The 144179-nt window shown below is 38.9% G+C and overlaps 1 protein-coding gene across 1 annotated transcript; it reads left to right on the top strand.

Moving 5' to 3' along the window:
- The first annotated feature begins 69061 nt into the window (after nt 1–69061).
- On the top strand, nt 69062–137751 carry LOC148085773 (cadherin-2-like). The gene is made up of 16 exons (XM_087783861.1): nt 69062–69193; nt 76752–76890; nt 103536–103762; nt 106393–106566; nt 109146–109301; nt 111382–111526; nt 111632–111804; nt 112971–113108; nt 113457–113642; nt 113958–114211; nt 117087–117229; nt 121473–121700; nt 122868–123101; nt 126492–126631; nt 130307–130468; nt 136173–137751. Exons 1-16 carry the CDS (start codon nt 69152–69154, stop codon nt 136377–136379), a joined length of 2748 nt encoding a protein of 915 aa, XP_087639987.1. The 5' UTR covers nt 69062–69151; the 3' UTR covers nt 136380–137751.
- Nucleotides 137752–144179: the final 6428 nt, after the last annotated feature.

Raw genomic sequence — 144179 nt, 5'->3', positions numbered from 1 at the left:
AGATGTCCCGCAAACATCGAACTCACTGAACGACACAAACTCTGACATTAGAAAGGAGTCCATAGATCATGTGCATTCAAAGAGGATCAATATCCAATGAATTGAATTAACTCGTGTTCGGCCCTTTAAAGGGCAGGTCCTTCATCAGATGCTGAAGATGGTGACTGAGTGAGATATTGAAAGTGGAGGCCTTTTATAAGGCACACCGCCTCATGGGATGGATCCCAATAGCAAAGCGTGTTGGCCGGGCAGACACACAGATAAAGTAGTACCTGTTTTTGGTGCTGTCTTAAGGTTTGAATATCTTAATTGGATAGCGCCGCAAGCTAACTTTTTAACTGTACTGTCTATTAAATACGTGCCAACTCAACTGTTACTCAACAAGCTTCTTGATCCTGATATTCCTCAAACAACTTCCAACCTGATAAAAAGCTGCAAGAACATCGCGCACTCTCACCGACATCATCGGAAATGGGAAAGGCAGCCTGTCGCAATATAGATGTTTACGATGTGCAACCTCTCCTTCCCCTTCAAAGTTTGAAAAAAAAAAACTATTTCTAAATGAGTCCATATTGATCACAGGTGAAGAGTTAGGATTTTCCATCAGCTCATTAGGTTGTATATCTAAACACTCCTCAGCAGACATAATCCATCATGCACATAAGCACAAAAAATCAATTCAGCAAATTAGGATGTTGATGGATCAGCCACCTTAAACAGCACCGGACCCTCAGCGAGAAATATTACCTCGGCATTTCTGTTTTAAAGAACGGTGTGAAAGTATTGTGGATTATTGATGAGAGGGAAAAAAAAATTGCAAGAGCCCCATATTCTTCAACTTGAAGACTGTAGTTACAATATCCTGGCTAATTAAATACTTCACTTACAATAGAAAATATATCGCAACTGCTAAAAAAAATGCTTTTAATAAACTTTTAATGAAGCCCAGATAAGTCCAGTGGTAAGAAGAGGAAGTGGAATACTAATGTTTCAAAACTTTATGGAAAAGACTTGCACCGAGGATGCTATTGTTTGTATTTGTAACTCCTTCATTCATGTCTTTATAATCAAGATTCTTAAACGTTTCTTTTTTGTTTGAATGTCTGGCACAACAGAAGGTACATTTGTTTGGAGAAATGCGTATAATGATAAGGAGAAAAATCGTTTATTCCAGTCGCATATAAGAACTGATATCTCAACATTTCCAATATTCTCTCAATGATAACTACCACCCACTAATGTGAAAAACCAAATGTGGAACTCTTCCTCTCCAAGATGTAGTTAGTCCGTCAGGATGATGATTATTACTTTATAAAGTTCTCCCCGGTCCGAAATCTCGGCAAATGAGAGGTTACTAGAGCAGAGTCCATTATAATGTAATAAAAGGACTTCACGTCCAGCCAGCTGTTATCAGGGCCCCATTGTTTATAAAATGAGTCCCTTGCAGGTGGAGACTCCTGATATTTGATGACGCACATGGTAAACTTTGATGCCTGACCAATCACAGCAGGGTGGGCGTGGTTATTGTAAACTAGATTTAATCTCCAAAAAACAGTTTCTACTTTTCTAGAACATTTTCAAATATAAATATTCCAACAAAAAGAGTTTTGTACAAACAGACACATACTAATGAGTACAACAGAGGTACAAGATTAATTTAAGACACACTTAAATCAACACATTAGTTAGCCTTAAAGTTGTTACATCAACAGTAGTAACTACGTTTTATTTGTACAGTGACCAAAAAAATGTATTTTAGGCTTTCCGCACAGTAGATACTACATGATTAATTACCATTGTTTGAAGACAGCAGGGCTGCTCTAATATTTCTCTCAGGATTTGTTTTCGGTAAATACTAAAGCAAACAGATAAAGTCGTCTTTACTCTCATGGTTTGTGGTTTCCTAGGTGTGAACGTGACTCCTGAAATTTGAGTCCTGTAATTAGAGCTAATGATGTGCAAGAAACCACAAAAAAATAGAGTCTGAGAACCATCCGACAGTCTAATCTTTTAAAACAGGTGAAAACGTTTTGGCTTCGTCTTGAACCAAGAACAAGAATTCCCAAAAGCGGCAATAGCTCAAACTCTTGTTGATTCAGGACGTATTTGACAGCTGTTGTGTGACAGCGAGCTAATCTCAGATTAGTGTCATGCGTCCGACTCGGGTTTTAAAGCAACAATGAGGCAGAAAGATGGAGTTGGTACAATGGCATCATAGGCCACAGATTATCTCCATCGTACAAAGATTGACGTCGCACTTTTGTGAGAGTATATTTTTGTGTGGCGCGTTGATGTATGTGGGTCACATCCTTCAGAGGATGTCGGGGAGTGAAGGGAGTAGCTGTGTTTGGTGAACAGTACTCCTGTCAGCTCTCTGGGTTCTCCTCTTAGAAGCTTCTCTGTGGGTCTGGCATCTCAATTATATCCCGGCTATAATGCAATCAGCACAGCATTAATGGGCAATATTGCACCGCATAACTCACTCATAACTCATTTGCAAAATTAATTGCTGTATTAGACGCTGGGTGTCCCCAGCGGCATGTGAGCTTGGCTGATAAGAGATTTCATTAAGTCCACTTGTTTACAACGCCTTCTATCAGCGGCTTCCGTTGATCCTAAGGCAGAAAGACCAGTTGGTCCGTGTCATGATCCAGTGGTGGTGCCTGCCATTAAAAACAAGTGTGACCTGAACCGATGTTCAAATGATTTCTTCCTCTATTATAGTTCAGGTGACATGTCAACCTCACAACTGGTAACACCTTTTAAAGGGATAGTTCACCCAAACTTCACTCATTTTCTACTCACTCTCATGTCGACTAAGGCTTGGAATTATCTCAGAGTAAACCGTTCGGAGTTCTAAGCAGAAATGTGAATCCATATGACATTCCCAGTGTATCGATAGACACTGATGCTGTATCTCAAATCACATACTTCTCTTAGTATACTCGAAGTTAGTATGCATCAGGATAGTGTAGGTACTAACTAGTACGCAAATTCTCAACAGATAGTATGTCTCAAATCAAACACTGCTGCTAAGCACTAACAGGAAATGATGCGACAGCTTCTTCTTCTACTTCTATTTAACGATGGTTGCAACCAGCTGCTGAAACACTATCGCAGACACCTGCTGGCTGCTGGCAGAAAGTTTGGCAAGTTTTGAAGAAGAAATATAGAAAAAATATGAGAAACAAAATATTCGCGAGATATTTACGCTGGTATCAGCACCGAAGACGTGTCATCCTCCTACTGTTGGCTGAAAATGCACCTGTAAGTATATGAATATATATGACTTAACTTTCGTTTACAACCTCACTAAGATGGCAGCCCTTTAGGGTAGATAGTGTCCATCAAACCATACTCAGTTTTGTGGGCATTTTAGTACACCAATTTAGTGTGCATTGCGCACTAAATTTCACATACTAAGAATTGAGACGCACTTACACACTAAAAATACTAACTTTGAGTACGCAAGTATGCGATTTGAGACACAGCATGAATTATTGCACGGTATTTACTCAGAGTGTGTTTTCTATCAGTATGGAAGTATATTGAATTTTTTTTCAAGTGTGTCTTTTTGGACGGAAAAAAAGGGAGCATGGATCGTGGCCAATAATGGAGACGGATTACTCTGAAAATAATCCCAACCCTTAGTTGACATGAGAGTGAGTAGAAAATGGGTGGAATTGGAATTTTGAATAAACTAACCCTTTAACATGAATAATGTCATCAAACTGCTATACATAATGTGCTTAAGTACAGTACGTGGATTCTCCCTGTTGGTGATTTGCTCGCATTTTTTTAATGAGCTCTACTGAGAGATGCTAGACTTTTTTTTTTTCAATGGAAAAGGCTAAATTAGGAAGATATTGCAGGCCCCTGTCAGGTGTGTCATATTTAAATGCTGCTCAGATGGCGTTGGTTACGATTCTCATTTTTGACCACTTTCTGATCATGTATCTTCAGAGTGTAGTGGAATGTCCTTAGTTGAATCAGAACTCTGCAGCGAGAATTCTGACTCGCTCCACTAGAAGAACTCACATTTCTCCGATCCTTAAAACTCTTCACTGGCTTCCAGTTTCTTTCAGGATCAACTTTAAAATCCTCCTTACATCACTGATCTGATCCAGCCTTACTAACTCCTGTTGTGTTATCAGTTTTATCTTGACCTTTTAAGTATATATTTTATTGAGTATTGTTTTGATTGTTTAAGCGCTTTGTGACCCTGGTCTGGAAAAGCGCTATACAAATAAAAATTACTTACCTACTTACTTAAGGGAAACAATAGAAATTTCGGTTTGCATTTTAACGCAATACAGACCATGTGTTTAAGAAAGTTCAGAGTAGACTGTACTTTCTGAGGAGGCTTTGATCATTTAACATCTGCAAGAAGCTCCTCTGCATGTTCTACCAGTCTGTGGTGACCAGTGTCCTGTTCTATGCTGTGGTGTGTTGGGGTGGAAATGTGTCCAAGAGGAGTGTCAACAGGTTGGACAGATTGATCAGAAAGGCTGGTTCTGTGGTTGGCATGAAGCTGGACTCACTGGTGACAGTTGCTGAGAGGAGATCATTGAACAAACTACTGTCCATCATGGATGATGACAGTCATCCTCTGAACACTGTCATCAGTGAGCAGAGAAGCAGAATGAGTGCACGAATGCTCCTTCCCAGATGCAACACTAATAGACTCAGGGACTCATTCACTCCTTGTGCTATTAGGCTGTTTAATTCTGAGTTTGGGGGCAGGAGTGAAGTAAAAGTATCTGGATGTTCTGTTCTCTGTTAGTCTTTGTATCCTTTGTCTTTTTTATTTTTCTTTGATATATGTTCTTTATCTTTATCTCTAGACTTAGATTGAATCATCTTGTTCTTTCTCTTTAATTCTCTTTGTTCTTGTTCTTATTTTATTTTTATTTGTTTTTTACGAAAAATTACTGTATTTGCTGTGGCTATTGGAAAAAAACTATTTACTACTACTATCAATAAAGTTATACCTTACCTTACCTTACCTTAATGTGTCCTATCCCATGTCATCATCTCTATGGGTGAAAAGACATAACTTCAGTCAATATGTGATGTCGTGGACGAGACGATTGTTGTCGCCAAAGTTGAAAAATGTGGAGTGAGATATAGAGACGGATAGTCAAATAGACATTTTCCATTTTATTATCCAATTTTCTGAAGGAGATCTCCAGAGGGAATAATCAAGTTTATCTATCCAACTTCTGATGGCAGGAGAGAGCCATCGCAGGAGCTGCTTTCAAAGGCGTCTCAGAGACAAGTTGACGGTACATCATCACACCAGTGCAGCAACTAAAGCGTCCAGTATCAAACTGTTAGAATCTCAGGGAAGCTCATCTTCTTGCTGGTCGTCCTTATCAATACAATGGTTGTTAAAGAATGCAACTACCAACTGCTGTAAAGTAACTCCATCTGCATTCAAACAAAAGGTAATTGTTATGTTTTGACTTTATTTTAATCTACTTGTTTTCATTTTATTTTGTTGTTCTCTAGCTTCCTGTTGTCTCAGTTCTTATTTCTCTGAGTTCCACTAATGACACAAGGCTGAACCCCATCAGTGATCAAATCACCTACTTCAAGTCCAGACACATGTGCCAGGTAAAAGTGTTTCCTTTGCTGTTTTTTTTAGTCGTTTCTTTCTTGTTTCCTTTCATTATTACTAAGATTATTCAGGTTAACAGGTTCCCTGTTATTAAGACTTTTTGTGGGTGTGGTGGACACTTTGGTTTTTAGACATTTAGAGGAATTGGACTCTTGTGTTTAGTCTTTTTTTTTTAATGTGTTGAATCTTGTATTTTAGACATAAAATCTGGTGAAATGACAACAAAAAAGACACAGAAAATTTGGTGCCATAATTGAACCCATCCCTACCTCAACTTTTTTTTATCATTTCAGCCAATGAACACAGATAATTCTAATATAAGTCGATCTCAGTTTGTGAAAAGTGTGTTGTTGCCTTCTTTAAATAACCTCAAACACACTCTCACTCTCTGCCAATAATATTGTTTCCTGTCAATACAAAAAAATATGATTAAATCAAAATCATGTTTCATATTTCTTCTCTGTCAAAGTTTCTATCTGGAGCACATTAACTATGACAGCAGCCACGGGAATACAAAGCCACCAGTGGAACAGTTTTATAATTCACAACCTTATCTGCAGGTCACTGTAGCAACTTCTTTTTCCTCTTCATCTCTGGCTCATTCTTCCCACTCACTCTTGCATGTTTTCTTCTTCTTCTCGCTGTTTTGTCTGATTTGAGGATGGGATGTCGCAGCTGGGAAAGGTTCCCTTGTTTTTCCAGCAGAGATCAGAAGCTGACAGTGATGCTGCTCTCGTGAAGGGAAGCACACTGTCCCTGGATGTTTTAATTAAAGAGCAAATCTGAAGCGTAAAAAGAGAATGAACGATCAATTATTCATCAAAGCCGCGTCCTCAAACCAGGCTCTGCCACATGCTACACTGTCATCTCCATCCTCTCGGCTCTCGCTGAGACTCTTAAATATGCAAGAATTTTCTATTGTTAGCGATATTGTACTGTGCAATGAACACTTTTTCCAGTTTACTTGCTGTTAGTGTTGTGTTAATTATCCTTTCACTGCAACAATTGCCGTTTAAACATGATGCTGGTTAGAATTATTTGACGGTCCATGAGGAAGAAAATGATGTTAATGATAAAGTGTGACAAATAAAGTGATCTTGCTCAGAAGGCCTTTGACTGACCTGGTTCATCATCTCCTTCTGCTCAGCAAAAGAGCAAACATGTCAATTTAAACGGGCTACTCTGGGTGACTTGTGTTTCCTCTGTTGATGCTTCAATCATGAAACTGTAGTAAACATAGTCGGCAAAAAGACAATTGACTTAAACTAGAATTTATTGTGCAAAATTCTACTAAGTTAATACAAACATTGATTTGACATGCATGTGGTTTTGTTTTCTATAAAGTGATGGTTCTCCTAAAATTCAAACTTCCCTCACTTTCTACTCACACTCATGTTGTCTAAGGGTTGAGATCATTTTTAAATTAATATGTTTTAATTGAGTTAAAGGCAAAAATGTACGTATATTTTATTTATTTATTATTATTTTTATTTCTGAGTGCCCAGTGGCTGAACTTCTTCCAAAAAGACACTTTGAAACTTTCATATCCCTCCACACTGCTCGTCTGTAATGTCTATCTTGTGTTGAAGTCTCGAAGAGAAGAAAAAAAAGTCAATTTTTCCCTAACAAGCAATATAAACTGGAAGTACTCCGGGGAAATATCACAAGTGCTTTCTGAGCGTATACAGTTTATTGTGTAAACTCTCTATCGCTTGTTATTCTTTAAACATCTGCCACAAAAGCGTTAAAAATAGACTTATTTAACAATATAGATGAGCAGTATGGAGGCATATGGATGTTTTCAAGCATCTTTTTGGAGGAAGTTTGTCCATGGGCCTGAGAAACCTGGGTGTTGACATGTCTCTGGTTCAACACTGCAGAAAACTGACCAGAAACTGATTCCTTCAACTGAGAAAAATCTCTTAATTTAGGAAAATATTGTCACGACATGATCTGGAGCTTGTAATCCATGCGTTTGTGTCTTCTCGTTTAGACTATTTTAACAGTTTATTTTCATGTCTTAACAAGAATGATCTGTGTCGCCTGCAGTTGATTCAATACTCTGCAATTCTATCCCGCTCTAGTAGAAGAACTCACATTTCTCCGATCCTTAAAACTCTTCACTGGCTGCCAGTTTCCTTCAGGATCAATTTTAAAATTCTGGTTCTTACTTTCAGGTCTATTCATGGTCAGGCTCTTCCTTACATCAGTGATCTGATCCAGCCTTACACCCCAGCTCGGGCTCTGAGGTCTGTGGATCAGAATCTACTGATGGTTCCTGAACACGGTTCAGGACCAGAGGAGAGAAATCTTTCCAGACTGTTGCTCCTAAGCTTTGGAATGATCTTCCTCTCTCTGTGTTTGATGATCTACTGACTCCTTCAAGAAGCATCTGAAGGCACTTTTATTCGTGTAGCCTTTCCCTTGATTCTCTGAGACTCCTGTGTTTGTCTCTGTGGTGTCTTGACCTTTTAAAGCATCTATTTTATTGGGTATTGTATTGATTGTTTAAGCGCTTTGTGACTCTGGTTTAGAAAAGCGCTCTATAAATATTTCTTACTTACTTAACTATTTTTGAATGTCACTCTAAAAAGGAACAGATTACACAGAAAACATCCCAACTCTTAGTAGACATAACGTTGATTAGAAAATGAATGAAGTTTAGATTTTGGTTGCACTAACCCTTTAAGTCAAGGCCTCCCACCACTAGAGGGCAGTGTTCCAGCTTCTGCAAGAAGTGTTTTTTTTCTAACAAATAAAAACGTCAATAATAAAGTGATTAAATTATGTATTTTTGCATTATCAGGAAAGGGAATTTGAGGTTAATTGAATTTTTACCCACCAACATAAACAACGATTCACCCAATAAATTAAAGTAAGACTCTTGTACTGACTGGATTAAAAAAAAAAAGTAATTCAAAATTTTTCATGTTTCAAATAAGGACTTTGCTCTGTGTGGAGTCAATGTTTTTTGCACATATATACATCATGACTTGGTCAGGCAAAGGTTGATTATCCTATCCTTTATTTATATGTAAGTAAGTAAGTAAGTAATATTTATCTATATAGCGCTTTTCGAGAACAGGGTCACAAAGCGCTTAAACAATCAAAACAATACTCAAAAAAGTACATACTTTAAAGATCAACATAATACTGAGAACAACACAGGAGTTCCAGAAAATCAAGGAAAAGCCTGAACAAACAGAAACATGTTCATGTGTGGGCCAAAAATAGTGACAAAAAAAAAAGGAATTTCACATAATTTCATATAATATTAAATTCCTTAATTGAAAAGTGCAACCCCAAAACTAAAAACACATTCACGAAAATAAGTTTTGGAGACATGCTTTAGTTCTTCTAAGTGTCTCTTCTTTGATTGTCCTTCTGGGCCACCATATGTTCCTCCAAACTTCTCACTAACTACCTTTCATTTCTACTACTTATGCAGCTGCTTTTTTTTTTCTTTTTTTGAAGTATTGTGCACAGTTTTACACTGTATTTCTTCCCCCATATGTTTATAAATCTTTCAGAATTTAGACACATTTTGAACTGGCAGGCGTGCTGGTCTTGGTCACAGTGTAGCTGTGCTGCGGTGCAGTCGATGCATGCAAAATGTATGATGTTGTCTTGTGCAGTCAGTGGCTCTATCAGGTAACAGAGACCGAGTCCTGCAGGCAGCGGAATACTGATGAGATGTCTGATGGGAGGAGAGCCCCCGATAAGTCTGTGCAGTCAATGCATCGTCAGTTTCCACACATCCACACGTATGGAACGAGTAAGAGGCGGAACACACGCCGGCATTCCTGCACACAGAGTTGAAAGTGATTCACAGCCAAGTTCATTCCAGGCTCTGAATTGAAATATCAACCCGTGGGACGCCCGTGTGAATCATCCAATCCTGAACAGTAGTTGTTGACTCGTGATTTATCGACATGAGTCAAGCCTGAACTTTATTGGATCAAAGCTGCTGCACCTTAAATATTCCTGAGGCGCCTCCGTCGTGTTGAGAAGGGATTGATGGAGAACAACAGACTCATATTTGATGTTCGCTACAGATTCATTTTTTTCGGAGCCTATCCCAGCAAGATAGGTGAGAGGCAGGGGAGCCCCCCCCCCCTAAACAGGACACAAGTCTATCTCAGGGCACTGTTACAGCTTCAGAGGTGAAAGTTATATTATGCAAGCTGGAGCTAATTCTGAAGGCTGATCGTCACAAAAGAATCTGTTGCTTCACGGCTGGAGCTTCGGTGTAGTTGCTTTGGTATGCTCCGCACATGCCTGTGTGGTCTCCTCTGACTCGCTCCCAGGAATGTAATTAAAAACTCTGAGCTGTAATAATATCTTCTGTGCATTATAATCAGCCCAAATGAACAGGTTCTATTCCCAATTCAATTCCAGGTGATGGCAGCCAATAGCTGGCGAAACAATTAGATCGAGCATATCAGGTGACATGATCTGACACCGTTCTTATCATCCAGATCGCTTCCTGTGTTTGACTTGCTTTTATCAATGTCTTTGTGTGTCTGTAGTTAACAATGACTTTTTTTTTTACCATAGTTCATTATAAAAATGGTAGAAAGCAGTTTAATAAAAAAAAAAGGTTCACAATAATAAACCTAATAAAATCTATTTAATAAGGAAATTTGATTTCAATCTTTCCTCTTGTGATGCTAACAGGCTGTAACTGTTGCAGTGTAAGTAAGTAAGTCATTTTTATTTATACAGCGCTTTTCCAGACCAGGGTCACAAAGCGCTTAAACAATCAAAACAATATTCAATAAAGTATAAACTTTAAAGCACACGGAACCTATTTTGCGTGATCCTTCGGGAATTATTTTATATATCGTCGCGTGTCATCTATTGATTTGTATCCATTTTCTCTCTTCCTCAAACTGTGGGATACAAATCAATCTCAGTCCGTTCGCCATCAGGCTTCATGTCGCTCGCTTCACTACGTACAGAGCCTCGTTACTCATGAAACCCGAGGGACTTTATTGCAGTCATACCTATTTCCTTGACAATCTTTGTGCTTGGCAAGTTTCCCGCGGCGTGGCGGATTGAGTTGTGACTCACGTAAGGAGCTCGAGAGCCTCTATTCTTCAAACCTGATAAAAGATACAAAAAACCAAATGGTTTTCTGCCAAAATCAAAAAAAAAAACAAGCAATCACACATAAATGCTAAAATCGCCTCCTTTCTCTTTTCCGAGCAAAACAAGGCATGTGTTGACATCAGCAGCTCTCAATTAGACCAGTGGAGCGAACATTAACAGACTAGTTAATGACTTGTGTGAGTCACAGTCATGGTTAGAAAAAGAAGATCCAAACGACACAGCCTGGCTCCGACGAAACGACACTGATCGATTTCATAAGCACCTGCTTATCGTCCTGGATCTGACTGGTGGCAGATTGCTAACTTTAATCCCAGAGGATATTGTGTCAGAGGCAGTTTGAAATCTCTTCTGTCCGTCTCGCATCAGGATTGAAAGCATTGAAAATTACAAAATAATACAAATTTGATTTCAGTCTTAGGATCAGATAATGATTAAACATATTTAAGTTTCATTTTAGAAGCTTAATTAATAATTAATAGTTGAAATAGTTATCGATCTTTTTGTAAAGGACGGGTAGTTCGTGATCAGTGATCTGAGGTGTTGGAGAGGTTTTTTTGGGGGAAATCTGAAAATAATGGTTTGGAATTTGGATTTTAAATGAGCTTGCTTACACCTTTCTGTAGATAAACCCCACATTTAATGGTCTCTGGGATGTGATCTGACCCATGGAATGGATGTAGCTACATTAGAATGTTCATTGATGCAGACTACATGTGTTTGAAACGTATTCAAAACCAGTCTAAAGAGGAAACTAATGTGTTGATTTAAGTAAGTAAGTAATTTTTATTTTAATCAATATTCAATAAAGTATATATTCTGAAGATCAAGATAAAACTGATAACACAACAGGAGTTCCAGAAAATCAAGGAAAAGCCTGAACAAATAAAAACATCTTAAGATGTTTCTTAAAGGAGTCAGTAGATCCATCAAGCGCAAAGAGAGAGGAAGATCGTTCCAAAGCTTAGGAGCAACAGCCTGAAAAGATTTCTCTCCTCTGGTCCTAAACCGTGTTCAGGAACCATCAGTAGATTCTGATCCACAGACCTCAGAGCCCGAGCTGGGGTGTAAGGCTGGATCAGATCAGATATGTAAGGAGGAGCCTGACCATGAATAGATCTGAAAGTAAGAACCAGAATTTTAAAGTTGATCCTGAAAGAAACTGGAAGCCAGTGAAGAGTTTTAAGGATCGGAGAAATGTGAGTTCTTCTACTTGAGCGGGTTATAATTCTCGCTGCAGTGTGTCTTAAATAGATGTGGTACCTCTATTGTATTGTACTATATGTGTCTGTTTGTACAAAACTCTTCTCAGTGAAATATTTACATTTGAAAATGTGTTTAAGCCCCGCCCACTGAAAACACTTTTCTGGAGATTAAATCTTGTTTTCCATAACCACAGGAGTCATAAATCCTGGAAGTCTCCACCTCCAAGGGACTCGTTTTGTAAACAAAGCGGGGCGTGATTACAGCTGCCTGGAGGAGTAAAAAGAAATATTGATGTGATTTATGTTCTATCGAATATCACTGTCTGATGTGTTTTGATAAAAGATGGTATTTTCTGACTCTTGACTCGTCAATACTCTCGTTTCAGTCAATTATACTCGAAAAATAAACCTATAAGTTAATGAAAATGAATGAAGACAAACTTTCATTTGTACAATTTTTATCAGAAGGTTGGTCCCTGAATATAATTCAACGTTCAACTGGTCTGCGGTGCAAATATGGTTGCTTTAAAGCCCCTGCTTTAAAGTTCACTCAAGGCTTGTTCAAGGATCAAATATAAGTGTTTCTTTTTGTGGAAGACAGTTTATTATTAAGTGTTTTCTTGATTGGAGCCTCATTTAATACATTTTATTAACTGGAGACTGAATTAGCCTGTAATGACAAAAAAGAAGAAATAAAGACTAACTTCTGTTCATCATTTTGGCCAACTTAATGCACACCTGTGCAATGATCCTTTTGTCTAACATTATCTTGATATGACACACCTGTGAGGTGGGTTGGATTCTCCTGGCAAAGAGATTTAGACATATTTGTTAACTATATATGAGCCAAAATTAATATATATATATAGACATTATTGTTTGAAATAAATCCCTTCCCTTATACTAACACACCTGTAAACTAACGGATCGTAATGTGACAGATTGATTTAACTTAAGAACCCGTCGTCTCCCTCCTTTTTAAAAAAATGATCTACTTTCTTGCCGTCTGCTGTTCATGCCCTGAAGATGTTTTGTCTATTTGCATGGCTGTTTCCCAACGTAATCCTGGAAACTACGATCTGGTCGCATGTGGAAGTGTGGGAGGAAGAACTCTCTAATGTAGCGACTCAAAGAAGGAGGCTCCTCTGGTGATCAAACAGTTACAGAGAGAGAAAAAGAGCTCTTCAGCTGTGAATATGTCGAATAAACCTTCATTTAAAACCTCAATGTTAGAATACAAGTAGAGGAATTTTCATTTATTATTGATTCTGACAATAATGATGAATAGATATTTTGAAGTGAGCTGGACATGGATGATGAAAATCGAGTCAAAGTCGAACTCGATGTACGAAGTTCTCATCCTGGAGATGAAGGAGTCCAATTTGATCGACATCCGTAAGGTTCCGTTACAAGAAGATGCAGTTCAGTATTTGAAGCAATTAACCTGATGAGCCGTGGCCCCCCCGCTGTGACTGCAGGAGAAGACGTGTGAGGTCTAATAGCGGAATTATAATATTTTAACATGCATAACTCTGGGCAGGATTTCTCAAGTGCTCTAGGAGGTGTGGTCTGTGTGGATGAGCACGTGTATGATTTCTTAGATTACAGACAAGCATGTGACCTAAAGTTTGCCTCCTGTTGGTGCAGATTTCCAGACCTCGCTGATAAGAATTTGATCTTATTGATTTCCATTTTTCGTCATTCCCACCCATATATATAAATAAAACTATTTGTTGGTTGCATATAGAAAATATTTTGTCACCTATTTCGGTTTTTCACTGAAGGAACACTTGAATAAGGTAATTTAAAGGTATATATTTGCAAAGATGAAATAACCAAACATTGGAGAAAATTCAAACAAAGGCTCCACTTGCACGGATCAGTTCAGTGAGTGATCCTCAACTTATTCTTTCTTCATTTTATACCCTCTGAATAAGTGGTCCTTCAGCACAGCAAAGAGACAAAAGCCTATTTTATTTTCTGTACCATTGATTACTGTCCGAGTTGTGTTAAAATTTTGGGATTTCTAAAGTAACATCGTTCTATCAAGACACTAGTTTCCATCAAGTTCTCGAAAGACAATCTGAAGACAAACATTAAGTTGTTAAGAATCCAGTCCAGGGTTTCTGCTGATTCAACAATATGTTCAGATGTATTCAACATTTACTTTTATTTATTTATTTTTTTGCTGGAAATTCTATTTTTTATTTAATGTTTTTATCTGAAGGCCAGTCGGTAAAAATGAAGCAGACATTGAACTGGCCAGTGCTTAGCGGTTAAATATCTTTTTCATGTGTCTATTGTTGATAAATTCCGTTTTTACAGTATAAAAAAAACATGCTCTACAAATGTAGTTTTAATGAATTGAAACAAATGTCACAGCAAGGATCTCTAACAGCGGATGAGTGTAACTGGAGCTGATCTTCCTCCCCTGCTGTGTGTCAGTTCTTCCCTACATTTTCTACAAGCTCATGAAAGGTAGCAGGAAACATCACACAGGACACAGTCAGACTTAATGAGAAAGAACAATGGTGACAATGTTACAGTGAATTCTTAAACCAAAAGTTTGGAAGGAAGTTTCCTTTAATTGAACATGACCACCTATCCATCCAACCATCTAGTTGCTTAATGTTTTTTTTTATTTTAGTATTGGTTTCAAGGTAAATTTGAGCCATTTTTGAATCTGTTTCAACTTAACTATATAGTCAAATAATACATTTGATGTGATGTTCTTTATTTCTTAAGCATCAGACATTTTAAAAGGACGGAGTCTCTTGCTCATACTTCACTTCAAACCTTTGATGTCAAATGAAGGGCCGCAGAGCATTATCTAATGGCCTGATGGCTTAAGTTTGAGACCCCTGATGCAATTCCAATATTATTTTCCAAACTTTTCCACAATAATACTCAATTCTATTTGTTTGCCCTTTACATTTGGTCAGCAAATCTTAAAGTGCTACAGATAAAGAAGACAAGAGCTACAACACTGTAGAAAACTGACCATAAAGTTTCCTTCAACTGAGAAAAATCTCCAAATTTAGGAAAATGACGTCACAACACGAACCTGAGCGTGTAATTCATGCGTTTGTGTCTTCTCGTTTAGACTATTTTAACAGTTTATTTTCGTATCCAAACAAGAAGGAGCTGTCTCGCCTGCAGGTTGTACAAAACAGCAAGAATTTTGACCTGCTCTAGTAGAAGAACTCACAATTCCCGGATACTTAAACTCTTCACTGGCTGCCATTATTTTTCAGGATCCATTTTAAAATTCTAAATTCTCAGTTTTAAAGCAATGCATGGTCAGGCTCCTCCTTACATCAGTGATCTGATCCAGCCTTACACCCCAGCTCGGGCTCTGAGGTCTGTGGATCAGATTCTACTGATGGTTTCTCGCACTCGGTTCAGGACCAGAGGAGAGAAATCCTTCCAGACTGTTGCTCCTAAGCTTTGGAACGATCTTCCTCTCCCTCTGTGTTTGATGGATCTACTGACTCCTTCAAGAAACATTTTTATTTGTGCAGGCTTTTCCCTGATTTTCTGGGACTCCTATGTTTGTCTTATGTGTCTTTAGCTGTATATTGTTTTTGATTGTTAAAGTGCTTTGTGACCCTGGTCTAGAAAGGCTCTTTATAAATAACCATTACCTACTTACTTACTTGCATTAAAAACAAGTCAGTGAAAAAGACAAAAAAAAGTTTATGTTATAATATAAAAAAGTTAGCTACATGCTATGTGTGAAATTACCAGATTCATTAGGACAAAATGACCAATTTCGAACTTCTTTTTATTTTTAGCGGCATTTGTGCGAAAGCAAAAGGAGCGACTGATCTAAAATAATCACACAGCGGATGAGTGTAACTGGAGCTGATCTTCCTCCCCTGCTGTGTGTCAGTTCTTCCCTACATTTTCTACAAGCTCATGAAAGGTAGCAGGAAACATCACACAGGACTTGGCACAGTCAGACTTAATGAGAAAGAACAATGGTGACAGTGTTACAGTGAATTTCTAAATCAAAAGTTTGGAAGAAAGTTTCCTTTAATTGGACATGGCCACCTTGATGTGTCAAAGCTGACGTTCCGCTTTTGACACGTGTGTGTGTGTGTGTGTGCCGGGGTTTCATGGCAGCGCCTCCCTGGTGAGGCGTTGAAGGCATGACCAGCTGAGAGGACATGCTGGAAGGATCATGTCTATTTATTCCCCCCCCCCCCACGAGAATCCATCGCCATCTCTCCTGGAAATGCTTTCTTTGATGACCAAAGGCATTTTTTAAAAAAAAAAAAAGAACTTATTTTCTTGCATTCAAATTTCATGCGGCCTTGGCAGCTATTATGATGGTGCTTTTACTTTTTCTTAAGGTGCGTATTCATCTGTTCATCACCATGGGAACATTCTTTATCCTTGATAATTGCTGGTTAATTAAAGCCTGCACTCCTGTTTTGCCCTTTATGGTAATGGAAGCTTCATGGAATATTGAAGAGAAGAAAGGCTTCTCGCACCTTGAAACAGAGTGCTCTGCTTCCCCTCCACTGCCGGCGTATGAAAGAAAGCAGGCTTCTCTTCTATTCTGGTGTGTAAGCACTGTCTGCCAGTTCACTGCTGTGTGCCCTGTTGTTTCTCTTCCCCGTTCAGCCAGACATCAGCTTTTTAAGACGCCACTCTAAGGAGGATAAAAAGTAAGTGATTGACAGCCACTATCAAATCCCTCCGTCATTAAAACAAACACTGTCCTCCAAAGTAAACCTTTTTATTTTTCCCCCTCTCGGTGCCAATATTTGGGTTTGCGCTAAAGGAAAACAAATTAATTGGATATTGTCACGGCACCTGCGAATGTGTTTTGTTTCTATGGAATCTTTTTATATTTTGTTTACCATTTATTTAGCTTTCTTTGGATCGTCGCAATTATTCGCATGTTTTAATTCCTGGCGGAGGCAATTTAGTCAGTAGTCAAGAGAGAGCGTGAGTGACAACAGAGGCTGCCAAACTATTGTATAGCCGAGATTGTTTGATCAACTATCTGAGGGAAACGCAAATAGACGAGAGATGAGTGTGAACGACGGCAGCAAAATTGGCCAATTTCCCCCGGGCATGAAAATGTTGGACCAGATTCATGCATATGAATGATCGTGAGGGTCAGTTGGCTTTCTCAGTTTTAGACAACAGCAAATTGAAACTTGTTGGAAATTTGTGTTTAGAATACACAAAGGAAAATGTTTTAAATTGGTTATAGACAACAATACATGAACCAGCTTGAACATGAGGAAAACAAGTGATTTCGGATCCTGAACAAAGGATGTGGCAAGTTTCAAAATAAGAAGCGTTTTTGGTGAATGAAAGTAACTTGTTCAAGAACAAACATTTGTAAATCAGAAAGCAGGACTTTGAAGGGAAAATGAGGAAGGACAAAGACATGAATAGGACAGCTGTGACAATGATGACTTTCTGTGGAAAAACGTTACAATTGAAAGTAGCAGATGTTTCTTGAAAGAAAATAACAAAGTTGTACGATATGTAGGATGTGTGACACGAGCTTTGCAGTCCTTCATCGTTTTCCCAAAACTCATTTTAAATCAAACGCGAGGCATATCTTCCGGTAAAAACTTTTTTTGTAACATGTTAAATAAAAATAAAGATAATTTCATTTTATTTTGAAAAATTATGTTGTCGGATTTTAAGTTTATATATATATATATACAGTATATAAAGTTTTGTTTATAAATAGCTGTAAAAGCCCTATGTAAACATGGCATTAGAGATGCTGTTCGCAATATTTAAAAAAAAATCCAAATACCTCAGTGAAAAAGAAACGTTTGCACCTGTGAAAAAAAAATAAAATGTAAACTTGGTTGAAATATTTGAACCAATCACAGGCCTGATCATCACATCCTTCTCACTAGTACTGTTTTTAAGACATTTAGGTTGTACCTTTCACCTTTCACCTGAGACACAATCACATGACCAGCAAATGATTGACAGCCCCGTGGTTTAATTTAGGACAGAGCAGACACCTGCATTTTTGGTCAAATGCAAATTTGAACCAATTTTACCAAGTGCAGAAACACATTTGTGTAATCATATGACCTGTCGACAAGTTACGAAAGCTACATCTCGAGGCTTCAAAATAAAAGTTGAACGATGGTGAAAGTTATGAACATTTGATCATTTAACTTGAAATTCAACTTTGATCTGATATAAATACATCACTGAGCTGATAGTTGTCAGTATAGAGCTGAAGTCGCTTTTATAACGTTTCAATATCCCGAATAAAAAGTTTCTTAGAGACGCAGCAACAGAGAAAATCTGCTTTTGTATGAATACAACTATGAATACCTCCTCATGTTGCCAAAGAATGAATGAAACGACAATGATCGATTTTCAAAATCCTAACTAGAATCTATCAGTTAGATTGGTGACGCTGGCGGGAAAACGCTGAATGTAAATCCACTTCTTCTTTCTGTTCCTCGTCAGACAATGGCCCGGTGCCTTCAGTGGAAATCAAGTGACAAATAAAAAAGAAAAGTCAGTCTGTGCGAGGACGACACACATCACTGACACGTTCCTCGACAGCAACTCGGTTCAGCCTTTGATCATCTTGTGCTTGTATGTGACCTGTGTGTACGAGTGGGTGTTTGTAGAGAAATAACCAAAATACAGTAAATTAATTGCGAAAGACTGGGAATTCATCCTGAGGCTGTTTGCACCCCCCCCTTTCTTTACCCACCCACCACAAAGGCAAGGATGCATATTCACCCACACAGATGGATCCACAGTGGAGTGGATCAAAAGCATGAAGTCATGCCAAAAACTTTAGTGTCTGTATTTTCCTGGCATCATTTGGAAGATGTTTTTCAAAGCGAGCGAGTCTCAATGGGGCTCATTTAACTCCGTGCACATGTTCATCAGTGATGTTAAACACACTGAGTGCACTTTAAGGCGCCGTGGCTCCCTGCCAGTCAGCCAATTAAACCATTTTTGTAGTTTTTATGTGAGGCATTTCTCTCGCTGCCATTCGTACACAACATCTTCATGGAAGTGAACAGATCTACAGAGCAGCAAGGAGTCTTTAGGAAGCTCCCAAATGTGGGATGTTGTATGTATGTTATTTTATGGACGGAGAAATAGCATCTCTTCCCCCAATTAGTAGAGTTGCTGCGACAACTTTGCAATTTAACACACTATTTAGCGTGCTCTGGAGGGAGAAAATGTACTCACCACAGTCTGGTTATCAAACTTAAATAACATTAGTTAACATAGGAAATTACAGTGTGGGTCGAATGTGTGTGTGATTTAATCCCAGTGAGCAGGTAACATTGAATTAATGCAGAAGCAGGCAATTCAATTTCAACACAAGGCCACATTACATGGATGCATGGATGCATGGATGGATGGATGGATGGGTGGATGGGTGGATAAACTTTATTGATCCCTCTGGAGATCTCCTTCGATGTTTTCCCTGCACACAGCAAGACAGATGATAGATTCATAAAACAAGAACAAAGTGCCATTAACAGAAAGTGCAAGATGACACAATCTAAAGATAAAGATAAAGAACTTAGATCAAAGAAAAATAACAAAGATAAGGATACAAAGATTAACACAGAATGTCATATTTTCGCTCCACTCCTGCCCCTAAACTCAGAATCAAACAGCCTAATAGCACAAGGAAGGAATGAGTCTATTAGTGTTGCATCATGGGAGGAGCATTCTATGGGCATTTTAATGCCACCTGCTCCACTGAATGGTAGCCATTTTCACATATTTATACCAAAGTCACCTTTTCTGCTGACTTTGGTATAAATATGTGAAACAGATACAACGATGTAAAGTATTTCACTTGCACACAAATATAATAAAGTAAGGGAATGTAACAATGTAGGGGGTGTCATAGCTCAGATGGTAGAATGGTTGCCTGCAGTCCAAACGGTTGCAGGTTCAATCCCAGCTCCAGACAAGCTTGTGTCGTTGTGTCCCTGAGCAAGACACTTTACCCTGATTGCTCCTGATTGCTCCTGATGGCAGACTTGGCGCAGGTGTGCAGCCTACTCCCATCAGTATGTGTGAATGGCTGTCAAAAGCGCTACCGAATTTCCCCTCGCGGGACAAATAAGGGATTCTAAAAAAAAACTAAAAAAACAAGAGCGCCGGCTATGTTAAGGCCCTATGTAAGAAGCTGGTGGACGCATGTGGCGTTTCAAAGGTAGGGTTGACAAATATGGCTTATACACATAAAACACAAAGTGACATAATTGTTATTTATTATTATTGTATTCAATAGGTGCGCTGCGGAATAACTACTTTCCTGTCCTGAAAGTTTATTTCCTTGTGTAGGTAAAGTTTGATTTTTGTGTTCATTATCTATTTCATTTATGTATTTGTGAATGTATGTATTTTCTGTTTAAACTACTGAGTAATGCGAGATTACAGGTGGCATGTGTAGAGATGCGCTGCGGAGGAACTATTTTCCTGTCCTAGACGGTTATTTCCTTGTGCATGAATGTAAACAACGTTCCATAAAACCTTCAGTGTCATCAATACAGAAAACACAATGCAGAGTTCAACCAGTATCTAGACCAGCCCAAGTCTGCACAGCAGCGTGTGGTAACATATGGAAGTCAACCACCACGAAAAGATACTGCGTAAAGTTGGAATTACCGTAGTGTAAACAGACTTTTGATTCTGGGTACTACATCACTGGGTGTATTTTGCCCAAGTGGTGCAAGAAGGACTCATGCAGAGTAACTGTTTTTTTATCTTTACGAAATCAAACAAAGCACACTTTAACTTTGAAGTTTCTCCACTTGTATATACGCTTGAAGATCAGTAATTGTATTTCAACAACAGATATGTGACACTTTGAATTGAACGCTGTATCGTCTGCTTTGATCTTCTGACGCTGTGGGAAAGGTGTGGGTTAAGAAAATCTTGTTTCAGTTAAACGTCTACTGTTAACCAAGATACTCTGGGCCACGTTATACGGGTGGAACAATGCAATTTATAATTAAATGATATGTGCAAAATGGTGACCAATTATAGAGTTTCTGTCACTGTGAACATTTCCAATAGATGAATTTATATTAGTTTTAAATTTCCCTTCACTAGGGTTTGCTGCATAAGAGGGACTTGTCAACAGAACGCACTTTGTACTGTTGAGATGCCGGCAGATGCTTGTTTGTCTTGCAAAAATGTCAGTAAAATAAAATATTGATATCCAGATTGATGGCCTCAATGTGTAAACACTATGTGTGTGATAGTATGTGCGACACCATGCAGTCCCTCAGGTATCCTGTTTACTTCTCACATGACTGTGACATCTCCAGTGCCGTGTTTCCTGTCAGGCACCAATCCCACGCAAACGAAATCAGGGACAGCTAAATGTGCCAAACTGTGAAAACTGTTAAAAAATGTGGGTTTAATAGAAGGTACTTCCGAGGATTGAACCACTGCTGGTCACCGTATTAAATCAGCTATTTTGTGTGTCATTTCTTCATGTTCTCTTTATTATCTGAAAACTGCTTGATGGATATTCGTGTTCAGACGAGAAGAGAAAACAGTATTTTTACAGTGTGAAGGCTTTTGATGAGACATTCATTTACTCTTCCCTTGCCTAAAGTTTCCTCTGCTGGACTCAATTTGTGAAAAGAAAAACCCTTATATCCAAGGAAATATTGACGAGGAGATAATATCATGACTGATCGATGGAGATGTGCGCGTGACTGATACCAACAGTGACTGCAGTCCATGACGTTGACGAAACATCTCTTCCATCAGCGCCTGCAGGCGCGCCAATGAACAGATGTAGACGATTAGAAGCAAAGCTTCAAACAACTATCAGCTATGAATACATTTGTTAAGCGGCAGCGTTGATGACAGATGGATTGTTGCTGTAATGTATCCATATGAACAGTGTGTGTATGTGTGTGTGTGTGCGTGAGCTCAAGCACTTTATTCATGCACGCACAAATCAAATGTGTTGCTTCACTTGCTCCTGCATTAGAAATGGTAATAGCTACGCTGATGGCTAATCTGCATTCTAAGCATCATTGCACTATTGACGGAGTTGGTCTGATCAACGCTGGGTTTTGTACACAAGACTTCTCTTATTAAGATCATTAATTCAGTAGATGTGCTATTTTGAACGTTTAACTTGGATTGATTATGAATAAAGATATTAATTTCGAATCAGATTCAGATATTTGTTGTGTTACTATTTTAAGTCTCACCGCAATGTCGTATAAGACTGTAAATACAAATCGTATAAAATACGGGTATCTTGTTGATGGGTAGTTTCCCACATTTGTATGGTTTGAACAGAATTTAAAGAAGAAAATGGTCATTTTTAGATACTGTATTTGAGAAATAGAAGCAGAGGATCTAGAGGAGTGGTGTCAAACTCACACATAATATTTTAACAGTTCAAGTCATGGGTTGAACAAAATGAATATTTACCAAACTATTATCGGAGTCTGATTTCGATACCATGATTGTCTACTTGTTTTTACTGCTTCATCAACTTCCTTTCCTTTAACATCAATCAGACTATCCTTAGAAGGCTCTCTCTAATTCTTGAAATAAATATCTGCTGCTTATCTTATCTTAAACACTGGCATCTTTATAGGTCACCATATCAACATAAGAACATTTATCTACTTTTATTTTGGGCCACATAAAATGAACTAGCAGGCCAGATTTAGCCTGTGGGCCTGTAGTTCGATTATCCTTTGTTTATCTTAAACTCTCCAGTTTATTCCCTTGATTGCATGGTGGAGATTCCAACTACTACCAATCTTATAATTTAATTATTATGATTTACCTTCTGTATGGTTTATAATTGTGGGAGGAAAGTGGAGTGCACAGTGGAAACATATGGAGAGAAAGAAAAGCAAAGCGCAACCAGGTTTGTGAATAGAAAATTGGACGTATTGGCTGTTTTGTCTATTTTTATTAGCATAAAAGTTCATTAAAGTCATCTCTTTTAATTATGTACTAAATAAATGTACATAGAACTATGTAAGACTGACTGATGAGCACATAAGTGAATGCAGGCAAGTGAAGATTTAGTTATAAAAATGCTTCTATTCAGACAACAAAGTGCCTAATTTGGTATCTCATGGCAGAAACTGCAGGAAAGCACAATGAAGCAACTTAGGTTGGAGCCATTGTCAAAGTTATCAAAGATAATAACGATCGCCTTTTATACAAAAGGTTCCTCAAGAAATGTAACAGTCTCATGATATTTATCTTCACACAACAAACTAAATCTGCTTTTCTAATAAAGGCATCAAATCATTGTTTGACTCAACTTCAACAATACAGCGCAAGAGTTGCAGATTTTTTGTCCTGAATAACAACTTTAAGAAAAGTGATGCTTCCTGTTGAGATGGAGGGATGGAGACAATCTTCTCTTTGTTGTGTTGTTTAAATTCCTGTCTTTAGCATACAATCCTTTGGTATTATGATGAAACTGGGTGAAAAAAGATTTCTTCAAAGAAACTTTCGTGTTGATTCCCTCTTGAAGCTGCGTTAGCTCCACTGATCCAACCCACCATAATTATTGGACCATGAAGACCGAGCTAGTTGCTTTGAAGGCAACAATTTGAGTCTTGTATCTGTCTGTCTGTCTGTCTAAATACAGGTCATTTTTTACATTCGATGTGATTGTGAATTGCGTCTGTCATTGGCATCGTTTTATAAACATACTTTGGCAAAACCCTCCCTTCCATTTGCCTGATTATGGTATTTTACTTGTCATTTTACTACAAATGCAATATATACTATGCTGTATATGTGATGAAATATAGTGTAATATAAATAATATAGCGTAACATATAATTATTAATTCATGAACATATATAGGTCCATCCGATATGATCATTGTTAGCATTTTCATTAACATTCAGTAAGCATGTTGCGCTTCCTGCTTGTTTCATGGACTTACAGAATTAATCAAACATAAAAGCCAGAGGACGCTTTTCCAGGATTTTCCTCGAGTGTGTCCCCGGTAAATGACAGTACAAAGCTAAATGAACGAACTCTATTTGTATGCATGAACCATGTCTTCTGATAACACGCCGGCAAAAGTCAACAAATCCTTCAACTGTTGTTTGAAGTGGAAGATAACGAGCGCCATGTGACACCCCCGGACCTATGAGCATGATGGATGCTGCCGTCGATTAAGTGTCGTGTTGTGTGTGTGTGTGCGTTTGGCTTTGTCTTGTTTTTTTTTTGCGAGTGTGTCTTCTTTCACTTTGATCAGCCGCGGCAGCGTCGTGCTGACACGCTAAAAGAGGCTTACATCATTCATAAGGCAGCAGCAGGAGACGCACACGTTCACCCACAGCGCACGCTTTTTGTGCGATAAGGTGACGTTCACGGCACACACACCTAACAACGGGGATTTACACAGGTGCGAGCCGAGGCCACATTTAAACGACTCGTCTACAGACACGCACCAGGTGAAGATGTACGAGTTGCGTCGGAGTGTAAAGATTTTAATGGTGTTCTTTGACTAGTACACAGAAGGAGCTGTGTCGCCTGACATGCTCTAGTAGAAGAACTCACATTTCTCCGATCCTTAAAACTCTTCACTGGCTGCAAGTTTTTTTCAGGATCAACTTTAAAATTCTGGTTCTTTCTTTCAGATCTATTCATGGTCAGACTCCTCCTTACATCAGTGATCTGATCCAGCCTTACATCCCAGTTTGGGCTCTGAGGTCTGTGGATCAGAATCTACTGATGGTTCCTGAACACGGTTCAGGACCAGAGGAGAGAAATCCTTCCAGGCTGTTGCTCCTAAGCTTTGGAACGATCTTTCTCTCCTTCTGTGTTTGATGATCTACTGACTCCTTCCAGAAACATCTTAAGACATTTTTATTTGTTCAGGTTTGTCCTTTTTTTTCGTTTGACCTGATTTTCTGGAACTTCTGTGTTGTTTTCTGTGTTATCTTGACTTTTTAAGTATATATTTTATTAAGTATTGTTTTGATTATTTAAGCGCTTTGTGTGCCTGGTCTGGAAAAGCTCTGTATAAATATAAATTACGTACATACTGACGTACTTAGTATAGATATAAGGATGTCTGTCTTTTCTTATCTGTTCTTATGTGGTCGTATGTCAGATTTCATTCATTCATTTTCTTTACCACTTAATCCCCCCAGAGGGCCTGGAGCCTATCCCAGTTTCTCAGACGTTAGGCGGGGAACACCCTGGACAGGATGTCAGTCAGATGCAAAGACAGACAACCATTCACACACACACACACACACACACACACACACACACACACACACACACACACACACACACACACACACACACACACACACACACACACACACACACACACACACACACACACACACACACACACTCATACCTACGGTACTATGGCAGGAGTGAGCAATCGCATACGAACTCCACACACTCCTTCACAAGTTGGCTCCCTCCCAGAAGCGAACCGGCAACTTCAAATGTACCATCTGAAATGTAATATTAACCACACCTACTCATTGAGCCACAATGACGTCACGAAAAAAAAAATCCTCCCAGTTTTTCTGTTATTAAATAGCAGTGACGGGAAACAAGATGTGGTAAATAAACCTGAGACAGATACTATACTAGCAACATGAGTCACTATCCTGGGACAGCCCACCATGTGTCATTGTTTAAAAGTATTGTGAGATGATTGTTCTGAGATGTTCTTGGATCATTTGCTGTGAAAGGCCAACAGTAGTTGATGCAACCTGGGAATCTGTTAACATCCACTGAAGATATGAACCTGTTTCTTGTTCATCTAGATTTATTCTAGAAGCTCGGCTCCAGATGCACCAGAAATTCTTCCAGCTCTTATCATCATTCATTAAAAAAAAAAAGGTTTTGTTCAGGAGTTTATACGATTTTCAAAATAAGTTCAAGTGGAAGAATATATTTCAAATTTCTGAGGGAGTGTTAAGGTTAAAAATAATAGTATGAAGCAGCGGATGATAAATTGATTTTGGTGTTGCTCTCGATTACTATCTGAATGTGAATCACAAAAGGAATTGAAACTCCCACATTACGGGGTTAAAATGGATCGAGGAAAATAATATTGGGTGCATAAAAATCAAATAAAAATAAATATACTGATGAAAATTAGCAGTGCTTTGAATTTTGCTTCATCTTATAGTGCAACTTCTGGATGGATAACCAGGCCTGGTTTACACCTTGTATGTTTGGAAGGATTAATCAGAATAAAATATCTAATGTAATATTTTCGGTAGACATCCCATAATGTAGACTCTCAGGTCTTTATCTAAAGCTTTAAATACCTGACAAGTCAGGCAGCATTATACCGTCTTTGATGTATATTTGGATAAAAAGTGCTTTAAAATGATGACCCAAGTGAATTTGTCATCTTTTTTAAATGCTTCAAAAATGTTCTACTCCAAAACAAACCTTCACTTAGAAACATACCATTATTGAGAGAATCTTGAGAGAACCAACAAGAAGGCTGTGAACAGATGTGAGGAAGAAGAGAGGAAGTCGGCAGCGTAATAGTGTTAGTTTTACACATTTATTCGCAAGTCGAGGAGGGAAATAGATTAACAGAGAAGGAATCTTCAGCAGCACCACCTGGAACGTATGAGGTCTTCAGGTTCTTAGTCCTTATAAGCAACATTCTCTTGAAAAATAAATAGGGAATAAAATCCATTGCAGTCAGAAATATTATAGTTTGGATTATAAATATACAGTAGATGTGTATGAAATATGGACCTAGTATGTTTGGTGTCATCGTCTGTTACTCAACCATTGTTTGGAGCCAGTTGGAGGCCATCTTGGAAATAGAGTTATCTGGTTTACCCAGAATCTGGTCAAGACAGACGGACTAACGGACTAACGGGGACGAAGGAATGACCGAAGGAAGAAATTAAGAAAAACGGATGTACATTTTTCCATCATCCATTTTCATCTTGATTTTTAATTGCAACATGTTACGAATTCAAAGTCCAACGTTGGTTGAGGTCGTCCGACATCTTCGTGGAGCTCACGAAAATAATCTTTCCTTTTGACTGTCATCGATGAAGTTTTAATGAATTTCTTTGAGAAAAGCACTTTTCTCTATAATATATAAAAGACACGACCTCCTCATCAAACGTGCACTTGAACTGCAAGTATAAATGAAAGACGCCTACATAGTTCATCTTCCTCTATAGAGATGTTTAATATGAATCTTTTTTCATTAGAGTTATATAGTGAGTAAGTAAGTAAGTAATTTATATTTGTATAGCGCTTTTCCAGACCAGGGTCACAAAGCGCTTAAGCAATCAAAACAATATTCAATTAAATATATACTTTAAAGGTCAAGATTAGACTGAGAACAACACAGGAGTTCCAGAAAATCAAGGAAAAGTTAGAGAGCATGTTGTCGTCCCTGACACCCTGTCGCGTCATTTATCATTACAGTTAATATATTTATTTAAATACATTGGATATTTTTTACAGGTGAAGATGAAGGAATGCATCACTGTTTCCTCTCGTATATGACTCTTTGCACGTCAAACCATCAACGGTGAGGATGAAGTTTATCGGAGTTTATATCTTTAAAACATCTGCAAGTGAAAATACACTTGTTTTGTGAGCACTGAGCAGGTCTTGAAAGTCGTGGAAAAGATCCGTCCAGGTGTTTAAAAGAAAAAAAAGAAAAAGCATCCCCATTTTTTGGACTTTGTATCTCGTCCTGACATGATTGATTATTCAAAGGCTTATTGGTTTTGAGATGAAATTTTATTATCCATTCTGAGTCGTTCATCATGATAATGAGCATGAATTTAAGTAGCGTGAATGCACAGCGCTTGTCATATTCCTCAAACTTGGCCAGGGAACATTAGCGGACATTCAGTGAGCCGATCGCTCATTTGTCTTACGATATTATGAAGCTGGTTATTACTTTAACTATTTCCTGAGGGGGAAAAAAAAGGAAAGTTTACACTCACGAACAAAACCCTCAGTGAAGCTTTTTACAATTTAGATTGAGATTATTTCTCCAGATGTGATGGAAGAAAAATATGACACTATTTTTATGTTTATGTGCAGTCACATCATTCATGTTCACAATGTAGTTGTTTGTGCTCATAGAACATATTTATTTATAAATCGAATTGTCCTTAAAGTGGTGATTTTGTTGCACTTACATTCTGATGTGGCGTATGGACGACCCATTTGTGGAATATACTCTGATTTAGATCTCATGGCTTGACAGTAGGAGTGAGGACATAATTAGTGCATTTGTATTTGTATCCCAAGTGTCTTTGAGCTCCTTGTTCCCATTAGTCGGTACAATATTGCTTGAGCACGTCTTGAAAGTCTTGGAAAAAAATCTTCAGGACCTTGAAATTGATTTGTGTGGAAGTCAAGAATTGAACACACAATGATATCCAGTTAAAGTGTTTTTTATTCGTGAATTATTTTCTTGGTTGGTAAAATGAATAAATAAAGTTTTATAATGATAATAACAAATCTGATTTTTAATTTAATTTTAATATAAATCTGATTCTATTGCTCGCATGATACACTCAAGAGCTTCACTTCTGATATTTGCTGTAGAAGTTTGATGAAGGATACCGGACCTTTCCATTATTAATAACCTGTTTCGGAACGGTTCCTCCTTAATAATTGATATGTTTGTCCGATAGATAATACCTTATCCTCCGGTTGAAATAGAGCTGTGGTTTTACTCTGTCACTGTAAGAGCTGCCAGAGATTATAAGATGCAAAAAGGCTGGTCTTGAAAAATTGGATCAGAATTGGAACTGTATTTCTGTGAGCAGGATCGAAGCCAGGTCCAGATTTTACTATTCAGAGAGCGTTGAATGGCTGCGGTGTGATGCGCAGTGTATTGATCAGGCTGCACAGTTTGTCACTGTTGCAGTGACAGAGCGGCTCACTGTGGGGGAAGCTGCAGCACGACTCTCCTCCTCCATATTGATGCAAAGTGTGTGTGATTTGCTTTACACTGCGGTTTGTCTGTGGAGAGGAAACTGTTTGCTGCAATAATTTTCTGACGAGGATTTATTTTTTGTTTTCTTCCACAAGTCTTCTGCGAATATATTCCACATTTTATGAAGAGTTTCCAGCGGAAAACATTGAAGGCTGCAGGAGGAAACTAACACAGCGTCTCCACAGAGAGAAGTTATGTGAAGATCCTGAATTATGTGATCTGTTCAAAATGTTGCAGCAAACGCAGCTCCTACATTCACAGCCAATGATCTACACTTCTGATGCTGTAAAGAAGATGCATTTACTCAACTACGTCCACCCAGCAGCACCTACTGTGAACCAATGCTCTTTTGAAGAGAAACGAATGTGTTGATTTGTGTCTGTTGAACCTCTATTGTATCATCAGTATGTGTCTGTTTGTACAAAAACTCTTTCTGGAGATTAAATCTACTTTAACATAACCACATCTACTCCAAAGTGATTATTCGACACCAAGGTTTGTCATCGTGTGTCATCAATCCTGGGAATACTCCACCTCCAAGGGACTCGTTGTATAAACAAAGTGGGCGTGATTACACCTGGTGTAAGAGCATTATTATGTCATAATGGACTCCGCTCTCGTAACCTCTCATTCGCCGAGATTTCAGACGGGGGAGAACTTGTATAAGTATATAAGTATAAAGTAATAACTTCAGAACATGGTCATGATGAGGGACTTACATGAGGGTGAGTCAGGAGTTGGATTTTCACATGAGTTGCCCTTTAAATATGTGAAGATCCACTTTTAAATATCATCTCATTTGGACGGTTAAACATTGGTGAACAACAACAAACAAAAAATATATCTTGTTCCATCGTTTTCTAAATTCCTACAGAGGAATTCACTGGACACACCATCAATAACATTCATTTCTTTGTTTGTTAGTGCCTTTTTAAAATATAAATGAATTTTCCATCTCTATTTCCTTTTAAGGGTCAGGCAGGACGATGTAGAAAACTCAATCAACTTATGTGTTTAGATTGCGGGAGGAAACCAGAGAGGCATTGTGGGGCACATATAAACTACACAGATACAGTTAAAAAGTGATATTACTGATCATTTTTAGTCTTCAAAAGTGTTTGCCAGGACTCAGATCTATGCACCTCCACTGTTTTCTTGAGTAGCCCTTGTTAGTTAGAGATGTTTCTTTTCAGTATTGCTGAATAATAATGATGCTCTCACACAGCCTGGAAAGTAGAACAGCCATTCGCTGGGTTTGCATTATCCTCGGTGACGCACAGAAGTTTACCTCGGCTATTGAAACCCAACCACTAATAATAAGCCTGCGTAATGAAAAGGAAAATCTCTAAATTCCTTTTCTTTTTAAACGTTTTTATGAGAGGTTTTTTCAAGGTTCTTAAACAATTATACAAAATGGGGAAAAAGGTCTGATAAAAAGTCATACATTTTTGGGTGTAACACACAAAATTAAAGAAGAAAACATTGTCTTGCTTCAGTCATGTACAAAAATATTAAAGAAGCCTTTTTTTTATCCTTCAGACAAAGTTTATCAATCAAGTGGTAACTTCAGTGTGTATTATGTGATTGTTTCTGTCATAACTATTGATCTAAGAATTGAAATGGTTATGATTAAGAAAACGTGGAGAATGTCTAGATATCAAGCTCTTAAATTAACTAAAGAACTAAAAAAAAGGGTGAATTAATCGTTGTTCTTTTTGTTTCTTTTTTTTGTATTTATATATTTCTTTATCAACAAGATATCAGGAGAGAAAGGAGGCTCCTGCCCTAAACATACTTCTAAGCACTCTGACACGTGTTGCTTTAATTCTGTGAAAAACCTGTCATGGAAAATACAAGATTGATTATTTCGGGCAAAAAAGTGAATCAATGACTTTTCCTTTGAGCTTCAAACTTGTCCTTCCAGTCTTTCGTTACTCTTCCTAAAGTGGTACTGTCATTGTACTGTTGACCTGCTCTGCTTTCACAAAAGATTTTCTACCAAAATATGAGACCAGACTTTCATTTCCTGGTTCACCTGTGCTGGTATTGATTGTCTTGATGGAAGGTAAGATTGATTGATCGCTCTTGTTTAATCTCCTGTGTGTTCCAAAAGTGAGGGACGTTAAAACAAATCTATCATTGGAATAAGCCTCTGAGTATTTTCAATTATAATTGTCCAAATTGTGGATTTCATTCTGTTGTTAAATCCCAGAACGCTTCAACCTCCCGGTCTCATTAAACACTGTTGCTTAGTAACACACTGAGCCTTTTCGGGGGAACGCACAATCGCAGACCTTTATAAACACTAGAGTTAAACGGATCAATCACAGTCTGAGGTGCTAGCGAGTACATTTGTTGTCTCTTCAGTGCTTTAAATATGAGCTTCCTCTGCTTCAGTCTCTGGACCTCAACTGTTTTTTATGTGTGATGTGTGTGTGAGTCACAAAGGTGTGTGTCACCTCCCAGATTGTGTAGCTGTACACGCCTCTGTAATCGGATTCAAGTGTGGCTATCTCAATCAAGTGCCGAGGTAGTATATGATCCTGATGCTCACGTTTTCCACCGGTGGTTCACAAGCCGACAGATATTTGCGAGTTCATCTGGGATCACGGCGCCAAAATAACGATGCAAACAATCAACAAATGAACCCACCGGTGTTTGATCACCGGAGAACACGGTGGTTGTGTAGAGGGCAACGTGTGTTAATGTGTTTATGAACAAGCAAACAGTGATGAGACAACTTTAATGGAAGCTGGAAATGTCTTGTTATTCCCTCAGGTTGTGTTTCTACATGACGGCACTCGCCTCCTCCTCCTCCAATTACATGTTTAATCTACATGTTTAAATCTCCCTATAGATGCAAAAAAAAAAAGAGGGTTCATTTAAGCTTATGTAGGAGCGTTCTTAATTCCCCTCGTGGAAAGAGCAGACGGGGAGGAAGAGGGATTGTGACAGGAGGGGTGAGCGGAGATGAGGGAGTCATTTACGTTTGTCCCTGGATGCACACTTTTACAACTACATGGAGTTTCTTTTACGACATTACAGCTCACACATTTTCATTTGTCGTCTACACGCATTTACTACGACAATAGTCTGTTTTTTACAGCAGTACATTTACATTATGCTGGTTATCTCGGAATGTGTGATGAAAGTCAAATGAGTCGACCGGAATAAAAATTGTGTTGCATGTGATTCCGTCATTCATTAATTCCGAACAGGATTTTTCCTCTCGCTCTACGTCATTCTTATTTAGCATCTGCTGGTTACATGTTGGAGTGAGTTAACGATGCTTCGCACAAGCTGCTGGGGTTTGGAATACTTTCTGTAACTATGACGAATTCCGTGATAGTATAATATGGCTGCCATTCAGATGTTAATAATAGTCGTATTTAACTGACTTTTTTGACTTCTCACGTCCGTCAGCTCTTGATCAACGCTCCATGTTCTGGTTTCCTTTTGACGCATTCTAAATGTTGTTGACATGGCAACCCTGGAAGTCAAAGCTTCTCTCAAGTTTCCTCGGATCGTGTTAAGATTCCAGATCAAACGTCATCACTGCATTGATTCATGTATAAGCAAGAGTGGATGAACTGATTTTTTTACTTTACTTTGCATGATAATCACTGTCTTTTCAGCAATTTATCAAGCTCAGATTTGCAGTTTAAATGTTTAAAAAAAAACTTTTGCACGTATTTCAGAGCAAAAGGTAGTATCAGGTCAGTAAATAAAGCCTGGCCCTCATTGAGAATGCTGCACCGCCAGCCCGACATTAATTTATTGAAGCCCACACATGGACACACACAGAAACGTGGAGTCCTCCTGCCTCGAGATGATTTACAGCCGCATCTAATCTGCCAGTCTTTGGAACACTTCATTGTTTGTTCACAACAGAATTTCCTAACTGGAACACATCCAGGTGGTGCTGCAGCACCAAATATGATTTTCATTCAATTCAAATAGAGAAATGAATCTGTCAACATTTCAATTTCTACTGTACGTTATAAGCGTCTGTTTAAACTGCTCTAAACCATAAAAGAAGTCAACAACATGTAGTCTCCAGTATTCCAGACATAAATGATGCTTCAGAAAACATGATTAGGATGTGAGTCGGACAACTCCGGTTGTTCGTATTGATCTACGTTCCCAATTAAAACAGCCAAGAAAAAGGAGAAGATGGATGGATAGATAATAAATACAGTCATGTATACAATGATCAGCGTTGTTTCAAACAAGTACTGACCAATTCAAGTCATGACTCCCGGGTCGATCAAATGACTTACAGACAAAAACATGTAATGCCTTAAAGCACTTTTTGTCAGTACAATGTCATATACTGTATATACACTCAAGTTTTGTAGCTCTGTGTTTCACTTTGATGAAATGTTTTGAAAGGCCTGTGAATCACTGTGCTCTTTATCTGTGTGTGATATATTCTGGCTGCCAGAGTGGGAATCTCTACAAACAGTCCAGGCTCATTAAAAATTTCCGCTACCGATGCTGGCAGACGCTTGTATTTTCCATCCAGTTCCCAGCCAGCCATGGAGAGCTGTGTCTGCGAGGGGACTACAGTAACTCTCAAACTGATAAGGACGATGATGACTGTGCCCCACTGGAGTTTCCCCAACACCCACAGCTCCTCTGCTTTCTTCTACATTCCCATTGAATCATGGAACTTTATTCACCTGGGATTCCCGTTGAAGCCTCCTAACTAAGCTACACTGTGCTACCGATTAACTCTCAGGTCTACAGAGAGACTGTCCTCCTCTCCATGCATATGCTTAATGAAGCAGAATAAAATAATTGAAGAAGTTGGATTGTGAATATAACTCAATTAAGAAGTCATTTATTGATTTATGTGACCTTACCATATGTTTGTATTGTCGTATTGTAATAAAACTTTTACTTCATCTCCATCCATAAATTCACACTCATAAAAAATTCTTATTACAGAGCCAAGAACGAATAATCACAATGTGTCACGAAATATAAAACTGCAGGAAAACTCTTGATTGAAACACCTGCATATTGGAAAGCCTCTCTTATATTGAAAAAAAAGTATTTACTATGTGCGGTGAAATGAAAAACGTGATTGAGGAAAATAGAACTTTCATATTCATCGAGCGTCGTCCTGTTGACTTTGACGGGGTTAGATTTTCACCAGAGTTACAAGGTTCGCACTTCGGTGGGAAAACTTTCCATAGGAAAAACATGATGTACTTTAATATCAAGAAAATCAGAAATACAGGAAGCAAATTAGGGCCTCCAGTTCAAGCTAGAGCAACAATCATAGCTTAAACTGTCAAGGATGCTATTAAGAAAGACTGAGAAAAATCTCTGAACTTTGTAAAATTATGTCACAACACGATCTGGAGCATGTAATCGATGCGTTTGTGTCTTTTCGTTTAGACTATTGTAACAGTTTATGTCTAAACAAGAAGGAGCTGTCACGCCTGCAGTTAAACCAGAACTCTGCAGAAAGAATTCTGACCCGCTCTAGTAGAAGAACTCACATTTTCGCAGGCTTTTCCCTGATTTTCTAGGACTCCTGTGTTTGTCTTGTGTCTTGGCCTTTTAAAGTATATATTTTAACTGTGTTTTTGATTGTTAAAGTGCTTTGTGACCTTGGTCTAGAAAGGCACTTTACAAATAACCTTTACTTACTTACTTACTTGTCTCATCTCAGGGTCAAGGGGACTCGGAGGCCCGAAAACAAATGTGTTTGAGGTATCAGAGGTAACGACCTCCCTGGCTCGCATAAATACATATGCAGCGGTGGAGGTTGTTCACCTTGACCCAGAGACAACACGAGGGATACCACAAACACATTTGTTTTTCCTGGTCAACAGGTGACCTTGACCCTGAGACAACACAAGGGTTGAATGAATATTAAAATGACTCACAACCAGTTTCTAAACGTCTGTATCGGAGGATTCTGGAAAGATGCTAGAGTGGCAATAAAGATATCATTACCTACACTAATAAAAAGAATCCTTCACTCATAAACTAAAACAATCAAAACAATGAACTCATGATATTTTAAAATCAATACTGTTGGCAGAGCTACTGATTCTGAAGTAGAGGACGTACCATTTATTTTACTGGATTAGATTATACGTTAACAGATTTTCTGCCAAAACTTGAAAAATGCTCCTCCCCAGATGCAACACTAATAGACTCAGGGACTCATTTCTGGTGGTATTTTTTGAGCAGATATTTATATTTTCACCTTGTTATCCCTGTACTTTGTTCTTTATATTTGCTCTTTGTTCTTGTTCTTGCTTTTATGATACTTGCTGTACCTTCTATTGTCTGCAGTGAACTGGAAATCTAATTTCCCCAAGAAGAACTCCAGAGGGTTTAATATAGTCTAATATAATTACAATTACATTATAAATACAATTATCTCTAAAGTAGAGGTCTCAAAGAGAATTGAGCACACATTTCTGACATCAGTGTTATTTTGAAGTTCCATAGTTTAGAAACTCCATACATGTATTTACAAATAGTCAACACATATACAGTGAGTTATATATGCACCTTCCATCACATAAGAGTGAAAAGAAGTAGGCAGGGAACTATTCCCATTAAATGTCTGTCTCTAAATCTCAATCATTTCAGAATCTATCACATTTGTGCAGGAACTAATAAACATGCCAAATTAAAAAGAATTCTGGGTCAGTGTTTTCACGTGCCAATTAAACCATCCAATTAGAGTTAGAATCATTTAGTGCACCAAAACCTTGTTTTTCTACTTCCACGTGTTGTCAGCGTGTGTCAAAGAAGTAATGAAGGCGACAAACCAGCATGTACTGGACACGTTATGAGTGAAAGTCTTTTCATCTTCACTTGCCAATCACGGAGAAAATCCAGTGGGATTGGAGACAATGCTTGTAACTGTTTACATGCTCGCCTCCTGCTTTCATCGTTAAAAACTGTCGGCTCGTCAACACGCTGCCACACAGACAAAAAACAAGTTCTGTTTGGAGATGCTGTTCATTTAGTGGAAGGAAATGCAGGCGAGCATCTTTGTATAGGAGCATGTCATTACTCTCCTGTCTACGTGAAGAGATGGTTGTGACAATAAACCGATGTCTGACAACATCGCCCACGGAAACCAGAGCAAAGGAAACAGTAATTGTAATAAGATTCTATCCTTTAGGATCTGATTAAAGAACGTCTGTTTCTATCTTTTGATTTTGCATTTGATGTTCTCCCATAATGCCTTTGACTAGGGTTGATTAATTGTGATGAATTAATCACAATAATCATTTTTTAATTTATTTTGTATCTCTTACTTTACTGAGTCCACAAGTTGACTGTTTGTATAATATTTATTATTAGTTATTTTTTGAGTTTGTCTTCTTATCATGGGGAAAACAATGGTCAAAAAATACTCCTTTTTTTGAATTGGTTAACAGGACAATGTTTTTTTTTAGAATTTGTTAAAATAATGTAGACAAAAGAACGCATCGATATCTGAAATGAAAGGTTGGGAACAACTCATGGGACTAGTCTCAAATACAGCAGAATGTAAATGATGGAAACTGCATCTGTTCAAGTTTATAAAAAACAAAACATTGCTTCATAAAGATTTGGTTTTATATATCAATGCACTGATCTTTCACAATAATGAATATAAATGGGGGAAAAACAACACAAACAAACAGCTAACATTACCTCTAGGTGACATTAAAAGATGAATTATACTGGATAAATACACTATGGATATGTGAATTCTGAATTGTTGGGTTTAAAACATACATGAATGAAGTATTATAATGTTAGATTAAGCTCTAGCGCACCTATTACATTCCTAGTAAAGCAAAGGTTTGTTTGGACATAAATAAGAAGAAGAAGAAGAAGAAAAATAGATTTTTAAAGTTTAATTTAAGACATTTTACATGTTTAAAAAAAAAAAAACCCACTTAAGTTGTCACATCACATTGTTTTCTTTTTTGTCTGTTATTCACATGATTCACACTACTTTCAGTATTAAAGAAAAGTACTCTGATATTTACTGTATAGTTAATAATTAATTGACTGTATTTTATAGGCCAGAATAGCAAAGATAAACACCTGTAAAGCAAGTATTTCCTTGCAATGTTTTCTGCAAAATAATCAAATAAGTCACCATGAAACGGTCAGAAGGTTCATTTAAGTCATGCACCATGTTCACTTGATTTAGTTGGAAGCGATGCATAATTATTCAGAGAAAGGATTTTTAAATGGTGCATCTTTGTCAATGAAGCAGAATCGTAGAAGTCCCAGATGTGCGACACCGCTCGTTCCTTGACCTCGGACAAAGAACGATTGCTAAGTGGGAGAAGAAAGAAAGCAAAAAAGAGCAAGTGTGAAACTGGAAAATGGCGACGAGGTGAGTATAGGACGCTACACGAGATCTGAGTCGCCCTCCCACTGGGGCTGTTAACCAGACGATAACACAGGCAGCCAATTACAGAAAAATCACACACTTAGCACCACCGAAGGAGTGTGTGTGGGTGTTGTCTTACTCCGTCTCACTCTCATGAATCATTCATGGATGCTCTCCGCTCATTTCCCTTTCTCCGTCACCTTTAGCTCCTCTCCAGGCCAAAACAGTTTAATATAATTCCACTTAATTCAGCAGGGTCATGCCAAGTCACAGCAGTACGGTCTTCAATGTTTGGCCAGGATTGAATCAATCTTCTCTTCGAGCCGCCGTCATCGTACGCCAGCCACGATCGCTCAGATGAAAGTCAGTGAGAGGCCATTAACTATGTGCTCACTAATGCGATTAGTAACATGACGTTGTATCCATCTCACCATTTAATTGTGTTAGTCTGGACTGGAACATCTGTAAGCTCCACCACCGACCTGTTATTGAGCAACGGCCCCGGTTCTATCAAAAGATGCTTAAATGGAAATGACATTGTAAAGCCAACGACGACTATGTCCAGGCACGTATGATGCGAGAAATCAACGTTGATGAGTCATTCTAACGGAGGAATTTTGACCTTTTCTGATTATTCAATTAACTTCTGATTCAATTTTAAACTTTTACATGAAATATTTCCATTTATTAATAAACCTTGTGAATTCACTGGCCTGTCGTATGTGTCATGGCTACTTCTCAGTTCCTTTTTTTTTGTTTCTATTACATTTTTTGTGTAACTTTTTGATTATTAAATCAATCTCTAAATGATATGTGCACAGTATATACAGTATATAAGCAAGTAAATATCTGGATGGAAATACCGTAATAACTTTCTGACAGTCTAATCCTAGACAAATTTGTTTATTTTATAAATGAACTATTCATCATGATGCTGATTCAGAGTTTGTTTTATTTCATTGAGAAGTGTCTCCGTCTAGAGAAGGGTATTCAAATGTATTTTCTAACCTTCAGGAATAATTCATGTGAAACCTGTTTTGTATTTTATATTATTGCAATCTAAAGTTAGCTTAAGCTGTGTATTATAGTAAGTAAGTAAGTAATATTTATTTATATAGCGCTTTTCGAGACCAGGGTCACAAAGCGCTTAAACAATCAAAACAATACTCAAAAAAGTACATACTTTAAAGATCAAGATAATACTGAGAACAACAGAGGAGTTCCAGAAAATCAAGGAAAAGCCTGAACAAATAGAAACATCTTAAGATGTTTCTTAAAGGAGTCAGTAGACTCCATCAAGCGCAAAGAGAGAGGAAGATCGTTCCAAAGCTTAGGAACAACAGCCTGGAAGGATTTCTCTCCTCTGGTCCTGAGCCGTGTGCGTGGAACCATCAGTAGATTCTGATCCACAGACCTCAGAGCCCGAGCTGGGGTGTAAGGCTGGATCAGATCAATGATGTAAGGAGGAGCCTGACCATAGATAAATCACTGTCATTTAAACACTTTCGTTAAAGTTCAACTAATGTGTTGATTTAAGTTTCTCTTAAACAGATCTTTGACCTTTATTGTATCATCAGTGTCTGTTTGTACAAAACTCTCTTATGTTGATAGAAAATGATCTTAAGCTCCGCCCACTGAAAACACGTTGTTTGTCTGTAGATAAAATCTAATTTACCATAACCACACCCACCCTTCTGTGATTGGCCCAACATCGAGGTTTGTCACCGCATGTCATCAACTCAGAAAGTCTCCATCTTTGAGGGACTTGTTCAATAAACAAAGCAGGGGTGTGATTACAGCTGGCTGGAGAAGAAGTGAAGACATTATTACGTCATAATGGACTCCGCTCTCGTAACCTCTCATTCGCACCACTGTGCCCTTTCTCTTTTATCCTTATATTAGGATAATTATTTTTTGAAATCAAAAGTTGAAAAAAAAGTCAAGAATGTAGTAATGGGTACTGTGACTGTGCAGTAATGAAAACCAGTGAACAAATTAGGGTCCATCCATTCATCCATAATGAGGCTGCGTTTGGTTTCAGTATAAATCATACAAGAAGTCTATTTAAATTCAATTTAAAATAAAAGATAAAATAAAAATCAATAACCTCCTATTACAAAATAAGGGATGCAGGTAACTCTGATTGAATATTCGACTTTAGTTTTCTTAGTTATTCTACTATTCCACACATTCAGACATGAATTTCTAAACAGCAAATAGTAGCACGAAAAACAATCTCCACTAGAACCCCTCTCCTCGTTGACCTTTTCCTCGGTCGCTCCACACTTCATAACTTGGTGAAAAACAAGACCTTCATGAATATGCATGGGTTTAGGAAGAAGATTAGGATATGATGAAGAGAAAGCTTTTCAATAAAACATGCTTGTTTCTCGAATTGAAGGTTGCACTACCTTGCCGCTGGAAGCCACATCCCTATGAGCAGAAGAGCGGGGACATGGTCTTCTTTAAAAATTGAAGTTTCCATCTTTCACCTTTAAAATGCTCTTTAAACTCACAGCGCTCTGAGGGAATCGATGGTGAGTGATTAAAAAAAAAAAAAAAAGCCTTATTCTCTTCAACTCGGTCTCTTGACTTTACCTCAACTCACCGTCTTCGCGGCTGTGTGTTTTCAAAGTGGACCTGAAGCCCAGAATAAATCTTTGATGAGTGAGTTAAAAGCTGTTGTTATTGAGTCCTGCCGCCTCCACTGACTGACACTGAACTTTTATTGAAGCCGGACACTGTGGGACTCCTCAACTCCCACATGGCCAGAGAGCGCGAACATATGGCAGGACTCGTGTGACACTAGTGGTCGCCAGACCGTGGCAGCGTGTCACAGTTATTCTCATGTGGGAAAACTGGGTTTGATCCGCTGAAAAGTGTCCAGTTGAGTGTGCTGCTTTACTTCTCTGCTGCAAGTGAAACTGGGAAATAACTAGGGCAGCTACATTTCTTGATGTTTGTTTCTATTTGATAAGTACTTAAAAATACCCAGTAAAGCTTATTGGACTTCTTTTTTTTTTTAAACCTGACTTGTGATGTTTGTGACTAATCCGCTCTAGTTACAAACAAATCCAGCATTATCAAACTGGAAATGATTTTCAAACATCAAAACTAGACATTCATTGATCATATCAAAGATGGAAAACCCTATGAAAAGCTTCTTATTCTTTTTCATTCAATTGGGATTATTTTACTTTCAGTCAAGGGAAAGTTCGACAGCGTTAGTTTAACAATGTATTAGTTAAAGTCTAGTCAGCTTTCTCACCTTTAACAGCACAACAACAATTTAATAGATCTATGAACTGTTCCCTCAATGGTTTGTTCGATGGATCAAAGCCAATAAACAAATAATAAAAAATACATAACTAATTATGTTCAGGCAAAGCACTCAAATGTATTCAATTCAATTCAATTAACCCTCAGTACCGTCAGCCAGACTGATGTGACGCACAATCTTTCAGTCATTTTAACGACTAAATATTGAACATAAATGACTGAAAATCAATCTTACAAATGAGACAAATCAAATCATGTCTTACCGGCTGAAAATAAATATGAAACTTTTATTAGCAGCAAGTAGCAGCTGCTTTGAAATATATTACCACCAAGAGTTGTTGCTCGAAGTGCAACATCTTTTCATTCTTTCTTGTTAGTCGTAGTGATGGTGGGATGAAGCTTCATGAAGCAGTGTCGTGTTGTTTAGAGGTCAGTAGGTGGCGCCATCACTTTAAAAATGGCGTGATGTTTCAGAAAAGTTGTTCAAAACAATGGAAAATAAATGCAGACACCTCCATCTAATATAAATGACAGTGCTTTATGAAGGTTCATCAGATCACTAGTAAGGGGGAAAATACTACTGGTTACTTCAACATTAACTACTGTCAATTAACCAATGATTTAATGATTTAACATTTGACAAATATTTGATTTGTGAGTCTTTATTGGCGCAACAAAAGGCCCACTGTTCGCCTTCCTCCTTGCTTTGTTTAACTTCTGCGCGCCCGAGGACGCGATGGTCCATATAGGTTGCCTCGGACAATCTGCATAATCGATATAACCATTGTATATGAGTCGATGCATCTTGAATTCACCTTCAAATGAAGTCTGATGCACCTTGAATCTACAGATGTAGACACATCTTACATATTTGTATCGATGCACCGATGTAAATCAGTCTAATCTCTAGTGGATAGACACAGTGTAAGGCTGATACTATTTTCTGGCTGTGGCTGGAATTCCTCCTAAAATAGGCGTCGAGGACCAATCCTGAAAAGTGGCTTTAGTCCCCTCAACCGGACTCTCTCATCGTGAAGGGGCAGTGGTACTACTTTGATCAGGTTGACTGATCTCTAAGGGAAAGTCCACCCTGCAGAGAAAACTCATTCCAACAACTTGAGTCTGAGATCTTTTAGCACTTCTTTACGGTTTGAATCACAAATGTAGTTCTGTGTCACAAACATTTAACCCTTTTTTACTGTGAAGATGGTGTAATTTATTTAGAAGAGTCCTGTCTTGTTCAGTAGAGGTGCTCTTCACTACACAACTTTGCCAAGGGAACCTAACCAATGTGTTGGAGACGACAGTTTAATTCATTTCTATCATGGCTTTAGTACTTAGAGTACTTTTTGAAGATTCCAGACAAAACCTCCCTCAAAAAAGATTGCACGACCTGAGGACATTTTGAGCCGAACAACTGTGGAAGATTGACAGGACTGAGTACAGCTTTGGAAGATTGACAGGACTGAGTACAGCTGTAGAAGGCTGACACGACTAAGCTTTCAAGGCCAACATTCCTGTATACTAAGAAAAAAAACAGCTGAGGGTGAGGGAAGCCGTGTTGGTGGCTCCAGGTGAGGTCATCGCTGTGGTAAACACCCTGATATTTATGGCTGGAGGTGACCTTCTCAGCGGCTCCTCAGAGGTGCAGGAGAAGCAAACAGCATTTCCTTTGCTAAATTCCTCTATCGGCTTCTTCACATTTGTGCAGAGGTCATTCTTACTGCGCCAAAGATCCAGGTGTGCATCCTCCTCTCTGTATTCAGACTCATTGCTGTAAATGTTGGGTTGATGGAAGATCATTGGATTTCTGGCAGCTTAATCATGGCTGGGTGAACAGGAGGGGGCTCAGGACAAAGCCAAAGTCTACATCTACCTACATCACATTATCTTGTAGAATAATACAGTTGATAACGGACATCATGGCCGTGTGAAATCTGTTTAAGGGCCACAAATGGCCCTGGGGCAGACATTAGTCTAGGATGATTCATAACTGGAAACAATCTGAGGAAATGATTCTCTTCACTTCTTTACAAAAGCACATATTCTTTTCTATCTGTTCTGTTATTCTCTCAAGTTCCTCGTCCATGTTTGGACACGAAGGCTGTTGGATTTTTGAACCGTGTAAATGTAGAACACGAGGCCTAAACTAGCTGTTGCTGCTTTTAGCAGCTATTCTCAGATTGAATCACTCTCAATTTGAGAAGTGCTGTAAACTAGAGCTTTTTTTATTTATTCATACCTCTGCTCTCTCTCTCTCTCTCTCTCTCTCTCTCGTTCTTGCTCTCGCTCACTCTCTCTCGCACATTTGGGGGAGAGAACAATGAATCACTGCATAGAAGTTGTCCATTTGTCTTTCTCATTTTATTAGATCATACCCCATTTTGTGGTGGGAGCAACTAATGATGGGTTTAATTTCCATCATGACTTTGTAATCCAGTCTCATTTAGGAGTTAATGCTGGCTGCATATTGTAATGAAGCAGTGAGATCTCCATGTAGCCTCATTTATTTCATACTAGAATTACAGTGAACACGCATCCTGTGGTGAGAGAAACAAGACGGTAGAAGCACCAGTGGATTCACCACATTCGATACATGTTGAGATCATTGAATTATCCATTGTTTATGTGTTCAACAAGTAAAAGTTCCCCCCTCATGTCGACTAAGGGTTGGGATTATGTAATCCGTAATCCGTTTGTAATGTAATCCATGTCTTTTTGGATCCATAGAAAGAAATGTATTTTGTATTCATTTGACTGTCGGGAATGACACTAAATTTTCTTTGTCAAAAAAGAAACACTAAAAACATCCCTCCATCCCTGATCATCTGTAATGTACCTCTTATAATAAAGCCTCGACAGTGGAATTGTCCCGAAAAGTGTATTTTAGTGCACCGGTTGCCGTATCTCTGAATGTCGGCAATATAATGCTCTCAGATACGGTTATTTGCCTTGGTTTTTCACAGTCTGGCTGATGTCTTCAACCATTAAAGCTTAATGTTTGTAAGGGTCTAATTTGGGAGTGTGATCTTGAAGCAGTTGCTCACAGCAGTAGTCGGCGACTGAGGAAGAAAGTTGGAGTATATACAGTAAGTCAAGGTTAACTTGTATAGATGAGATAGTGACAGAATGTTCTAACTTTGGAAAGTGAAACTTGGACTGCTATACAAAAAAAACCAACAATATTACTTTTACTGACTCACACAGTTTCACTTCAATTTAGATGGATTTTTGAAGAATCTTTAAAGTCAGTGGGAATGTGTGAACTCTGAATGTGTGATAAAAGTTGAGCAACTTTATTAGCACCACATGGACAAAGTCAGAGCTGCCATTATCTTCACCTTGTCTCTGAGATGAGTGAAGTCTCATGCAGGGAGTTCAAAGTGTGAGGTGTTAATGAAACAAGAGTAAATGGGATGGATTAATGTTATGCTTTCACAGCAGTCTTGTTGATGGATTTTATTACCGTATATTCCATGTGGCAGATGCTTGTTTTAAAATTATTTCTTACTGTTTACATTTTTTGAAGCAATGTTGACTGATAAAGACAGTCGATTATAGAGTATCAGTTCTCCATCAATAGTCATGTAAAGATTAACGTTTAATAGAGGAATATTTTTCTAATTTAGATTAAGCATTAAAAAAATGTAGTATTTTTAATTATTAAAGATAAAATACTTTTTTAATTTATTATTTACTACAATTTTAAACCAAAATTTAAAACTAAAGATAGTCTTTTTTATATAATTATGATGAATATTTATGCATCACCAAAACATCCTTCAATTTCTTTTGTTTGGGAATGTGTATGATCAACACCAGCTAATGAGTTATTATCTGCAGTTGTTTATGATTGTGTCAATGAACACAAGTTTTCAAACAATTAGGAATTTCGAGGGGTGGCGATGGAAAACTAATAAATCAGGAGATAGTTGTCAACCAAAAAGGTTGGTTATAGACTGGGTTGAAAAGCTAAACACAGTAAACACCTTGAACTTTAGACAACCATTGTCTACAATGCTGCTATTACTTGGAACTCAGTGTTAACTAAGCCAATGTTGTTCATGTTTGTCTATTCCTGAGCCTCTTAGCACCTCCATCATCTCACACCCTTGAATGCCAGCATATGAACCGGAAACACAGCCTTGAAAAACAGGATATTTTTGTGGTGAAGTGGGAAAAGCAAGACAATCACAGCGGAAGCCATGTCGACTAAGGGTTGGGATTATGTTGGAGTAACTATTGATTATTTTCAGAGTGATGTTTTTTTTATAATTATAGACAAACATGTACATCCATTTTAATGTAAGTGACTGATGCTCAGTTTTCTTCGTCTTCATCCTTGTCCAAAAAGATCCACTTATAAACATCAAAATACCTACATACTGATTGTTTCTGTATTCCATCTTGAATTGAAGCATCAACATTAGATATTTTTCTATATTTAAAGCTTGTTTGTAGTGGAATATCCCAGTATCCCATCTCCATCTCCGAGTTTTTCCTGGTTGAAACACATTCAAGTGATGCAAAAAAACTTAAAATACATACTTGTTTAATTGGTTTCCGAAAAATTTCAAATGTTGAGGCTTCAATACAAGTTGGACGTTACAGACGAGCACCAAAAAGGCATTTGGATGTTTTAAAGTGAGTCTTTTTGGACGAAGATCAAGACAAAGAAGAGTGAATGCTGGTCGCCATATTAAAATGGACATACATTTTTGCCTATAACTCTAAAAAGGAACGGATTATTCTGAAAATAATTCCAATCCTTGGTCGACATGAGGGTGAGTAGAAGATTAATGAAATTTGAATTTTGGGGGAATTTATAGTATTCTATTCAACAGGCCTAGGGTTCGTCTCTTCAGGAGAGGATTTACTTGTCCTGCTTCCTAACATACAGCGCCTTAAATAAGTATTGAATGCATCACCATTTTTCTCACTAAATATATTATTTAAGGTGCTACAGACGTGAGATTTTCACCAGATGTCAGTAACAACCCATGCCACCAATTAAAACAAAGAAAAAAAGAAAACAAAGACCATTAAATAAGTTTTGTGTAATAATCTGAAACCATCCAGGGAAAAAGCATTGAACACGTGAAAAAAAGAGTTGCTAAAAGGTAAGGAAAGCCAAGAAACAAGCTGAAATCTGTTAGCAACTATACCAACAGTGAAGTTTGGAGGCGTGAACATCATGGTGTGGGACTGCTTCAGCAAATGGCACTGGAAAAATTCATGTCATTGAAGGAAGAATTAATTGAAAAATGTATCAAAATCTACTGCCATCTAGCAGGATTTCGAAGACAATACGAGAGACAGGACAATTATCCTATAAGACAAATCAAAGGACACTCTCAATTGGTTTCAGAGAAAGCAAAAAAAGCTCCTAGAATGGCAAAGCCATTGGACTGACGTGAATCCTATAGGAAATCTGTGGAAAGAACTGAAGATCAGAATCCATAGAAGAGGCCCCCACGGATTCTTCAAGATTCTGAAGGCTGTTTGTGTTGAGAAATCCATGCGATTTGTTAGTCCATATAGGAAGTGTCTTGAAACTGTCATTGCGAACAAAGGCTTCTGTACAAAGTATTGCATAATGTGTTTTTTAGAACTTTGGTCATTTCAGATTATTACATGAAACAAATTAATGTGCATTTTCATATTTATTTCTTTGCATGGCTGGAAAATTCCATTTCTTTAGCACGTTTAGAAATATATTTAGTGAGGAAAATGGAAGCACATTCAATACTTATTTTAAGCGCTGTAAGTTTGAAACACGGAGTGGAGTGTTCGGCAGTTTGCAAGATAATAGAGGCGAGGGGCTGATGAGGGTAAGTTTGTCCGAGGAGATAATGAGGGGTTACAACTTGAGCAGGTGACACAGAGAGAGGATAACATAGGAGAAGAAGATGTGATTTTCAAGTTGTCACCAGGTCATAGCAGTCATCAGTTGAGATCATGCCCTCGAACAGAATCAATTTGACAGATCACATTAACATGAACTGGGATGGTTTGCTGTGCTGCCATAAATGCACTTATGTGCTGCCAAAGAGGAGCTATTTATATTTCAGGCTCGGCAAGCTCTTATTCACTTCTGAACCTCTGCTAGCAGTCTAGAGGGAGGACATGCAGGAGGAAAATCTACCCAGGTCAATTATTCATTACAAGATTTAGGACTAATAGTAGAACGCTGGAAAAACTGGAGCTTTTTGTCCACCTTAATAGTAGTGTAGGATGTTTGTCCGTATCAAAGTGGAACTGGTGGAAATTCCACCAGATGAAACAAGCTGGTGACATTGTCAGTCTGATGATCAAAGCAGACTAACAGTCTGCTTCAACTCAACTGCTCTCCCACAGCTGAGATGGATCAAATGTTTTCTATTCAAGTTATGGGTTTGTTAAACCTCCCATTAGAGGGAAAGTTAATGTCAAGGGAACAGAGTTTTCTTCTAGACTAGACCGAGCTGCTTTTTACACTTTCAAAATGGGTAACTCATACCCAGATGCAGGGACATTTAATAACCAGTCTTAGTAAACAAAGCCACAACAAAGACACAGATTAAAGATAAGAAACCTTTTTTTAATAGTCTATGGCAAAGAGAACAGCGGAAGTCTTTATCATAACCATTTTTTTTCCCTCAGACCAGCTCATTGGAACTGAACTAGTATCTGGATAACCGTGACCAGGGAAGAAATGTACTACTACACGGATATATCCCTGAGGCATTTGTTGTCAACTACAGGAACAGAAACTGCTGAAAACTAAACGAAGGTTGCAGTCCCTCTTCTTTATTTATTCAGAACATTATTCCATCGTTTTAACAAGTGTCCACTTGTAGGAGGATGAAACTAATTAGCAGAATGGCAGTGCTTTACTGCTGTCAATGTTAGAAGGATTTTTCGCCAATTTTTTAAGTGGTTCTTAAGCTGAAGCGCATGCAACTGGTTCAACACAAGCAAAAACACATTTCAAGAAACCTTCTCTTTATCAACTACGCTCTCTCTGAGAGACTCTCATCTCTGCCTGACCCTGAGACTAGGCATCAGTCAAAACTAAACTTTTTACTGCATCGATTTATGGAGCTGTAACCTAAGACATGTGTTTTTGACTAAATCTTTATGAAATCCTATCAGGTGACTTTTCAGTTATACAAGAGAGACATATTTTGAAGTGAGCACTTCATAGAGTTGCAACAACTTTCAGTTCAAAAGCTTTTTATAAGGTTTGAAGTGACTGACGCTTTCTCTGGTTCTCCGCTCTTATTCAGACGTAATCTCGTAGACCGTGTGAAATAGGGTTGTGGAGCTTTTGGATTTGAAATAAAGATTATTTATGAAAAGCATGCACCGTGCTTTTGATCGATCCTGTGCCTCCTACCTACACAAGCAACCATGTAAACACTACACTATTGTTTAGTTTCCTCTTCTCTTTTTATCTGTAGCTAAAGGGCAACTAATGTGAAAACCCAACTCTCCTGACTCACTCACATGTTTCAAATGTTGAAGTCTTCCTCTCCAAGATACAGTAAGTCTCTCATCATGATGATGTTTTGAACTTATTCTTTTATAAAGTTCTCCCCCGTCTGAAACCTTAGCGGATGAGAGGTTACGAGAGCAGATTCCATTATGACGTAATAATGGGCTTAACTCCTCAAGCCAATTGTAATCACTTCCCACCTTGTTTGTTCAATGAGTCCCTTGGAGGTGGAGACTTCAGGGATTGAGGATGCAGTGTCGTGAACCCCAACGAGTGGTGGGTGTGGTTATGGTAAACAAAATGTAATCTCCAGAAAAACAAGTGTTTTCAATAGGCATGGCTCACATTTTCTAATGTAAATGTTTTAATTAAAAGAGAGATTTGTACAAATAGGAACATACTCTTGAGTACAGTAGAGGTCCAAGATCTATTTAAGAAATCAACACATTAGTTGCCCATCCACAATGATTTCCTGAACTAAATAATGTATCTTCATTCTGATCTGGGACTTGCTGTCAATGCTGAAGATGTTTGGTAGAGCGAGTCCGCGAAATAACCTGAAACAAAAATAATAAGCGGTGGAGAGAAAAACAAAAATATTTTTTTTGGAAATGTGTCAGTTTAGTTTAACATTTGGCTCCACATCAGTCAATTCCTCCATGGCATCAATTACTACAAAAAAAACCTAGCTGACTGATCTTGACGGCATATCTCTCAGAGGAAGTTACATTTCAAGAAGATGGAGTCTGAAGATGACATTTAAACCTTATTTATGGCCGAACCATGATTTGCTTGTTTAAAGCAAAAAACTCTCTGGAGGTCTCAGGCTCTGCAGAGTATAGCATTAAAATACTTCCATGAACACACCCACTCATATCTGAGCCGAGCACGCCGGTGGAGGCAGGGGATTGTAGGAGGCGGGAAAAAAAAAAACTGTAATAATCACGTTCACACTGTGTCAAAGATGATGAGTTTGGGTGTGAGTGGGTGTCTGCAGAGAAATGTGTGCTTCTCTGCAATTTAGCAGATGGACTTTGAGAAGTCTTTCTGGATTTGAGCAACGTGTGTTGAAGGACTCATTTGCGACGGCCATGATGATAGGTTTGAGGAGAAGGTAGTCCAGGTTTTATTGGACAGAATTGGAACTATTTCCCTTCATTAAGGGTAACACACTTTGTTTTAGAAAATAAGGATGACATAGTTGAAGTTGTAACCTGAATGATGACTATGTTTTTCATACATTTGCATCAGTACCAGCAGTGTTTTTTTTAGTCATCAGTTCTCAGATCAAGAGTCTTATCTTTTGGAATAGGACCACGGAACCATTGGACTAAATCAGCTGACTCTTAATGTTCTGACATACAGTAGAAGTCTAAGGTTAAAGTTTTCCTGCCTTTGTTGAATCTATAGGGGAAAAATGTTTCATCAGCCTCTACATCGAGTAACTATCTATTCGAGGACGCTGATGGACAGGTTGAGAATGTCCAACATCTCTTACTCCAGCACCCTTCCAGGCTGTTGCTCCAAAGCTTTGGAACGATCTTCCTCTCTCTCAATGTTTGATGGATCTACTGACTCCTTCAAGAAACATCTCAAGACATTTTTATTCATGCAGGCTTTTGACTTGATTTTCTGAGACTCCTGTGTTTGTCTCGCTGTTGTTTTGACATTTTAGTATTTATTTTATTGAGTATTGTTTTGATCGTTTATGCGCTTTGTGACCCTGGTCTGGAAAAGCGCTCTACAAATATAAATTACTTACTTACTTACTTACCCCTCCGTCCAGTATAGGATATAAGTGGCATAACATGTACAAATGAATAATTGATTTGACTTTCATTCGTTTTCATCCCTGTACATTTAATACATTCACTAACAGGGCGTCCGTCAATATTCAATGGCCGTCACATTTTTCTAGCATTCAGAATTTTTCTTTTGCGTCCAATGGGCTTCCCACAAACACGTTGACAAATCTTTATGAGCAGGAAACCGCAGGAACTCGTCACTGGCAACAATCATAAAAGCTGAACAGTTTGAGTGCTGTTTGTGAGCCGACTGCTTCATGCGGCACCTGTCGGGCTAAGAGTCTATTGTGACACCGGTGGCATCAAAACATGAACTCAATTATGCTTGCCAGATCCCGCTTTTCAAAGACCACCTTGAGGAATCTTCTGAAAGGTTCGAAAAAGAGGTTGACTGATTTTAGATATTATTGTTTCCACACAAGGACATCTGATGGTACTACTCCTTTTGTACGTCAACGGTTTCAGATTAGAGAGTACTTTCAAGTAAAAAAGTGTCCTTGAAGAGTTTATTTTTTTAGCTGTATTGAGCAATGTTTAGAACCTTTTTTCTTGATAATATTTAACAGATATCTTAAAAACTATAACAGAATTTTTTTGCTTCACCCATACAGGTAAGATCCATACATTCCTTAAACCACACTTTCTACAAACAAACATCAACTGTGAACAAAACCAATCATGTAAGATTTCCATCCAGGTCTGCATAGAAGGCATGGGCTACAAACTGCTGTCTCAGGGCCATTTGGTGCCATGAGATGATTTCTCATTTTTTATAGGGCGAGGGCAAAACAAGGCACTCTTTCTTTATAAAATATTAATACATATAATCACATAAAATCAACCGATCATCATTAAGGGGTGCACGGTGGCGCAGTGGTTAGCTCGGTTAGTCACTTCCCAGGACAGAAACCTTTGGTCAACGAGCCTCAGAGGTAAAATGTATGTTTAAAAAGAGATAAAGAAGTGTAAATGACCCAGTCAGACAGTTGGGGCTTATAAGTTTGGAGGTTTCAGTCCGCTAGAAAATCGGATTCAAACTTTTAGTTAGATCTTAACGTTTTTTCGGGAATCCTATTCATATACAACGGAAATTCTGCAACAGTCAAAGTGGTGAAGGTCATACTATTCTGAACAGCACACTACAATCTCTTTTGAACAGGAAGTAAGAGCCTGAGCAGAATGAGGTATCAGTCTCACTTTTCATTATTGCAGGCTAATTTTAGTACAAAGAATTTCTGTACATCGTCACTGACTCCACTTCATAAAACAGAGGGAGGCTCTGGTTTTCTTCTTGAGGCACATCCATCCCCTCACCATCTTTCATCAAATCCCATTTTAGTCATTTCTTTTGTTTCTGGAAGTTTCCCGGGTAGTTGTAATTTATCATCTCTGCTCAAACTCTCTGTAATCATTGCGATTGTCATAATATAAGCAAACATTCCATGTCATCTAGTTCCTGCTGCACCTTCAATTAATGTTAATTTCCCCCTGCTGTGGGACCATGACTTTCCCTTAAAGGGGGGGTTTATACAAATATCGGTTCTATTGGAACAGATGGAACTAACCAAGATCTCTAATTGAGGTAAGCCAGAGAGACCGCAGCTGTTCCGGATGAGTTTTGACAGTCATTTATTAATTTCCAGGTCAATTAGCTTTAATGTTAGAGGAAGTTCGTTATGTACAGTAATTACTGTGGTAAACTTGCAAACATATATGGAGGAATCTCTGCCAAAAAAGGCGATTTTAAGTGAAATTTTAAAGTTCAACTAATGTGTTGATTGAAGTGCCCCTTAACTGATATTGGACCTATATTATACTCATCAGTATGTGTCTGTTTGTACAACACTTTCTTTTCATTTAAATATTTACATTAAAAAATGTTAATAAGCCATGCAGACTGAAAACACTTCAAGTTAACGCCCTCCACAACTAGCGCGATATGTAGCATGTTCACAACACCACCAAGAACTTTTAAAGTAAAAATCAAAATCAAACAAAACACCTCAAATCACGGTATATGAGTCATTCTACTACTTTTAAGTTGATGTTTCATCACAAGTTTAATGAAAATATTTTAGTACCACAATATTAAGGTACGTAACCCACCCAGAGCTGCTTTACAACAAATTGATACTAATTGAATCTACAATAATGCAAATAACGATTAAAGAACTTTGTTTTCTTCCTTTTTCTGTTGATGATATTGTCTGGTACAACTAAAGGTGCATTTGTTTGGACAAAAATAATTATAAGAATACAAATATAGAGTTACATTTAAGAGCTGATATCTAGACAATTTACATTATAATGATCAAGTTCATCAATAGCAATAACATTTTACTGACAAAAACAGCTGTTTTCGGAGTCAACACACAATAGTTAATAATATATTGCATTATGATTGTTGGATAAAAACAGGGTTGGCCTAACATTTCTTCAACAAACCTTATGTAATGACAAGATTTGGAGCCAATCGTCATTTCATCATTGCCAGGACAGACCAGACCAGCTGAATAATGTTTTTGTTCATATAAAGTCTCAGCCACTCATATACACATAGAGCTGAAGGGTAGACCTAATGGGAAGGATCCACACAAACTATCAACAAAAAAAAACAGAAACCGTTTGAATTTGCAACTTTTGACTTCTTTATCTTCAACTAACAGAAATTACAAAATGTCTGCTTCCAGGCAGTGCAGTTTTTTTTGCGGCGCAGAGTGCACGGGGATAATAAGATATTCCAAAGCCTGTTTATATTTGGTTGAACGCCAGTGGAGAAAACTCTCTGATGTTCAACTGTTTGTCACACGTGTGAGGTTTCCACTTTAAATGACACAAGATTTCTGGCCATACCATTACGAAGTCGGGGGAGGAGAGGGGACTAAAAATGTGTGAGCACAGGAGACGCTTTTGATTTGTGTCGTCTCAAGCAGTTCACTTTTATCTGGAGCTGCTTTTCCTAATGTCACCGTAACATTGACCATGATTTCCATACGTGTCAGCGGAGAAACTATCGTGTTAGTTGGACATTTATTAAAGCATTGTTAGAGAGAACTACTTTTTAAAAGATAAAAGGTTTTTTATTAAATGTTAAATTGTGTTAATATTTAAAGAGAATAGTTCAATAAAAGTCATCTTGTTTTGTTGTCTGTAACTCTTCAAGGAGCTTCTACGTGAAGCAAAACATCAATTTATGTTTGAGATCTTTAAGATGCTTAAGTGCTTCACCTCTCAAAAAGTATACAATAATTAAGTTCATCTTAAAGTGCTTGAAGAATTTTTTTTTCAAAGCAATTACGACTCAGATCTCTCCTTGCACTTCGGTAATCAATTTTCATTACGAGCAAAACAGAATCAACAGATTCTTAGTACTGAAATACAAGAGTGCAACCTGACGAACAGTAATTGCGGGAGTTGTGGTCACAGACGCTATTTAAAAAAACAGTGGATTTCCGTTGTCTGTCTTTCAAGATGGAACGCTCCCAGTGAAATAAAAGCTTGCTGTTTAAGTTCAGTTTGGGGGTTATTCCAAGAAGAGGGGGCTGAGAAACTGAAAGCTTTTCATCCAATTTCATTGGGATGAATGCAAAATGTCATTGTAAGTCATGAAGGCTTCTGGTTCGCTGAAGAAAAGTTCTTCAATAGGTACAAACACTGCCAAGAAGAGCCTTATTGAGCGGAGTCATCTGGTGTGTCACAGCCAGTGATGAACCTCAGAGCACGATGATGGACTTTTGAGAGTCAAAGATTGTAGGCGAATGCTGATCTTTTAACGATCTAAATATAATTCAACACTTGAAGCATATTTGCTGCTCGAGATAAACCCCAATGTTTAGGTGTCTCAATGTTGTCGTTGGTCCTCCTGTTGCATTCTTCGGGTGCGATGAATGTGATGTATCAATTTGTCAGAGTCAACTAGAAACATACCATTTTAATGTGGAATACTTTGAGGATGATTGTGGATATCTGGATTAAACATGTCCCAGTTTTATTGTTTGTCAGATTTAGATCGGAATGTTAGTGATGGGTTGATGAGGCCTCATGACACAGCTGTGTATCATGATACAGTGTCTTGATTTTGAAGGGCCAGTAGATGGCGCTCTAAGTTTGGAAAACATTTTATTCAATAAGTAGCTCAAAGCCAACAATTACAAAGCAGACGCTGCCATCTAGTGGCCTTTCAAATTTAAGAGCTGTGCAGTGAAGAGACTGTATCATGATACAGTCTCTTCACTGCACAGCTGTATTTCAAGGCCTTGTCAACACATTACTACACAACGTATTCAAAACATTTGCCAATTTAAAGTATCTGTTTGTTTCTTTTTTTGCTTAGATTAAATATACTTTATTTATCCCTCGGGAGATCGTTACAAATTATACTTTCAAAAACATGAAAAGATTTCAATAAACTGTTTATCTAAGTTGTTTTCGAAATGTTAAAAAAGAAAATGAATTGATCAAACATCATGCAGAATTTACTGGAAGAGCGCAGCAGCACCTGTCTGTCTGACAGCAGTAGCATCTGTGTGTGTTTTAAACTGCAGAAACATGTCTGGAGTTGGTGTTAATTGATGAATCTGGTGTGAGTGGATTCTCCGATCGAAAAACGTCGGCACATGAAACAACGGTAATTATCATAGCCAGAAGATTGTCTTCCATCACGTTGCTGTTGTTATTCTGGATCATTGATCCGTGTAAATTGAGCACAAGTCCTGCTGTTGCATCACAGATCAAAACTTGTTGTAAAGTCCTGAGTAAAAGAAAAAAACCTTTGGTGTGTGGAGTCTTTATTGTCTCACCATGCTTCACTGATATTTTGTTGGGCCAATTATGTTGCCTGCTGTCTCTAAATCTTCTAGTCAGGAACAGGTTTGAGAGGCTGTCTTAGTTTGTGATGCACTCACAACTCCTCAAACCCATTGATGGTTTCCCAGGATCGGGCTGCAGACTGTTGTGAACCAGATTGTGGAGAGTTTTTGTTCCCGCCGTGATGAGAATGATCTCGGCCAGAACAAGCACAGGCGTAGTGAAGCTCCCATGAGGTCAGAGGGAAGTAGAAATGTTTCCTCAGAGCAAACTTACTTGTTTTGTATACCGTATTTTCCGCACTATAAGGCGCACTTAAAAGCCTTTAAATTTCTCAACAAACGACAGTGCGCCTTATAATCCGGAGCGCCTTATATATGAACATTACTTGGTGGGTGACTTGTTTACAAACACTTTCATGACTCTGCGCAGACTGAGCTGACACGCCGTGGGCGGGATTACGTCATTGCGTCATCACGAGGTGGGATTAACGACGCATGTCACATCATGGCGAACGTCTATGGAGTAAGATTACTGCCACCGTTTTCAGTGAGTGTTTCTGTGTGTCAGTGTTACACTCAAATTTTTAATTTTTTTTGCCCAAAATCACTCTGCTGCTCGCTCTATGCGCCTTATAATGCGGTGCGCCTTATTTATGAAAACAGTTCTAAAATAGCCATTCATTGAATGTCCGCCTTAAAATCCTGTGCGCCTTATATAGCGAAAAATACGATAATATTATTCATTACTTGTTCAAATCTAAATAGATAAAGTTACCTTTAATGTATTTCTTTTTTCTTTTTTCCTTTTTGAAGGACTTATCCTCCTATATTTTGGCCATTAGGTCTGATCATATTTACATTATTTTTTTTTTTTATAACGTCACGTCATGAGTACACAACTTTATGATACCATAGTATAATCCTAACTGATAACATTTTCTTGACTTTTTCATTTTTCTTTTGTCTCGCCAGTCACAATTTATCATTGAGACTAAGGACTAAGAGAATGTTCGAACCAAATCCAAAGCAACATGTTGACAAGTGTCTTGTCTGAGTGTCTGTATCATAAAGTGATAAAAAGCCCTCTAACTCTTCAGCTGGTCCTCCGAGGACTTGACACCTTCCGCCTCAAAGATGCCGTTCTCAAGGCTCTTTAGTGGAGGTAGAAGTGCTGCGTCCGCAGTTTTCTTAATGGCAGCAACAATCTAAGCTATCATAAAAGGGTGAAGGCTGCGGTTGCTAACGATACCGTTGAGCCCTCCGAGCCTCGTGCTATTAAGTGCTGGTGCTTCTTACAGAGGTCAATCATTAAATCGCTCATCCAGCTATGCTTAGCACAACAGAGCCTTAAGTGAGATTTAAAAAAAAACATATCTCCCATCAAGGAAAAACACATAACCCAACGCTTGGTAATAATTAAAATTCATAACATTTTATAATGCTTTGCTCCGGTGGCTCTGCTACAAGCTCAGTCATTCACACGGTGTGGTCGGGATGGAAAACCCAGGCTTCACTGACAGATAAATGCACCTTGCCTGGAGGCAGAATTAGTTCCACTCTTGACATCTCTTAAGGCTGGTTAACCATTTATCGTCGATGCCCTGCAAGGCTCGGAGATAAACTAGGCCAACTTGTACAGAGATGTCAGTGTCGTCACAGTTATCATCTGAATCACCATCATGTAGGTGCACGAGGGGGAAAATGGCTTTTCAACAATTTCAATGTCACTCTCAAATAAAATATTTTCCAATTATCACCTGGGCAAACATATAGAGCTACCTTTAACTCTACTGTTATGTGTCAATGTATGTAAACTGCTACCATATAACTGTTTATTATGGTCTGAAAGATGTTTTCTGTTGAAAATTGTGTCTCTTTTTTTCCTAGAGGAAATGTTTTGTTGCAGATATTCAAGCCAAGGCTTCTCATTGATGTTCATTTTTATGCTTGTATAATTCTTCATTATTTTGCTGTTGTTTATCTGCAAGTATAATTTAAAAAAGAATACTGCAAGTGTGTTGCAAAAAAAGGTTGTGGTCTATTTTTGTTATTGTTTCTCTCTAGAAAAGTTCTGAATGTATTTAAGTAGTATCTTAGGACGATAGCGCTACAATCCACTTTTATTTTTGGTTTTATTTTGTTCCTTCCCTTTCTGGCTCTCTCCTTTTCCATTCCCCCTGAGCTTGACTAATGGAACATGTCTGGAACTCATCTGCAATGAAGACCTGACACCTACTTTAACCTGCACCGTGTGCCAGATAAAAAATATTTCCTGACGCAATAAAGTTGTTTCTTTAGTTTTGTCTCACGGATATTCCAGTTTGGACTTTTTTTGTGTGTGTCTGAATGCTATAGTTTGTTTCTTGTTGGTTTGTAAGTGTTTTGACATCCATGTTTTCCATTCTGTTTCCAGGTCCCCTATTTTTTAATTTTGGTTAACTGTTCATTCCTCGGTTTGATGGGCGTTTTAGACTTAAGAGATATTGGACTCCTAATATTAGAGATATTGGATTCCAGCTTATTCAAACCTTGACACAAGGCGTTGTCTTTTTTTGTGATGCTAATGGGGTTCAATTTGGATTCAAGAAGGTTTCGAAATAGTCGTCATACACTTGTAAGTCATCTAGTACATTCATCTTTTAAATAGATATTTACGTTCAGATCTTCATGTTTTGGGGTTGCTAGATAAAATTGTCACAGTTTTGATTTTGCCGATGACATTAGTACATTTAGCCGGTCCCCAAACACCAGGTCTGGACATTTGTTACAGACAGAAGGAAAAATAAATAGACAATTTCTGATGCGTCTCTATTCATTATTACTTATTATTTTTCTGTGATATTATTGTGCAACTCTTGACACGTCAAGATGCTTGTTTCAGACAAGATTATTAAAAACAGAATCCTCTAAATTACTGTATTTTAGCCTATGTCAGCCTATGTGTTTTTAAATTAGATTAGATTAGATAGACTTTATTAATCCCTCTGGAGATCTCTTTCGGCAAATTGGGTTTCCAGTTCACAGCATACAATGAAGGGTACAGAAGATTCATAAAAAAAGAGAACAAAGATCGAACAAAAGAATAAAGTGCAAAAGGATAACAAAGAGCAAATATAAAGAGCATTGATCAAAGAAAATAACGCAAATAAATGTTTACAAAGATTAACTTAGAATAACGTCATCATTTTATTCACTATATTTTATTTTTTACTGTTTTTCTTTGAAGGTCGACCCAGAAAAAACACAACGCAAAACTGTTACGAGTGAAAGAAAAGGTTGGGCACCCCGACCTTATTCACACCACAAATCATTTTTTTTGTTATAAGCAAAGAGAACATTCAACTGTGGACATTCATTTGTTGAATTGATTGCAGGTATAGTAAGTCAAATAGATTTCGGCTGTGCTTTTCTAGTCAGAATATGAAGGGATAGCCTATTGTGTTGACAAGTAAATAATTGTAACAGAATTTAAAAGAGAACATTGACAGGAAAGAGGGGAAACCGGAGGTAAAGGCTTTTAATTTGTGGTATCTTGGCAGGGGTTTTTGAGGAGTCATGTTAAGCAAAGAGCACACTGCTGGTAAAATCATCAAAGCGTACATCGCAACGAGCTATTGAAGTTGAAAGTCAGCTCCTTCCTTCCAGTTTTCACTTCATCAATTGGATTTGCTGTGAAGATGATATACATGTTCTCATTTGAATTAATACGTCCTTCTTCAAATCCCTCTTTTATTTGATCCTTCTCTGTTATCGACTCTTTCTCCATTAACCACACTGACCAACGACCCGCCTTCTCGCGATCAAAGACCATATGTGTGGAAATTTAGTTAAAACAAGGCAAGTATATTGGTGCATCACTGTACATGGATCAAAGCTGTTTCAAAGCAGGCCTTTAGAGACGCACAACATACTTTATCTCAAGGCATTTCAAGTACACAGAATACCAATATTTAAAATTCCATTACAGAATTTCAAAGTGAATAGAAAGATAATGATAAAAAACAATCATTTATATTTAATTCAGGGATAAAGTGTGTGCTCCCATCTGAAGACACTGCTGGTTTTTAGAGTTTGCTTTAAAAAAGAACCCTGGTAAATATCATTGTAACTATTTATTATCTAGATGTCCGTCTTTCCTCGTTTGAGTCAAAACACTAGCCTTGGCGTTCTGGACTAAATCAGTATTTTAATTTATTCATTAAATATGCTCTAGTAGGAGAACTCACATTTCCCCCGATCCTCTTTAAATTCTTTACTGGCTGCCAGTTTCTTTCAGGATAAATTGTGTATTGTTTTTGATTGTTCGAGTGCTTTGTGACCCTGGTCTAGAAAGGTGCTTTACAAATAAGATTTACTTACTTACTTACTTTCTTACTTAATTACTTACTTACTTACTTACATATTCCAGTTGCTTGTTTTTACTTAATCGAATTAAACATTTATTTAGCTTTTCAGTTCACATCCTGCAGTTTTGGTAGTTCACCCCTTTTGCATGCAGGGGGGCAGGTGAGGCAGATAACATAAATAAATGAATATTTATCTACTGATCTTTAAGTATCCAGAATTTAAAAAATATTTATACATGAAGTTGTCGCAAGCCAGTTGCCATATTTCTGCATGTCGGCAAAAAAATATCTGCAGATATGTCTCTAAACCCATATTTTCCACAGTCTGGCTCATGTCTATAAGTGTTTATGTTACATCGATGATAGTCACAGATTTTATTTTGCTGATACCACAGTAAAAAGATACTACTATGCTGCACAGTAGGGGGCGCATGTGAGCCAACGGGGGCTTGTTGTCAAGGGCATCACATGACGTCTCCGCTGCGAGTCAAGAGCACTGCTGTGAGCCTTTTTATCTTTGTGTTTTGCTCCATCCGACTGCCAAAATGGAAGAGGATTATATATATCTAGGCTTAAAAATGTTCAAAAACTGGACTTTCATTTCAAAAGGAAAGTGATTAACAATAGAAGACCAAGGCCGGAGCTGAAATGTTTGCTGCAAACTACGAGACAAAAGAAAATTTGGTCTTTTCTAACCGAGTTTGTACAACCAAATTGATTATTAAGTATCAGTATCAACTGAATATTTGAATAAAGCTCAGTAATAGTATCTGTGTTTTTCTACATTAATCTATACTGAAGCTACCGTCGACGGTGGTGCTGATCATGTCCCTTGTATGTTGTTGTCGACGGAAGTAAAGAGGGTTCTGTATTATGTTTCTGAAGCTGTCTACTTGATCCCGCTGATCATTAGAAGCAAGATCTAAACTTTTCTATCCTTTTGGGTTTATATATTTGAAACTCTGATGACCAAAAATCAGTGTCTCACCAACCATGAACCTCAGCCTTTGTCACTGATCCACTGTGATGTTGAATTTCTTTCTTAAAAGAAAATACAAAGCTATCTATTATATATAACATCATAAAAAAAAACTGATTTCCGCGGCGGTAGAGAGATGTTTGAATGTTAATGTTGGAAGATATGCCATGCATGGGGTGTACAAAAGCAGCCCGTTGGCTGAGGTTGGCGTCTAATTCAAGTTGGCAGATAGGATTGGGGATGATAGCGACGAGTAATCAAGGAGACAGCGAGGGAACAGACAAGAGTGAGAGAGCGCAAACTATAAAACATGAAAGTGGAGGAAGCCGGAAAAGTAACTCAGGGTCAGCTTTGAAAGGTGGAAGAGGAAGATTGAAACGGAATTAGAAGCACTTTAGCTGCCAGAAACCAAAGATGAGCCGTTCCGCAGTCCTGCTGATTTTGAGGTTTGGTGGAGAGTGTTGATGAAATAATGTGGAGACAAGAAACAACAAAGCCAAAATCAGACCTGTCCCCAGTATAGTGACGGTAACGTCGTATATATCAGAACACAGCTTGTGCTTTAATAATATGAGTCTCTAAGAAATTCAGAGACGAGAGAAATCCAGAGAACGTCATGTTGAGTTGCCTTCACTGGAGGTCAAACTTTGCAGTGAGCAGGAATTAAATCAGCACATTAATCAAACGCATGGACATTTCTTCATTCAAGTATGATTACAGATTTAAAACAGGACATTACAATGATTTTCAATCGCTAGAAATTAAATAAGTTTCCATTAGTAACTGATTAATAATTAAAGCAGCAATACAGAAGATTGAACATATTGTTTCTGGCTCCTCCCAGTGTCAGAACAGTGTAACTGCAATGTCTCGGAACCTCCGTTGTCAAATTGTTTTATGTGAATCTTTGTAAAAAAAAAATGACAAAAGTCACTTGGATCAGCTATAAGAAGGCATGCAGTCTTTGACGCACTGCTGTAAAGCAGATTGGTAGGTTAACTACCAAAATAGGTATAAAAAATAAGTCAATTAATGATTTATTTGGTTATATCTTATAAAATGAGTGTGCAGAAATAAAGACAATCGAATTTATATGTAATAAATAATAAAATAGCTAATATATGACATATACATAACATTAATAGCTGGATAAAAACATTTAAAATCAATCTTTTCTCCATATTTCTAAATTTTCTGTCACTTAATTTAGACTACTTTTACATTAATTTACTACCAATTACTTTGTATTGTTTTTTTTAATATACATTATATTTTTAGTTAATCTAGTATGGATGGTTAGGCTTTGGTTTTTTTTCCAAACAACCTCTCGAGCTGCTCACATTGTTTACTTGTGGTCAAATTGAATGCGGCTGATTGGAGTAAAAGCTGAAAAAGAACAGTTTGGAACAGCTCGTCGTTTCATTGAGGGTGAAAAGGAGGTGACACAAAGTGAGGAGAAAACCAGAGATGTGGTGCATTGGAGAGAAAAATAGACCCAAGTAGAAAAGAGAGGCCCGAGGGGAAATGGAAGGATGAGGAGGAGAAAGACTTAAAACAAAGTGATGGTTAAAGAAATGGAAAAGACAGCGGAGATGAAGGGAGAGGATGTTGGAGGTGGAGAGAAAACAAAGCAAGACGAGAGGGAGAGAGAGAGAGAGAGAGAGAGAGAGAGAGAGAGAGAGAACAGCAGGGAAAGCGAGGAGACAAGGAGCGAGTAAGGAAAAAGGATGGAGGAGCGCAGTGATCAGTGGTGGGCTGCGACCCCACTTAGTGACTAGACTGAGAGCTTTCCTCTGCAGTCGGCTGCACACGCCTGACTTCCAGCTCCATCCATACATGTTGTCCTGCTTCACACACAGCGGTGGATAAAATCTCTCCATTCTTATCAAGCTGGATCTCAACATCTGTCCACGGTACCGGTTGCTTTCCTGCGGCTGCCAGATTAAACCCGGCTACTGCAGGGAGCCCAGTCCACTATGTAAGCAGTTTACTACAGGAATTATAGATAAGCCCAAATCAGGTGATAACTCCGCGCTGCTATTTTGAGCTTTGTTCGTACAATTTCATTTTTAGGCTGCTCAGTATGTTACAGTGCAATATTTTTTTTGTCAAAAAAATTTTTAAATACTAAAGATAAAGATGAGTCCATTTATTTCTAAATTAAGTCAGCTTTTGACAATAGTCCTACTCATATCCGTGAGTATAAATTGTTTTTTCTCCTTATTCCTGCTTTACCCCCTAATATGGACTATTTGGGTGGTGAAGAGGCTACACAGTTTTTGAACTGCAGTTCAATGAATGTCCACTTGAGGCTGGCTGCAGAAAGACAAAAAGAAAACATTTACATGTTCATTAGACACAACATTACAACATTATTTTGGGATCATGCTCCTGAATAAGGTGTGGTGGAATTGACCGACAAATGAGCGGATCTTATTTAATATATTAACTACTCTCTCTAACTTTTCACAACTTCTGCTCAGTCACGATTAAGCCTGTCTAAACTTTCTTCTAGGATTCTGACAGATCTGAAGTTTGCATCTTTAATGTGACCACGGATTGGCTTCAAACCCGTGGTTCAGAACCAGAATCTCTTCATACGTCCCGGATGTACAGTATAGGTTTGTGTTTGTTATTGAAACGTCACGATTGTTGAAACATCTAGACTTTCAGATCTACTTTCTAAAGCCACGATTTTCTGCAAACGTTTCAGATTGCGACACAGACGCAGTTACCGCCAAACATCTATCTTGGAATTTGGGTCCATTTACTAGACAAAACCAAACATGTTGCTTATTGTTTAAAAACGTTTTGGCTTCGCGGTATCTCAAGGTTCTTGTGTTTATCATTCTCTGGGAGACTCTGGGAAGAAGTTTCGGCATGTTTAGAGTTCAATTCGACTATCTTTTTGAAGCTCGAGGGTTATCAGAAGTCAGTGACCGTCAGGCAGCTACGATAGACCAGGAAGAATTAAACTGCAACAAGGCCACGCTGACAATTATTCAGGCGATTAGATATTTACATTACGTGAGACACTACTTTCATTTTTAATGAAGCAGATGCATTCATTATTACATTCCCATAACATACATGATGCAGCTCGGTGCAGGCATGAATTTTTAAAAACTTTTTTTTTTTTTATGTTAGAAAATGTCCTCAAATATTTAATAAAAAGTTCCTATACATACACATATCGTCATATTGAAATGGTAGTTAAAGTATTAATTAAAGTAATCGATGAAACACAGATCATTCGTTTTAAACTCTCAAGCAATGCACATTTTATTATTTTTATTTATTATTTGTAATGTTTGTGGCCATGCTAACATTATTAAATGAGTCATAACATCATACATCTATTTCACCCATACTTATGTCCTTATAAGAAGGAAACAGAATCAGTCATTATATTGTTTATTTTCAAATATAAACTGTAAGAGGACGTTGTATATATAACATGTCATCTGATTTTTGTCAGCACTGTAGTTGACCTCGTGGCTCATATAAAACTAAAGAATTCAAGGGATTATTTGGGAAGATGATACACGTGAATGTCCGGGCAATAAAAAACTTCGTCACAAGCATCACAAGTTTTTATTGGAGCATGGATTGCAATGGGCGACTGACTTTAATGAAGCACCTCCAATCCTCAGAGCGTGGACCGTCGAGCCCAAAAAATGTTGGGTTTTTTTCTGCTATGGACTAAATAAAATGTACATTTAATGGGTGAATAATTGAGCTAATACATGACTTTACATTTAAATTAGCCGAGGCTTTGATCTAAAAGAAATTCAGACTCAATCCTAACATCTTCGGTTCCAGCTTTGAATCCATCCCTGAACTTTGTATGACGAGGACGGTTGCCAACGAGATGAAAGAGTAACCTTTGAAATCATAAGACGGAATAACAGTACGAGAGAGATTAAGTTCACCAAACTGTCACTGCAGCTCTGGAAACGATGACACAGCATCCCATTCTGCTCAGCTTGTACATACCCAGCTGTGATTTCACCCATTTTGTCACTTCACCTTCCTGAGTAAAACCTTTTTTTCTTTTTTGTCTCGCTCAACCTATAGACTCGGTTTTATTCTGCTGTGCTGAGCGAATCACCTCAATGACCATCACATGACAAGTGTTGACATGTGGCTCTTAGAGCATCAGACTGCAACCCACGTCTTCTTCTAATTCCTGCACTTTCCTACAATCTGATCACATCTAATTAAGATCTTTCATATTAAGGCTCATCAAGATCTTATTGCAGAAATCATCAGGTGTTATCTTTCCCCCGGCCCTCCGCTTATTACTTCTTGATTGTATTAAGAGGTTTTTCTTGGCTGGAATTAAAATAGGAGAGTTGGCTTTTTTTTCAGATCAAGTGGGTTAACAAGAGAAGCACTCAGAGAGTGGAAACCTCCACCGATGGTCCTGAATTTAAATCTCATTCCTGCTCAGCAACGTGACTTTTATCATCGTATTATGCCATTTCGAGTTAGCGAGAAAGTTCTGGAGCGACCCAACGACAGACATCCAGTTGTAAGATATATTGATTTGTTTTAGTAAAGTCTTTTTTTTTTGTATGCGACAAATCCTTCTAAGGATCCCTGGATCCAGATGGTAATCTCAAACGCCTGCAAAATCTGTTCTTCCTTCGTTCGTTTTAACACAAACTGTAAATCTAATGGGTTTAAATTTTTTTATTTTCTAGCTATTTTCTTGTGCTAAAAGTTTCAATCAAAATGATTGACATTTTTATTATATTACTAGCCGATTCAACTGAATCCATCTTAATCACATTCTTGCTCACAGAAATATTTGAATATTTTTTACCCACAGTCCCTAAATCATCGCTTTATTACATAAATAACTCACCACAAGGCAATACTAAAAGCAGAGAAAAGAAAACATGGAATGCCAAAAATAGCTGTTTTGTCAGTACAAAGATTGATTTAAAAAACTTGTTGTTATCCAATAAAACATGGATAATATCTCAAGATCAGCTCTTAAATGAAACTCATAGGAGCTGTTTTATTCTATTTGTCCAAACAAATGTACCCCGGGCTGACATTAAGGCGTTATGCTGGAGAAACTGAAAACCAGTAGTGTAATCTGCATATGCTTTTAGCCTTGAAGTGTCTGAGCTGAATGGAAGCAAGAGTTATTGCAGATAAAGAAGTGGTTTGATGCAGAATGTTCTTCGGCGTGTCCCTCCTGAAATCTCACAATCATTACTGGGCTGATTTTAAGGCTCATTTCCCATTTCACTTTAGCATCATTTTTAATCATCTGGAAGATAAAAACGACTATATCAGCACAGCTAGATGATTAAGCAGGACATTATTTCCATTTCTTTTTATAACCGTTAAAAAAAGCACTAGTTTATCACCATACCATGTTCTCTCTTTTATTCCCTTTTTACAAAAGAGAGCAGGATTTGTGGATAAAAAGGGATTTCTATTCATAATTAAACAGTCCCAGCCCATTAAAATAAACGTTATTTAATCAAATATCTTGCTTTAAATCTCAACGAACGACTCCTTTTTTTACTCAGGTGGGAGCCGTTGAATTGAATAAATCGAGTTCTACATCCTGAGCGACACAGCAATCTTCATGTCCAGCTGGTGGGGATTTGTTTTTCACAGCATGCATATGAAGATATCCCTTAAAGAAAATCAATTCTTTCTGGCTGAGACTCATCTGAAATTCAAAAACAAAAGATGTAGGCTGACAATCTAAATAAAATGATTGGTAAATCATTTGTTCACACCAGTAAAAATGAGAAAATAATGGACATTTCAACAGTAAAACAGGACATTGAAGCTTCAATAACATTCATTTCATGTTTGTTTGTATAGCTTCTGACCTTGAACTTGTTTATTCTACATGAATTCAATGTTTATTAAACAGTTCAGAGTTAGTTATAATCTAATCAGGATTTTAAATGTGGTCCAAGACAAAGGTCAAACTACATTAGTATTTATTGAAAAGACATTCTTGAACAGGAACCTGCATTTAAATAAAATATCAACCTCACTGTTAAAACTTTTTTACTTGCAGTTTCCAAATGTATTGTTGGCTTTTCTAATCAACCCCGGGTGTTAAAAGGTTTGAACACTGTTACCCTGACAGGTCGTGATATTGACTCGAACTGAAGATGACATGAAGGGATGACGCAGGGGTCGGAGTTGAACACCCAGGCCGGCAGTTTGGATCACGGCAAACCCACAAACCATCTAACGCGTTCACTTAAATGTGGACTTGTGTGTGGCCGACACAAGGCGCTGAGCTCTGATGTTGAGACTCCCTCATGTACGTGATCTGATAAAACCACATTAAGACTTGCCATTGACCTCTCATTTCGTTTTTTGTGCCCTTTTTCTGTTTCATTACACTCAACACCACAGCATTTCTTCTACTGGCCTGAACAACTTTGCATCTACTGTCCTTCATCTCACTGTCCAACAACATATAGTGTTGGTGAACAATTACATTTTCTCAGGGGCAACATTTAATGTAGTGTCAGTTGATAGGAGCCATCTAGGAACCATAAAAGAGTGAAAAGTATAAAATTAGGTAATAAAAAAAGGCTAAATTAGGATTTTATTGAAGAACCTCGGGTGGACTCCAGCCCCCCGCGACCCCCATAAGGGATTAACCAGCACCGAAAATGAATTAATGTATTTTTTTATACATTTTTTTTGGACACACGTCTTTGAGAGGCAATAAATACTTGCAGAAATGACAAAATTGGACAATAAAAGTCATTAACACCTCTGATATTTCAGGCTCAAGGTGACCCCAAGCCCAAAAATAGATTTTTTTTGTTGTTGTTGTATACCTTGTGTTGTCTCTGGGTCAAGGTGAACGACCTCCATGGCTTCAATGGCTGAGGTCGTTCACCTTGACCCAGAGACAACACAAGGGTTCATCAAAAACCCTATCGTCATATATAGAGAATAGTAGTGATGGGTCGATCAGGCCTCATGACACAGCTGTGAAGATGCAAAACGATACAGTGTCTTTTGCACAATGACAAAAAGAACACTTTTTATTATTCTATTGTTTTGCCATCAATTTATATTCCTATTTTATTATTTATTCATCGTTTGTTAATTCGTTTTTAATTTACATTCATTTTGTGTAATTTGATTTATACTCTTTTGTTTTTATTGTACTTGGAATTCTACATTTCATTTTAAAATCAATTAAATCAATACAATTCAACGAGTTCTGTTTGTTCTATTGTGTGTGTTTTTTTTCTGCCAACAGTGTAAAATATGCAAATATCGAATTTCATTGCACAGAACTGTACAAACAATGCTGTTCTATGACAATAATAAAAAAAAAACTCTAATCCGGTTTTAATAAATACAACTTAAAATGGTTATTTTCCACATGATTTCCACAGCCCAAGAGCTGACGTCTGTCAATATGGACTAGCAACCTGTCCAGGGTGTCCCTCCTGCAACTTCAAGAAACATTTTAAGACATTTTATTCCTTGATTTTCTGAAACTCCTGTGTTGTTCTCAGTGTTATCTTGACCTTTAAATTATATATTTTATTGAGTATTGTTATGATTGTTTAAGCGCTTTGTGACCCTGGTCTGGAAAAGTGCTCTATAAATATAAATTACTTACTTACTTGGAGCTCTTCGACTATTAATAATATCAAAGCCGTTTTACTAAAGTCTTCAATATTAGGCTGATCCAAATTATCATCTTATCAAACTGTAGGTCTATGGCAGACCTGGGCTAAGTGCGGCCCGTGGGCCACATGCCGCCCTTTGACTTATATTTATGCGGCCCCTCGTAATGTCAAAGATTGATCATGTATAAATGGTTCTAATGCATTAACAAATGTATTTAATATTTATTATTCATTTACATTTTCACACTTATTTACTTTAACCCTCCTTTCTTGTGTGTAATTTTTCGAGTATATATTAAGTAAGTAAGTAAGTAATTTATATTAATAGAGCGCTTTTCCAGACCAGGGTCACAAAGCGCTTAAACAATCAAAATAATATTCAATAAAGTATATACTTCAAAGGTCAAGCTAAAACTGATAACACAACAGGAGTTCCAGAAAATCAAGGAAAAGCCTGAACAAATACAAACGTCTTAAGATGTTTCTTAAAGGAGTCAGTAGACTGCCATCAAGCGCAAAGAGAGAGGAAGATCATACCAAAGCATATTAATCTCTCAAAACATTTTTTTTTTAAGTTAGTTGAAGAAATGTTTTGAAAAAATATATATATATATACATGTATACAATAATTAAATTGCAACTTATTTATCTTAATAAATGTAACGGCCCTAATGACAAATGTCCTTTTTTTTGAGGGATTTTCTCGTTTTTTTTACTTTTTTGCTTGACGGCCCCTAACAACATTCACAGAATTGAATGTGGCCCTTGAAGAATTATAATTGCCCACCCCTGCTCTATGGGCTTAGAATAGTTCAAGATTAGTATTGAATTGTATACTGTATTGTATAGTATTGAACAAATAGACTCAGGGACTCATTCATTCCTTGGGCTATTAAATTGTACAATTCTGAGTTCGGGGGCAGGAGTGGAGTGAAAGTATCTGGATGTTCTGTTCTATGTTTGTCTTTGTATCCTTTGTCTTTGTTGTTTTTCTTTGATCTATGTTCTTTGTTTTTATCTTTAGACTTAGATTGTGTCATCTTGTTCTTTTTCTCTTTATGTTCTTCTTCTTATTTTATTTTTATTTATTATTTTTTATTGTTTATGAAAAATGCTGGTTGGAAAAAAACAATTTTAATAAAGTTTAAAAAATAAAGTTTTACCTTACCTTACCTTACCTTACCTTACCTTACCTTAATAAAAATAATAATAATAAAAAAAAAGGTTTGGTTGAAGAACATATTTATTGGCAATTAAATTAAAAACAATATTGGAATATAAGCAGCCAAAAAAAAACAGATCTAATGGTTCGTTTAACGTGACAGGTCCTCCCGGCGCCGCTAGAGGGGGTCACGGAGGCGTAAGGGGGGAAGGGGGGCTCTGAGCCGGGCAGAGCTGCCAGACTCGAGCCAGTGCTGCTGGAGGACGCAAGGATACCACATGCCGCTCGGGCTCTCCGGGAACTAAAACACGCGTTCGGTCACCGCTGCGGCAAAAAGGGACTCGCTGTGCTGAGGACGAGAGGAAGCTGCTCGACATGCATGGTCTCGGGATGTGGACGCTAATGGCGGCTCTGCAGGTACAAGTGCGACTTCTCTCTGCGGGTGAACCTCGGCGAGACGTTTGTGTTTTTCTATCCGCGGTTTAAAGTCTTCTTCTCCTGGACACCCCGTTTTTTTTTAAAACCCCCCCTCAGTGGTGCTGGAGTTTAGGGTCGTGGATGAGGAGAAGAGACGCAGCATCTGACGGCGTGTGTTCCTCAGGATGTCAACCGTGCTTTTATTTAAACATTTGTATGGTCGCTCGATCAGAGAAGGTTTTTTGGGTTTTTTTTTGGGGGGTGTTTTTTGTCCTTGACCCGAAAATGGAAGAATGGAGAATTAAAAAGTAGACAATAAAAATATCTCTACAATTCATGTTAATTCAACTGTTAATCCACGTTTATTTCTAACACGAATAGCTTGTTGTTTTTTTTTTAAACTGATAGATGTTAACATCACTTCAAATTTTTATTTTAATATTATATTTAGTTTTTATATATTTTTTTACTCCTAAGATCACCTTAAATGTGTGGTCAGACTGAGACATTGTCATGCTGGTCACAAGTGAGCCCCTGTCAAAGACCACCTACATTATTATTAAACTTGCAGTGGCTGGATAAGAAGAAGTCTTTCTACTTTTCTTTTTTTTTAGACTTGATATAAATCACAGTTTATTGAGCTTTTATTTTCCAAGTTGAAATGTCTGATGGATCAATGAGATCAACTTATACAAAAGATCTGAATCATCCGAATGAAAAATAACCAGGTTTTGGTCACATTTGAATTATTAAAACTAGTAATTTCAACTTACAGTTGGTATAACTTGACATATTTTCATGAAAACGCCCAAAACCTTAGTTGTAAACGAGCCGTCATAAGTACTACTATGATCAAAGTATTCCTCTTCAACCATAGCCATTAATGTTACAACGTTTTGACCTTTTCTATCGTCTGACATCGTGGCTTAATTCATACTTTTGAGGCAGTTATTTTTCTGCCTCATTTAGCTAGTGGGTGGGTACATTACAAATTGTCAACCCGAGCCCCGGGGGCTACGTCCGGCCCCGCTAGATCATTTTATGTGGCCCCCGCAGGACGGTGTGCTCAGCTTTAAAGTGGATAAAATGATACTATCTCAATCTGACTCATATTTTTTGGTTACGAACAGTCTTGGTTAATACATATTTAATCGTGGGTGCGATTCCTCGAAGATTTAGGGCCCTTGTGTGGTTGTGTTTTAAAAAAACGCGGGTCTTTACGACAGGTGTTGGATGATCTCATAAAATTAGAAAGTTGATGTCAGGACATACCCCGGGGTAGCTGCCAACGCCCTGTCACAACAACGTTTAAATGACCTCACTGAGAACTTGAAGGCATAAAGAAAAAGTGTCTCCTCAGAATGCTTACCAAGCTGTTTTTTTTTTGGCGTTCTGGCCGAAGAGGAGCGTTTGCGATGCTGAGGCACTGCATGTGTTATCAAGAGAGGGGTGTTTGGAACTACAGCTGGTCGTCGTGACGACTAATGTGATGCCCTCCCTAGTTTTTTTCCTAGCGTCCCATTACCTCTGCCGAGGAGGTGATACCAATGAAGGATAAATGGATGAAGGAAATGTTTATGCGAGGACGGGGAGCGAATGATTCAATTGTGGCGGCGATCTGGTAGTTCCATCTGGAATCAGGAAGCTTTAATAGCTTTCCAGTTCAACTCACGTATGGCCGCTAATTGCTGCTGCTGCTCATGCGCTCAGCTCTGTTGGAAAAAAAACAAACAAACAGACTTTAGAAAATGAACCATTGTTTTATTTAAATGAACTTTTTTTAATGCAACTTTATGTTACTGTTCCTTCAATAGTGATTTAGAAAATATAATTTTGGAATATAACCTTTGACCCCTTAACACTTTAACTCTAAGTCTTAAGGTTGTGTTTATTAGTTTCTCACTTGATGGAAACTTTTTGTTTTTTTTAAAGAAACTTGTAAAAATCAACTTGAATATCTGTGAAAAATGTAAGTAAGTAAGACATTTGTATTTATAAAGCGCTTTTCCAGACCAGGGTCACAAAGCGCTTAAACAATCAAAACAATATTCAATGAAATATATACTTTAAAGGTCAAGATAAGACTGAGAAAAACACAGGATTTCCATAAAATCAACAAACCGGTGATCGACTGGCGTGTGCCAAAAACACGTTGAAACCAAATCAATAGCGAGGTCAGTGCTGTGTGAAGAGGTCAAAGGTCATGCTCTAAACTAATCCTCCACTGGAGAACCAAAGTGGGGGAAAAAAAAAAAAAAAGGCAAGCGTGGCACTCCGGAGCGACGTTCTTTGATCAGTGGGATCCCGCTGAGGGTGTCGAACAGCACCGACGGATGAAAGTTCATCCATCGGGGGTGGCAGGGGTCGCCCTGATTGAGTCATCGCGGGGCGGATCAATCACGGCGCCAGGTTATCTACCTGGTTCAGGAAGTTTGAATGAGATTCATGAGTTGATCAGGAAGGAGTTGCTCAGCGGTTCGGAGGGTGTTGCCGTGACGACTTCATCTCTAGAAGAAAACGGCACTACTTAATTCTCTGCTGTTTTTTTCTCTGAAGGATGTTGGAACCGTTTCATTCTTACAGATGTACAGACTTATGTGACACCGTGGAGGTCTGAGTGCTGTGTGACACACTTGTGTTCATGATTCAATTTCACATTTCATTTTCTACCCTCATGTCGACTAAGGGTTGGGATTGTTTTCAGAGTAATCTGTTCCTTTTTTAAAGTTATGGGCAAAAATGTTTGTTCATTTTAATGTAACGACTGAAGCTCAGTTGTCTTCATTTTCTTTTTTTTTCCATGCAATTCCTCATGTTGAGGCTTCAATACAAGATGGAACGTTACAGACGAGCACCAGGGAAGTATTTGGATGTTTTTAAGTGTCTTTTTTGACAAAGATGGCGACAACTGAGCTCCAGTCGCTACATTAAAAATAAACTTACTTAAACTCATTTTAAGTCTATAATGCTAAAAATGAACAGATTACTCTGAAAATAATCCCAACCCTTGGTCGACATGAGGGTGAGTAGAAAATGAAACTTTAACCCATTAAAACACCCAAAAGATCTAAAAGTACATTACGGTTAATAAAACCATCTCCTCTTTCAAACACATTGCATGTGTCAGCAAACATGTGTGAGATTTAAACTATTGGCCTACTAGCTTTTGCTAAAAACGATATTAAAACATAGACTTTTTTTCGGAACAATTCCTAGTTCCGATGCTTTAACACAAGATGGACGTTACAGACGAGTACCATGGAGGTATTAGGATGTTTGTAAGTGAAGAAAATTAAAATGAAGACAACTGAGCTTCAGTCGTTACATTAAAATGAACAACAATTTTAGCCTATAACTCCAAAAAAGTAACAGATTACTCTGAAAATAATCCCAACCCTTGGTCGACATGAGGGTGAGTAGAAACACCCAAAAGATCTAAAAGTACATGTCTGTTAATAAAACCAAATGACAACATGTAAGTGACCTTGACAGCTGTTGTTTTAAGTTGTTTCCTCAACTCATGCTTTGAGCTAACATCAACATGGAAGTGCTGATTGTAGACCTCGGGTGTCTCAGGTGTCTCAGGCCCTATCATCTCCAGCACCAGAGGCCCTCAACATTAGTCTTTACTTCTATGATGATTCATGCCTTGTGTAACCTCATGGTGACGCGTGTGTGTCACTATTACTCAAGTCTGTCATTGAATGAGTGTGTCATGTTTGCTAAGTGCACTTAAGGTGCTTAGTGTAGTGATTGTGGGTCCAGTACTGCCAACATGGAAGTTGTTTTTTTTAGGTAAAGTTGTTTTTCTTTTTTGTTTTAGTGTTGTGTAGAATCTACTGGTGTGTGGTGTGTGTGGCAGCAGTCCTTTTGTATTCACGTGTCATCTTGACGGATCTACTGCGAGGGTGAAAACTCCATTCATGCCAGATCAATATTAAAATCTCCTTCATTAAACGCTATTGGGGCAGGAAGTGAGTCGAAGGCTGCAGCTGCCATTTCAATATTGGGAATAAATCTTCTGCCGCTCTGCCGCAATCCAGGGAAACTATTACTGATCTGATCTGAGGTCTGCCTTCTGTCAGGAAATGCAGTGATTGGTCGTGTGATTGTTAGTCAGATAGGAGATGTAACTACAGAGTTCTCTTTGAGAGTGAGATTTATGGAGAATGATGGGATGTCTTTTTTTTCTTTTCTTCCAGAGGGAGAATTTAATTTTTTATAGTTTTTAGTTAAAATTAAGATGACAATTTCGGAAATATAATTGACAAATACTATTATAGATGTCAAACAAATCTTTATAACAGAAAAGGGAACCTGATAGGAATTGATTTGATGCAAAGACATTATAATTATGTTGTTTAGAAAATAAAAGATGTATAGAAAGTGCTTTTTTTTTTTATTAATAAATGTACAAAGGAGGGAAAGAGTTGCATTGCATTTAGTCAAGCATTTGCCTAATGTTATAAAAAGGTAAATGGTAATAAAAGAGGTTTTGACTGATGAAAATGTGAAAATATGTCACTTTGGGGAGATATAATAGTCTTGTGTTATGCTATGACGGGAGAAACTGAAGCTTGAATTAAATAAGTGAATATATTTTGTGCTACTGTGTATTATTTTGGTTATTAGTTGGTTATTTGGACGATTTTAAAGCATTCATTAACCCCTCAAACGCACAACTATAGACCAAAAAAAACATGATGCATTTATATTAACTTTCAATGACTTCAAGAAATAATAAAAGGAATTTGGTTTGACAAAAATAAAAATGAAATGGAAAAAAAGGATAAATTAAAAAATGCTGAAATCACACAAGATAACATGACATAATACACTTATTCTGTTCCTCTATATCCAAATCTCCTGAACACACTTCTAGTATGAAACTCACACTCACATGCACACACTTGTTCACACACACAGACGCACACACACTTGTTCACACACACACACACACTCTAAATTGAAGCCTGTTGAAAAATGACACGAGTCAAGTTCTACACTGTGTTCTGTGTGCGCCCATTATGCTAATAAAGGATGAGATGAAAGCTCAAACTTGTGCTCGGATCATGTCGGCGCCGCTCGCGATGACTTGTAGAACTCGAGATTTTTTTAATTTTATTTTTGGGTCAAGTGGAAGCAAATCATTGAGCTCGTTGCTCTAATCACTTACCGACGCCCACTCAAGCTAACGCAGCACAACAGATGCTACTACGGGTGTGTGAGGGAGGGAGCTGGGGGGGGGGTCTTTGGAGGTGGGTGGGTTCCATGTCCCCGAAATCTAGTGACACAAATGTCTAGACACTAATTATCATTCCAATTATTTGCAGCTCTCGTCTGCGGCTCCTCTCGCTGGTTAATGATGCTCCTTCGGCTATGAACTGGTGCTGAACTGGAAACGATATACAATTGGACAAACAATATTGGCGAAGTGAGACAATAAGCCCAATTAAAATGGCGTTTGGCAAATAATTGTCTGGTCGTCTTCTGTGTTTTTTTTTGTTTTTTTTTAATTCTATTTTCAACAGTGGCAGCGTTCCAAATCACTTCGTCAGTTTTCCCTTTCTTCTTCTGAGAGAACTTGTGCCAAATAGTGTGCTCTGTGACCCGTGACTGCTGCCGATCCATCACCCCGTCGCCACTTACGTCCACGGATGCTGTCGGCTGTGGCTTCCATTGAGACGTTACGAGCGGAATGATGGTCTCGTTGTCCGTTTATGGGTTTTGGACTTTTCCGTTTGTGTTCTTTGCGACCAAAATGTTCCTTGGCTATGAGCTTTGATCACCCACAGATAATTATTATTTGGACAACCATCAGCACCGACCACTGCTAGAAAGACCACACAAAAACTGCCTTTTAATGGCATTAAAAACACATTTACTGCCTGCACATCGTTTTTTTCTGAGCTTGTATAATAGGTGCATGGTTGACTTGACATCTTTGCCATTTTCAAGATGGGCCGTGACGGCAGATTGGCTTCAAAACCGTGGTCTAGTAACAGATGGTTGTTGAAACTGATGCTGCGTCTTTTTAAGTGTACGCTTGTTTGTCTTGAGAGGCGTTTTTGAACTGAGATGCTGAAATAACGAAATACTTAATTGCGACAGTATGTACTTTGAAAGTCACAGCACGCCAACGGAAGGAGAAGTATATTTTTGTACCCATCACTAGTTCCTCCTCAGAACACCTGTCTAGCACTGGAGTGAATATAGTAACTTGTATTTGTTTGTGCTTTTAAGCAGCAAAAACACTTTTGGGTTATGAACCATACAGTAGGGTTAGGTAGGGTTACTAGGATTGAGGTTTACAGAGCCACACTCACTTTACACTGTGTATAACTTACTGTACTATTATTTGTTTTTTCATTTTTGCCTCTACAAATACACATGTTCCATATATCATATCACATTGGTGTAGCCAAAACTTTTATTTTCTGTGCCTGGAGATCCACAGGTTTACATATTCTATATGCTATTTTATTTAGATTCTTAAAATTGGGGCTATATATGTATTTTATAAATATTAATTATAAATCGCATACTGAATTGCAGTTAGTATCGGTAAAAGATGGTGTTTTTTTTTTTTTAACCACCAAATCAGCTCTAGTTAAGTATAAGTAGCCCGGTTTCCAAATGACAACCTTTCCAGAGTGTCCTCATCCTACACACATTGTAGCTGGGAACTTAACGGGAGCTAGAAATACTGGAAATAAGTAGCAAATTAATGTTTTAGTAAGATATTTAAAAAAAAAAAAGGCAAAATAGTGAAATGAAGCAATAAAACCATAGATTATATATATATAAAGAACGGCCATCCTTGACAAACAAAGTGACAATGTCAAAATCGAGAGCATTTTGAAGATGATAAACGTTTTGTCCCACACTAAACAGGGGATGTGGCGCAGCTGGAAAGACAAAATCTTACTTTAGTCCAGGCACTGACCACGACAGAAACCACAAGTTAATCCACAAACCAATGAGTGATGAGATCAAGAACAAGACAGTTGTGAGTTTCGGAACTTTGTCCGCAACTTTGTCAGATTGCCTGCAGTCATACACTCAAGCCGAACAAAAAAAAACAGAAGGAACTCCATAAAATAGAACAAAACAATTACTTTTTACAAGCTTTCAATAAAATTCTATTCAGCTTTAATACTTAATTGCTAAACTATAATCATAATTTTGAAAAAAAGTTACTTAATTACAGACAATTATGTATATTAATCCGATCAGGACTATTTTTATTTCATCATTCCATCGCAGTTGGTACTGTTTATTTAACACATTTATTTTAAGTGGTACATCTTTAGGCTTCTTGACAAACGGGTGAATAAATATGAAATGTCTGATGAGATTAACTTTTAGTTTTTGACTTAAAAAAAAATCCTCAATTGTCCGGCAAGATGTAAATGTAGTTTTCCTTTCTCGTTTGAGCACGAGGGGGGAAAAAAAAAAAGGGATTACAAACATTTCACTTTGGCTTCACGATTTTGTGATATCCAGCTTAACATAAACTGCGTTGAAACCTTAACAAAACGTTTGTGTTCTTCTTCAGGTCGCGGTCGCTGGCGAGCCGGAGACGTGGTCGTCAAGCAAGCCGAGTGGGTCGGCGCCGTGCGTGAGGGGATTCACTCGCGAGGAATATGTCATCCAAGTGGACCAAGAGCTGGCCAAGGGACAGGCTGTCTTCAACGGTCAGTGCTTGTGCTCCCAGACACACACACACACACACACAACACAACACAACACACACACACAGACTCCACACACAGATGGGACAGTTCCAGTAATAATCCCCTCCCTGCTGGTGGGTGGGGATTTTAAGAGTCCTGCTGGTATTTGAACTATAAAGAAGGGGGGATTTTTAGGAGGGGGTTGACCTTTTATGGGGGGGCTGAGAGTGTAGTGGGACGACTCACTGAGCCCACACACTGTTCACTCGGTCATTATCATCATGTTCCTGTTGCAGTTAAAGGCTCTTCTTCTGTAACTTGACTCTGAATCCCATTATAATGCACTTAAAGTAATGTTGGACTAACACCTGATCCTTCCACCACACTCGACTTCATTCTCACATGTAATGTTCCTCGGTTGAGATGAAAATGTGCAATTGGCTGTGGATGGTCCGGGATATCTTTTTTTTTTTCTGATTTCCTGTGGTCTTTTTGAGGTCTTTTTCAAAGGGTGTGATGCTTGAATACTCCCAGTTACCTGTCGTTTCAGTTGCTTTTATCGTTCACTTTGCTCGTCTCATGGCGATCTGTCAGATTCCTACAGACATACCAACTTTAACTTTGCACATATTTCACTTATGAACTGTAATACAAATAACCCTAATCTGATCCATGCCATGAAAATAAACGTTCTGTTACCTGATTCCATACAGTTCCATTTATTGAGTTCTTGATTTGATTACCAACAAATTACTGATGATAACTGATACTTGAATGTTGGTTTTTCCATTAGAAACCATTATAGCATCATTAATGATAGTTGTTTGTTTAAGTACTTCTCTTTTATTCAATATAAAGCACTTTCTGAGGAGAATAGATGACATCTTGGAATTATAATCCTTTTTTAATTTACTTGTGCAATGGAACAAATAATGTTCACGAAAGATCCTACTTTTTGCATTTGAGTTTTCTTTCCTGTGTGATGCGCTTAGATGCTGATATAAAGTAGTGGCATCACCACGGTAACTAAAGAAAGTGTGATGTTGCAACTGCGATTAAACTGTCGGTATCGGTTCAGACATGATCTCCGGAGAAAAATGCTGCTGCTTTTTTCACACGCTCCAAATGTAATCGAAGATGCTATTCATCTATAGATTTTTACAAGTTGAATGACCCTGGAAAGGCCCTTTGTAGAAAGCACTGAGTAGAATACACCAAAAAGCATTTTACAAGAAGAAGAAAAATACTCTTTATTTTGGTTTGAACGGTCAATTTCCTAGTCACACACTTGAAAGTATATGACGCCCCTTTAAGTTAAACACCATTGTTGAAGATGGAATATTCTGCACGTAGCTTGGCATCGATTTATTGATGGTATGATGATGTTAGAGATGGCAGCGTAAAGAACTGAGACGATGCAAAAAGACTAGATAAAGCATATGGCACGATCTTGATGGAGGCTGTCTAACACATACATTCCAGTCACATACAGCTCATTTTCCGGTGGGCTCTTTAGTCAGAGAATTACTGTACACAAAACAATCGTCGGTCGGCTTCTTAAGGAAAAAATTAGATTTTAATTTTAAACTCGGATTTCACGGACTTCTTAAGAACGTGTGGACATGATGTTCTCTGGGAAATCTTGGCCACGGAGCATCATTTAGAGTTACCGTTAATCTGTTCCATCACTTGTTTTCAACACATATTTGCAATACAAAATGGCTTCCAAGATACAATAACAATAAACAGTGCTCATTAGACACATTCCCTGTTCCATACTTCCCATAATTTCACAATTTGGCTTCGGACCAACATGTTCTGTTTATTCTGTTGCTGGAGAACGGCATGAAAACGTGTCGTCCGGTAAATGTTCACACTCGGTTTGACCTCATTAGAGAGGATTTCATCTTAAGATGATGTTTACATAGCAGTGGGGTTGACACTCTGGAATCTTCCTCCAAAGATTTAACCTTTTCCCTGAAATCTTACAGAGTACTTTTTTTCGTTGATCATGACAGGATCTTGATAAAAAACCAAACTGAAGTCTGCAGGGAAATGTTGATCACTGTCTCTCTCAGTTACTCAATATATCTTCATCAATCCTGTGGATATTTGTTTAAACCGGGACGGGTGGGGGGGAGTAGGATCATGGTCATTGACCCAGACTCCGGCTTCAGTAGCAAACCTCTCCATGAAGTGTTTGAATCAGGCGTTATTGGCACAGAGAGGCGGTACTGCTAGGAGTGACTCCTTGTTATCAGCCACTTTGACATCACCTAATTAAATGCACAATGTGCAAACGTCTACACAAATGTGTTAGGAAGACTCGCTGCTTGTGAGGATTGGATCAGGAAAGCGATGCGATATTTCCCTTTGATTATGTCCGTGCTTCAGTGCCAACACGATCGGAGAAAAATATCACTTATAACACTCAGTTTCGCGGGACTTGCATCGGTTTCCCGCGAAATTGAGCGACATCAGAGAGGAGCCGCCAGCACATCGCGATATCCCCAAATCAATAATAAATCCCAACCCCTTGTACACGCACACACATATACCAGATGACCTGACTAAACTTAGCTCATTAGCATACGGCAAAGATGGGTTTACACTTGTTTTTACACAAATTATAAGAAACACAAATTTATAAGAAAACAACAAGAGACGAGACAAAAAGTACTTACAATATGTTGCTTTAGCAAAGATGTTGAAAGAGACGAGTGACTGAATCATTCACGTTTGAGTCTCATAAGTTAGTCTCACTTCCGTGTATATACTGAGCTTAGTCAGCACGCCAGCAAGACGGGTCGCCATAGCAACCAGGCCTAGCAAGCTGCGCTGCACAGCTCACAGACGAGACGTAAACAACAACGAGACATAGAAGTACAAATTGACAACTTTACATCACGTGACACTGATTGGTCAACGTGTGCATTTAAGAAATATATATAAAAAATGATAAAATATCGCACATGTTTTTGATATGCATATCGTACGTGCCAATATCAATATTTTTTCGATATATCGTGCAGCCCTACTGCTCTGTGAAATATAATGTAGAGTTCCAGATAGAGGACTGTTTTACTGCATTTGTCTTGAGATGCTGGAATTTGAGGCTTACAGGTTTCTTGATAATGGATTCATGTCGTGAGCTGTCGCTGGAATCTGATTTTATCATTTAAAACAGAAATGCATGCAAACAATATTCGTTAAAAGTCCATATATTGCTCTACAACAAGTCATTTTTTTATTGATGTTGAGTTAGTGATCCTTATTCACAAAGGGTGTGAGACATTTTTTTGTGTGCAAGGATATGTGTTTGTGCATCTAGTCTCTAAAACTCTTACTTTATTTTGAATAACCATATATTGTATTGATTTTTAAAAAGGAGTTCTCTTTAACCAGAGAGTGTTTAATAATTTACCCAACTGCTAAAAAGAAGTTCATTGACAATTGTTGTGCTTCTTTAATTATAATATTATTTTTTCACAGTTGATAATCTATAAATGGGAAAGGAGGAGATTATCCTTTTTCTTTACAATGACTTTCAATGTCACTTTATCTGTTTCTTATGTTTTGCTTGTCACATCATAAAGTGGTCCTCACAGCAAGTTCAGTCTTTGGCTTGTTTTAAAAAAAGGACAAGTGGGACCAAATCGCCCCAAAAATTATCATTTTCTCCACTTCACTGGATTGCAGTCGTAGATTTGATTCCAGTATCTTTGCCCTTCACTTTTTGGATGTTTATAAATCCATTGCAGAGTTTGTATCTAATCTATTCACGATTAGCATCATGAACCAGCGCTAACCCTTCAGGGATTTATTGACCAGCAGTAATATCTCTGTAGGATGTGGGCAATTATAAATCCATATTTTCTGAGTCGCGTCAGAGCAGCATAAAGGTCAACATTGTGTGGGGAATTGATCCCTTTGAGATTCCACATATTTATAAATAATCTGATGCATGTATATTGATTTTGGTCATTGGTTCAAGTTAAATTCTTTTGACATGAAAATGATCAAAATCACATCTGAATTATATTCTATTCTGTTATTTTTCTCATGTAAACATGATGTAATACATTGGTTTGACTTCTAGGCAGCAGTAACTCCGCTTCGGTGTCGGACCGATGATGATCATTGAATCTGAGCGGAGGAAGAGCGAGTGAATAATTAATGAGCGGATGGAAGCCAGATATAATTATTTGGTGACAGAGCGGCTGTCTGGGGGATCGTTTAAGAAGGAAATGAGGTCAGAGTCCAGGTTGACCTCTCGGACAGACGGCAGGAGGAACCGGGAATGTTATTTGATAATGTTGTTTTTCACGTCAAGCTTTATCGGGCTTCCTTTTACGCCTAAATCAGTCTCTTTTTTTTTTTACATTCAGCAACTTTACAGTCCAGCGGAGGTGTAACGTGGACAAATTAAATCAGAAGGATAAATAAACATATATTATTATTATTATTATTGTTATTACTAGTAAATATATTATATACTACTATAAAACGGATTGGTGATCCAAACCTCCTGGTAATTGATTGGTGATAGATTTCAATCCTGCCATCTTTGAAACTCCATTGTTGCTGTTTGAATTAATATGAATCCTTTAGCTCTCTCATTCTTTAGGTAGACCTTATGAAAACAACAAGCCCATTGGTCTAGTTTTTCCAACTAGTAAAGGGCTGGCCCTTCACAAATATTGTTTCTGTGGCCGTGTAGTGTCAATGATTGTGTCAATATTTATTTTACTAGATTAAAATGCCAAAAGTCAAAGAGCAGCATGACTACTTTTAACTATACATGTAATTTAAAAATGGATCTTCAGCTCAGAATGGGCATTAGTTAGCAAAATAAAAGTGAGGGTTTCATACAATCTCTTTTTTTTTAAGCTATGTTGTACATTTTTAATCTTGTTGGACACTTCAAAACCAACTCTAGTCAAAACCTACTCAATAGGCTGTTGGTCTAGTGCCACTGCCAGAGTCGGAATAAGACTTTCATAGAAAATATAAACAAAACATTTCTTTCAAATCTCATCCAGTGCTTTAACAGTGATTAAATGATGACTTGTGTTGTTGAAAAGTGAATTCTATCATTACAGCTCAGTGTGATCAACCGTCATTCGCCAGGAAACCAAAATACACTGGGAAGTTGATTCAGCTGCGTGTGTGTGTTAGTCACAGACAGTCCTGCTCAGTGTGTGTGTGTGTGTGTGTTTAATCATTGTCAGAGAATTGATGTGCTGGCCTCTTCCAAACTGCAGTGACTGGCTCATTTTGTTTGTTATCATCGCTCTGTTTTTCCTCAGTACGTGTGAGTCGATGTGAACGTTTTCACAAAGGTTCCTGCTCTGCCGCGTGTACAATGTGTGTTTGTGGAAGGAGTGTGCGTGAGTCAAGCCGAGGTCAGTCGCTATCCTGCATTTCCTGTTGAGCTCTGCAAGCTTCACTGCTACGACCGCCCTTTTTTCCCCATCCATCCATCCGTCCCTGGGAAAATGAGGTGAAGCTGTTGTTTAGCAACACAATATCATTAACAAGCACAGACTCTGCAGATACATTATTTCATATAAATGATTATTTATGATACAAGCCTTTTATTATACATGCAAAATATAGTGTTTCTCCTCAAAATGAAGGTAGGTGAGTGGACACTTCATCATTCTTACCTCCACTATGTAGGTAGTTTACATGATTAACTCATAAGACTCAACATATTTCAATTTAATTTTGGATTTCTTATGGTTTTAAGAAGATTCAAGTCCACTTGTTTGGCTCCTACCAACTTCTGCTTAACTTCTTATTCTTCTTCAAAACTTGAATTTGTTAAAAATAGCAAACAATGCTTTCATTTATTCAAAATGTGATGTTTTTGGTCATTCAACATTATGAAGAGTTGATGGATGAGATTTCTAGAAACTCAGGAAGTAACATAAATCTAACCGCTTAAGTTGCCCAACAGGCTGGACTGTGCACCTTTTTACACAAGGAAGTTAGATTTGCCTCCTTGGCGGAGGTATGCACTCGGTACCTTCTGGTTTATTTAGTTAGTTGGTTTTTCTGGCACTCCATAGAGCAGTGGTCCCCAACCTTTTCCAACTAAGGGCCCGCTTTTAAGTCTCAAAAGACCTTTGCGGCCCACCTCTGACCCCATAAATACGAAGGAATTATAATGCGTTCTCATTTCCTTGTCACATGTACAATATGAAGGAATAAAACGTATAATGAAAACAATATTTTAAAATGTTTAATTTCCTTTTAAACTTAACAATTTTGAACATTCAAAACATAATTATGTGTATTTTTATTTGTATGTAATTACATCCACCCTCCCACAAAAAAAATATACCATTTTGGAAACAAGTTTGCCGCCCACTTGCAACACCTTCACGGCCCACAGGTTGGGAATCACTGCCATAGAGGATGAGAAGACTAGTCATCCTCTATTAAGACTTGGATGGATGGAAAGTAAAATCATTTCAGAAGTTGATAGGAGACCTTTAGGAAAACTGTAGAATAGATGGTGGATATATACAGTATTAACTTCGCTCTCAAGATCAGTTCGAGACATTTGTTGTTCCAGCACCTCTAACACATGTCGATATGTTAAATTATATCATATATACTATATTACAATATATATATGTTTGGATGATAATACATTATAAAATAAAAAAGCATCAGTAACTTAATGCATTTCAATACTCGTGGAGTGCTTTGATATAAATGGACACTTTGACTGGTACCTTCTCTGTAGCTACAGATATCTTGCTGTTCCTTTAAATCTGCTCTCACGCACATGTATGGATCATTTATGTTATGGTGTTTCCTGCTTCTGTTATAGTGCCTTCTGACCATTGTTGGCTGGGGGGTTGTCCTACTTTCCTACGGCCTCGTATATCATCGCCTCCATCTTTTTTGGCAACGTCCACGGAGTGACTCCGGATCTTCTCTCGACACGTCTTTTTGCTTCTGTTTCTATCTCCCGGGGTCTCGTTAGGAGGTTGGCTCCGGGATCATGGGGCCACAGTTTCCTTTTTTCTGTGTGTGGTGAGTCAAAGGTATCAGCTGAACTGGCTCATGACACGCTCATGTGGCTTGGTTTCAACATCAAGATGACACCATTAGTGCCCTGAAGGGTTTATCTGAGTTCGTAACATATTCTGCACCAGAGAAAGAAGAAGTTCAGAGTATATACAGTTATATCAACTGAGAATAGCTACAGCCAAAAGGCATGTGTTGCATCAAAAATCTCATTTAGATAGACCTAAGTCCATTACAATCTCATACAGATGCAAAAAACAAGTGGAAAACACGGTTTCTATATTGTAATGTGAACTTGAGCTGCTGGTCCACGGTATTAAATTAAATTACCAGATGTTTTGAGCAGTACACTTTACCGCTAATGTACATTATTATGATGGCTTCTCATTTCTAACTGCTTATAGCTCAATTTAACTAGTATACATTCATAAATTAGCATAAATTGCTCCAATAAAACAGGCTCCAATTACAGCAAAAACCCGCTAGAGATATTTTTAGAAATGTAAGAATCTCGAAATAAATCCACAGCATAATGTAACATCCTGTTAACTAGGGACAGAGAGCTGGGAATAGAAAATGGCTTAGTCGTGAAAAGACCTACAACTCAATAGTAGGTTTCACATGAGACGAACAAAGCATTACATCGATCATCTGGAAATACAGCTTTAATGGAGTCATATAAACAAGGTGTTTCTTGAGAGGACTGTGTCATTCATGATGTACACGCCCAAGTCAGCCCTTATGTAGCTCCAGTGCAACACAAAGAATCATGTTATAGCTGAAGCCGGTGCAAGCCAGGCTCGTGCTATCAGCCTCACTGTCTGAGTAATCCCTCTGTGAATTGAATTGCACTTCGTCTTGAGTGAATATGCATGTGAGGTGGAAATACTGGCCAGGAGAAAGGGAATTCACCATGACGCCATCAACGGCCTCTCGAAGTGATGAATCCAAAGTGTGTAGAAAGATTTTCCCGGGACTGTGAGAGGAGAGATGATCAATAAAACAGTATTTGTAGAATTCATGTGTGTTTTGTAACAGTCTTGGCACACAGTGTAGTATTTTATTGTTGGGAATGTTTCTCCGCCATGAATGCAAAACAGAGCTTTTTCAATTCACCTCCTATTTCTGATGAAGAATGTGCTCACGAAACATGTTCCCTTTCGGTCGTTGTTAGAATAGAACTTGAACATGCTTTAATGAGGAGAAAATTCAGACCCGAGAAGTGTTTACTTTCCTCCAAATTCCTATGATATGATGGATAAACAAGTTACTGAAAGTCAACCAGTATTTATAATTAATTAATTAAAAGATTAAAGATTATTTCATTACATCATCATCTTTTTACAATCCTTGAAAAGTAATGATTTAAATCAGAAGTGTATTTAAATTCAGAAAGTGGTCAGAATTGTACAGTGTCATGTACCGTGACTGTGGTTCCGTAGTTACCATGACTCTTAACCACATGTCATCATGTTGAAGTAAATGTGGAAGTGCTCTTCCCTCAAAGATGATTCATAACGCGTCGCCTTGAAATTCTTCTTTTCTTCACCCTACTCTTCTCAAGAAAACGGCTGAACGGTCAACATGAGACATTCAATGACCACGGAATGACCACATCATGAAGCCGGAGCTTGTGTTGGTGTGTGTGAGTGTGTGTGTGTGAGTGTGTGTCTGAAGGAGGTCTTGTTCTCATTATAATATCTCTGCCGAACTGACAAAACCCTGGCGGTGCCACTCCGAGGTCCACGGATACAGCTGGAATGTGTACTGTATAATTGCATGTGCGTGTGTGTGTGTGCGTGTGTGTATGTGTGTACACGCTCAAGTACTTTCCCGGTTGTGGTTGTTCGTGTTCTGCCGGATCATTTGTCTGCCTCCCATCTCTGTCTCTGCCTCTCAGCTGTGTTCTGTTAGAATGTCTGAGTGGCTGAGCTCACATCCAACTAATGAACTGTTGTCTATGTGAGCGTCTCCATTCGGCTCCAAACCAGCGTGAATCGAAAAAGAAAATGCTTCTGCAACTCTTATGTTGTGTTTATCTTTCAAGGTTGGAGTGTAACGACAGAATTTATATAGACGTACAATTGAGAGCCAAACATAAGGAGGTGTGGATGTTCGTCGTGCAGCACCACAAACAGTTGCGTCATTATTTTTTGTATAGCCTAAATAATTTGTTTTGAGAAAAACACACCGTTATCTGTTCTTTTTTTTATTAAGTTCATTTATTTTTCCGTGAATTTCATTTTACCCCATATTATCGAAAGCGCCACACTATGTTGTGGTGAAATCGATCCAGAAAAACTCAATTCATTGTGGTTTTAAATTCTGTAAAACCATTATTATAGCATACTTCGACCTCCTGAGGGATCAATAAAGTTCTATCTATCTAACTTCTATTTAGGAAGCGCTGTTTATTTATACTTTTTTATTTGTTACCATTTTTGAAGTTCTGTCTGCTTTCCATCCGCATGATAATGGCTTGTTAAGGAAAATATTTTGTTGTAATTTCGGTTGACAACCAAGGTGAGGGCGAGACTAGTCATGGTCTTATCTATATATGGACAACATCTTGCTTCAGAGTGGAATTTATTGCATTTAAAAAAAAAAGCAGTACTGTGTCTTTAGAATTAAAATGTGACATCAGGAGTCCCGTGAAAGTCATTTAAATTAACATATACTGCACATGCATCATCTTGCACTTGTACAGGTTAATGTTTTCAGGATTCAATGATGCGCTGAACAGAGCGTCTGCTCCGGGATTTCCTCTCAGAAAGAGACGTGGACTTCAAGAAAGCCGAGGTTTAATAGTGATGGTTCAGGCACATTAATCAAAGAAACTATTAAATTGACCTACAAGTGACCATCTGTGCAGCAACAGCTCGGTCCCTGTAAAGAAAAAAAAGAAAAAAGAGGAGATGTGTGACGGTGATGGTTTCTGTTCCCTCTTCAATGTTCACTAATACTGAGGACACACACTTCCTTGCCTTACTGGCTCTGACAGCTCGCTTCAACACATCCCTTCTTATTGTTGTACATTTCTGCTGCTTCACATCACGCTCAACCGTCTACTCGCATTTACAATCTCCGACTGTTGCCACTTCAGACCACGCCAGTGATGTTTTAACGCAATAAGATCTGGAGTTGAATAAGAAAATCATTTTTTTAAAGGAGGTTAATCATTTCTTAAATCTATAATTGCTGCACCGGCACAGTTGTTAGCCTCACGGATGAAGATTTGCGTGGGTGTGTTGTGGGCGCTGCTGGATGTGGCGTGGGCGTGATGGAGTGTCATGGCTTGAGGGACATGTGAGTGTGTGTGTATGTGTGTGTGTGTGTGTGTGTGAACACTTGCAGTGGTGTGGGATGAGTACCGCAGTGAATAAGATTCAGGAGGAGTGGAGGAGGATCATACTGGAAAGCTCAAAGCGAAAACTGGATTGACTAAAAAAAAAAAAAAAAAAATAGAAGACTTGCTTCCAGGTTCTTGACAGGGAAATTATAATAGACAAAAATATTCTTATGTTAAGAAAATATGTCTTTGTTTTTCATACAAGACACGGGGGTTCATATTGAGCATCATTTGCTGCTGAAGAACTACATTGTACTGAAGTTACATCTGCATTTCTAGAACTCCAGTTTAACACAATTAGTTTAACTCAATTGGAAATGTTTATATTTATGTTTTTAAATGTCAAATCACAGGAATTTAACCAAATTATTTATATGTATATACAGTATGTGCATGCACAAGCTGCAAAAGTATCGTAAACTGTAAAGGAGCTTCTATTATAAAACTTAATGAAAGTGCTTAGTCTGTTTTCCCATCTTTAATTGGTGTCTGTAATCTTTGGTGAATGTCTACCTGATATTTATACTTAATAACACAAAAAAACAACGTTAGCGTTACTTACGATACTTCTCACTACTTTTTTTTAAATGAAAAGGGTCATTACTGACTTTATCTTAATAGAAATTCTCTGAACTGTAACCTATTAATCAGAAAATGAATAAAGTACCATAAAGACAAGCTTTTTCAATGCATACATTAAAAATACTACACTAATAATAAGAAAATAAGAAAAAGTAACTTATCTTTAAAGCTATTAAATAGCTTAATGTGTATGTCAAATACATGTGTTACTTTATAAAGATCATGCACATATGTATTTTACTGCTCCGGAAAAAATAAAGGGATCACTTCAGATTTAATGTATATCACCATGTCTGGCAGAAAGTTTAAAACCCCCAGTGAAAATACAAGTATAATAATAATATATGTACGAACTCGCTCTATTTTTATTCTTTCAGAGCTTGTTTTGCAGCATCCAAACACAATATAGTACCATTTCAAGTGCCTCAGTACCCTGGTACCAATTTGGTACCGGTATACTCAACATACACAGGATGTATATCCATCTTAGGTTAAAATTAAACTTATTGAAGTTCCTTTTTTTTTGTTTTGCATCCTTCAACGCTCAGTTCCAGCGACATTATGGCTTTAAAGTGGAAGAGAAAATGTTGGAGCAACAAACTAATGAGCCGAATGTTGTGACTGGAAAGCAGAGATTCCTCCTGACGATTGTCTTCATGGAGGGTCAGCAGGGGGAACATAAGGAGAGTCTCTCCTCGGTCGCTCTTGATGACTTGATTCATCAGACAGGTCCTCTCTCGGTCCTCTCCGACCGACAACATCTGTATGAGTGTGTGTGTCTGTGCACGTGGGAGTATGTTGTGTACGTGGGCAAGCTCTCAGCCTTCCGGCCTTGTAATAGCGTTTATTGGTGTGTGTGTGTGTGTGTGTGTGTGTGTGTGTGCAGGATTGTGTTCTGCCTTGTAAGCCCAAGAGAAGGGCGTGCTGTCTGCCTGCCGGTGTGTGTTAGTGAACGTGTAGGTGGTTTTTGTCTAATAGCGGGGTAATAAAACCTGTAGGGGCTGTCGTGGTCGATTAAGGTTCCTGCTCATCACCGTCTTCCTTCAGACACACCGACTCACAAAGACTCACATTAGCTCGTAGCATCAATGCAACGTAGAGTTACAACAAGTTGTGATGTTTAATCCTGTTTAAATAATAAGGAGGTAGACAGCTACACACACACTATCCCTTATTATTATTGTCAAATGAACATCAATCATCATCTCTCACATGTGTCGATACTGAATGTGCCTTTAGTTGTATTTTCGTGAGATTTGAAAATATCATAAACATTATTCTAGACTCTTAAGTATTGACCTCTGGTTGTTTAACCAGACAAAGATGATTTATGTTTCGTTGTTAATGTTTTATACATTTATTGTATTTTAGAAATCAGTTTCATCTTAATAAAATAATCTAAGTTATATACATAATAACATTTGATGTGATGGTCTTTATATCTTAAACCATCTGACACTGTACAAAGATGGAGTAGATGCTCTGTCCACACTAACCACATGAAGACGACCACAGAATATCACGTCAAAGGCTTCCTTTTTCAACCAGAAAAAAAACAAAAACTTTTTAAAATAGTGAAAAGAAACATAATTTATCAAATTAAAAAATGCCACGAAGTAAATCTGTTAATCCTGGCTAAATATTTTTATTTCTGTCTGTCAAGAAGTTGTCAACTTTTTGTTGAACTGGTTGAAGATACATTTTTAATTTTGTATCTTTTAAATGGGGATAACTATCGGTATGATGTCACATTTTTAGAAACTTGGGCCATTGGAAAGGTTTGGACCCTGTTCTAATACAACATTAATACAACAGTGTTTTATATATGAATCATACTATCCAAGCTTTCAACTGTGTTCCTATATTAGGCCTGAATCATCGGTCAATTTCTTCAAATCACTTTGAATCGTGGCCTGCCTCGAACAATGGCACAAAAAGAACAATGACATTGGCCACAACCCTGAAACATTCCACAGTGCCCTCCAGCGTGCAACACTCCAGCAATCATAGGAATTCTCACAGTTACATGACCGTTAATAATTTCCCTCTCAGGACATGGTCTGCTGGTGTGAGCTGGTGGGTGGGCCCAGGGTTCTGGGGGGTTCACGGGTCATAATATTAACAGAAACGCCGCCAGGCCTTTTCTATAATCTGGGGTGACAGGTTCCCTCCGGCTCTGCACAAAAACACATCCAACTTCAGATGAAGGACTTCTTTTCTTTTTTTTTTGTCCTCTCGCTGCACTAACTGCCATCCTTAATGTCAAGCTGGTTTGCAATTACTAATCTGTCATTCGGAAATCCGGACCGTGTCTTCCAGGAAGAAGTGTCCTCGGTCTCACAGATCTTCCTCTGATTAAGTATCGCAACACAACAAGTTCCCAACAACACACACAAGAAAACTCTTTACAGATGTTATGGCTTGTATGTATCGTGCCAAGCATGTTTAATCAAGACATTTGTAATACCTAATTAATAATGCAGAGGTTTTGGATCGATGGATGATGTTATTGTTGCTGTTATAACTGATATTTTCACGAATCAATGTCTTTGAAAAAAATCTTAAAGAGGGTTGAAAGAAGTTGATGAACATATGCACTCTTATGTTCCTTCCATCCATCAATCTGTATTAGGTCCAGACCTTCCTCTACCCAGAAACGTAATGTCAAAGTATGATCATGTATAAATGGTTCTAATGCATTAACACATATATTTTGTATTTATTATTAATTTACATTTCAACATAACACTTGTTTACTTTTTGTGTGTAATTTTTCGAGTATACATTAATCCCTCAAAACATTACGTTTTTCAAGTTAGTTGAAGAAATGTTTTGAAAAAAACTTTTATATACAAGAATAAAATTGCAGCTTATTTAGCTTAATAAAAGTCATGGCCTAATTTTAGGGATTTTTTTCGCCTTTCTTTTTGCTCGACTGCCCTTAACAACAGTCACATAATTTAATGTGGCCCTTGAAGAATTATTATTGCCCACCCCGTATAGAACACCAGAGGAAAGACATCCTAAAAAGGTGCCTGAGACGCCTCAACTGCCTATTCCAAATGTGGAGTAGCAATCTTTGAGTCTCTACTAAATTATTGACCTCCTCAACCTGCTCTATAGGAGAGTCCATGATGCACCATGGATGCTTCATCAGGATATTTGGACTTATCCACCTGAGGAATGATATAAACTCCAAAGTGTCCAAAAATACAAAAAAATACATAAAGTAAAACACAAACTAAATGATAGAGTTCTTGCTTAGATTTTTCTTCATACCCTTTTTGGTCAAATTCATGAAGTCGTTGAACCAATAATTATAAAGGCACAGTTTGTCTTTTAAAACGTCCCATCGCCCTTCATTTTCCGCATACACCCCGGTTGCTTTGCATCGGGCTCAAGACGGATCATGCAGAGTTGTACCTGTACTCTCCGCCACTGCATATGTATTTCTGGCAGCCAGGAGGGTCGTTCACCTTGACCCACGGGCAACACGAGGGTTTATTGCATACTTATGCAGAAAGAACGGAAAAAGAAGAAGGCGGCAGTACAGGGAAAAAATCAATTACTAAACCAATTCCATAACCCAAATGTGTAAAGTTATCTTTGTTGAAAGTAAAATTGAAAATAAAAACGCGGACTGTGGGGGAAAACTGTGGAAAAAAAAAAAAAGCTTAATCAATAAAATGCAAAAATTAATGGAATAAATGGTAAATCGATCTGTGATTGCAGGTGCTTGTGTTGGTACAATAGTTGGAAAAGTATCTTGAGAAAAGTTGCATTATTTGACGAACAATGACCTGAAATTCTATAATACTGTAGAGTCTGTAGAAGTTAATCTCCAGTCTTGTACTGCAAGAATACGATCAATGCTGTTTTAATGAAATGCAGTGTATCAAGCCAATTTATGACCAAACATTGTTATTATCAACGCGCCGTATATCGCGTCCACTAAATCAACCCTAATGAGCGAGCGAGACGTCCGCACATCAATCTTTCCAGGAGTGGTACATCCTGTCGTCGTCGTAATTTACTCATCCACCCGTCAAGAGGCAAAAAATCAATAACTTCTATTCTCCTTCACCATCCCGTCGTATTGCTGGAGAACAAGTGTGCTGCAATATCCAGCGAGAGGGAGCGGGCGTGGACTCATGTTAAGAGTAATATGGGTAATATTGTGTTTACGGGTGTTGGCTTTCTTTTGGGATGGTGTATTTTTTTTTAAGAGTCAGTGTACCAGTGTGTGCAGCTGTATGGCTGGGACAGTTTGTGTGTGTGTGTGTGTGTGTGTGTGTGTGTGTGCGGGCGTGATCAATCGGCACGAGCAGACGGCTGTGCTGCTTGGATTAGCTGTGTGTGTGTTTGTGTGTGTGTGTGTGTGTTGTCTGCTCAGACGAACTGCATCTATGGAATCTCAGCCTTGAGATTTCAGTAGGAAGGCACGAGCGTCAGACATGTCATTACTGTAAAGCCTCTCTTCTATATATACGGAGAGAAACTCCAATAAAAGCGTGATCAGAGGATTTAAAAAAAAAGAAGTGTGAGAGCACAGTTTTAAATGACCACTTAATTAGCGTCGGCCACGATCTATATTTGAAGTGCAGATGGAGGGAATATATGAACGCAAACAGAAAAGTGGATAATTACAGGCATCTATTACGGTTCCAAAGAGTAGTGCTGCCATAATTCAGAGAGGATACTATTGATTGGGAAATGTAAATGATGTTTATTTCGCCTTACATTTTTATAAACGTATTTTTAATTCTAAATTAAATTTGTTATTTGCAGTTTTCATCTGTCATTTTTGTCACTGCTGCTATTGGAATGCTGGTTTGGTATTTTCTTGATGGGTAAAATCCATGTCAATATATTTAGAGAAGCAGTCAATCTACTCTGAGAAGGGGTGTTTGAAAAAGTTTTTTTTATTTTTTTATTTTTTTGACATGACTGTATCAATATTTTAGATTTTATATTTTTGCAAAGTGTATTTATTTTATTTAAATATTTTGCTCTTTTAAATCAAATTCATTTTATCGTAGTTCTTTTTAAATGTTTTTTTTCCATAAAAACTTTATTATTTACCTATTATTTATTTTTATTTCAACATCTTGAAAGTAAAATAATTCGATTTTTTTATTTTTTTATTTAAAATGAAAATAGTCACAGCTGTTAGAAGGCAAATGTCATTATATCCTCCGTAGCTTAAAGAACAATGAAGTCCTGCGAGATCCCGACGATGACTGTGGACGAGAGGATACAGTCGACGCCAGCAGCTTTTAAAGCTGATGTTCAGACGTATTTTGGCTTTCAGTTTTATTAATTCAACCGAAAGATAACAATCATATCACTAAAATGCAGTGTCCCCTAAAATCGCTCAAACGTCGTAACAAATCATATCGGAGAAAAGTGTATCGCTGTAAGTCACCGCTGGGGTGACTGAGTTCACCCTTTTTTTAAATTTTTAGATGTAACATTTTTCTGCCAGACAAACTTTACAGCGTGCGTCACAATTAACTGTCTGGAAAATACTTGTTTGTGCCTTCGACTCAAAATGTTCTGCCTTCAGTTAATTGAGTTCTGCTTCTCTACTACAGACCCAGTCTGCTCTGACTGTCCTTTATCCCAGCATTCCTCTCTGTTGAATCCCTGCATATCTGATTCTCCTCAGATCCAGACAGTGGATAAAAAAATTATTAAAATGTAGTTTTGTGTGTCTGTGGTTGTTATCTACTTTGTTCCATCTGCTCTGTGCAGTTGTACTGCACTTATAAGTAAGGAGAGTGTGTCACACTAACCTACATTTAGAAAATAAATCGGCCTGAGCTCAGGACTTAAGCCGTGCTTACATCCACAACATACCATAAACCAGATCAAGGCATTATTTCACAGGGATGAGTCGGGAAACACTTTCTATAATAATGACTCAGGATTCAGTTACTTTTTTCTTAAGATTAAAGATTGGCGCATGTGACGCACAAATGAAAGAAATGAAAGTGATTTTTTTCTTTTTTAGGATGGATTATCATGGATTAAGGATTATGACATGGAACAATAAAAACAAAAAAAAAAGATTTACAAAACATAAAATGCCATTAAATGTTTGGAACTATCTGTTTTTTTTTTAGGTTACACAATAGTTAGATATTCCAGATTGAAATCACAACATTAAATTCAAACTCGTATACGTACTCGAATAACATAGGATTGGTTTCTACTTCATCTGTGACACATCGAGTCGTCAATGTTGATCAAAAAGTTCAGGCAGGAAAAACGAGTCCAAAGAATTTTCAAAATAAAGACGTTAAATTGCCTTCAGTTCAAAACATACTTCACCTGTGCACCAACAAATCTTTGCCTCATTACCTGACAACATAGTATGAGTATAATCCAGCCATCATTTTCAACTGACGGGAGGATCCAATGAATTTGACCAATTGACTCAATAGGTTTGACCTTTTCAGAAAAAAGTGACGCATTTGTTATTTTTTCTAACTTGTCTGGGGCTTGACCTTCACAAACATCCCATCTGTAGCTGTGTAGTGTCAATAAAGTTTTAAAAATGCACTTGTATTAGTGCAATAAATAAATGTTTTGTCATAATACTAGCATTTTTAATTTGAAAAATAACCTCAGTTACAACATATAACAATTACCAGAACCTCGACAAATCTTAATAATAAAAACACTTGAATGAAACTGCAACTATGATAACAAGGCAGTATATTCTGGTGTAATTTAATGCAAAACATATATTTGTAACAATTAGAGTGCTGCTTTGAGATTGTAGGTTGTGCACATCTAAATAAATAAAAACTAAACTAACTTTACCTAACTTGAAATTAGCTTTACCTTTCTTGGCTATGCTTTTGTTGTTGGTATCAACACTTTTTTTTAATATTAGTATTATATTTGGATTCATTATATTTAGTATCAATACTTATTTGAAAGTCAATAATATCGACAACAGACCAAAAACTGCTATATTTTTGCCAAAAATATTATTAAAAGAGAACCACTTTTGGTGTAAGTGAGGTTTAAGGTTTAGAAACGACATGAAACCCCTACATGCTGAAGGAATTTTCGCTCTCAATCTCTCTTTTAAGTTGACATACTGCTGCTCTTCATCTCTGGCTTTGTAAGATTCGGGAGGAGGGTTGTAGGATTCAGGCCGGAGCGAGTGTGAATGGCTTCATTAACACCGACGGGAGGCTTCATTAACATCCAGGCTCTGTGCTGGAGACGCCAGGCCGACTGCTTTGCTCAATAGTAAAGCGTGCTAGGTGTGTGTTTGCGTGCACGGACGGCTGCATGAGGTGATAATTGCTAGTATTCTCATGTTTGCAGGAGTAAAGATCTAAAAGTGGAGATCTTCTCTGTCACGTCGGATCCTCTTGTGGCCGTCTCTGTGTGTTTCTGCCTTTTTTCACTCGGCTTTCATTTCCGGCCTTTTTACTGCCGGCTGCTCTCCCGTGTCCTGCCTTTTTTCTCCCTCCAACAACACCCCACTCACTTGTTTGCTCGGTTTTAATAGATTGTGGATTTTGAGAGGTGGAAGAAAAGATCGTCTGATGTTGAATCGGAGTCCTTTTTCAAAAAAAGGCTTTAATGCTACATTCCTCTGACGGGCAAGGCTTTGTTCAAGTTCTCCTGAGCAGGAAAACATTCCGTGTTCTTGTCGAAAACTTTTATTTTGTATAAATGTATTTTTTGTGTGTCAGTCAACTGTTTATCTTTAAGAAACAAAACAATGTTAATACCCACTATGAGCTCAAGTTGGTGATGAGAGATACTTTTGTACCTTGTCTTTCTCCTCTGTATCCCTGCAACTAGAATTTGGTATACTTTATGCTTTTGGTTATTGTTGGAAAAGGTACTGTACTGTACGTTTTCAAAAATACAAGCAATTTACTAAATTGAAACTTTTTTCTTAAGGGTTCTTCCAGTATTCATTTGGGGCTTAATTCTTGTGCGTGATACACATACATAAGAGATAGAGTAGGTGTTTGAATCACAAATATATTACGACTACTTCAAAATAAATGTTAAATGTCTCTTTTTTTTTCTTTTATTTTCAATAAATATTTTCGTTAGAGAAACCAGCACCAACCTTTTTCTTCGTGATTATTATTTATTAACAGAACTGGTGCCACTATGATACATCGCCTCTCTGCGTCTCGCCCAAAGTAGCTGGGATATGCACCCGCCTCCCGTGACCCCATTAACGGATAAGTGGGAAAATGAAAGAAAATCAATTCAACTTATAGATGATTTGTGACAGCATCAATATCTACTCTAGGTCACTATTTCAAATGTTTTTTTTTTTTAATCTGATTAATGAGGATTTAGTTTCCACAAAATAAAATATCCGTAAGTTGCTACATAACTTGAAAATAAGGGTAAAAGCTCACTGGAGATGGCTTGATATGTGACTTGACGTTGTGTTTCAGCGCTGGCACTTTTATCAGAAGCATCTCACGATAAGACAGAGTCACAAAATGCAAGAAGCCCTGCCGGAGGCTCCACCACTGGTTGCTCTGTCGAATTTAGGATGCCACAGCCGTCGCACTCGCCAAGTCATGAAAGCAGACGCTAACATCCCAACCTTCCTAAAGCTCTCACCAGCCCCCTACAGTTCCTTACGTGGCCACGGGGGGAGCATACTTTCGCTCCAGCTCTTCTGTACATATTTGCACCGTCAACCAACGCTCGATCGCCACAAATTGACGCGTAGTCCAAGAACTCTATTACAACCAAAATCTTAACTCTCGTCTGCGACCACAGGGGCTTCCGGCCACTTAGATTTCTCCGAGGACTGCTTTGTGGCTCCAGCCGTCCTGGCAGAGTTACAATTAAATGATGCAGTACTGTATAATGAAGTAAATCTCATTTAGCCACGAGGCTCCAGCGAGCCTATCAGCAGCTGGAGCAGATCGTGCTGCTGATATTGATCGTCTGCCCCGGACTGTAGGAATAACAGATGGGTGCTCAGTTTAAGAAGGATCCTTCCCCGACCCACGCATTCTCCTCCCGCCGACCTGCAAACCCCCCCCCACCCCTCACCCCCCAGGGCTGGGAATATGCGTAAAGCAGATTTATATCACATTCATAGAGCAGATTTATTTCCCGGAGCAAGTCAGCGGTTCTGTGTGAGATGGTTAAATGATGCTGATGCACCACAATATGACGCAGTGAGGCTCTCTCCGTAAAACATCATGCAAAACAAGTGGAAGTGGTGGGATGCAATAAAAGCGTGGAGGAGAAGGGGGTGACACTGCATCTGATATGAATGAGGCTAAAAGCTTTTACATGTACTGCATGTTGTCACAGAAACCATCCCTTTCTGCGTTCAAATTGATGGGAGACTGCTGTTAATATACGCTGATGAAAGGAATTAATAAACAGTACAAGTGACATTCATTTGGATCAATTGCCAGTTCATTTTATCTTAAGGAGAAATCACCAATTAATGTATATAAAGACAACATTTAGTCTATAGTTCAAATCTATAGCTACTTATAGCGCTACAAGTAATCAATAATACAAGAAATAAAACGTGTATTATAGTTCATTCCATATCAGCCCAACATACCCTATAGAGAACTTTGATTTGGGATTAGGAATTACCGTATTTTCCGCACTATGAGGTGCACTTAAAAGCCTTTAATTTTCTAAAAAAAACGACAGTGCGCCTTATAATCCGGAGAGCTTTATATATGAACCTGGTGGTTGACTTGTTTACAAACACTTTCATGACTCTGCGCTGACTCAGCCGACAAGCCTTGGGTGGGATTGCTTCATCACGGGGTTGGTTGACCCCAAAATCGTACTGACATTGATACTCAGACAAAGCGTAGTCTTTAATTTTGTTAAAATGTGAGAAAATATACATTTTTATTATATTTTTGGACATGTATTGGATATAGTGTGTGCGTCTGGTAAATGGACTGACTTGCCTTAATGTAAATAATATACAAAATACACAACAAAAGCAAACTTTAAATCATGTTTTCATGGTCTGACCTGGACAAAGGTTTGAGCTAATAGATCAATGTATTTGGTGTTTTGTAAAAGTTTTAGACTTTTCAAAGTGAAGCAAAATCTCTCACCTCAGAGTTTGTACTTTACATTAGTGGTTCTATTCTCTGCATACATTACAAACCACATGTATGAAATACAAATATATATTTTGCTTTCAGGTGTTTCCAGGAAGAGGCCAACAGCCATGTTCATTTAACAATCACAAATGACTGTAGCGAGCGTATCTCGACGATTAAAAATGTATGAAAACATGCAGCCCGATAGCTGAGCTGCATCCATCTGTGTTTGGATGTAGACGGTGCTCTTCAGCTCACATTAAAGCGAATAAAGATGACCAGCTGTTGAGTCTGAAAACACAGAGGGTCGGTAAATGGATCGACCAGCGAACAGCAGGTGATGTCGGTGCTGAGCTTCTCCGCCTCTGGCTGAAAGCAGGATTCTATTGCCCGTTTGTCATCCATCATCCCTGTGTCTCTTTACATGATAATAACCTGACGGGGTGTGTAATGCGGCCGTGCGACTGACCACCAGCTCCATGCAAAAACGCCTCTGTCAGTGTTTATCACCAACATATTGCTCTTTCAGCTCCGGAGCTGATCGATTCTGCACGCTACACACTGTGGTGTGTGGACGGAGAAACCCACACTGGCTAGCCACACTGAGCGGGGGTGGTTACTAGGAAAACTGGGGTGGTTGCTAAGGGAAAACTGGGGCAGTTGCCAGGGAAATAGCAGGGTGGTGTTAAAAGACTGCAAATTCCACTCGAGAGGAAAGGATTGTTTGCGAGGCTTTAATGTGAAAATGAGGGAAATAGATGGTGTTTTTAGATCTTGTCCCTTTTTGTTTGTGGAAAGAAGATAAGACGCCAGCGAAATATAGTCCAGCGAGATTGTGCGGCCAATTCCTCAATCTGTGGTTTTATCTACAACAAAGACAGTTGGGAATTACTGCTTCCTTAACCATTTATTTTTAGCTTTTGTTTGACATTATTCAAGTGTTTGAAAATGATAATATTTGAAAACGTTCTCGGCCATAAAACACAATGTTTACCAAGGCCTGTTATGACTTATATTTAACATCCAAATTCAAATGTAATTCAAGTTGATATTCAATTGCGTATAAAAATGATCAATCAACCACATGCAACACAATTAGATCCAGTAAATCTATTAAATAAACAATCTGATCCGTTTGATTTATAGTTTCTATGTTTGATGACTTCTTCAATGTCAACAGCTCCTTGACTTACTTTAAATTCAGGGACTATGATTCGGTGTGGAGTCTGTGTTCAGGGCTGGACTGACAGAGCGACGACAGAATCGTGCCTCTGGCGTCACTTCAAGACTCTGTTTATCTTCTCACACCCAGCTGTTCCCCAGGGACACAAACACACACGCGCCAGTCGGTGAAAATGCCACAAGTTCAGAAGTGTTTGAGTATTTAACGGGAAGGAAAAAAATCCAGTACAGCTTTAATCCTGTTAAGTTCCCATTGTTGACCTCCGTTAGCATATGGTTGCTTGTGTGTGTGTGTGTGTTGAGCGTATTACTTTTTTATTTATTTATGCAAACGTGTGCCTTTTAATTAAGCCTGAGCGAGTGCATGTGCAAGTACTGTCACAGTCGGGATGTTTAAATGGTCCTTTTTTTTATTCATTTATTCCATTAATCTGCATGATGGATGATATTTCTTGTCGAGCAAAGCAGTGCTTTCAAATGTGAAAAATGGAAACTGCAGTTGTGATATAAACGTTCAAGATAGTCTCATTACCCAAGCTAGTGCATAGAGAATGTAAGCAAACAGAAGGATGGGGGTAATTTTATTACAAATTATTAGTCTCATCACCTTATTGACTCAAGAATATTTGTTCCCATTCAAGCCAAATATGTTCTTAATTAGTTCATTCAGTCGATTTTTACTACATTTTTTTCTGTCTTATCTTATTTTCCCCCTTGGGTGTCGGTCGGATGCAGAGAAAGCGTTTTAGTGTTGTTATTAACCAATATTTATCAACTTCTATTGGTAAATTTAAATTAATTTAGCATAGTTTGTTTATTTATTATTGTAATTGAGTCATTTGGGGCTGAATTTGAGTATTTGCACTTGTGAATATTTATTACAAAAGCTGCATAATAGTTTCACAAATTGCCACAGCCCACCTACCTCCCATCACCCAGCGAGTGTTACAGATGCTGCCGTCAGGGTTGAATCTCGACTAGAAAATGCAGCCCCTCCTACAAAGAAATTAAGTTCAAGTCATTGGCCGTTTTTATGGGTCGGCGTCCACTTTCTCATCTTCGCTCCAGAATAATGGTCGAGGGCTGCAAGAGGCTGCGATCAAATCTCCAGCCTCGGTGAGTTATAGAACAAGGGAGAGACGAGCTGCAAGAATTGCTGCGAGATAAATGAGTGTAATTAAGTGTATGAACCCAGTCGGGGGGGAAGTGCTCAGCAGTGACAGAAGGACATTTCTCAAGAAAGCGTCTCTGAATGGTCCCTCCCCGAAAAGGGCAATAATGATCAATACCACACAGGGATGTGATCAATAAACGTGTTGGGGAGGGAGCTCATAATAACCAGAAAGGCTTCATAAACAGGCATGCTTGACACTTTATGTATTTATTCATTTTCAAATATATCGATCCCAGTAAATGTCAGTCAGCGATTATAGATATAATTTGACCAAATGAAGAGAATATAAAAAAAAGAAGCTTTTTGAATAGAGCAGAGAGTTGGTGAATTATTATTCTACAGAAGGTTATCGACTCATTTTCATTGTTCCTGGGCTTAGTATCAGAATTATACTGCTGTCTCACTTTTTACAACATTTGACTGCTGTGGTAAGTGAACACACTGTCTTTAAAAACACTAATGTAGAAGTAAACAGAAAAAAAGTAATCAAAAGCATGTCCTTGGATACAGAACCAAACTTCTCTAACAGTATAATTCTGAATTCATTCAACATTAATGTGTTGTGTGTTTTTATTCTTGGTTAGGTAACTTCTGAAACAGTGACTTTGTTTTAATAAGGAAATTACTTTAATAAAAATGTCAAACAATTATTATTAAAAACAAAAGAGCCTAAAACGGATAACTGTGATGAGAGGATGGAGAGAACAGAGTGATTGTAAGAGGATTATGGCCCTAACAATTCATAAAAGGAGCTGAAATTCAAGAAATCTCCCTTATTAAGGAATGGTTTAAGTTCAAAATTTGACTGGTTTTAATTTTCATTTGCTGCTTTTTTTCACCCCCTTTTCCGCCCCCTTACAATTTTACGAAAGCAGCTGGAATTCTGGGTATATTATTGAAATACTTGTGAGATCTCAGATCAGCTCACACACATCATGATCGTGTTTGCTGTTGTTGGTATTGAAGTGCGGTGCTGTTTTTGATTTTGCTCTTTGAACTGATGGATCGGGATCCACCTCCAGCTGCCCGGCAACTGAATCTAAAAGCCTCACACTCTGCAATGTTCTGCCCCAGTTCCCCCCTAGTGCTGAGGGAAAGGGGGGGGGCGGGCGGGGTGTTAAAGCAGACAGCTCTCACATCACACAGCAGTTATTCCGAACATGAACATTGATAATATATGAACATTTACACCATGCCGGCAGGAGCTGGAAGGGGGCCAGGAGGGGATTGTGCGTGGGTGCTACTCCTGCTAAGACCAGGGTTTGCTTAAGATATTAATGGCACTGGAAGAGACGGTACGACATGATGGTGCCAGCCCAAAGAAACAGGCTTTTAATAGCAATCCATCTAAACCTTGTTCTTCCATAGATGACCACGGTGACCTGGTTATTTACCTATATAGACATGCTTGGCTATCATATGAGGAGTCCATTAGGATCAGTACGACGCCCACATAACAGTCGACATATGTCTGTTGCTTGCATACGAGTCTGAATAAAACATGTCGCAAATCAGGAAGAAATGTTTTCCAGTTGGACCGAATAGTGGTGCTTGTGCTGAATGCACAGGTGGTGTCTGTGTGACAATATCAAGCTTGAAACTTTTATCTTTTTCAGAAGAGGGAAAAGTCCCATGACATGTTGGATTCCAGTTTATTTTTTTTCTGTGAAGAAGCTGTGCTGCCTCCGTGAAATGGTCGTAAAAAGTAATGTTCCGCACTTAAGCTTTCACTGCCTGGTCATGGAGCGAACGTAACTGTACGCCTTCATAAGTTGAATTCTGATATTTTACAAGTGTCAGCAGTGATGGTCCCTGACGCTTACATCTTCATTTAAATCACATCTCACTTAGATGCAGTATTATATTCTCCTCCGTTTACAACTCCCGTCTAAAAGAATTTTGGATCCACACCAAGACATAAATGGAAACCACAAGACACACTTATTTCAGCCAACACTGCCATGTCCTGTAACAAATGGATTCCAAAACAAACGTGGAAATTCGACTCGTATTTTGGCAGAGAATCTGCTCTTTGTCTCTCTCGCGTCAAGATGGATATGTCGTTTGCATTACACACAAATGTAAGTCAAAGTATGTAAATTGTGTTTTTCACTAAACACGCGTGCATCCGCCCACTCGCCGACACACACCCAGGAATCGCAGCTGCTCTTCAAACCTCACGATGTTGCCGTTTCACTCTCAGATATCACTCTCTTCCTGTCAGTCTTCATCTCACACCTTCTATTTCCATCCCTTCATCAACTCTGTTTTTCAATCCAGGCTTCAGTCGCCACCCAAAATAAACTGAATTGCAAAGGTGTGTTTCTATCAGCTCGGAAGAATATATTTGCATCATCAATGTGCGAGCACGAGCGCGAGAGGTTCATCGCCGCGTCTCATTTGGTTATCGATCAGCTCAAAACATTTCAACAAAACTACATATAAACCATTACATTTCTAAATTACACTAGATGATGACTAATGCTAAACTAAAATCTTCAAAAATGTAATTTCCAATGATCTATTGAAACCATACCGCTACTTGTTGTTTGTTATTTTCGGCAATTATATGAAGTATAAACCATGTGGTCGCCCCCTAGTGGCTGACTATTAGATTGAATCGCAGCCGCTTAACTCTAACTGACTCTACTCAAAGCACTTCACACTAAGATACCCGTTTACTTATTCAAACAATTGTGCAACCGTTGCTAGGGCTGAGTATCAAACTTTTTTTTGGTGTAGTAAACAGTATCAAAACATGCTCTGTCTTTATGCTCTGTTGTTATGACTAAACAGTTCTCCTAAAAATCCACACATTGTAATTGACAAAGACGGTGAACATCAGTTTGATTCACAAGTTGTTAGCAAATATTCTTTTTCACTGGAAATAATTTTCGATTCTTCATCTCTGTGAGAAAGCGGCTGGTAGTTGACATTTACCAAAATGAAAATGAAACGGAAGATTTGAACCATTTGTAATGTCGTTGTCCTTTGGTTAGAATTGATCTATAAAACTTTTATTGTTCAGGAAGAGAAGGTATCAGTATCAGTACTGGTATCTGTAATTCTCAATGGATAACCAGCCCTAACCATAGCTTTCATCGATTTGTGATCCAGAGGTTGGAACATCTAGAACATTCTCATATTCTCAGATCAATACATTATATATCCGATCTTCTAACGAATCATTTCGCTGTGAGTTGACATTTTGTACAATAACCCTGTGTGTCTCTCTCTGCAGTGAGTTTCCTGGAATGTGGCTCAGGGAAGGTATGGCTGAAGACGGCAGACGTCAACGACTTCAACCTGAAACAGGACGGCGTGCTCTTCGCCCTCCGTCGCCTCAAACTGTCAGGAAAAGACCGAGTGGTGGTGGTCTACGCCAAAGACCAGCAGACAAAATACTTGTGGAAAACCAAAGTCCATATGCTGGTCCATCGACCAGACGACAGAGCTGCACCAGATGAGGTATGTTTTCTGCTGGAGTGTAAAAAAACCCACTGATTGATAAGAGAAAAACTGAACTGACAGAGGTCACATTAAGAAGCCGTTGAGTTGCTGACAAACGGGACGATGATGGCAATCATGCTTTTGTTGATCTGGAATCCGTGAAGCCTTTTTCTGCCATTCAAGTGAAAAGCCCTTAACTGAAGCGACATTTCCAAGACATTTAAGTGCATTGTTACAATTTAATCGTTGCACAAATCACAACCCTCAGTCCCTCCAGCTTTCCTGGCTCTGAAAGTGAAACGAGCCGAGACTTGGCTCCGCCGCGACTCGGGTTATTGAAGAGTACGTGTGCCGTGTGTTTCCATGGAGCCGCCCGATGAACTATCTGAATCCTGAGACCATTAACATTTCCAGTTGTAATTACATACCTGCATCGGCCAGGAGTGGAGACTCATCAAACAGTCTGAGCATGATGGGCCGCTATTTCCCCCCGAGGCGCTCGCTAATGCTGGATGAACTATGTGCAGACATAAAATCTGGGCTCTTGCCGCCCAGCGTGCTCTGCTAAGCACTGATTGCAGAGACAAAGCAAGTCAAAAAGCCATCTGTGAGTTAGTTTGTGAGCAATAATAAGGCCCTCTGCTCTTATTTAGACAAGACGCCGGCTTTGATTGGCTCTCCTTCCAAACACTGCTGAGATATTGCCAGCTGGCATATGTCGGCGCCGGAGGAAGGAATCAGCCAGAGTGAAAGACACCGTCAACCATCCTTCATAGGGCAATGGCAGCTCAGGCAGAAGGTGATGGTTCTTTTGGCAGAAGTGTCCTTCAACTGTGAATGGACCAGGATTGCTGTCACAGTGAGAAGTCAGATGTTCAGGAGGCGCATTTACACCTCAGAGAAACCATTGTGACATTGACTGTGAAAACGGTTGAGGGCAAGGTCTGTGAAGTTGTATAATAGTTGAATTTTCCTTTTTATATGTTTTCATGTTGAAGTGATAGTTCAACCAGAATTCAAATGTCACTCATTTTCTACTCAATCATTTCGACTAAGAAGTGGAAGAAGTGTTTCATAGTAAAGAAAAGGCGTGCCAAAAACCATCCAAATACCTCCATCGATATCTCTTATGCATACTTCAACAGCAAAGAGTATTTACCCGTAAGGCAAAGATCTTCTGCTACAACCAAGCTAAAAATATCAATTTATTAAAGTTTTTCTGAACAATTATTCATGTCAGGGCTTCAATACAAGACCAGCAGTTTGTATGTATTCTGATTTTTTTTTGTCTTTGTGGACAAAAAGAAAAGTAAGTTCCATTCACTACCATCATATGGACAATACTTTTGGCCTGTAACTCCAAAATTCTTAGTGAGTAGAAAATGAGTGAAATTTGAATTTTGGGTGAACTATCTTTGTTAGAGGGTCTGTTAAGCTAGAGTGGCAAAGTTAAAGAAAATAAACGGAAACAAAATAAACCAAAAATACAAGCAAAAACGTAAGGTTATATAAAAAAAAGGATATTATTTCATTTGTATTACATATTATTTAAATATTTTTTTTTATAAATGATGACTGTAGAGCAAACCTATTGATGACATAACAAAACTAATTAAAACAAATAAAAACATTTACAATGGAGTCCTAAAACAAATAACACATTTTTTCACTTGAATAATTAATGAATATTAGAGTAAAAAAGTACAGCATTGGGGTTTTATTTTACCTCATGAGGGTCGAATAAATTAAGTTAAATCAATGAATCGCATTTTGCCCTCGTCTAATATACTGAGATTTATATAAATATGTATGGAGACTATGCTACACTGCCCACATGAATAAAGCAAAACCTCCTGATAGAATCAGTATTCAGTATTTTTTAGTGTTTCTTTTTTTATTATGGTTACCTTAAAACTCAAGAAAAACAGTGAGGTCCCCATGACAATACTACAAGTTTTACTCACCTTGACATCATATTTGAATTGTGAAAGTACACAACATTATCCAACTCGGTCCAATCAAGGGTCACGATGTTTCGAAACAAAAAGTGGTGGTTTCTACAGAAAGCTGAGTCAGGCCACTGCGCACTGGTTTGGGGGGAGTGTGTTTAAAATGTGAGGCGTGAACTCTGAGAAGTTCTTTGACCTCATTAGCCAAACATGCTTGAGCCACCAGTAATTAAGCTGTAATTCCCATCTGTAAAGTGAGTCGTTGTGAGTCCTTCATCCTTCATCGAGTGAGTCCCCCACATTCCAGCTCGCTGCCTCCCCTGCATCCCAGGCCGATGGAGGGAATCATAATGATGTTTGGAAGAATCTGCGATGCAAACATGCTGTGTTTATTTAAGGCTGCGCTGATAAAGACTTTCACTTGTTGACTCAAGGAAACCTGGCACGGCTCAGCGAGTGCTGCTGACCTGACATGCAGATCAGTGGCCAGGCAGAGTACACAGGCAGTCGAGCAGAAACAAGGGCAGGTGGTGGCCATTTATCAGAAGCTCTATAATGAGCGCATTAATCCGTAGAAGGAGGTCAGAGATATCCTGACTCACTACTTCTTGTCAGCGTGTTGTCTGTGCAAGCGAGCCACTACTGTGAGAGTGTGTGTGTGTGTGTTTACGGCTCACTTCTTGTTTACTGTCTCTGCAGGTGAAGCCCAGTGATGCTACAGTGACTCAGCAGGTACCAGAGATCCTGTTTCCTTGGCGCAGCGTGGTTGTCAAGGGTGATGGTTCTCTGAGGCGTGTAAAGAGGGACTGGGTCATTCCGCCTATCAACGTCCCGGAGAACTCACGCGGACAGTTCCCCGAGGACTTAGTGCGAGTAAGTAACACACACACACACACACTAACACACACACACACACACCGTCTCTGAGGTTTATAGAGTGAGTGAAGCACGGTGTAAACACATTTGTGTGATGAAACATTCTGCCTCATAAAAGCTGGAACATCTTCTCACATTCGGGATCCACTAGTGCAGGTCGAGGGTCTAAATCGTGGCGGACTAACTTGTGTTTGACCCAGTTAAGGATTTGTATCAGGTGCTCCCGCCCTTACCTCGCTCAAAACCATTATCACACGGCCACATGGGACCCTTGGGATGTCGCCCGGTACGGCACGCCGAGGATGGTTCACAGTCACAAATGATTACACAGTTGCAGAAGAACCACATGCTGTTCTTATCTTTGCATGGATTTTTTTGAGTCCCATAATAGTTTAATTTGTTGACTTCATTTCTCCCTCTTGAACCGAGTATTCATTATTCATATTTGCTCTAATGTTCATCTGTACTGATGCTACTGCAGGTCATGGTTTCTTTAACAAACGGTTTATTCTAATAGGACAGTAGCGAAGCGGAAAAATGATTAGTTTAGCTTATTGTACTGCGCGATGAAAATATTGGCTTTGATCGATCTTTGCTCATGATTTGATAGCAACGGCCAATTAAACCCAGCGATGAGCCGCAGGTACGACTTGACAAACGTAGTGGGTCAGCAGCCATGTATCGATTGGAAGAGTGTCGTCCATCCATTAGTTGTGGAAGAAATCAAATTTGTTGAAAACTCAAGTGGATGAAGAGAAATTCTCTGAAAGATGACGAGCTATTCTGAGGCAGAATCTTAACAATGAATAAACAGAATTATTCTTAAATGTACTGGAAGTGTAAAATTCAAACATGTTCAAATTTGACAAACTCCTAATACTAATATCTGTTCCTAATTATAAGGGTGTGAAAAAAGGGCAGAAGAATGAGTCCAATTTTCATGAAAAAAAAAGTTCTTGGAAATTTGGTAATCTACTAAACTCTTAATGAGGGTTTTAGGGGTCAGGTCGAGGGAATGAGATAACTTTAGTAAAATCTAAACCATTTTATGAAAGTAAAGGTGATTTTCTGAAATTTAATTTCCTTCTGCAAATTTTAATTGGATTTAAACCATATTTAATAAATGTTGATTTGGGGATTATTCTGTAATTTCATGCCCATAATCTGCCTGAATTCACTCTCTTTTCTCCTTCTTTTCTCTCTTGAGAGTCTATAAATGTACACCAATCTTAACCACTCATTATGTCTGTCAATAATATTTAAGAACTTTCCTTTATTTTATTTTTTTTTTTTTTAAATACCCCAGGTTGTTCCAACAACGGCATTGTTGTTTATTTCCTGGTTTAACTTCTGACTATTTTACTTCCAAAAAGATTATTTTTATACACATTTCTTGATAAAAATCACTGCTACTGATGGAATCAATGTTGCTGCCATTCATTCAAAGTTAAACGTCTGTTGTTCGGTCGACCTTCTTTATGATTCTGAAATGAAGATCTTTATGCATCTTACCTCGCACTGTAAGGCCGCACCTACTTGCACTTTGAAAATGGAACGTGTCTTTAAAAGGGATCTTAAAGAATTTAATTAAAATTACAGTGTACTTCTCAGTCTGTACGTCTCATATGGATTGATACCAGATACCTGGTGTGACGTGTGCTCTCAGCGTCTAATAGCTACATGAAAGCTACCTTTGGTCCGTCTTATGATGCGAGTCCGGCTGCAGTCTTTGTACCTCCCTTTTCAGAAAATAAAAATCCCTTTGATCAGATTGTTTTGCTTGTAAAAATTGGTCAAATATTGAGGTCAGATAGACAAATGTGGTCTGAAGGGACGGATTGGATTTTCTGCTCATCTCTTCTTTGATCCGATTTATATCAGTTGTGAAAACATGTTTGTTTATGTGTGTCTAGACCTGTCGACATGACGCTGCCTTTCTCTCCCTAGTTCTAATCATATCGACACCGCAAAGGCTTCATGTGTGTGTGTGTGTGTGTGTGCGCGTGTCAGGCATCAAATCAGATTTGGCCTGCTCGCTCGCAGCCAGAGGTGTCGACCACGCAACCCTGCCGTCAGATGATACATGAGACAATGATTGTGCTTTTAAAGCTTTTGATATTTGAGAGACTTCAGTGGCGCTAACGCCATTTATGTTCAGATAACTGCATCGCTTTAATGGTGCTTTCATCCACCACTGGTGTAACTTTTTGCAATGAAAAAAAAAATGATATGTGAAACTGACAAGTTATACAATAAAGTTCTAGGAATTATTTGTACATTCAGTATAAATACAAGTTTAAAACGGACATACAGGTATTGTATTATTATAGAAAAATGGGTCATTGTGTATACTTTATATTCATTTACGTGATAATTATACATCTGTGAACGCATATGCCTTCGACATTTAACGTTTAAACAGCTCCTCATGTGACGTGTGATAAACTTTAGTTCATTAATTCAGTGTGAATAAAAAGATTAAAATAGAGAATTGAATCTGATAAGTCGAAATGACTTCCTTTAATGTGTTAACAACAGTAATTGTTTCTCATAGTTCCCTTTTCTTTTCCCTTCAGATCCGCTCAGACAGGGACAAGAACCGGATGCTCCGCTACAGCGTGACCGGACCCGGCGCGGACCAGCCTCCCACCGGCATCTTCATCATCAACCCCATCTCTGGACAGCTGTCCGTCACCAAACCCCTGGACAGAGAGCACATCTCCAACTTCCATGTAAGTGTGGAGTACAAATGGTTAAAACCATTGTTTAAGAACACGTTCACAGATCAGTGACTTTGAATGTTAAAAACACAAAACTTTTTCTAGAAAAAGTTATTTCCTGCCAGCTGGGACAAAACTGTTGTTTAGATGTAAAGGACAATTGTCTACAATACATATTACTGTATTTTCCACACTATAAAAGCCTTTAATTTTCTCCAAAAATTACAGTGCGCCTTATAATCCTGAGCGCCTTATATATGCACATTACCTGGTGGGTGACTTGTTTACAAACACTTTCATGACTCTGCGCCGACTGAGCCATGGGCGGGATAACGTCATTGCGTAATCACGGGTTGGGATTTACGATGCTCGTCACATCGTGGCGGAAGTCTATGGAGTGATATTACTGCCACCGGTATGAGCGAGTGTCGTTATGAAAACAGTTATATAATACGCCATTCATTGTACGTGCGCTTTATAATCTGGTGTGCCTAATAGGGTGGAAAATAAACTAGGTTTTTAAGTCAAAAATGAATAAATAAAATAAGATTAAACCATTTCTATTTTATGTATTTGTTTCCCAGCCTAAAAAGTGAGTAAACTGGTCTTCATAATTAATGTGCTGCACCTGGATAGAGCAGTTTTCTTCATTTCATCCTTTAAAACGCAGGTTGTTAATTCTCTTTCAATTAGAAATTCACTAATAAGGTTTAAAAAAAAAAAAAAGTCCCAGAGATGATTTCACTCTGACGACAGATGAGTCCTCCCCCGCCAGCACATGTCAGCCTCAGTGTTTGGGTTAAGTTTCATCTCTGCTGTCATCGTCTCGTGGATCTCCCTCTCATCTCTGTTCGCACATGAAGCCCAATGCTGCTTTCAAACCCGCGGTGGGTGTTTGCTCACTCCATCTAATACAGCCCAGAGTGGAAGTCTAACCTTTTTTGATCACAAGCACACACACACACACACACACACACACACACACACACACACACACACACACACACACACACACACGACTGGAACCATGACAGAGATAACTGGTGTTGCAGTAGAGCGTTTGTATTTAAGCTCTGATAAATATTCATGTGATTGGATGTAGTTGTCAAAACAAGGAAGTCTACTCGGTCTGCATGTTTATTCATCAGGAGGATTAAGAAAAACTGCTTTATCCTCAGTCCAACTCCAATCTATGGTCTCATCCTCGACTTTTGACCCCGCTGTTTAACCTGACGCCAATAGTGATTATGAGGATCAATTCTTGGGTGGAAAAAAAATTGAAGTTTAGGCAGCCAAATATTAATAAAACATCCAGCTTCACAGCTCAAGTCCTACCAGCAAGTGGACTTTAAGGAAGCTTCACGATAAGGATTGGATCTAAAGGAAATAAAAAGCACTTGAAGGTGGATTTTTGAATGTCAAGCCATTTAGATGCAGCCACGGCAGCTCTCAGCCAGACTAGGGTTTGTATGAAATAGTCTGATAATATCAACCACTCGTGTGCTCATCTGGTTCATAGGAAACAAATCAATTCAAGTGACCATTGAGACGTCCTTGTGGTTGTAGAAATCACAGTGAGTTGGCATAGTTTTGGGCAAATTTGGACCCTTTAACTCGTATTCAAGTATTAAGTCACTGTGTTGTCCAACCTTTTCTTGTGTTGTTTTTTTTTTTTAATCCCCCTAAGTGTGAGGTTTGAGATGTTTTCCTGGATCATAAATAAAAAAAGCTTTCTAAAAGTTTAAATTAACCTAATGTAATGGTTGGATAATTATTTGTCCCGCCCTCTTCTCTATCCAGCAAATCAGTTTTTCTTTCCGAGGCACACAATATTTTCTTACTGTTCTTTAAGTTTGGCCTCGGGAAAGTCTGAAGAAAGGGGCTTGTATTTTTCAACATCACTAAAGTATCTTGCTCATGAAGTTTTCCAAGTTCAACAACCCCACTATAGAATTCATTGTGATTCTCTATTCTTGCCTTTAGGTCACTGAGGGATGAATAAAAACATTTTGATTAGAGAATAACAAATGCTGTTTATTCCGGTTCTCAACACTAAAGATTGTGTTTTGTGTGTGCGTGTGTGTGTGTGCAGCTGCGAGCTCATGCCGTGGATCTTAACGGAAATCAAGTGGAGAACCCCATCGACATCGTTATCAATGTCATTGACCAGAATGACAACCGACCCGAGTTCACTCACACCATGTTTAATGGTTCAGTGCCAGAGGGATCCAAGCCTGGTACTAACACACACACACACACAAACACTCGCACCCCACTCTGAGTAAATGACACACATTGAATGTGACACTCATTGACGCATATTTGCTGTGTTTCCCCCGCAGGCTCGTTTGTGATGACGGTGACAGCAGTGGACAAGGATGATCCAAAAACTGCCAATGGGATGTTGAGATACAAGATCCTCTCCCAGAACCCCCAGAGCCCTTCCTCCAACATGTTCACCATTAACAACAGGACTGGTGACATCATCACTGTGGCAGCGGGACTGGATCGGGAGGTGGGTGTGCTCGGCTCTCAGCGGATGATGAAGTGTCTGTCTCGTCCGCAGCTGGACGCTTTTTATCCCGAAACAAAATAGATTTATCTTCCCGACAAGCGTGCGACGTCCCCACGTGAAAATAATTGTTGTACATTTGAATATAAAGTGTACAAGATTGACGCTTTATGTCCGTCAAGCAACACTGAATAAATAAAGGGGGGGTTTTTTTCTTCGTTTTCCACACAATACTGACACAACTTTCCATTCAGCTTCACTCTTCAGCAGTACTAGTGTTACACAGTGTGTCCCAAGAAGATCTTGATCATTTAAGATGGAATGAAAGTCGGCAGCATTGATGCGTGATAGGATTTGATTTGGGCATTAAATGTTACTATACTATACATTATATTTTTTGGGAATTAGATGTTTCATATTCACTGAGTTTGGGAGTAAAACTACACAAAACATATTTTCTGTTGCAGCAAACAGCTTTTTTTTTTTGCTTGAAAGCATAAACATTTCACTTTTTAGGCAAAAAAAAAAAGTCAAGAGTGTAAGTCATGAACTTTTTAAAAAAACACCATTTAGTTTTAAGAAGAATTAGCATGATATGGACCACAATTTATATTGTGATATATTTAGCCTGACTGTTGATCTACGATATAGATCCCGATATTTTTAATGCAAAGTTTAGTCAAAATCAAACAAAGCATGTCACGTTTATGTTTATTCAACAGTAGCTAATAATTAGGTAGATAATAATATACAAATAATCTTTCTGCACCTGACAAGAAATTTAAAAAAATTAAAAATATTAACCTAAATACTGAAATACAGCAGTACGTTTAAAAAAATAAATACAAATAAAGTCCTGTAAGATGCACATTTAAATAAAAATATATCTTTAGCAAAAATCCCATATAAAATGAAAATGATAAATATAATTAATATATTAATGGGAAAATACAAAAAAATTGTCCTGTTAAAATTTTAGTTTTCAAAGCTATAAATGGCTTAATTAAACACAAATATTTACTTGTATAATAATTATCATTTTTATTTCTATATGTCGCCCTATGTTAAATAGTTATATCAAAAGTAAATGTAAGATATGCAGTATTAAGTAAAAAAAAAACAGAATGTTGTTGTGGTTTTATCTAATGATGTGTGTGTTTGATTTTCAGAAAGTAAACCAGTACACACTGATCATCCAAGCGACAGACATGGAGGGGAACCCGACCTATGGTCTGTCCAACACTGCCACCACTGTCATCAAAATAACTGATGTCAACGACAATCCTCCAGAGTTTACCACAGACACAGTGAGTACTTGCACACAAACACACACACACACACACACACACACACATATACAATCCCTCAGGGCCCCTTAATGGCAAAGCCACCTCCATCTCTTCCACACTCCAGTATCTGATTTTATACACACTGACAGACGATGTGAGAGTTTAAAATTCACTGCATCCAACATAAACAAGAGGCTTGTGGGTAGTTTAGCTTGGCCATAACATCCACTCCTCTATTCCAGTCTTGTGGTGCAGTGTCTTACGAAGAATCCACTATAAGGCTGCAGTTAGCGATTACATGCTGATGATTGTCCTCCGTGTTGTGCAGCATCAATAACCATTTCTGCCTCTTTGTCTGCCTGACAGTACTTTGGCGAGGTCCAAGAGAACCGGGTGAATGTGATCGTGTCCAACCTGACGGTGACGGATAAGGACCAGCCTCACACTCCGGCCTGGATCTCTGTGTACCGCATCATAGCTGGAGATCCCACCGGACGCTTCTCCATCCCGACCGACCCGACCACCAACGAGGGGCTGCTCACCGTGGTCAAGGTAGAGAATGAGTCGAGGATTTTCTGGCTTTTGGCAAAAATACAATCAGATTTTGTTGAAAGGAATATACAGTATATTCTGTCTTTTTCTCTTTCAAGGCCAGATAACTAAAAAATGATCTTTTACTTCATTCAGTTTTGAAGTGTGACTGGTCTACAAGAGGGATAATAATATTACACTTATGGATCAAAAGATCATTTAATTATGAATTTATTTGGTTCTGTCCTTGGTTTTATGTTTAAAAAAATCGTTTTTTTAAACATTCTTATTAAAGTCTTTGATAATTGTAACCAACACAATCCTCTCTCCGTCCAGCCCATAGATTTTGAGCTCACCCGGTCGTTCATGCTGACCGTGGAGGCGGAGAACGAGGCCCCCCTGGCTCGAGGGATCCACCTGCCGCGACAGTCGACCGCTACAGTGTCCGTCAGAATCCTGGACGTCAACGAGAGTCCGGAGTTTAGCCCCAACCCGAAGACTATCAAGCTGGAAGAAGGTCTCCCTGCCGGGTCTCTGCTGACCACCTTCACTGCCCAAGACCCCGACCGCTTCATGAGGCAAACTATCCGGTAAGAATTGCAGTCAAGACTGTCTCACATTTTTACCTTAATCCTTACATTTTCAATCTTTTTGTTTAAGATATAGATTAGATTAAATTATTTTATGGTTACATGTTTTTGTTGTAGTCTGGTGTGTGTCTCATTTATGCGTCAGTTTATTAGTTAAGGGCACGTTCACTCTCATCTAGTCCAGCTTCAGTCAACTAAAAGTATTCGTCCTGTTATGTCATAATATTTAAAAAAATCATGTAGTCTATTCATCTAGTTTTAGTCAATTCATGCAATTATATTTAAACATTTAGGCAAACATTTTTATTGACACATTTTCATGCCAACATTTTTACATAACCGTGTTTTGTTGTGTAACCATTTCACAGTTTCCAAAAAAAAACTACTGATAACTACTACAAACTGATTCATAGCAGTTCACGTTCATGTCCCGACCTTATCATCATCACTGAATGTTGTGAGATGTCTCTTATTTTTTTCAAGTCAAACACCAAACTGCTCTTCAGGATATCATTTGCCCTTAGAAAGCACCGCAGTGATTCTTACGTTATTGACCACTGCAACATTGCAGGTTTTTTAAAAGTCGATACTAACCAAAATGCACAATGGAAACAATCTTTTTCAGAGTGACACTACAGGAATTGTTTGATGCATCATAATCAGATAAAAAATGTTTTTTTTTGTCATTTGAGCAGGGAAGATTAAATCACTAAAATGACAGACTTCTTATTTAGATGAACCTTTTTCTATTTTGTGCACCAGTTTTAGTATTTTATTTTAAAGATGATACCGATTACAATAATTTAAAACAACAAAGGCAACTCTAGTGTTTTTCCTATAATTGATAATTAGACATTCAAAAGCTTGAAATGCCAATAAAAGTCAACCTAATTCAAACATTTCTCTTTTCCAATAGATTTTTTTTATTTCTTTGTCTCATGAAATTGGAGATAAACACAGTTGTCTCTCAACTTCAAGATACGCTTCCATCAGTAAAAGTACATATTCAACTGTGTTCATAAAATTCCCTTTTATTTGTTGTTCCCTGATTGAAGTTTACAACCTGGGATATGACACCAGCGTGTTTCTTGACTCCTGTTATTGTAGCTGTGTCTTGAACATTCACCCGTGCTACCTGTTCTTGGCAGCCACACGCCTCAGATCAGAACAGCAGGAACCTTTTCCTTCTCCAATTACGAAGGTTTCCCACTGATCTGTGTGTACTTGGAGATAAGAGAAGCTTGTTTATGGAGAAATGATGGCATTTCCTGAGAGTGTCTGCTCATGGAAGCCTGCAGCAGCGGCAACAAAAGGAGTGTACGGCAGACTGCCTGCAGGACGGCTGCTTTCTGTCCCCTTATTCTTCCCTTTTACATCCCACCATTTGTTTCTAAATGTGGTGCCGGTGTCTTTGTAGCTTAGCAACAGCCAATGATAAAAGCTTTAGCACATTTTGTGAGTGTATTGTGCTCTGTAGATTATTTTGGGCTGTTTCTTTTGTGTGGGTAATTTGCTGATGCGTTTGTCCTAAGCTTCCCCTGGACCAATTAGAAACGTGTGAAAGAAGAGCACTCTTAGAGTGCAGACCTCTGCCAAGGAGCTCATTCAAACTTAAAATTTGTTGTTCGTGTTGTCCACGATATAAAGCTGTCATTTAATAGGATGTTGGTCCGCGATGAGATCATGGGTTAATACTCCCTTCAAGTGGTGTTCAAGTTAAGCCTGTAGAAAATTGTGGCAACACATATTGACACAAAAAAATTGATTCATGGATTAGATGAATTTTTTTATATTTACATTATAAACAAACTTATGGAACCTCTTTCAAATGTTCAATTCTATATTATGCACCACTATCTTACACTATACACTGTGTTATATGAACTTATTGATAGTATATACTTGGGTAATGTGCAACACTTAAAGTACAACTTTAGTCGGTAATGATAAACATTTAAAAGATACGGCTAATTCTGATCAATCTTTAGTTGTCCATCTTGATCAATAAGTACACTAATCACATTAGGAAGTGACTATGATGATCTGATATTTTTTTAATTCGTCTTGAGATATTCTTGAAAAAATACTTTAAGAAATATAAATTAATCCTTTGCTCGTCATCTTTGAAGTAGAAGTTTCTCCTGTAAAACTCCGCAATGTGTTTAATCCTAAACCAGTTGAAATATTTTTTCTTGCTTCTGTAAACTTGCACTCATATATGGACCAGTCGAGTTTGACTAAAATACATTCAAACCTATTCTTAACTGCGTCTCTCTCCGTCCGTCATGCTCCCTCATCACAGACGTGCTGCCATGAAATGCTACATCTGCTTTACAAATTGAGCATATTATCCGCTCCTTCGATGAAATGAAACGCCCCCTAAACTTTGGAAGTGTTCCCTCAATGTGTCCTCTTCCCTTGCTTCCCGACTCGCACATTTGTTTCCCGTCAGAAAGACACAAGCGCTCACGTCAATGACCGTTATTGACAAAATAATTTGTTGGCAAGAAATTGCGTCGTCGATTTCCGTTGCTCCTCTATGTCATTTTAATGTCAGTAAAATCAAGTAAAGTAAAATCCTATTGAGGTGACTCGCTCCTCCGCCTGTCCTCCTCCTGTTGTATTTTTTATTAAAGTGACATTTGAGCGTTTCAGTCGTGTACTGGAGGACATCTCGGGTCGATCATCAAACAAGTGAAATGCAGTCGGCGTTCTCAAAGATGTAGATGATTGAAGATTGAAACGGAATGTAAATGAATTAGCCTTGACCGTGTGCCGAGGAGCTCTTCCATTAAACCAGACGGCAGGATAAAGAACTTTCTTTGTCTGATCCTCTTCTGTCTCTTACCCTCCTTCTGTCTCGCTGTCCCTGCAGGTACTCGAAGGTGTCTGACCCCGCCAAATGGCTGGAGATCGACCCCGTGAACGGTCGCATCTCCACCATCGCCATCCTTGACCGGGAGTCCCCGTACGTCAAGAACAACATCTATAACGTGACCTTCCAGGCGACGGATAGCGGTGAGGGATGAGAATCAAACGCACAAGGACACCACTTCATAACACAGCAACACACAAACACATTCATTGTACTGTATTTATTTACACAGACACTCTTCGGTGTAAAAAGAAAACACAAATGTATATACTTTTTTGAGTATTGTTTTGATTGTTAAAGCGCTTTGTGACCCTGGTCTGGAAAAGCGCTATATAAATAAATATTACTTACTTACTTACTTACTTACAAATGCAGACATAAATAATCCAACATCAATCCAAGATGCACAAAAGGAAGAACACAACACACAACAAAGACTAAAGACACATTTGCGCATATAAACTCAAGATGATGGATCTACTGACTCCTTTAAGAAACATCTTAAGACGTTTCTATTTGTTCAGGCTTTTCCTTGAATTTCTCGAACTCCTGTGTTGTTCTCAGTATTATCTTGATCTTTAAAGTATGTACTTTTTTGAGTATTGTTTTGATTGTTTAAGCGTTTTGTGACCCTGGTCTCGAAAAGCGCTATATAAATAAATATTAATTACTTACTTACTTACATATTCATTAGCAAATATATGTACACAAACACACCGTTCGCACACCCTTCAATCACACACCAAAGTAGTTTACAAACTCAAACAATTTAAGTGCACAATGACCACACATTTGCATCCATCAACACACAGGAAAGCACACACACATAGACTCACACATTGACTTGTGTATTTCCCTGCACATAAACACTAAACGTGTGTTCATGCATGAGCACAAACAAATCCCTCCCAGTCATGCGTGAAGCACGCAAACTCGCACACGCCTGCATGTGCATTTTCTACACAAACCTAGACACGCCTGGACAAACATGCGGATCAATTGGCCCGAGCACACTCCCAAAAGATACACATATGCACATTGATTGAGTGCATAAACATGTTTAGAAGTGCAAACACACAAACGCACACAATGAGGCAGCAACACACTGAGCAGTCTACCTCAGAGAGCAGCCGAGCAGGGCCAGCTCGGTGCAGACAGAAACATGATCCTGCCGGAGCTTCGACTGGCTCCAGTCACAGATGTTTCATTAGCGTCTGCTCTCGGTTGCTCTTGACGTGTTGTGATGGAGGAAAAACCGCGTTGCCATGGCAACGTTGTTTGACGTGCCCAGACTTTGTGTTGACCACATAAATATGTAGTTATTCCTAACTATAAAGTCGAGAGTGTTTTCTTTGTAAATATGTCCTTTTCATTCTTCACCCTTGCGTTTTCTCCTGGGTCAAGATGACCCGAAGTTTTGAAAATGTGTTTGTGGTATCCCTTGTGGTATCCCAACCTCCCTGGCTTCCATAAATACATATGTAATGGTGGATGTTGTTCACATTGACCCAGAGACAATACAAGGGTTAACAAACCTGATTTCCTTAATTCGACCTCATATTTCTTACTTTATAACTCATCGTCTTAACTCAGAGGTGAGCAACTACATTTCTACTCAGATTAAGTGATAAAGAAGGATTTTAAGGTTCATTTTTTTAGTTCTTAAATCACATTGGCACATTGAGCATTTTTAAGTTGCAAAAAAAAAGCAACTAATTATTACTTGAAAAACGTTTTCTGGTATTTTTATTGCTTTATTAAATTGGCTATAATTACATTCATTAATATTTTAATGTATATTGTAATCATGGTGAGCAATGAGGACTATACATGAGAAAACATCTGTATTTTTATTGTTATTATTGCAAAGAAACGATATGTAAACACCTTTAAATGCAAACACATTAACAACATTAAAGGGAAGAGAAGAGAAAGAAAAAACCTTTATAAATAATATTATAAAAGCTGAAAATATATCAATAAAAATACAGTTTGTTTAATTGTGCAGCAGAGCATAGTGGAGTTGATATTGAATCTGTTATTTAAGCTTAAACCAACTCAACTGAAAATGTGAAACATTTCCGGGTTTTGAAGTATTTGTTGTTCAAGAAGATATTTCATACTCTGAACGATAGTCATCGTCTGGAATCTTAAGATGAATGCGTGACGTTATGTGTAACGTTTCTTGCACAGTGCGGACTTTCAGCCCCACATTCTCCCAATTATACTCATCCCGTCTTGTCCAGTGCCAAGATAAAAAGGATTCTCTGTGTTAAGTGGAATATTGATGAACATGAATGTGACTGGTTCTTGCTGCCCATCCTGTCTCCCCCTCCGCACAGAGGCCCCACTGTGCTCCGATCGCCCTGTTTGACTTCGCACATTCCCTTTTCTAGTCCGAGCGCGGGATACAAAACCAGACTAAAGGGCACGCATGCTAATGTGGCTTCTTTTCCATTTTCCTATGCAGAACTTTTCCATTTCATAAATTAAACGGTGGCCTCTGATTCAAATCGATGTGCAGCTGAGATTACTTGTATAGTTTCAGTCCTTATCCTCTTAATCGTTCTGCGGATCTCGTCTCCAGGAATCCAAGAGGAAGGAGATTTAATGAAGTTCTTCTATTAGTACCATCCGGATAGTCACGAATAACACGAGTTCTCCTCTCAATCTGCAGACACTGGAGTTTAAACTAGAGAAATAAACTGTAAGTCAATGTATATAATAGCTACCATATGTTGTTTGTTTCCTTATACTTAGACACTATATTTATCTCAATGAAGTAGATATAGTTTCAGGTAAACAAAGTCAAATACTTTAGTTGAACATTAACGTACCTGTAAAGATTATAAAAATCTACTCATGTGCAGTTTTTTCTATTAGAAAGGATCATTTTAATTCTTCACTTTCAAAGAGCTTAATTGTTAAACTTAAAAAAAAATCTGTAGCTTTTCTTCACTTGCATCTAAAAATAGAAGGTAAACATGAGCCTAAAATAAAAATAATTGCTTCCTGGATGGTGTTGACATTTTTCATTGGGTTGTATTTCTGCCGCAGCAGGTGGACCACATGTTTCATTTGGCTCAGCTTTCACACCAGATGCTCCCTCTGACTTTCCACTTTTCTTTAACTGGCTCCAGACCCTAGTGTCGCAGAGCGAGGACCCACAGCTCGTACCGTGTCGTGGATGAAATGAGGTTTTCCTAGTTTATATTTCCGACACTATCGATTTTCTTTTAAGACTTCTTAGGGCGTTTTTGCTGTTGAGGATTCTGTGTGTGTGATGCTCACGAGGGCTGTGCGTGGCTGGAGGGCTCATGAAGGCGTTGTGCGTTAATGTGCACCGTTTTGACCACAAGGTCATCTGAAGTGTGTGCTTGAGCCCCGAAGCTCTGCACTGATAAAGCCCGGATGACCAGCAGGTGAACGCTCAGCATTGCGAATGAACTTCATTATCATGTGACGATTTCCTGTTCAGTCCCGTGGATTCACCTTGAACAGTACCTGATGTTTCCTCATTGAGCTGCTCTACCGTCTGACTCCATCCATTATGTGTTCATTTCATGTCTCTTGTATGCTTTTGTTTGTCAAAGGCAACAAATGTACAAATGTAGTTTATATAATAGTACAAATTTAACTTTTATGAACAATCAAAACAAGCTATAGAGGGTCTTTTACATGGTAGAATGATGCATGTACATTTCATATGAAATTAACTCTTATCGTCCACAAAATGAACACCAAATACATGGAAAACATTTTCCAATTTGATTAAAGTTCACTTCAGTGTTCCAAAGACGTGCCTTTGGGACGCATCAAAGATCAATCAGGGGGTTTCATTTCACTTTTAAACAAGGATATCAGCTTCCATATCAGCGAACAAATGCAGACATGTTGAATGGATGTTTCCGACGACTCCTTCTAAAGTATAAAGTTGTTCTCGTTCGCCCAATATATCACAATCTTTTAAAGAAATGAAAGGAGTTCAGAGAACAAGGTGCAGCTGATCCGTCAATCATCTGTACTCTGAGGCCATCGTTTCCCTTTTCAAACCCCTTATTGGGCAGTTTAGAAAGTTCTCTCATCTTTCTTATGCGTCACCAGTTGTTCGAGTAATGACTGAATGAATGAATGAACACCTCTGGGGCCGGAGCGATGGTTCAACTCGCTTTCCTTGAAGGGCCCGCACTGTTAATTATATGAGTAGCACATTCAAAGCTTTTAGAAAAAAAAACAATATTCAAAATTCTTTCTCGCAGCTTTTCTCTCACTCGTCTGCATCTCTCTCTCTCTCGGCTACGCTGCAGAGTAAAGACGATAATGTTAAACTTTGTGGAATTACTTATTCGTGTGACGACAATTTTGCGTCTCTTTCTCTGTGGGCAGGAAACGCGACCGGCACCGGAACCCTCCAGATGTACCTGCTGGACATCAACGACAACGCCCCCCACGTGTTCCCTCCAGAGGTGGAGATGTGCGAGAAGCCCGACCCGAACGGCATCAACATCACAGCCAACGATCCGGACTATCACACCAACGCTGGACCTTTTGCCTTCGAGCTGACCAACCCCCCATCTGACGTCCGGCGAAACTGGACCCTCGCTCGCCTCAATGGTCAGTTTCTTTGATTTTCAGTTGGAAGAATGTGATTTTAACGATTTGACTACAAAATAAATGTTGTTTTTTTTTTGTTCTAGTCTAATATTCTGAAAGTCTACAAAAATCATCTGGTCATAATGTAATGGCTTTATATCTAGTCTAAAAAAAATAGAAGAATAGTTTGAGTAAAAGCTACTCAAAATAAGTTCAAATAACTTCAGGTTTATGTAAGCGGGATGGTAAACATATTAACGATTGATAAACACAGCTATAATACGCTCTAAACATAGTTTACTACTGTTTTCATTCTTTTAGATAAACAAAACAAACAGGTAAATGGAGGCTTATATTGACCATCGTTATCTTGTAAATGCGGTCTTAAAAATGCATACACATTAATTTACATCACAATAAGCTCCAAACTTTCTCTACCGTTTGCATCGTTGTAGAAAACAACAAAGAAACATGTAAATAGATCGCTTTTTTTTTGTTCTAGTCTAATATTCTGAAGGTCTACAAAAATCATCTGGTCATAATGTAATGGCTTTATATCTAGTTAAAAAAAATACAATTACATTTTTTAAATATATTAGAACTAGACATTTCTGATAATAAACCCTCACCTCATGATTTCAAATAAACATGGTACATTTATTTATTTTAGTAAATTCATAATGTTATCAATTTATTGAAATGGTTTGTAGCAATGTACTCAAATGTTTTATTTATCCTTTTCCTTCCATATATTCCTTTAATAGAAATGGGTTGGATAGTGTCCCATTTAGTGCTGTATGTTGAACTAATCTGTGGATTCTTCTGAAGAAAAACTCGAACATGACAAAGGCAATTAATATCAGATGAATTGTGACTAGTTATCAAGTGTTCTTTGGCTCTGGAAACTATTTTTTATTTATTTTTGCTGTAAGAAAATCGCTTGACTGGAGATTTACCTTAAAACGTAGTCTCAAGTTTTATACTTTGTGTCATTCGCTTAATGTTCGAATTCATCTTAGAAAATCAGGGGGAAAATAAATGATCATTCAGGGACCGGTATTAAAGGAAAGGTATTGGTATCAGTTCCAGCATTGATGATTTTCGATCGAAGTCCCAGCTCCTCTGGGCTAAAGTGTGCTGGTTGTTTGACAAACACTGAGCTTGCGTTCGCGTCCATGTCTTGTGCAGGCGAGTACGCCCAGCTCCGTCTGCGCATCAGCTTCCTCGCCAGCGGCATCTACCAGGTCCCCATCACCATCACCGATTCTGGAAACCTGCCCATGTCGAACACCTCGTACCTGCGGGTCAAGGTGTGCCAGTGTGATCACCACGGCGACTGCGTGGACATGGAGAGGATCATTGCAGCCGGGCTGGGCACCGGAGCCATCATCGCCATCCTCATCTGCATCATTATTCTTCTCGGTGAGTCGATCTGTCAAGTGTTTAGTTCATTTATACTCAAACTGTTATTTTGTAAACTGTATTCTATTACCGTGTTTTCCGCACTATAAGGCGCACTTAAAAGCTTTTAATTTTCTCAAAAAACGACAGTGCGCCTTATAATCCAGAGCGCCTTATATATGAACATTACCTGGTGGGTGACTTGTTAACAAACACTTTCATGACTCTGTGCCGACTGAGCCGACATGCCTTGGGTGGAATTACGTCATTGCGTCATCACAGGGTGGGATTAACGCCACACGTCACATCATGGTGAACGCCTATGGAGTAAGATTACTGCCAACTTTTTGAGAGTGTGTCTTGGTTGTTGTACACTCAAAATCACTATGCTGCGCTCTCAACCAGTCATACACGTGCGTTCAACATGTCATGCACACACACTCTAGCTGTCATACATGTGCTCAACTTCTCTGCTGCGCACTCAACATTTGTCTGCTCACAACACAAGTCTCACGCGCTGCTGCTTGAAGCCTTTTAAACAACATTTGAACATCGTTACCATAGGAGTGAACGGAGTTGTCAGAACACTTTTAAAGTTTGACTTTATCTGACTGTATTGTTGACATTCCCTTTAGCACAACTTTATCTAGTTGATGCATAACGCAACCCCAGTCAAACGTTTAACTTTATCTTTTATTCTATGCGCCTTATTTATGAAAAAAGTTCTAAAAAAGTCTATTGATTGAAGGAGCGCCTTATAATCCGGTGCGCCTAATAGTGCAGAAAATACGTTACATCTAATGCTGACTATAAGGTGCAGCACAAACATAGTTTCAAAATATGTACTAATATCTAAGATTTAATTTGGTGTTTTCCTCAAGGTTCTGAAGGACAGATCTTACGATCGCCAGCACAGCTGTGGCCCTGACACCTCTTAGCTTTAACGATTTCACCTGGGCATCCATGTGTAGCAGTTCCGTCGCCAATTGCGTAACCCTTGTCCTTAATTTATATCGAATCGCTCACACACTGATGGTCTCGTCCTTGTGACGGACAAGGTCCTGCTTCAATTTGCTCCTTTTTTTTTCCCAGACGCCTGCTGGGGGAGAAATTGTTGGTTTCCTCTCTTGTCACTTCCATTTCTCTCTAATGTTTAACTTTAGGTCTTCAGCACGTTTCTACTTTTAGCCATGATTTCGTCGGTGCCGTCTGTTAGCGAAACCGTTCCTGTCAAGAGTAAAAGTCGACGTGTTACTATATTTCCTCGTTATTTATTTTGTATACAACAAATCAGGAGCAATATCATCCAATAGAATCACTGCCGGAGCCAGGAGAGTAGATTTTTCCTGTCGCCTGTTCAGGATTCCTCAGTTCGTAGTGGTCGTCGTCGCCTTTAAATTAAACATTTAGACATTTATTATTTGGGTCAAATCATTTTTAAGGCAAGGTGAATTCTGAGTAGCCGTGTAGATGAAGCTGTCAAGAGTTTAAATTTGTTTTCTAGCATATTTAAAAGAGTACCAGTAAAAGTTTACGACGTCACATTATTTAGCGAGCATCTCATTTGGCACACTTGCAAGTCGTATTAAACGGGAACTTGGGGTGAAAGCAGATGAAAGAGACAGTTCGTCCCAGAGCGGTTGCACACGGGCATTAACTCAGAGACATAAATGTTGATTCAAGATGACTTTTATAGTTGGGGGGGGGGGGGAGGGGCAGTCATGTTTCACCCGAAAAGCCAATAGGTGCGTTTTCTTCTGTTGCTATAAGCGTTAATTTAAGGCTTCAAAGGGAAATGTTACTTATGATGACATGCTTTTTTTTTTCTCGTTTTAAAATCTCCTCTTCAGGGTTCGTGGTGTTTTTTCCTTGACTTCACTCAGAGGGGTTGATGTATTTCCGCCTGCAGGTTCAGAATCACTTGCGTTTTCACACTCTGTCTGCTAAAGTCAAGCAGATTATACAGGAATATATAAGAAGACGTCCACATTAAGCTGTGTAACATGCCGTTTTCTAAGAGGCTGCGTTTTAAGTGACTGATTTTTTTTTCTCAGGTTTTTCGAGATTGTTCAATTTAAGAACTTTAAGAACAAAATAAATAATCCTATTCTTTTAGAAGGTGGTCAAGGATAGACTAGAATATATATATATATATATTTTTTTTAACCAAACAACATCTAATAAACTAATATGTTTTTAATTCTGTGAACTACTCTATGTTGAATCTGGATTTAAATTAAATTTAAACATTAGATTCTTACAATTTCTCCCATACATTGATGAGACAACTGTGGTCGCCAATGTCTAATTTTCCCCACCTTTGACCCGCTTGTTTTCAACAAACATTATGATGAAATATTTTCGGGAATTTTTACCTCGGGGTTAATAATGAGCGCAACCAGAGCAGCTCCTCATTGATGAATTTTGTTTTAACTTGGTTTCAATTAAAAGCATCGGATTGATTAGAACAAGTCTGGTGTGATTGGACAAATACATTTCACAAAACGTTGACTAAATGAAAATTAACTTAATAAACAAAAGAACAAAAGAACACCATATGCATGTTTTACGGTAACACAATATTCTTAAGTCTATAAGGTAAGAATGATATATCATTGAATAATAACTTCCTGTGCTCTTGGCTAACATCTATTATGCTGGTTTAAATCCCAAAAGCACATCCTCATTGTATCCAAAATATTCATGGGTAGCACTGTCTTATGGTCATCTGAGAACTTGTGCTGTTGTAGTACATTATGATATTTCAAAGCCTAACAGAGAAATGTTTTGGGTTTTTTTTAAAGATAAGATGTTGAATTGTGTAAAAAGGCAGTGGTGAAATAGCGTATTGGCACATGATGGATCATTGCGTGAGAGGAAGGATTTCTCTCCTCTGGTCCAGAAGTGTGTTCAGGAACCATCGGTAGATTCTGATCCACAGACCTCAGAGCCCGAGCTGGGGTGTAAGGCTGGATCAGATCAGTGATGTAAGGAGGAGCCTGACCATGAATAGCTCTGAAAGTTAGAAGTATAGGTTAGCTCTCATAGTTCTATTGCTAAGCTTTGAAAGAACTCATTGAGCCCTTTACGATGATTTAAGTCTTGAAAACGACTCAGAATATTGTCACAGTTATGATGTTTCAGTTTGGATTATAGCGAAAGAATCCTATATACATTATGAGAATATGCATCTTCATAAATCAAACTGCAACTGTGAGAAAACAATCATGTTTATATTACAGTTTGATTCTTTTGCAATAATCACCTCAAAGATGTTTTCTTTCTCACTCCTCTCTGAGTAATGAGTTTCCAGCGGAGTTTGACTTCGATCCGCTCCTTTAAAAACTCAGCATGTTCTCTCTCGGCTTCGCTCATCCCTAAATAAATGCATGTGTTTTTTTTCCCCGTCAGTGCTGGTGCTGGTGTTTGTCATGTGGATGAAGAGGAGGGATAAGGAGCGCCAAGCCAAGCAGCTCCTCATCGACCCCGAGGACGACGTCCGGGACAACATCCTGAAGTACGACGAGGAGGGCGGCGGGGAGGAGGACCAGGTACGCACCCAAACACCCGCCGGTGGATTAAGCAGTCGCTCCCGCTGTGCCTTTAATTGCACACTTAGTGCTGATTGGTCGAGCTAAATGTGGGTCCATTTGTCTTCTGGCTGAACGAAATCTAAATACTGCTAAAAATAGATCCGATTCTTTCATCATCTTCCATATGTGTTCTCACTCCTACACACACACACACACACACACACACACACACACACACACACACACACACACACACACACACACACACACACACACACACACACACACACACACACACACACACCCCCACACACACACACACACACACACACACTTGCTCCAAATGAGCCATGAAAGACGCAGAGTGTTGATACAAACACGCTCTTCTACACTTTTCAATCATCTGTCCTCCAGCGAAGATTAAGTGTGCCACAAAAGAGGACCTCGAAAACCGGATTAATTGCTTTCTGTTGCAAAACAATTTCCTGTGTCCCTCTACAAAACTCTGCTGCCGCTGCCAAACACATAAGCTGCTCCCCACGTCTGCAGGAGGAACATGTGACTCGGATTTAGGATGATTTATCGATGACACAAAGCCACCGAAAAATGGTTTTGATTTTTTTTTTTTTTAGTATTACTAGATAAATATTTTTTTTTAAATGGAAAATTTCTATTTTGTTCCCACTTTTCCACATGAGCTTCAACTCTGACTCTCTTCTCGTCCGTTTCTTGTCTTGTTTTCTATTGTCTATACAGAGTTGTCATCGTCTACAAATCACTATTTCATCAGCAAACATCATGGTCTATTTATGACTGCTAGACATGTATCCGTCTGCACATCAGAGGACGGGGCTGAGAACTGATACTCAACTAAATCGTTCACTCATCTTGAACTTCTTCGTCACTCCAACAGCACACATCACCACTGTCTGATTTCACTTCTTCACCACCCTCACACGCTTGGTCGCAGACATTTACACCCTGTGATGTTCAGGCCCATATCCTGAAGCACGATGAAGCATCTCTTTTTGGAGTTTTACTAACTTTAAGTATTGATAATATCGACGCACTAAACTTTGTTATATGTAATAGTCAACATTATTTATCAATAATTTTTTCAGTTTTTGGCTTATTTTCATATTATTTTATAATTTGTAATTAAATAAAATGTGTTTTAAATAAAAATTATATTTAATTTTATATATATGGCATTTGTTCATTTTTGTTAGCGTCCAGTTGCTAGATGTCAGCAGTCATCTAAAAGCAGAGCTAAAGGAACAATAAAATACGATGACTGAGGACAAGAGGATACAGTTGACACCATGAGCTTTCAACGCCAATTTTTTTAAGATATTTTATATTTTGGCTTCACAATGAAAGCAGTTGTGTTACTTTGTCAAGAGTCATGTGGTCTGTATAGTCAGGCAGTACTACGAATACAAAAACCTTGTTCCCACAGTATCGCTATATAAGGTATTGTTGCCCCTGTAAGTGTCTTATGGCCAGAATCGTAGAAACCCCTATGTTTTAAGTAACTTTGGTTCATGGTCCTAAGTTTTCCATGATCACAATCATTACAACTGTAGTTCTATTGCAAGATATGTTTACTTGCTCTTCAGCGGTTCAGAGTGAAGTCCTACTTGTGGACAACAGGACACGCTTCATGAGTCGGCAAGGAGCCGGGTGAAGATGACAAAGGAGTGAAGTAGGATTTGTAGAGCGAGATAACAAGGTGCTCTCTAGGAAGGGCGATGCTTTCATGTTGTTGCTACTTGACAGATCAGGACACGAGCGGCGGCAGAAATACATGCAGAAAAAGCCGTTATCCTCGCTCCTCGCTCGACCCTCGTCCTCATGACGTGAACAAAAGCTCAAGTTCAGTCCCGTCAAGCTGTTCCTGGAAAGGCTGCTTCACGTCTTCTCTCTCCGGAGAGCAAAAAGGCATGAAAAGGTCCGCGGATGGATGATGCAGAGTATGCTGTGAGCACAGGTCGTGACCCTTCCTTCACCTCCGTGCTCCGACTCCCCTCATAGCGCCGGAGAGCAGACGGACCGACAAGGCTCGGAGCCGCCGATGATTAGACGGCGGTGGGGAGTTTGGACAGCTGCTCCCCGAGGGCAGATGATGCAGGAGGGCAGAGCGACGTTGCGTCAGATGATGTAGCCGAGCGGTGAACGTCGAACATGTTTTATTTATATATCTGGTGTGATTATGAGATTTTTTCTGTGTAATTATCACCAGCATAGGTTTGGATTATAGCCTCAGATTAGCTGGTTTCCTGTTGTGGATGCAGGCTCTGGAGAGAGAGAGAGAGAGAGAGAGAGAGAGCGGCGCATCAGTTATGTCTGCGGCGTGGTGCTCAGTCAGAGCCCCTCGACAGGAAACAGCCGACCCATCATCTGGTTCACAGAGTGAAATAATGAAACCCCAAGAGGGGGTCCGGGAGAGAAGGAGACCAGGATGTTGTTATTTTACCAACACTTGTGTAGATGGTAAATACTTGATGATGATGATGATATGACGAGGCTGTGAAGATCATGTCTTGTCATAAGACGATGGTAAACTTGGATGCAAATGCTTCCAGTGTCCTTAAATCCAATTATTCCACTTATTTCGAAAGATTGAACCCAATATTCACAATCTTTGATTCTTTTACAGACCAGGGAAAAGTGTGGCACGTGGGCCACTTGCCGCCCTTTGCCATTTTTTGTGTGGCCTGTTCCTAATAACATCATTTTATTATTATTTTTTAATTATTCTATGCAGTCTCAGGTCTCAATTAAACTTGTTTTTAAGACTTAAGTGTCCTTTTTTAATTCACTTTTTTTTTCTTTTAACTGCTCATAGCAATAATTAAATAAATAACCTATATGTTAAATACAACCCTTTCTTACCTCTTAAAATGAGTATCATATATATTCAATATTTTTATATATAAACATTATATTGAGCATTTCTTCTTTTTTAGAAACACATTTGTATTTTGTCTAACAAAACAACTGACGGCACTGAATAACAAAACTGATAAAGGTGAAAAACAGAGGTACACAAAACTAGAATAGAATATTACATATTCACAGTTGATGTTTTCTTTATTTTGTTGTTGTTTTGTTTTGGGGGGGTTGTTCTCTTTTTGAAAGATGTGTGCGTCCCCAGTGATGGAATACAAAACATTATTGTTCATTCATCTTTCATGGCGTTATCTTTATCAAGATCTTCAAAGAAGTGTGTGAACAGCTGAACACTGCACTGTTGTCACTTTAAATCCATCTCATGTACAGTTCCCCTCCCTTTCTTTTATTATTATTTTTTTTATTGTTATTTTATCTCGACTTTTTTTGCTATGTATATTTATTTTTATTTTTTTTGTTACGCCGATATTTGTGGAGGGACGGCAAAGAAAGAATTTCATTGCATAGGGAAACGTGTTTCTCGATGTATATGACAATAAACACTTTGAATCTTGAATCTTGAATCGTGTGTAAAATAAAGTATTTAAATGTTATCAAAATAACCTAATTTTTAGAATACATCTTAAGTCACGGTTCCTTATCTCAGTAGTGGACGTACACACGGTTACTTTAAGAGCTCTGATACACATTTGAGATCTTAAACATGTGTGGTTTGACCCTGACATACGCTTGCCTCTCCGATCCCCGCTCATCTCCCCGGTTGTGTGCTCCGTCCTCCAGGACTACGACCTGAGCCAACTGCAGCAGCCCGATGCCCTGGAGCCAGAGTGCGTGAAGGTCGGGATCCGGCGTCTGGACGAGAGACCTCTGCACCACGACCATCAGTATCCCCTGCGATCCGCCGCCCCGCATCCCGGAGACATCGGTGACTTCATCCACGAGGTAAAGCTCTTCTGGGATCCGCGCGGTGTCCGGCAGCGCATGAATCAGCAGTAAGACCTCAGCGCTTGGACCGGGGCTCCTCTCTTCCTCGCTGAGAAGACAATCTGTTCGCCCCGATCTCATTCTGCTGGTGTTTTTCTGCAGCATCGGAACAGTGTGTCGGGCTGCAGTGTGTGTGAGCTCACGTAATGATGCCTCTAACCTTCAGCGTGAGGTAGCAAGAGAGCAAGGGAAGTGGAGGCAGACGAACACAGTCCTGGATGTTGTTTTTTATCGCCTCTACTTCGGGGCGGTTTCGACGCATTAAGAAGTTTCCGACAACACCGAGGTTAAATGTCGGCTCTCTTCTGATGTCTTGAGTTTTGCTTAAGAAGTCTTGATCTTCACCACGGCCCGGACTTTGTCCCTGATCCTGTTTCCAGTGTGGCGGCCCCCCCGGGACGGCTTTTTTTGAGATCCTCACGCCTTTTCTGGGCTTCGTCATGACCGGGAGCGGAGGATGAACTCGCTCGCTCTCTGAGACCTTTGACTAGAGCGGGATATACGGTGAATCGATTGGAAGCGCTCACTAGCTTTCTCATTCAAAGTTTGGATTTTTAGTTTCTATGAAGTCGGCAAACAAAAGATGAGCTTGTTTTCAAAAGCATTAGCTTGAAAAGTGTTTATCAATGGTTCACAGTGTGATAACACTCTGGTGCACGACTTGAAACTGTAGTGATGCAGTAGAAATTATACAAATACAAATAATATAATATAAATTAATTTAACAAATACTTTTTTTTTTCTTGTTTCTTTGTTGCTTTTGGTGATTTCTGAGATTCGCTGAAGTAGATTAAAAGTAAGTAAGTAAGTAAGTAATTTTTATTTGTATAGCGCTTTTCCAGACCAGGGTCACAAAGTGCTTAAACAATCAAAACAATATTCAATAAAGTATATATTTTAAAGATCAAGATAAAACTGATAACACAACAGGAGTTCGAGAAATTCAAGGAAAAGCCTGAACAAATGAAACGTCTTAAGATGTTTCTTGAAGGAGTCAGTAGATCATCAAACACAGAGGGAGAGGAAGATCGTTCCAAAGCTTAGGAGCAACAGCCTGAAAAGATTTCTCTCCTCTGGTCCTGAACCATGTTCAGGAACCATCAGTAGATTCTGATCCACAGACCTCAGAGCCCGAGCTGGGGTGTAAGGCTGGATCAGATCAGTGATGTAAGGAGGAGCCTGACCATGAATAGATCTGAAAGTAAGAACCAGAATTTTAAAGTTGATCCTGAAAGAAACTGGAAGCCAGTGAAGAGTTTTAAGGATCGGAGAAATGTGAGTTCTTCTACTGAAAGAATGCTTTATTTTCCCCAAACTCAGGATTACCAATCCAACCCTGTTTTTGAAACAAAAATAGGCATCTCTGTACCTGAATGTCTCTTCATCCTCTGGTGTGAAGTCACGTGTGAAGTGGGATTATCACAGCGACGAGTGTGTCTTGTAGAAGATGGAAAAGGATAATCCCAGATACGACTTGTGGTCGTTCGATGCTCAACCATCAGCAAACTGGTTTCCATGCACACGTTGAAAGCTCAGATTCCCAGCAGGTCAGTGGAGCGTCGGTAATCTCTGAAAAGTTGATCTACTAGTCTGGATTATATGGCCTCAGACGATTCCTCAATCTGGATTACTAATTGGAGGTTCAGGTAATCCCACCAACTGACTAAAGTTATTCCGATCAATGCTGACCCTTGTCCTGTTTGTCTGTGTGTACATGTCTGTGTGTACATGTCTGTGTGTACATGTCTGTGTGTACATGTCTGTGTGTACATGTCTGTGTGTGGTGGCATCTATATGCTTTGGTGTGTAATAGTGTATGTGTGCTTGTTCTTGTGTGTGCCCATGTGTGTCTATGTGTGCAAGTTTTTGTGTGTACATATGTGTGGGTCTTTGTGTGCCTGTGAGTCAGTGTGTGTGTCTGTGTAGACTTCTGTGTTTGTGTGCATGTATCTGTGCATGCATGTGTATCAGTGTGTGTTTTCACAAGTGTGTCAGTGTGTGCGTGTGTGTAGACTTCTGTGTTTGTGTGCATGTATCTGTGCATGCCTGTGTATCAGTGTGTGTTTCCACAAGTGTGTCAGTGTGTGCGTGTGTGTACATGCGTGTGTTAGTGTGCATGTATCTGTGCAAGCCTATGTATTAGTGTGTGTTTGTGTTTCCACAAGTGTATCAGTGTGTGTGTCTACGTTTCCACAAGTGTATCAGTGTGTGTGTGTCTGTGTTTTCACAAGTGTATCAGTGTGTGTGTGTGTCTGTGTTTTCACAAGTGTATCAGTGTGTGTGTGTCTGTGTTTCCACAAGTGTATCAGTGTGTGTGTGTCTGCGTTTTCACAAGTGTATCAGTGTGTGTGTGTCTGTGTTTCCACAAGTGTATCAGTGTGTGTGTGTGTCTGTGTTTTCACAAGTGTATCAGTGTGTGTGTGTGTGTGTGTGTGTGTGTGTGTGTCTGTGTTTTCACAAGTGTATCAGTGTGTGTGTGTCTGTGTTTCCACAAGTGTATCAGTGTGTGTGTGTGTCTGTGTTTTCACAAGTGTATCAGTGTGTGTGTGTCTGTGTTTCCACAAGTGTATCAGTGTGTGTGTGTCTGTGTTTCCACAAGTGTGTCGGTGTGTGTGTGTCTGTGTTTCCACAAGTGTATCAGTGTGTGTGTGTCTGTGTTTCCACAAGTGTATCAGTGTGTGTGTGTCTGTGTTTCCACAAGTGTATCAGTGTGTGTGTGTCTGTGTTTTCACAAGTGTATCAGTGTGTGTGTGTCTGTGTTTCCACAAGTGTATCAGTGTGTGTGTCTGTGTTTCCACAAGTGTGTCGGTGTGTGTTTGTGTGCATGTCTTTGTGTGCCTGTGTATCAGTGTGTGTGTCTCTGTGTTTCCACAAGTGTATCAGTGTGTGTGTGTGTCTGTGTTTACACAAGTGTATCAGTGTGTGTGTGTCTTTGTTTCCACAAGTGTATCTGTGTGTGTGTGTCTGTGTTTCCACAAGTGTGTCGGTGTGTGTTTGTGGGCATGTCTTTGTGTGCCTGTGTGTGTGTGTGTGCGCACAAGTGTATGTCTAGATGTGTGCAAGTGTGTTTGTGCGCCCGTGTCCGTCTGCACTGGTGTGTGTTGGATCGCTAAGGCTGCATAAAGACGTCTGCCAGCAGCAGCGTTGAATAATAGACAGACGCTGTCAAACATGGCTGATGGAGTCGCCTTCCAGCCGTCAGACATCACAGACTCCGACTGCCCTGCTGCTCCACTCTCTCCACAACCTTCCTGCAGCATCACATCCACCAACGTTTAGGTGCTGTTAAGTCATTTATGCTGGACAGCGACATGTGTGTGGTGGGTGATGGGGGGGGGGGGGGGTCAATGCTCAGACAACGTAATCTGCTGAATCGTCTTTCTAGAGATGGAGCAGCATCTGTCTAGGCTGACCCAAATCCCCCCCCCCCCCCCCCCCACACACACTCTAATCTTCCCCAGCACTCCTGCTGTCCACCGTCAGCCCCCCCACTCACGCCCCTGCTGTCCCTGGACTTCACGGAGGGCGCAGAGGCTAATGTGGACGAGCGAGGGGGCCGCCTTGGCCGGAGGAAGTTTGACATTTCTGCTTCCCAGCGGTTCCAGAAAGTGAATTTTCCTCCTTTTCAAACATTTCTAAAGGTCCGCACGGGTCACCGGAGCCGGTTTGAGGGGTTTAACAAGGGTCTTACTGCGGCGCCCCGCTCGCGCCCTGAAAGGACAAGCTTCCTATACGCCACATACTGTACACTTACTTCACAAGTATTACAGGATTACGGTAATCCCGCTCTGGATATCGTCCTCTCTCAAGCGTAGGAAATCCAACTCCCTTCAATCTTCGCCGTGTTGCTCTGCCAACTGCTAAATCTTCTGCATCCCGTTTTAATGAAGAGAAGGTTCGACGCCACCGCTTAGCAAATATTTAACACAACTTTTTTGAATTCCTCCGCTTTCAGAAATGATGAGTCGGAAACTCCGGGGATTATTCTGTGATATCAGTGGGCTGTGAACGCCTCTGATCATTATCCAGCATCAAACTGGCTGCGTGTGAAAGATTTGCTCAGACGGTCGACGCAGAGACCCAGCGGGGGGTGCATCGCCGTGACAACACGCCGCTCGAGGTTGTGCGCACGAGTCCGCGTGGACGCCGATCAACCGCCGCTCGTCTCAGTCTCGCTGCCTTAAAAACTCCTGATGCCAGAGTCGGCATCTGCAGATATGATGAGAGGAATGTCAGAGATCTGCCGCACTCAGGATATAGTCATTTAGAATTCAGTTTATTTTGATTTTTACAGTAGTTATGTAGTTTTAAAAAATCACTTTTTCTGTTCCACGTTAAGTTTTTGACTGGATAATAACAAATTCAATGAAAGATGAAAAAGAAAAGAAAGAAATGTAAAGCGAGATAATGGATTATTTCGTCTACTGAATCTATTTTTAATCGCACCTAAAATGGTGGAGCCTGACTTTTTTTTTTTTTAACTCGTGTATCAGCACAAAAGACATGTAACATACATATAAAACGATGAGTAATATTAGTATAAGTCATGTTTTGAACAGATGCGGTTCTCGTCGTTTATATTCTGCGGTTCTCCGAGTGTTGCCACCTTCAGTTCCAGCAGCTGAATATGATGTTGTTTTGTCTCAATCATTAGAAATGCTGGATCAAACATCAGGTCTAATCAGAATCAGAATCAGAATCAGAATCCTTTATTTGTCCCACGAGGGGAAATTCGGTTTAAACGGCAATATACAAAAATAAAAACACCCAGAAATAAAAATAAAATTAAAAAAATCTAAATAGAATAGAATAAAAATCTGCCCTATATAATATATATACACTAACATATTTACAAAAATAACAAGACATTTTACCAAAACAATCCATGTCTACTTTCTACACTAGAATTTACTTGTTGGTAAAAACCAAACAAAAGAACAAGTTGAGTTGAAAAGAGCCTCAGAAAACATAATGGAGACGATACTTTCCAAAAAAAAGTTCAATTATGGTCGGACAAAGATTATTTTATTTTTTTGGAATATTTTTTCCAGGGTTTTTGAAACTTGAAACTATTTTGGGACAAATTGTCGAACCTCTTTATTATTCATGGTTTCTGCTGGATGAGAAGATGTTTTTTAGCTGCCGTGGTAGGACTCATCTAAAACTGACACTAGTTGTATGTGAGTTTGTGTTGGTGCCATTATTAGAAATCAGAAACTATAGAATGTTGGTGTCTTTCACACACGCAATTTATAAGTATGATGGTCTGATGAAGCTTCATGAAGCAGTGTCATTACTGTCAGAGTCCACTAGATGGCGGCCTCTACACTATTTTCCTTTGTTTTGAGCAACTGTTCTAATGAAACATTACCTTATTTTTAAACTGATGGCGCCACCTACTGACCTCAAAACAACATGACACTGCTTCATGAAGCTTCATGAGACCGTCATACTTATAAGCAAACATCTAGTCGACTTCCAGCAGCTCTGCTGGGTCCAGAGAACTTTCCTGGACCAGAGTTGTTTAGCGCCAGGCGTAGGTCCAGCAGTGAAGATGACGCAGCTTCAGTGTTTCTTCTCTGTCGTTCTCTCATGACCTCGTAATGAAGATGAGTGACGCCGCCCTCCTCGAAACCTCACCCTCCTCTCTCTGTGTCTCCAGGGCCTGAAGGCGGCGGACAACGACCCCACGGCGCCCCCTTACGACTCCCTGCTGGTCTTCGACTACGAGGGCAGCGGCTCCACCGCCGGCTCCCTCAGCTCGCTGCACTCGTCCTCCAGCTGCAGCGACCAGGACTACGACTACCTCGGCGACTGGGGGCCGCGCTTCCGCAAGCTGGCCGACCTGTACGGCGGGGGCGACGACTAGCGCCCCCCCCCCCCCTCCGACCCGACCCCAGCCCTCCTCCGGACCTCACGCCCTCGTTCCCCCCTTTTGACCTACACCGGAGCGAGAGTCGGGAGGAGAAAGCAGCACTTCTGTTAAGAGACACTTTTGGGACCACGCTGACCCCACCGGGCCCGGCGGGAGGGTCAGCGCCAGGACTGCAGCAGACCTTGTGACGTTGACGGGCGACAGAACGACAGCCATGAACACTTGAATCTCACAGTACAGGAGCACCGGGTCAAACGTGCCTTTTTGTACATTCTCTCCATTGTGTCGTCGCGCCCCCTGACTCTCTCTCTCTCTCTCTCTCTCTGTCGCACTGAAGTGGTTTTTCATCAGGAGCACTTGGTCAGTGTTTCCCTCCTCGTCAGTGTCCACCTCACCTGAAGATGTGTGTGTGCGAGAGAAGTGTGTGTGTGTGTGTGTGTGTGCGGCTCCCTCAGAGACACACTGGATGAAACACCGAGAGCGTCCGATGCATGAACCCGTCAGAGGAGCAGCTTTTGTTGGTGCAGCTCGGCGTGAAACACCGACAGTGACCTGAACACGTAGATGTTCGCTCTCATTCTACAGCTTCGTGCCACGTGTCCTTCCTTCACGTCCTCCTCCAGCTCCGCTCGCTTCTTCTCCAAGAGGGTTAAAGGACGACGAATCACGTTTTTTTTTCCTTCATGAACGTTTACACGATAAGGGGTTTACCGGAACGTGGTTATCTCGTCCACGACGTATTGTGCCAGTAACTCGGCGGGAGAATCCACCGATGATCGAGAGGTTCTCGCCCAGTGAACCTCACGACTGTAGAGTCTGAAGTTCACTGTGGAGGCTTTTGGGATAAAAGCTCATTTATTTGCCAGAGTTTTCACGTTAATTCACAGTTTAAAATCCCGAAAAAACGATTATTTACTTTGAGTTCGGTGTGTGGAAACACCTTTACTTTTCTCGCTCGGCACAGCTGCCAACCCCGAGACAAGTGCGATCACATGTCTGCCATGTTCCTCAGCTGCTGGGAAGAAGACATGTACAGCTCCGTAGATCCTCCCCTCTGTCGCTCCGACGCTGCGATCGCTTAAGCAGCCGAGCGCGGACGGCGAGAGTCGGAAAGCCAAGTTGTGTAGCACAGATTCCTCTTCATACTGTGGTGGATTCAGGACAAAGACTCGTCTGTCAGCTGAAGACCTGCCTTAGTGTGCTCTGGTTCCCTCCAGCTGGCTCCTCACTGTAAACTCAAATGTACAGATTGTATTGTTTTTTTTCTCGTTCTTTTTGGTTGTGCGTTATGATGATGATGATGACATGCTAATATTCCTTGTAAATGTGTCATTTGGATTACAAATTAAACAAATTTTGCATGTTTTTATCTTTTCATTGTGAGCTTCACCGTGTTCTTCTCATGCGAGGTGAAAAAGGCTAAAGAGTGGAAGCTGGTTTTTGATGGAAAGGTGTGAGAACTCGCAGCCGGATCAGAGCGGCGTCAGATCGCTCGTGACATGAGCCCTATTTTCAGATTCCTGCTCGACAGTGGAATGATCGTCTGACTCGTTCACAGCTCGGCAGAGATCAGTGACGTACAGCGTCGGGAAACTGGGGAGCAAAGTCTTTTAAAAGATAATATTATCGAGTAACATTTGGTCGGCAACTTTAAAGATTTTTTACCAAGTAAGTTTATATAATGATTAAAAACATTTTTCGTTTTAACAATTTGTATTAATTGGACAATTTATAAATGAAAATGTAATTAAAAAAGTATTCTGGTTACATCTATACAATGTTAATATTAACACTTGCTCATACTTTGTTACTTGTTTCTTATTTTGAAAGATACTTTTCCTACCATGTTATGACTAGTTTTCTGACGGTAGTGATGGACTGGTGAAGCTTCATGAAGCAGTGTCATGTGGTTTAGAGGTCAGTAGGTGGCGCCATCAGTTTAAAAAGGATGTTTCATTAGAACATGGTGTCAATAAAGCTTCATGAATCAGGGCCCACTATATGACTCTCCACCTTATTATCTTTTTTAACAGATATAACTCGTGATTTTTAACTGATGGCGCCACCTACTGAAATCTTATACTCAGGACACTACTTCATGAAGCTTCATCAACCCATCACTAAACATCAGGAAGTGTTTCTTGAAACTTGAAAAGCAGATTTTAATTATATTTTCAGGAGATAAAAGGAGAAGAAACTGGTGGTGTCTCTGTGTTTCATCAGGATCCAAGAATGTTTTGAAGGATTTGTCCATGACTTTAATGGACAGACTCTGACAATTAAATAACAAAATGAAAACAACTTCCTTGTGACTCTGGTAAAATGGGGGGTGTTTTCTTTTAATAAATGGATGTCCAAGCATTAAACATTTAATTGTAGCTCAGCTACTCTGATTTACACAATTTTGCTTAAAATGGTTGAAAATATCAGCTCATTCATTACAGCTGAGGTTCAATTCCTAGTAACGTTTGTCCTTTTTTCTCCCATAAAATGTAACGGTGTGTGATATTAGTTTGTTGACAGAGGTGTGTACTCTCTGAGTGTACCTTGTGTGTTGTGAAGTCCTCTACTCTAGATCCCCATTCCTCAACCTTTTATTTGGGTGCATGGAAGAAACAAAAAAACGAATCGCCCTTTAACTGTTGTAGTGCATTATGGGACCTCATTCTGACACTTTTCCCCATCATGCTTACCTGTGTATCTCCGGCTTGCTAGGATCAGGTCATTAAACACACAAGCACACACACATAAACACAAACAGGCTCAAGTATGTACACACATTTACAAAAGAGACACTCTTTTGTACAGGCACACAAACATGTACACACAGACACACTTATGTATGGACACACATCGCACGAAAATGTACACAAACACATGTACACGGTCAAAGCTCACATGGACATGTACACACAGACACACTTATGTCCAGACACACATAACAGAAATACATGTACAAGATCACACGTCGCACAGAAATGTACACACAGACACACTTATGTATGGACACACATCGCACAAAGATGTACACAAACACATGTACACGGTCAAAGCTCACACGGACATGTAGACGTACACACACTTAATACAAAAAATGTACACACAGTTGTCACTGGTGTTTGATGACTTTGTGTGTGTGTCTGTGTCTTTTTTTTAGGAGGGGGGGGACTTTGATTCACACACACACACACACACACACACACACACACCCCCACACACACACACACACACACACACACACACACACACACACACACACACACAACACCATGCAAGTATGCTGAGGCCTCAAAGTCCAGAGTCCAGGCTGCATGAAACTGGTTCTGGTCTGTCTTGTCCCGGTCACTGCTGGTGTGAGGCTGACACTGACCTCCTGCTGCTCGCACCAGTTGAAGAGAAGAAGTCCTCGCATGACATCAACTCTTCCACACAAGCTGGCCCCACCATTGTGTGCATCCGCTGCTCCCTGGCTCCCGGGGGCCCCCTGCTGTTCACCGGGGATCCATCACTCGCGCTGGTGACTACATTAGGGAAGATGTATCCTCATGTAACTTGACATTTGCTGGCAGCACAGAGGGTTGGAATGAAATATTAAACTGACACCATTGATCATTTATTTACTTCTATAACTCATTCATGTGGGTTTTTTTCTTTCATTACTGAGGCCAGATCTTCATGGTTTATTCATTTATGAGTCATCTTGTGTTTTACTGGAGGCTCCGTAGATCACGACGACTTGTGTTGCTCGAGGGTCAGACCGACCACTTGTCTCAGCGACAGGTGAAAACAAGACTCGTCTTTTTTTCCTGCACCGTACATGTGCTCTTCATTATTTTTTAAAATCACTGCTTAACAAGGTGTTTTGGCCTCTAGCTCAGCTCTTTTCTCATCCTGCCCGTCAAGTGTGTTGGTTTTCCTCATCGTCTCCAGTCTTAATTCTTCTTTTTAATTTCCTCACCTCCATCTGGTCTTTGAAAACTACACGCCTGAATAAGAAAAAATGTGTCTAATTTGGAGTAAAAAATTATTACAAACATTTTACTTTCGAGGCATTGTTCAAAATTGAATATACAATTTATTTTTTCTCCTTGATGCACACACATCCATGGCTACACGATTGTGTAACTAAACAATAAGTTATGATATTAACAAAGTTTTTATTCAAATGGTATCAATACCAGGTGTTTAAAGGGCACCTAATGTGCTGATTTAAGTGTGTCCTAAATTGTTCTAGGACCTCTATTATACTCATCAGTATGTTTATTTTTGCACAAAACTATCATTTAACAAAGATATTTACAGTAGAAAATACGCTTAAGCCCCGCCCACTTAAAATGCGCCGTTTCAGCTGAGACTAGTGCTGTTTCTCAAATCGCATACTTCTCTTGGTATACTAGAAGTTAGTATGCATCAGGATAGTGTACGTACTAACTAGTACGCAAATTCTCAACAGATAGTATGTCTCAAATCAAACACTGCTGCTACGCACTAACAGGAAATGACGCGACAGCTTCTTCTTCTACTTATATTTAACGATATTTGCAACCAGCTGTTTGTACACTATCCCCGACACCTGCTGGCAGATCGTTTTGCAAGTTTGGAAAAAGAAATAACTAAAAAATATGAGAAACGAAACGTATATATTTATGGAAGACGTGTCTTCCTCCTATTGTTTGCTGAAAATGCACCTGTAAGTACATGAATATATATATGCATATATAAATGCATATATATATATATATATATATATATATATATATATATATATATATATATATATATATATATATACATATATGCATATATATATATGCATATATATATATGCATATATATGATGTAACTTCCGTTTAAAACGTCACTAAGATGGAGCCGTTTAGGGTAGATAGTGTCCATCGAACCATACTCAGTTTTATGGGCGTTTTAGTATGCCAACTTAGTGTGCATGGCGCACTAAATTTCGCATACTAAGAATTGAGACGCACTAACAATACTAACTTTGAGTACGCAATTATGCGATTTGAGACACAGCATATATCTTTTCCGAGCAACCACGCCCACTCTTCTCTGATTGGTCACAAAACACGATTTGCATTCAAGGACTCAAGTAAATTTCAAACTCACCCCTAAAACTCCCGTTTTGTACATTAAAAACGAATAATAAAAATAATGTTTGCTGCTTAATGTACCCATAACAAAAACACCTAAAGGCAGAAGTAACTCTCACCATGTTTACGTAAATATTTTTTTTGTTTCACGATTAATATTAACTGATTTAGGGCTTCTAGGGGAGGACACCTGCACCAGAGTGACGTCAGAATGTTTAATTTGAGCCGTAATCTCGTTTGGCGAGATTTCAGACGGGAGACGCTTAACTCTGGATGATGATTTAATGTACGCTATTTTAAATTTGAATCCTATTTGCAGACCCGTCATCTCCACACTTCCTGTTGCACACCGCCGCCGAGCAAGGTGTCGTCGTGGAGATAGAGTCCAAATAAAGCTAAAAAAGAGAGAGAGGGGCGAGCGAGGAGTCCTGCGGGGATGAGTGTTTTAAACACAGCTCCTATCTTAATCCTCTTCCTCTTCCTCCTGCCCACGTGTGAGCGCCGAAGATGATGGAGGCAGATGGAAGTGACGCTAACGTTCTTCAGATTCAATTTACCCGCACGACTCTGGGAGATAAATCTTGTCATTTTTATCTCCTTCTGAGTTTTGAAATCTTCCAGGGGATCTAAGGAAGAAGAGGTGGAAGTGAGCGGGGACCAGTATCATGACGGGGATCAACTCGGGTGACAGAAAAATGTTTAGTTCAGGTTTGGCCAAAAGGGGGCCGTTTGTTAATTCTAAACTGCAAACTTTTTAAAGACAAGAAAGGATGGCGAGTCAATAAAAAAAACATTATATGAAGATATAGACTTTTTACTCTGCAGCGAGAATTCTGACCCGCTCCACTAGAAGAACTCACATTTCTCCGATCCTTAAAACTCTTCACTGGCTTCAAGTTTCTTTCAGGATATTTTTTTGTTTTATCTTGCCCTTTAAAGTATATACTTTATTGAGTATTGTTTTGATTGTTTAAGCGCTTTGTCACCCTGGTCTGGAAAAGCCCTATACAAATAAAAATTACTTACTTACTTACTTACATTTTTAGCCACGAGCTAAGCTAGCTAAGTATACAGTTTAGTTTAAAACTTTCTTCGTAACAATTGTGTGTCGTAGAGTATTAAGGTGAATCTTAATTCACCTTATCTTACCAAGTAAAAAGAGAAAATAGTGTTGAAACTTAATATGAGTTTTGTGTCTTCATCCTTCAGCCGCGAACGACGTTAGCGAAGACAACGTTAGCGTCAACATCAACATCATCTTCAACAAGTCTAATTACGCGTCACACGTCCACCTGCCGTAGTCACTCATCCGTTGATGTGTTTATTAGTGACGATGTGTGGCACGAGGTGACAGTGTTGAAGTGTCGCTCGTTGAAGATTGTTTTAGATCTTCGCCAGGTTGTAAATATTCATTTCATCTTCACAGATAATGAGGGAACGTGGGGTTTGTTAGCTTCTCTGTTTGGATTGAAACAACGCCCTCTTGTGTTGGGGTTTATATTTTAGTGTTTATCTATCTATCTATCTATCTATCTATCTATCTATCTATCTATCTATCTATCTATCTATCTATCTATCTATCTATCTATCTATCTATCTATCTATCTATCTATCTATCTATCTATCTATCTATCTATCTATCTATCTATCTATCTATCTATCTATCTATCTATCTATCTATCTATCTATCTATCTATCTATCTATCTATCTATCTATCTATCTATCTATTTATCTATCCATCCATCCATCCGTCTATCCATCCATCTGTCTATCCATCCATCCGTCTATCCATCCATCCATCTATCCCCCATCTGTCTATCCCTCCATCCATCCAGCCCTTCATTAAGCCATCCATGCCTACATCTATTCTCCATCTGTCTATCCCTCCATCAATCTGTCCATACATCCATACATCCATCTGTCTATTCCCCCATCCATCCTTTCATCCATCCATCCATCTAATCTCCCTCTGTCTATCTCCCATTATCCATCCATTCCAACCCTCTTTCTTCCACCCACCCACGCATCCATCCATTAATCTCCCACTATTGTCAGAATCTTAATTATTCTTGTGTATACTTCCATATTTAAGTAAGCAAACTTTATTTTTAGTGTCTTTCACAGACCAGGGTCACGACTGTATGTCTATCATTTACTTCCCCATTTTGTTCTTTTTCCCGCAAGTAATTCGTTTTAGCTGTGTTACTTATCTCTTGTTAATCTCTTTTTTTTCTTTTGTTTTCTCTTGTGTAAGACTAGTTAGTTTTTTTACCTTTTTTTTACTGGGTTTTCTGCCTGATCTTAACTGCTTTTGTGTCTGACCCCTGGCTTCATCTTCACCAGCCCAGATCTGTCTATCCATCCATCCATCCATCCATCCATCCATCCATCCATCCATCCATCCATCCATCCATCCATCCATCCATCCATCCATCCATCCATCCATCCATCCATCCATCCATCCATCCATCCATCCATCCATCCATCCATCCATCCCTCCCTCCATCCCTCCATATCCCTGAACTATTACTCTAAAGAATTTCTGATTTAAGGTCATTTTATGCAACTTTAACCCAAAATCCATTTAATATGTTGGCATTACTTACACGATCCGCCCCTTCAGAGAACAGTAGCAATGAACCAGGAGGAAAGAGTTCAGGTGTGGTTTGGGAAAGAAGGAAAGTT

This window comes from Callionymus lyra, chromosome 2, assembly GCF_982586985.1.
Source record: "Callionymus lyra chromosome 2, fCalLyr1.hap1.1, whole genome shotgun sequence".
Lineage (NCBI taxonomy): Eukaryota > Metazoa > Chordata > Actinopteri > Syngnathiformes > Callionymidae > Callionymus > Callionymus lyra.
The sequence above is the reverse complement of the archived record's forward strand: the minus strand, read 5'-3'. Positions and strand labels throughout refer to the sequence as shown.

Bases quoted from the DNA above. Each gene is read 5' to 3' on its own strand.
- LOC148085773 (XM_087783861.1), top strand. From the start codon at position 69,152: ATGCATGGTCTCGGGATGTGGACGCTAATGGCGGCTCTGCAG. The intron at 106,567-109,145 runs GTAAGTAACACA...TTTTCCCTTCAG, and splicing joins TCCCCGAGGACTTAGTGCGA to ATCCGCTCAGACAGGGACAA. The intron at 113,109-113,456 runs GTGAGTACTTGC...TCTGCCTGACAG, and splicing joins CAGAGTTTACCACAGACACA to TACTTTGGCGAGGTCCAAGA.